The sequence below is a fragment of the Leguminivora glycinivorella genome, chromosome 25, assembly GCF_023078275.1.
Source record: "Leguminivora glycinivorella isolate SPB_JAAS2020 chromosome 25, LegGlyc_1.1, whole genome shotgun sequence".
In the NCBI taxonomy this organism is placed as follows: domain Eukaryota; kingdom Metazoa; phylum Arthropoda; class Insecta; order Lepidoptera; family Tortricidae; genus Leguminivora; species Leguminivora glycinivorella.
In genome coordinates this window covers 3,366,612-3,501,982 of record NC_062995.1, presented here as the reverse complement: position 1 = coordinate 3,501,982, position 135,371 = coordinate 3,366,612, and the positions used below count along the sequence as shown (strand labels likewise).

Here is a 135,371-nt window from a genome sequence, read left to right as displayed (position 1 = left end):
AAATCTAGCTATCAATTTACAAGTGCTAATTCACCGTCACAGACCAACCCCTATAGACATCCATTACAAGACGACTCGCGGTCGCCAGCCTTCCTAGTATTTGCACTGATATAAGCGCGGGCGCTCGCCGTGCCCGATCAGTATCGACCAAGTAACAGACCCGAAAGCAGCGCGTGTTTTTCGCACAAAAAAATTGGAAAAGGGTATTTTGATGCCTTAAAGATGTCCACCTGTAGTGTGAAATGGTGTGGAAAGGTAACAAGAAGCTCAAATTTAAAAACAGACGGCATTACATTCCACAAATAAGTCATATTTATAATTTATTCAGAGCCGGCATAGGTCAACTTACATTGGCCACTTACGCGTCAGTAGAGGGACAGTCATACTTCTGTCCCTTTTCATCTGGCGCGACTGCCCGCCGTCCTTGAAACGGCCAATCACAGCGCGCTTAACACATTCCCCGCCCGCTCCTCGCACCCCTGGCACTGGTGACTCGTATCGCGAACAAAATATACAAGAATGCTACTCTATAGGAGGTTCTCTGTGTTCACCGTACACTGTCGTACTTACCGTACAAAAAATATTAATAATTAGCTCATGGACTGATTTGCATTATTACTTTATCATAGCTTTGCTATCGTTTGATATTTATTGTTTAGTATAAAAATTGAGACAAAACACATATTAAATGCTCTCTAAGTGATAAAAAAATCTAAACAAATGGAACGACTATTATTCATACCTGTATCAAAAGTTTTATAATGTTAATAAGTGGAGAGCAAAAAAAAGGAATCCTACCATAGAAGAATAAGTATGGGAAGAGTTGTAACTCCATACATCAGTAAATGCGAGTTATTTGTAGTGACATCTAGCGTCAATTATGCGTGAAATAGCGTAAATCAGCACCACTACTCGACACTAGGTGTCAACAGTGTCGCGTCTGCCAAAAATGTAATATCAAAATAGTTTACAACTTATAATACAAGCAAAAGGAATTAAAAACATACTGATTAATACTATTGTAATATTAGCTAAAAATTGTTGAGCATTAGACTTTTTGTTCGTCGCGACATCTGTAACAGTAGCAGTACTGATAATTTACGCTAGTTGACGCGTGATTGATGCGTGGATAACGCTATAAATGTGACTACAAATAACTTGCATTTACTGATGTATCCTTTCCTTACTTTTTTCTCTATGGTCCTACGGTTTACAACAAACTTTTATCTAAAATCCTAACGTACTTTACGCAAACCTATTTTGAAATTGATAAATGTACCTTGTCCATTTTTAATAATTATTAAATGTAATCGAATATTATATTAGTTGTCTATGTAACTTTAACAATACTGATTTCAAATGTTGATAGGTATAAGATTACCATTTTATAAGATGTTATATTATTCAATACATGTTTATACATTATATTCCGTGTGCGCTAAGTTTTAATATGTACTTACTGCAGTAATAAAAAATTGTAATCAATATAAATTTTAGTGTTTTATTTTATTAAATTTTCGCGCAGTGGGTTTTAAACGTAAATTTTGCGGACTGTTAAAAAATAATCTAAAGACTGAAGAAATGTCAAAAAGTCACGAACAGTCGAACACCCTTCGCGTAATTGATTGATTTATTTATTTATTTATTATTCAAATAAGTTACACAGCATAACAGTAAAACCAAGGCACTGTGAAACTAAAAAATAAAAACAATAGGTATAGCACATAAAATAGTAAAAATCAGACGAAAAAAAAACAATAGGTATTCTATTTAGGCGACGACGTAACAGCGTGGCTCCGTTGCGTCGTCTGACAGTGTCTGACACGGCGTAGGGTTCGGCAGGTTGCCCCGGAACCGCCGAAACACCACGCCCTTCGGCCAGAAGTCTGCGCTCGCGATGGTGTCCTGCAGCGGCCGCGGCACTCGCAACACAAACGAACTGACGTGCACGTAGTGGCGCGACTGTAGCTGGAACACTCTCAGCGTGTAGCTAGTTTTCTGGCGAACGTACTCCACCACGTCATCAGCCCCGGCGGAGTAGTGCAAGCGCGACACGTAGAGCGCTCTACTCGGCGTAGCAATCCGTAGACCTGAATTCACTGGTTCCGCATTGCCACACATAGTCTTACGAGGCGCCCTGCGCGCCTTGCTCTTCTTTTGCACCAATGTGAATCCCTCCTCATCCACATTGGTGCGGGCAGACTTTTCCACAATAGGAGCCCGTGATACCTTTACAGGTGCATTTACCCGGTTCGTGCGACGGACTCACCGACGACGTCAGCATATGCACGCTGACGCGAGTTCGTTGGGACATGTGGCGGCCGGACGCGCGGGGGGCGCGCGGGCGGCGGATCGGCGCGTGCGACACATTTTACTGCGCCGGCAACAGGCAAACAAACCGACTTGTCAGCAGGTCGATTATCAGACTTGAAATTTGAAGCCGCTGTCTGAGTTGGGGCAATTCGCAAACATTTTATTTCTTCACGTAACTCAGAAATAGTAATTAGGCTAGCTTCAAACTTCGTATTCATTTCGGCTAAACTTGTTCTTAGGGCCACGATTTCCTTAAACAAGCATCTGACGTCGACGTTGTCCGGATTGTACGACGAAATGTTGGAGATATCCGTCGCCACGAACTCCGGAATCCGGTCGTTGAAGTCTTTGAGGATCTTCATTATGTCCTCCAGGCTCTTCTTCCCAGTTTCGTCTACTCTTCGGTGAGGTACATAGGTGCCGGCTATTCCAAGGAACTCACACAACACTTTCTTCGCTACACAGATGTCCTCAACGGTGAACTTCGACGCGCGCGAAGACATCTGAACAGCAATCGCCGTATCCATCGCTCCTTCCCGCAGCAGTTTATTTTTCTCTTGCAGAAAAGCGAGGAATCGTTTACGATGGGTTAACCCTGTTTAGAATCTGCCATCGTGTCAATTTGCCGGCGATTTCGCAATTTATAATTAAATTTAATCATCAATGCGTCTACGTCGCTGCGCGCATTGGACACGACTTGATGGACCAAGACCACCCCTTATGGAAATGAAAGTAAAAAACTGGATATGATGCTTGAAGTTTATTTACAAAACAGTCATTTTACTGTAATAATTGAAATACATAACATACCTACATAAAAAAAAAACATTCAGTCGAATTGAAAACCTCTTCCTTTTTTTGAAGTCGGTTAAAAATTAACCTAAAAATTTCCAAATGTCGCTTTTCTGGATACAACCTCATTAATTGCTGGGGTCGTCATATAAAATCATTCCATAAAATATTTTATCTTATATCTTACTTATTTAAAAATGACAATATTCTGTACAAGTTCTAGATACTCGCGTTACTTCCAAGGTTAGCACAATCTAAGCTCAATAAATAATATTCGAATTAAAACTAAAAGCGCCTTTCTATGATTTATTTACAACGAAATACAGATTCTAAGTCTAATAAGGTCTGATTTTTATTTTGCTGAAAAAAGGATTGAATATTTTTTTGTCAGATTTCAATAAAATTCTTGACGACCGGTTTGGCCAAGTGCGTAGTGACCCTGCCTGCTACGCCGCGGTCCCGGGTTCGAATTCCGGTAAGGGCATTTATTTGTGTGATGAGCACAGATATGTGTTCCTGAGTCATGGATGTTTCCTATGTATATAAGTATTTGTATGTTATAGATATCGTTGTCTGAGTACCTGCAACACAAGCTTTCTAGAGCTTACCGTAGGACTCAGTCGATATGTGTAAGAATGTCCTATAATATTTATTTATTTTATTTATTTATTTTTCATCACATTTGCTGTTTAAAGGTCTCATTGCGTCTATGTGTACTGAAGAATAATGTACTATTTTATTCCCAAGGGAATAATGGATTTAGTTTTAAAAATTAATACAATCCGTACAATACTTCAGGCAAAGGATGTTTCAATCAGCCAAGGATTTTTGTTGCACAACCAAAATTTGACTATTAAGCTATAAAAGATATTATACGGTATGAAAAATGCATTTTATTTTACAATTATTTCAGTGTGTTTTGCATTTATTTCGTAAATTTAACTCAGATAAATCATTATAATTTACAATCTGACAATATGTTCTCGACTCGCGCTTGACCGCGTGCCTGCGCGAGGCGCCCACCGTTGCCTAGCAACGGAGAGTACAACAGATCAAAATTAATGAATGTATGAAAAATAAGTAAAAATTTAGTTCAATTACTTATATGCTTTTTTGAACATAGCATTTAATTCATATGCAGGATTTTTGTCTTTGATTTCGTTCAAAAAGTGTTTGTTATCAAAAACAATGGATTTAATATGAATAATTTGATATAGATGAAGATACACTACTGGCTTGCTATTGCTACTGGTCATTGCGCCGTCGTTGCGTTGAAGGTTTTGCCTTATGCCTTTTTTAGGGTTCCGTAGTCAACTAGGAACCCTTATAGTTTCGCCATGTCTGTCTGTCCGTCCGTCCGTCCGTCCGCGGATAATCTCAGTAACCGTAAGCACTAGAAAGCTGAAATTTGGTACCAATATGTATATCAATCACGCCAACAAAGTGCAAAAACAAAAAATGGAAAAAAATGTTTTATTAGGGTACCCCCCCTACATGTAAAGTGGGGGCTGATATTTTTTTTCATTCCAACCCCAACGTGTGATATATTGTTGGATAGGTATTTAAAAATGAATAAGGGTTTACTAAGATCGTTTTTTGATAATATTAATATTTTCGGAAATAATCGCTCCTAAAGGAAAAAAAAGTGCGTCCCCCCCTCTAACTTTTGAACCATATGTTTAAAAAATATGAAAAAAATTACAAAAGTAGAACTTTATAAAAACTTTCTAGGAAAATTATTTTGAACTTGATAGGTTCCGTAGTTTTTGAGAAAAATACGGAAAACTACGGAACCCTACACTGAGCGTGGCCCGACACGCTTTTGGCCGGTTTTTCTGTATTTTTCTCTCAAATGTGATAAAAACATTGTGTAACTCAGGAGGTAAGGATATTAAATACTCGTGTCTATAAGGTCAGTGTGGGCAAGACCGTCTACCCGGAAAGACCGTCTACCCGGAAAGACCGTCTATTGACTATAACTTTTGTGTTTATATATCTACGCCTCTCACACCTCCGAAGGTATACCACTTTTTCATCCTCAAGCCATTGGTCTTCAGTACATATCCCTAGGACGAACCCTAGTTAACAATAATCTTGATTTGTGTTTCGAACTCGAACATCGAGTTCAACATGATTCCGCAAAAAATTAAAATCAAATAGAAGCAGTCGGAATATTTGTATATTGTATATGTAACGTAGTCATTTAATAACCGTTCTTTCTGACTAGTACTATTAATTTACTCAAAACGCGCTCAATTTCTAGTTTTATGTTCTGAAATGTAACTTAGAAATTGTGCCTACTCAGAAAGTCCGGCATAAAAGAGAAAGGCAAGACCGGCATATGATAAACAAGGAGTTGCTAACATTTTTTAGGCTTTATTGGAAATAAGTCGAGTGTAAATGATATCAATATATAAGTACGTTTTTGGCTTACGGTAGTTGTACCGTTTTTGATTTTAACTTCGAAATACAGTTTTGGTTATGATTCGTATTGTGTTACTAATATCATTCGAAAGTATTAAGTAAAAATTAAATATATGTGACATGGCTGTGAAGAATGATAAGAGGTGAACAGAAGTAAGCCTACACTGCATTATTCATCATCATATTTAAGTTGGTAGAATTATCATAAAAGTTCTACCCTTTTTTTATTATTTTTGTTTAAGTATATGTAGATTAAAATATTTCAAAAGAGAGTAGGGTTTCAAGTTGGTTTTTTTAATCTGATGGCTTTCCCCTCTTTTTTTTTACAGGAGGGATTTTGCCAACGACGACGTTAAAGACATACAACGCACGATAAGAATGTTCGGTGAAAATTTTTGGTGGGAAAGGAGCTGGAAACCTAAAACAAAAAAACATTTATTGTTAAGGACATCACAGACAGCACAGGACGAATGTACAGTTTATTAGAGAAAAGAGCGGGAAAGGGCGATAGTTTTGACAGTTAGTAGCATGCCAACATAAGGAGAAATAAGAGATTGAAAATAAAATTGACAGTGTAATATTAGTAATTTAGTAGATGAAGGAATATAAAAGAATTTAAAGTTTAATGTTATTTTCCTGTATGTGTTTGAGAAGCAATGCGGTAATGGGAGGGTCCATGAGGACCAGAAGCGTTTGAAGATTGATAGGACGCGGGATGTTTTTTGGTAAGAGGTCGTACATCGAGTGTTTAAGCTTGCTGCACGAAAAGAAAATGTGATCAGGAGTTCCTTCGTCAAGCCCGCATTCGCACAGGGAGCTATCCCGAACCCTAATTTTGGCAAGGAACACCGGAGTACAGACGTGACCTAATCGGAGACGGCAGAGTGTAGACGTGGCCCATTTAGTAGCGGAACGGAAGCGGAAAAACCATGGTTTATATGGAATAATTGGTTGTATGTTTCCATAATGTTTTCCAATATGGCGTCTGGAATTGTCCCATAGTTTCTGCCAGTCATCTCTCAAATCACGGTGAGCTTTAATCATTAAATCGGATGCGAGAACCATGCTGTGTGACTCTGAACCATTGAGGATTGCTTGTTTTGCCCACATATCGGCATCCTCATTACCTTCTATCCCGCAGTGGCCCGGAATCCAGACTAATGTTATCTGAAGGCCTTTTTCATGACATCTGTGTAATAATTGTTTCAGATTGAGGATGAATGGGGATAACATTTTCATTTTGAAATGGTTGCCTACTAAAGCCTGTAGGCAGCTTTTAGCATCAGAGAAGATAATAACTTTTGGAATGTTGTGGGACTCCACATATGCCACAGCCTCCATCAACGCTATTGATTCCCCGGTAAAGACAGAGGACTGTGAGGGGCATTTGTATGATAGGAGGACACGGTATCTGGGGATCCAAATTGCTGCTCCGACACAGCTATCATTGTTCAGTTTTGAAGCATCAGTGTATATTGGTAAGAAATCTTCCCACTTTTCCAGTTCTTTGTTTAATTTTGCATTTGCTCCTGGGTCACTTTTATTAATGTTAAAATTTAAAATTACTTTGGGGGAGTAGATTAAACATTTATATTCTGTTTCGAATATTGCATTTTTGCCTGTGCTATAAAGTGAGGGAGAGAGGTCTTGGATTTTCCTATAACTAGAAATAAATCTGGGTGTTTCTTTATGAGACCAATATGCATTTTCAGGAATCAAGGAGGAGAGAGCTTGGAGTCGAGGGATGAGCAAGTGATTTGATATGGAACAAGCTCTCAATACATATCGGTCTGCAAGGAGTTGTCTACGGAGAGATAGGGGTGGATCTACACACTCCACCTGCATGCAATTCTTTGGCGAAGATTTCATAGCACCCAGGATTATTCGTAGGCATTTTGCTTGAATGGCATCCAACTTTCTGAGTGCTTCTTTATTGCAAGGTTCTAGGACAAAGGAGCCATAGTCCATTTGGCTGCGGATTAAGGCATTATATACAAGTTTTTGGCAGTATGGATGAGCACCCCACCAAACCCCAGAGAGAGAACGAAGTACATTAATACCTCTTTCGCATTTGCCAACAATGTGGTTCAAGTGTGGAACACCTGACATTTTGGAATCAAAAAGCACTCCCAGAAATTTTACCATATTGCTGGTGGGGATAATTTGGTCTTCATAGCGAAGAAATACATTTGGGATGGAATGACGGCGTGTGAAAGTAACAGTGCAGCTTTTTGAGGGAGAAAGGGATAAGCCATGCTCATCCAGCCATTCCTTAAGGTATACAAGAGCCTCATTGAGTCTAGCCGTTGCACTGTCCAAATTATGGTCCGCAGTATAAACTACCAAGTCATCCGCGTATTGGAGAATATTACAGAATGGGAGAACAGATTGGTCAATATCAAATGTGTAAAGATTATATAGAAGAGGGCTGAGGACAGAGCCTTGCGGGAGGCCTTGCCATACTATACGAGGAGGGAGGAAAGCTTTACCGGATCTAATTTTGATGGTTCTTCCCATGAAGAGTTTGGAGACAATATTAACAATTCTCACAGGAATGCTCAGCTGAAGCAGTTTTGCTCTGAGCAGAGGGAGCTGCACATTGTCATAAGCTGCAGATATATCTAAGAAGCATGCGGTAAGTTGTTGTTTCTCAGAGAGGGCTAATCTTATGTCTGCAGTCAAGATGGTTAAGCTGTCCGAGGTACTTTTCCCCTTGCGAAATCCAAACTGGGTATCTGCTAAGAGTCCTTTGTTTTCAACAAACCATTCCAATCTACATTTCACTAGATGTTCAAATATTTTTCCCATGGTTGCAGATAGAGCTATGGGCCGGTAAGAAGAAGCTTGTTGAGGATCCTTGCCTGGCTTCAAGATTGGGATTACTACTTGGGTCTTCCAATCATCAGGGACCTCACCGGATGTAAAGAACAGATTGAAGAGGTTTAGAAGGTGTTGTTTGCAAAACGGGCTAAGTTTTTGGATGAAGCAGTACGGAATACCATCCTCACCAGGTGAGCTGTTGCGGAGACCAGTCAAAACCATATCGAATTCCGAGATACAAAAGGGGTTGTCAAATGCAGATAACTGAAGATTAGAGGATGGATTAATGCAGCTTTCTTCCGGGACAGAAGGTGGGGCCAGTTTATTTGCAAAGTCTTCCAACCAGATAGAAGAATCGCAAGATGATGGAGGGTCGGGCTTGAATGACCCTCGAAACTTTTTTATATTTCTCCAAACCAGTGATGATGGGGTTCTGGGATTAAGGCTTTCGCAGAATCCCTTCCAACCAATCTTTTTTGTTCTGCTTAAAAGTCGCTTGGTTTGGGCAGATACTTTTTTGTGAGTACTGAAATCTTCAGAGAGACCTGACTCATTATATCTCTGCTCTGCTGCATCTCGTTCCTTAACTGCTGCAGAACAGTCTGAATTCCACCACGGGGGAGATGGAATCTTAGAGCTGGCCGGATTTTTCTTGGGAATGTGGCAGTCAGCTGCTTCTAGGATTATAGATTTAAACAAGAAGTAATTTTCAAGAGGACTTAGAGTATTATTTACTCTAAGAAGTTGATTTAAATTCTCCTCTACTTGAGATGAGAAATTGGGCCAATCAGCCTTTTCCAGCTTATACTTTAAAAGAGGTTCAGGTGATGAAAGACTCGATACTGCAGATGGTTTGGAAATTATTATAGGGAAATGATCACTACCGAAAGACTGGTTCAAAACCTGGTAGGAGAGCAGACAAGAAAGATTAGGAGAGCAAGCAGAAAGATCTAAAACTGACTTGGGGTTCTGGCCGGGATATACTCTGTGGGTTGGTGTGCCATCATTAATTATAGACACGTTGATATCATCAAAAAGATCAATGAGAAATGAGGAGAAAGTGTCACTATATGCTGAACCCCAGGAGGAGTTATGACAGTTGAAGTCACCTAAGATCAGAAGAGGATGAGGAACAGAAAAAAAGAGAGTAGATAGGTCAGGAATTAAATTTAGATTTGGATGGGGGATATAAATAGATACAATGTTTATTCCCATGACATTAGCGGCGACTGCGTTAATGTTATGGGAATGGGGGGGAAGCTGGATCTGAGTAAAGGGGAATTTTCTATTAATCAATAATGCACTACCTGCACGACCATCATTGCGGTCATCACGGAGGCATGAAAATCCTGGGATCCTAAAGCGGGATCCAGGCCTCAGCCATGTCTCCGAGATGGCCGCGGCCGTAACAGAGTGATCGTTGATTAATTTGATTAAATCAGTTTTGTTTTTAATAATACTACGGCTATTCCATTGAAGGATATTGGCCGTAGGGGCCATAATAGGGGGAGCTAACTGAGGCTAGTTCGGTTCTGATGGCTGCAAGGTGATGGGCAACGTTGTTCGGTACGCATTCGCTAATCATGGAGGTAAACTTTTCCATCAGAGTTATCATGAGTGATAGACTGTTGTCATTTGTGGACTCTGTGTAAGATTGGGGGAATGAGAGGGCATGACCGTTTGGCAATTGAGAAGGAGGTGTAGAAATTATATTTTGGTGAGCATGGCGGTCATAACTGGGGGAAAGTGGCGTCCTAGGTCGGACGGGGCGGTATATAGTCTGTCGGCGGGATTGAGATACACTTTGTCCATTATGTGGGTGTTGTGAATTAGAGGGAGTTGTGTCTATCGGGGGAGAGAGTTGAGGGGCATCTGTAACTATGGGGCTAAACATAGTGTTTGTTACGTCAGAGTAGGTTTTACGAACGGTTGGAGTACGGGCCGCAGCTTCCTGATAAGAGATGTTTTGCTCTGACATTAACAATTTAATAGATTTTTGCCTATTGAATTCTGGGCATTTTTTATCTGTGACAAAATGACGAGCTGTGCAGAAAAGGCAAGTAATATGCTCTGGAGCAACGTTGCAGGAATCGCCTGGGTGTTTTTTGGCACATTTATAACACCGTGCATCTGATCTGCATTGAGTTTGGATATGTCCGAAGCGCAAACATTTCCTACATTGAATAGTGGGCAACACATATATTTCTACGTTTAGTGATGTGTAGCATGCAAAAATCTTGGAAGGAAGTTTCTGTCCCTCAAATGTAACAACCACAGATTGGGTCGGGACCCATGATGGTGCACTATCTTCTTTAAGAACCTTTCGTTGGAGACGGCGGGCTTTCAGAATTTTGCCAGTTCCCTCTTTTAAATCCGTAGCCGAGACGAACTCCTCCATTGACCAGTCTACAGGAACACCACGGACAAGGCCCATGCGGGATACATGGTAGGATGGGATCAATGCTGTTAGTTTATTGCGAGCTAAACAGGGGTTCTCCATTAATTTGTTGGCAGCATCTGCGGATTTGCACTCTACCGCAACGCGGTTGCGGCCCATGGATTTAATACCATCCTTTTTGATGTCGGGGACATTCTCCCTTGCAAAAATTTGTCCAACTCTAAGAGGCTGGAGAGACGAACTCATATTAGGAGATTCTGATTCACGTGAGATGTGGACTATGAATGGGCCACAGTCTTTGGTGTCGTATTTGCGCGATTCTTTTTCAAGGTCCGGATGTTTATATAGTGTAGAGACAGATGCATTGCTAATGTCTCCCTGTGTAGGACGTTTTTCTTGGGGTTCGCGGGCCTGGTCGGCTTGTGTCAATTCCAAGGATCTAGCGTTTCTCTTTCTAGTCTCTATATCTACCTCCATTGCATTGTGAGCATCCGCTAGATCATTGCAACTGCCACCACCGGGGTCCGGCGGCTTCTCCTTCTCATTCCCTTCCATTACCTTTATTGCCTCTCAGCCGGAAGTTTTTTATGTGTAATGTGTATATAGAATAAGTTAGTTAATATACCGTCACCTTTTGTATGTAAATAAAGGAAGTTTTATTTATACAAGGATGATAACCTAAAAACCCAAACAGACTCACTCAATGCGCTTCTGTCAATCACACGGATACACTTAAAAACGGTTGTGACCGACTATTTTACGGCTACCCGACATTATTTGACATTGCTGACTGTCACTTTGACACAAAAGTCATCAAATATGTTTTCGGGGGTGCTGATTTAATTCTTTTTTATTATTATTATAAATGGGCTTACTCTTGGCCACAGACAAGCCAAAGGCAAAGACGTGGCCTACGATGGAATGAGCTCGCCCAGAAGATGCCTGTTCACTCTTGATTTGAAGGTTGCCGGGTTATAGCCGCCTGGTATGAATTAAAGACCACTTTGGAATCTGACATTGCTGACTGTCACTTTGACACAAAAATGGTCATGGGTTTGGTCAAACAGGTTCTCGGGTGTGCTGGTAGTGACTATAGCAAAACCCAGACATTGCTAAGAAATGTTACCAAACTAATTCACGTACTACCTTTACTTAATAGCAAAGTTTCAAAAACAAATAAGTAGTTGGATTTATATGAGCCTGTAATATCGTGACTAAATTGGACCTGAAAAGAAAAGGTTATGAACCCCATCTACGGGACATGCCGGTCTTGCCTTATAAATGGAAAAATGCTTATATGTTTAAAAATTCAACGTTATTTTATTAATTATCTAGCACATTCTGCCCTGTTATTACGTAAAATAACAATGATCATGGTTTTGGAACCTAGTCTCATATGAAATTACGCGACAACAAGCACTAGACGGTCTTCCCGTACTCACCGCGGGGTGACGGTCAACCCGCCGAGCCTTAAAAAATGTGATTTTTATCACTTAAAATTACCTTATTTCGCCAAAATACTATAAAAGCTTTGTAAAATATAATATTTGCTATCCCATAGGACCATGCGCATTACGCCAGACTAAATTAATTATAGAGTTTTATCCACTCAAACTTTATTTCAAATAAACTATGCCGGTCTTGCCCGACACTCGTATTTAATGACCCCCTTACCTCCCTTGTTGCACAATGTACTATTTATTTTGCTCATTAATGTTGTTTAAAGTGTAATATCGATAGCTTATTATGCAGTAAACTAATGTTGTATGAGAAGCTGATGAAGAATTAATCTCGAAACGCGTTCAGCCTCTTTTTTGTCGTCAACGGCCGGTAGTCCACGTGCTCTTGTAAAATCTAGCTATAAGTATCAATTTACAAGTGCTAACTCACCGTACCTACACTGTCGTACTTACCGTATCAAAATCACTAATTAATATTAGCTCATATCACCTTGACACTGGCGAAATAGTCCCAATCATTATAGGCCATTTAATTTAAAAAAAAATGTGACAATTTAGGTACTTACAGAAATCATGACTATTTCATGCCGGTGACTGTACAAGTAGCAGATCATACTCAAAATTTCCTTAAATTACTGGATCGGAGAAAATTCCCATGCAAGTTGTCTACTGAGAACATTCTCTTTAAGATTAGGATTGTACGCAATCTTCTTTATACAGTTGCTGATCGCTTCATTGGATGCGTAGAGGAATCAGGGAAGAGTTGTAACTCCATACATCAGTCTTTTTATCTCTTCCTTAGTCTTTTTCCCATTTTTTGTTTGCGCTACCTGGGCCCCGTTTCTCGAAAGCTACAAGCCTTGTATTACAAGTGCGCGAACTGTCAAATCGTATGGGTTGTCATGGAAACACACTTGTAATACAACGCTTGTACCTTTCGAGAAACGGGCCACTGGTCGTCACTCTCTCTTGCTTGGATGTTCAATATGTATCTATGTAGTTTGTGTAGGTTTATGTACTTAGTTTATTTTTATCGCTTCACGAATGTATGTAGTTTATTTTATTGATAATCTTATTTTTTTTTCTTGCTTTTAGTTTATATTGAGTTAGGTATTTACATTTTATTTTATTATATTTGCACTGTCCTTAACTCTTTTCAGTCTTTTCTATCCACTATCTCGCTGTCTGAAGGTTGTCTGGTAGAGATCGCTCTTTAGCGATAAGACCGCCTGTTGTTACCTACTATTTAAGTTCTTTATTTGTTTGCTTAGCTGTTGTCGTTGTAGTAGTGCAATAAAGTATTTTATTATTATTATTATCAGTAAATGCAAGTTATTTGTATTGGCATAGTTAAGTGACATCTAGCGACAATCACGTGTCAATCACGCGTCAAATAGCGTGAATTATCAGTACTGCTACTTGTCAATAGAAGTCGCGACGAACGAAGAGTCTAATGTCCACCAATTTTTAGCTAATATTACAATAGAATAATCATTATCTTGTTCTGTTTTCAATTCCTTCTGCTTGTAATATAAGTTGTAAACTGTTCTAATATTAAATTTTTGGCAGACGAGACACTGTCGACACCTAGTATCGAGTAGTGGTACTGATAATTCACGCTATTATTCTGATGTATGCGGTGACAGTGACAGTTCAGTATAGTAATTATGAAGAATAGTTGTAAGAAATTCCGCAACATGGCGCGCCTACTGACAGACATTTCCATTTTTATTGCAAGTAGGTACCTATTTACATAATTTTATATTGTATTATGTTTTTTACGGTAAGAACTTTAGTTGAAAGTTTGGCGACCGGTTTGGCGTAGTTGGTAGTGACCCTGCCTGCTAAGCCGCGGTCCCGGGTTCGAATCCCGGTAAGGGCATTCAATTGTGTGATGAACACTGATATTTGTTCCTGAGTCATGGATGTTTTCTATGTATATAAGTATGTATATCGTCGCCTAGCACCCATTGTACTCAAGCTTTGCTTAGTTTGGCGCTACGTTGATCTGATAAGGTGTCCCCCAATGAAAAAAAAAGTATTTCTCCACCGGTTACGTGGCTACATAGGATTTCGACCACTTACATACAATAGGAATTTATTTGATAACAAACAAAACAATAAGCACAAAAAGAGTTTTATTTCCAAATTTAGCAAACTTACAAAAGTATAATTTTCATAAATTGAAATAGATATCATACACGAAAGAAAAAACGGCAAGGCCCACTGGTGGCCGAGCCGGGAATCGAACCCGGGTCTTCAGCTTACGCGGCTAACGTCTTTACCACTAGACCACACGCCCGCCTTTTTCTTTTTCTTTCGTGTATGATATACCGCTTTTTCTTTCGTGTATGATATCTATTTCAATTTATAATTTATATATAGTAGTGTGACTACTTGAAAAAAAAGAACAAATCAAAAAAAAATATTCAAGAAAATAATTTGATTTGTTCCCTAGTAGTATAATTTTCAGTCAAAACATTAAAACAAAATTATATTTGATTCAAATCCTTATCGAATTAATCCTTATCGGGTTCAAAATTATAACGTGTACTCGTACGTTTTCTCAGCATCTGTTGCTGTCTCTTTGCTCTCCGAAGCGAAGTCACCGGTGGAACTGTGGGTATTTACGCTGCCATCAGCAGACTCGTTTGTAGATTCGTTACTATAGGAACCAGAGCTGGCACTTTCTTTAGATGACGATTCTCCTTCATCAATGATTGTCACTGATTCACCATCCTTTCCTATAGATTGATATGTCTTGTCATGAGACTCTGATGCCTGTTTGCCTGAAGAAGCGTATTCGCCCTTGGACTTAGAAGTGCCGGATCCATACTTATTTTTGTAGGTGTTTTTGTTGTCGTAGTCACCGGAGTTTTTATATTCTGACGATTGTCCGGCTCCTTTGTCTACAATTGTGACGGATTCTCCGTCTTTCCCTACAGACTGGTATGTCTTTTTATGAGATTCAGAAGCCCCTTTAGAAACTGAAGCGTCACTTCCTTTATTATCGTAGCTATTGTAGGACCCATCCTTGCCTACATGATAGCCTTTGTTATCGTGAGTGCTTGACTGTTTATTGTCATATGATGCGCCGGCTCCTTGGTCCGTTATAACTACGGATTTTCCGTCTTTGTCAATAGAAACATATTTTTTGTCATGGGAAGCCGATGCTTGTTTATTATCTGAAGCATATGAGCCTTTAGAACTTGAGGCACCGTGTCCATGCTTATCTTTGTAGGCGTTTTTGTTGTCGTAGTCACCAGAGTTTTTATTTTCTGACGATTGTCCGGCTCCTTTGTCTACAATTGTGACGGATTCTCCGTCTTTCCCTACAGACTGGTATGTCTTTTTATGAGATTCAGAAGCCCCTTTAGAAACTGAAGCGTCACTTCCTTTATTATCGTAGCTATTGTAGGACCCATCCTTGCCTACATGATAGCCTTTGTTATCGTGAGTGCTTGACTGTTTATTGTCATATGATGCGCCGGCTCCTTGGTCCGTTATAACTACGGATTTTCCGTCTTTGTCAATAGAAACATATTTTTTGTCATGGGAAGCCGATGCTTGTTTATTATCTGAAGCATATGAGCCTTTAGAACTTGAGGCACCGTGTCCATGCTTATCTTTGTAGGCGTTTTTGTTGTCGTAGTCACCAGAGTTTTTATTTTCTGACGATTGTCCGGCTCCTTTGTCTACAATTGTGACGGATTCTCCATGTTTCCCCACGGATTGGTATGTCTTTTTATGAGATTCAGAAGCCCCTTTAGAAATCGAAGCATCACTTCCTTTATTATCATAGCTATTGTAGGACCCATCCTTGCCTACATGATAGCCTTTGTTATCATGAGTGCTTGACTGTTTATTTGCATATGATGCGCCGGCTCCTTGGTCCGTTATAACTACGGATTCTCCGTGTTTCCCAATAGAAACATATTTTTTGTCATGGGAAGCCGATGCTTGCTTATTATCTGAAGCATATGTGCCTTTAGAACTTGAGGCACCGTGTCCATACTTATCATTGTAGGTGTTTTTGCTATCGTACTTACCAGAATTCTTATTTTCACTCGACGCGCCTGCTCCCTGGTCTGTTATTGTTACAGATTCGCCATGCTTCCCTATAGATTGATATTTCTTGTCATGAGACTCTGATGCCTGTTTACCCGAAGATGCGTATTCGCCCTTGGATTCAGAAGTGCCGGATCCATACTTATTTTTGTAGGTGTTTTTGCTGTCGTAGTCACCAGAGTTTTTATATTCTGACGATTGTCCGGCTCCTTTGTCTACAATTGTGACGGATTCTCCATGTTTCCCCACGGATTGGTATGTCTTCTTATGAGATTCAGAAGCCCCTTTAGAAATCGAAGCATCACTTCCTTTATTATCGTAGCTATTGTAGGACCCATCCTTGCCTACATGATAGCCTTTGTTATCATGAGTGCTTGAGTGTTTATTTGCATATGATGCGCCGGCTCCTTGGTCCGTTATAACTACGGATTCTCCGTGTTTCCCAATAGAAACATATTTTTTGTCATGGGAAGCCGATGCTTGTTTATTATCTGAAGCATATGAGCCTTTAGAACTTGAGGCACCGTGTCCATGCTTATCTTTGTAGGCGTTTTTGTTGTCGTAGTCACCAGAGTTTTTATTTTCTGACGATTGTCCGGCTCCTTTGTCTACAATTGTGACGGATTCTCCATGTTTTCCCACGGATTGGTATGTCTTTTTATGAGATTCAGAAGCCCCTTTAGAAATCGAAGCATCACTTCCTTTATTATCATAGCTATTGTAGGACCCATCCTTGCCTACATGATAGCCTTTGTTATCATGAGTGCTTGACTGTTTATTTGCATATGATGCGCCGGCTCCTTGGTCCGTTATAACTACGGATTCTCCGTGTTTCCCAATAGAAACATATTTTTTGTCATGGGAAGCCGATGCTTGCTTATTATCTGAAGCATATGTGCCTTTAGAACTTGAGGCACCGTGTCCATACTTATCATTGTAGGTGTTTTTGCTATCGTACTTACCAGAATTCTTATTTTCACTCGACGCGCCTGCTCCCTGGTCTGTTATTGTTACAGATTCGCCATGCTTCCCTATAGATTGATATTTCTTGTCATGAGACTCTGATGCCTGTTTACCCGAAGATGCGTATTCGCCCTTGGATTCAGAAGTGCCGGATCCATACTTATTTTTGTAGGTGTTTTTGCTGTCGTAGTCACCAGAGTTTTTATATTCTGACGATTGTCCGGCTCCTTTGTCTACAATTGTGACGGATTCTCCATGTTTCCCCACGGATTGGTATGTCTTCTTATGAGATTCAGAAGCCCCTTTAGAAATCGAAGCATCACTTCCTTTATTATCGTAGCTATTGTAGGACCCATCCTTGCCTACATGATAGCCTTTGTTATCATGAGTGCTTGAGTGTTTATTTGCATATGATGCGCCGGCTCCTTGGTCCGTTATAACTACGGATTCTCCGTGTTTCCCAATAGAAACATATTTTTTGTCATGGGAAGCCGATGCTTGTTTATTATCTGAAGCATATGAGCCTTTAGAACTTGAGGCACCGTGTCCATGCTTATCTTTGTAGGCGTTTTTGTTGTCGTAGTCACCAGAGTTTTTATTTTCTGACGATTGTCCGGCTCCTTTGTCTACAATTGTGACGGATTCTCCATGTTTCCCCACGGATTGGTATGTCTTTTTATGAGATTCAGAAGCCCCTTTAGAAATCGAAGCATCACTTCCTTTATTATCATAGCTATTGTAGGACCCATCCTTGCCTACATGATAGCCTTTGTTATCATGAGTGCTTGACTGTTTATTTGCATATGATGCGCCGGCTCCTTGGTCCGTTATAACTACGGATTCTCCGTGTTTCCCAATAGAAACATATTTTTTGTCATGGGAAGCCGATGCTTGCTTATTATCTGAAGCATATGTGCCTTTAGAACTTGAGGCACCGTGTCCATACTTATCATTGTAGGTGTTTTTGCTATCGTACTTACCAGAATTCTTATTTTCACTCGACGCGCCTGCTCCCTGGTCTGTTATTGTTACAGATTCGCCATGCTTCCCTATAGATTGATATTTCTTGTCATGAGACTCTGATGCCTGTTTACCCGAAGATGCGTATTCGCCCTTGGATTCAGAAGTGCCGGATCCATACTTATTTTTGTAGGTGTTTTTGCTGTCGTAGTCACCAGAGTTTTTATATTCTGACGATTGTCCGGCTCCTTTGTCTACAATTGTGACGGATTCTCCATGTTTCCCCACGGATTGGTATGTCTTTTTATGAGATTCAGAAGCCCCTTTAGAAATCGAAGCATCACTTCCTTTGTTATCGTAGCTATTGTAGGACCCATCCTTGCCTACATGATAGCCTTTGTCATCGCGAGTGCTTGAATGTTTATTGTTATATGATGCACCGGCTCCTTGGTCCGTTATAACTACGGATTCTCCGTGTTTTCCAATAGAAACATATTTTTTGTCATGGGAAGCCGATGCTTGTTTATTATCTGAAGCATATGAGCCTTTAGAACTTGACGCACCGTGTCCATGCTTATCTTTGTAGGCGTTTTTGTTGTCGTAGTCACCAGAGTTTTTATTTTCTGACGATTGTCCGGCTCCTTTGTCTACAATTGTGACGGATTCTCCATGTTTCCCCACGGATTGGTATGTCTTTTTATGAGATTCAGAAGCCCCTTTAGAAATCGAAGCATCACTTCCTTTATTATCGTAGCTATTGAAGGACCCATCCTTGCCTACATGATAGCCTTTGTTATCGTGAGTGCTTGAGTGTTTATTGTCATATGATGCGCCGGCTCCTTGGTCCGTTATAACTACGGATTCTCCGTGTTTCCCAATAGAAACATATTTTTTGTCATGGGAAGCCGATGCTTGTTTAGTATCTGAAGCATATGTGCCTTTAGAACTTGAGGCACCGTGTCCATACTTATCTTTGTAGGCGTTTTTGTTGTCGTAGTCACCGGAGTTTTTATTTTCTGACGATTGTCCGGCTCCTTTGTCTACAATTGTGACGGATTCTCCATGTTTTCCCACGGATTGGTATGTCTTTTTATGAGATTCAGAAGCCCCTTTAGAAATCGAAGCATCACTTCCTTTATTATCATAGCTATTGTAGGACCCATCCTTACCTACATGATAGCCTTTGTTATCATGAGTGCTTGAGTGTTTATTTGCATATGATGCGCCGGCTCCTTGGTCCGTTATAACTACGGATTCTCCGTGTTTCCCAATAGAAACATATTTTTTGTCATGGGAAGCCGATGCTTGTTTATTATCTGAAGCATATGTGCCTTTAGAACTTGAGGCACCGTGTCCATACTTATTTTTGTAGATGTTTTTGTTGTCGTAGTCACCAGAGTTTTTATTTTCTGACGATTGTCCGGCTCCTTTGTCTACAATTGTGACGGATTCTCCATGTTTTCCCACGGATTGGTATGTCTTTTTATGAGATTCAGAAGCCCCTTTAGAAATCGAAGCATCACTTCCTTTATTATCGTAGCTATTGAAGGACCCATCCTTGCCTACATGATAGCCTTTGTGATCGTGAGTGCTTGAGTGTTTATTGTCATATGATGCGCCGGCTCCTTGGTCCGTTATAACTACGGATTCTCCGTGTTTCCCAATAGAAACATATTTTTTGTCATGGGAAGCCGATGCTTGTTTATTATCTGAAGCATATGTGCCTTTAGAACTTGAGGCACCGTGTCCATACTTATTTTTGTAGGCGTTTTTGTTGTCGTAGTCACCGGAGTTTTTATTTTCTGACGATTGTCCGGCTCCTTTGTCTACAATTGTGACGGATTCTCCATGTTTTCCCACGGATTGGTATGTCTTTTTATGAGATTCAGAAGCCCCTTTAGAAATCGAAGCATCACTTCCTTTATTATCATAGCTATTGTAGGACCCATCCTTACCTACATGATAGCCTTTGTTATCATGAGTGCTTGAGTGTTTATTTGCATATGATGCGCCGGCTCCTTGGTCCGTTATAACTACGGATTCTCCGTGTTTCCCAATAGAAACATATTTTTTGTCATGGGAAGCCGATGCTTGTTTATTATCTGAAGCATATGTGCCTTTAGAACTTGAGGCACCGTGTCCATACTTATTTTTGTAGATGTTTTTGTTGTCGTAGTCACCAGAGTTTTTATTTTCTGACGATTGTCCGGCTCCTTTGTCTACAATTGTGACGGATTCTCCATGTTTTCCCACGGATTGGTATGTCTTTTTATGAGATTCAGAAGCCCCTTTAGAAATCGAAGCATCACTTCCTTTATTATCGTAGCTATTGTAGGACCCATCCTTGCCTACATGATAGCCTTTGTTATCGTGAGTGCTTGAATGTTTCTTGTCATATGATGCGCCGGCTCCTTGGTCCGTTATAACTACGGATTCTCCGTGTTTCCCAATAGAAACATATTTTTTGTCATGGGAAGCCGATGCTTGTTTATTATCTGAAGCATATGTGCCTTTAGAACTTGAGGCACCGTGTCCATACTTATTTTTGTAGGTGTTTTTGTTGTTGTAGTCACCAGAGTTTTTATTTTCTGACGATTTTCCAGCCCCTTGGTCTACAATTGTGACGGATTCTCCATGTTTCCCCACGGATTGGTATGTCTTTTTATGAGATTCAGAAGCCCCTTTAGAAACCGAAGCATCACTTCCTTTATTATCGTAGCTATTGTAGGACCCATCCTTGCCTACATGATAGCCTTTGTTATCGTGAGTGCTTGAATGTTTCTTGTCATATGATGCGCCGGCTCCTTGGTCCGTTATAACTACGGATTCTCCGTGTTTTCCAATAGAAACATATTTTTTGTCATGGGAAGCCGATGCTTGTTTATTATCTGATGCAAAGGTGCCTTTAGATTTGGAAGCGCCGTGTCCAAACTTATTCGAGTAGGTATTTTGGTTTTCGTATTTACCAGAACTCTTATCTTCTCGAGACGCACCAGCTCCTTTGTCAATAATCGTAACAGATTCCCCATGTTTTCCTATAGATTGATATTTCTTATTATGTGATTCTGCCGCTTCCTTATGTACAGAAGCGTAAGTGCCCTTGGATTTAGAAGTACTGGTGGATTTGCACTTACACCGCGGCCGAATCGGTGAAGCTGCAAAAAAATATTTGTTTTAATTAGGTCCTTTACCAAGTATTTGAAAGGAGATCGTCGATTTTTTTCAGCGTTTTGGCCCAGTGGGTTAATCCACGTAAAAGTAACGTGAGTCTTGACTCCATTGAGTGTTTATTTGAACTACAGCTACAAATGAAAGGATCTATGCATATATCGGGAAAGTAACACTTAAGTGTTTAGAGATAGATTATCACTTGAACTTAGCAATGCACGGACGAGAAGTTTCCAAAGTTGCAGAACTTTCCTCATGAGAATTTTCGGTAACTTCTGAGAATGTTCTCGAGAACGAGAATTTATCAGAATACTTAGTAACTTCATAGTTTATACCATGATTTCGTCGGACTCAGCAAGTCAAGACGTAGTACCGTGGTAATGCGCTGGCTTCGTATGCCGATGTTCTCGGGTTCGATCCTGACAGCGATCTTTTTTTTTATTTATATTTTCACATGACCAAATCAAGGTCAATCAATCAATCAAGAAATAATAGTTCGGTACCTAATTTAAAAAAGTCAGGACTAAAACTGAAGTCTGAAACTCGAAATGTTTCCTGAAGTATAGTGAGAATTTAAGCAACTTATTGGTAACTTATCACTTATCAACAAAGTAGCTAACTGTAATAGACAATATTATATGTATAATAACATATAGTTTTATATTATGCCCATTTAAACTTTATTTCAAGTATATTCTCTCGTTTAAACAATCAATTTCATGTTGCAGGAATGTTCTGCGAACATTCTCAAGAATATTTCCGCTTTTTGGGAATGTTCTGCAATTTCTACATTACTACAGTTGAACTTGCATCGTGAATAAATGGAACATGCCATAAAATCGTGACTCATGTTACTCTCACCGCGGATTGACCCCAGTTTAGATTGAAGCGTATAAAGGTTTCCGTTGTTAGACCTCCGAGACTTGTCATTTATGAATGACAGGAGATTACTACTCCAAAGATTACAGTTTAAGTGAATTTCAGCCTTAAGCCAATGCGGATGAAAATGTTGACGGCGGCAAAGCTTTTGTATTGGATGACGGAAATCATCGAGAAGGAAATAAATAAAAATTTTTTCATCACATTTGCTGTTTAAAAGTCTCATTGCGTCTACGTGTACTGAAGAGTAATGTACTATTTTATTCCCAAGGGAATAATGGATTTAGTTTTAAAAATTAATACAATCCGTACAATACTTCAGGCAAAGGATGTTTCAATCAGCCAAGGATTTTATTTGCACAACTGAAATTTGACTATTAAGCTACGAGTATAAAAAAATATTATACGGTATGAAAAATGCATTTTATTTATGTTTTACTATTATTTCAGTGTGTTTTACATTTATTTTGTAAATTTCACGTAGAAAAATCGTTATTATTTGCAATCTGGCAGGAAATTGTGACGGCCATCTCGATTGCGATTGACCGCGTTGCCATAGCAACGAACAGTACAACACCGCCATTCATTGCAGATTTTGCCTTATGATTTTTTTTCTCTGTGTTTTCCTCTCAAATGTGATGAAAAATATTGTGTGTAACTCAGGAGGTAAGGATTTTGTAAACTCGTGTCTATAACTCTCTCCCGCCTGCGGCTGTCGCGAGTTAAAACACTCGTCAACAAAATCCCCCTTACCTCCCTTGTTGCACAATATACTATTACTATGCATTTCTATAGGCTAGTTTCCTATACTTAAAATAAAATATTTTATACAGTGCATGAATTAAGGACCACATAATTAGAAGAAAAATATGGACAGTAGTTATTTTTAAACGTAATTTTTATTTATTAAGTCAAAGAGAAAGATATAAAGTAATAGAATTGACCGTGACTGCACTCTTCAGTTCATCCTCCTTGCGTTATCCCGGCATTTGCCACGACTCATGGGAGCCTGGAGTCCACATTGACAACTAATCCCAAGATTTGGCGTAGGCACTAGTTTTTACATAAGCGACTGCCATCTGACCTTCCAACCCGAAGGGTAACTGGGCCTTATTAAAATTAGTCCAGTATTTCACAGTAATTCCGTAAATTTGACTTGACATAAAAGAAGTAAATTTGACTAGTAGGAAACTAGCCCATTCCGCGTTTAGTTTGAGCCAAATATTATATCGTTTTTCGTAATAAAATATGTTAATAATTTTCACGATCGACGATCTCCTTTGTAACCAGATTTTATCTTATACTATTAAATGAGCAATTCTTGTATATTTATTTATTTATTTATTTATTTATATATACCGACGATCTCGGAAACCGCTCTAACGATTTCGCAGAAATTTGTTATGTGGGGGTTTTCGGGGGTGAAAAATCGATCTAGCGTAGCCTTAGATCACGGAAAACGCGAATTTTCGAGTTTTCATGAGTTTTTCTTTCGCGTTTGTAAACGTAAAATATGGTCCTTAATTTCGCCGCGCGCGCATCGATTCCGCTTAGCTCAGTCGTACGAGGTCGGTCTAATGTACGCAGATAGATCGTAGGTGTCAGGGTTTCGAATCCCGGCCAGAAATTAAGTTTTTGTTTTTTGTCCTTTTTTTTGTTTTTGTATTTATAAGAGTTTTTTTTTATCTAAAGACGTGATATATTAAAATAGAACCGAGCGAAGCTCGGTCGCCCAGATATTGATTTTTAACTAAGCAACATTTTTTTGTCTTCTTATAAGACAGGAGGAAAACGATCAGACAGGTCGCCTGATGGTAAGCGGTCATGGACACAATCGACATAGATCCATTTTGGTAATTTTGTAAAATGCGAATGTTGCTATTTTTATTAGCCAGCAACCGGTCTGGCTCAGTGGGTAGTGACCCTGCCTGCTAAGCCGCGGTCCTGGGTTCGAATCCCAAGGCATTTATTTGTGTGATGAGCACAGATATTTGTTCCTGAGTCATGGATGTTTTCCATGTATATAAGTATGTATTTATCTATATAAGTATGTTTATCGTCGCTTAGCACCCATAGTACAAGCTTTGCTTAGTTTGGGGCTAGGTTGATCTGTGTATATACCCAATATTTATTTATTTATTTATTTAGCCTTATGGCTTAAGTGCCAATAACTCATATGACGCTTGACAAAGATGATTTGATTGTGATAATGACTTTAAAATCTAAGATTTTTTACTTTTCCGTTTTCTAAGCTTCTCGCGAAGGTCTACAGCTCACGGAGCCACTAGTATTTTTTTGAAATAACACACTATTTACTTGATTTCACTCAAAGTTTGTTATACAATACACCCTGTTTTTATTGAATTCCGTTAACTTTAAGAGAAGATTCTTTAGTTCAAATACAATCAATTTCTCTAAGAAACTAGACTCTTAACTCTCTTACGGTTATCAAATTATTAGAAAAAATAATTTAGTAGTAGTAGTAGTAGTAGTAAACTCTTTATTGTACAATTAATAACAAAATACACAGTAATTACAGTAAAGAACAGTACAAAGGGGAAACAGTGCGAAGGAGAGGAGATTTAATTACTGAACACGTGTGTGGCATCCCTTACCAGTGTCCTAATGTTATTTTTTTTGACATGTGCCGTCAAACACTTGTGCCGTGACATGTGCCGACAACCTTGACAATGACTTTAATGTTATGATTAAGGTCCTCTCACACAAATTAAGCCATTTATTACGTATGGAAACTAAAAAATTTTTTTTTTTCAAATTTAAAAAAAAGTGATATACAGAATGGTTCGAATTTAACGGAAAACAAAAAAAAAACACTGTAGGTATCTGGGTGCGTAGCCGAATGGCACTAACGCTCACGAAACGCTCACGAAACGAAACGCTAGTAGATATCTATCCCTGTCGCTCTTGCGTATTGGCGCGACAGAGCCGGACTACGTTTCGTTTTCGTTTGGCGTCGGAGAAATGCCATTCGGCTACGGGGCCTGTACTGATAAAAATACTTGGATTGAGGTGGGGTTAATTTAGTGGAGATAAACACTTACTTGGCAATGCATGAACCGCCACAATTGCCTAAAAAAAAAAAATGTTATGAAATAAAACTGTGGAAACAGATTTAAAATAACGAATTTACAGCCCAGTACATAATCAATTAATCATAGTGTTATTTTCCCGCACTATTTCGTAAAGCACATTTCTTGTTAACTCGAAACTTCTGAAAACTACAGGGTGTTAAAATGTATGAAATTTTGGGAATTTGTTGCCTTTTCCGGCCATCGGCCACAAAAAATTCTATCGCCCACAGATTTGTGTAATTGATACTGAACCGTACTAAATAATAACTCTTTTTCACATTACAGTAAAAAATTAAAAATATGGGCCTTTACACTTTTTCCTAATAAAGTTAATAAAAGTAACCCCTTAAGCACTTACCAAAATTAAATTTCAAAAGCCCAAAAACATTTTTTTCGCAATTTTTTTTTTCACGCCAGAAGTATAGTCAACAGCCTAACCTATCTGATATTTAAATTTGGCAAACAAAGCACCTGGGGCCCGTTTCTCGAAAGGTACAAGCCTTGTATTACAAGTGCGCGAACTGTCAAATCGTATGGGTTGTCATGGAAACACACTTGTAATACAAGGCTTGTACCTTTCGAGACCTTTCGAGAAACGGGCCACAGATATCCCGTTTTCACGTTACTCTTTTCATGTAGCATTAAAAACACTTAGTAGCCCTTATTTTCTTTTGAGTACCTAATCTATAGCATTATTTATTATTTAAAATTAAAAATATACACATGCACAGTAAAAATTTTACAAAAGGTGAACTTAATGCTAAAAGGCATTCTCTACCAGCTAACCTAATATCAATGTCTATTAAATTAAATGAATGCCATCAAATACGAGGGAAAATATTATTTTAAAGTACATTACGATACAAGTGCAGAAAGGGATTTCGAAACGAGTGGGCCACAAATTCAAGTTAACACCGAAGGGAGTATTTTAAATCGACACGAGTTACGAATTTCTTTTTCGCACGTGTATCGTACGACATTTTATAATACAGGTGGCCCTCTGAAGTTTCGACCTGACAAGAAATGTGCTATACGATATATTGCGACAAAATAACACAATGATTATGTATGTCGCTTAATTTCAAACTTGGGTAAATCCATTCTGCTATAAGGTTGATTATCTTTCAGAAAATAATATATTTTTTTATATAATCAACCTTAAACCAGAATAAGATTTACCCAAGTTTGAAGTTAAGCAACACATGTACTGAAAACTGTTTTTCCCCTCACTAGCTCGGAAACACGCATTTTGTCCTTTAATACCAGCGGGTAAAAACGCATTTTATCCACTAGTGGGTAAAGTAATTTGAACTTGAATAAAGTCAAATTAACTGCTTTAAAATTGATAAAAGTGGGTGAATCTAGTAATTAAGATGGAACTACTGGAAGCAGTGATAAACGCATTTTTTTGCGTTGTAGTTTCCTCGCTATAGTGAGGGGAAAAGTTTTGTGTTACACTCGGGTGCAAATGTATTTTACTTCTCGTGTGTTAAAAAACTTGCAAGTTCAGGATTCTATTCTCGAACCACTCGCTTCGCTCGTGGTTCAACTATAGAATCCTTTCACTTGCTCGTTTTTCAATTCCACACTCGGCGTTAAAACACAACTTTGCCCCCTTGTATAACAAATAACTAATTTTAGATTGTACTTACCGTCACAGCCAAGAAAGCAATCAAAGTCTTCATATTGTTGGCTGCTCCCGAGTGCACATTGCGATCCGCGCAACACCTTTTTATATAAAACATTAACAATTGGAAACCCTTGAAAACAAAGTTACTTATTAATCAAATAAATAAAGCTAATAAATGACGGCAAATAATATTGATTCAATTTGAAAAGCCAATAGTGCAAATATTACTTTATGAGATCTTTTGTCTGCGCTTTCTTTTGTTATTTAATTGTGTTTCATGAATAAAACTATATAAGTTGATGTTATAAGTTATAACATCTTTTACGCGTTAAATGTTTATTGTTTATGTATTAAGTGAGCATTTTTTTCGCTTTTTTTATAAAATGTGATATTTTTGAAAAAAAAAATGCTGTTTCTACTCAGAATAACTCGCTTTTTCAATCCTAGTAGTTAAAAAAAATTGTCTCATACGATTTTTCTCATTTTGTTACCATTTTCCGTATATGTTGTGTGGGGTAACAAAATAGGAAAGTAATAAAAATGTATGGAAATTCTGAGACACTTTGTTTCCCAGTGAGATTGAAGGTACTCGTGATTCTGAGTACAATTGACCTAAAATTCCCTAAAAAAATCTAAATAAAAAAAATATAAAAAAAATGCTCAAATATGATATTATCTTTGATATTATAAACGAAATCGGTAGCATTAGTAGTTCTCAAGATATTTATTAATGTGACAGACGGACAGAATCGCGCCATTAGTGCGTTTTCACATTATCCGATCCGATATCGGACGTACGAAGGAATTCAAAGGCAAAAATCAAAGATGGCGGCTTAAATATATGGGATATCATTGTCCTACACCCGATATCGGATCGGATAATGTGAAAACGCACTAAGGGTTCCTTTTGCCCTATTAATTATAATAGAAAAAAACCGGCCAAGAGCGTGTCGGGCCACGCTCAGTGTAGGGTTCCGTAGTTTTCAGTATTTTTCTCAAAAACTACTGAACCTATCAAGTTCAAAACAATTTTCCTAGAAAGTCTTTATAAAGTTCTACTTTTGTGATTTTTTTCATATTTTTTAAACATATGGTTCAAAAGTTAGAGGGGGGGGGACGCACTTTTTTTTCCTTTAGGAGCGATTATTTCCGAAAATATTAATATTATCAGAAAACGATCTTAAGAAACCCTTATTCATTTTTAAATACCTATCCAACAATATATCACACGTAGGGGTTGGAATGAAAAAAAATATCAGCCTCCACTTTACATGTAGGGGGGGTACCCTAATAAAACATTTTTTTCCATTTTTTATTTTTGCACTTTGTCGGCGTGATTGATATACATATTGGTAGCAAATTTCAGCTTTCTAGTGCTAACGGTTACTGAGATTATCCGCGGACGGACGGACGGACGGACGGACGGACGGACGGACGGACGGACGGACGGACGGACGGACGGACAGACAGACATGGCGAAACTATAAGGGTTCCTAGTTGACTACGGAACCCTAAAAACCGGCCAAGCGGCGTGTCGGGCCACGCTCAGTGTAGGGTTCCGTAGTTTTCCGTATTTTTCTCAAAAAGTAGGTACTGAACCTATCAAGTTCAAAATAATTTTCCTAGAAAGTCTTTATAAAGTTCTACTTTTGTGATTTTTTTCATATTTCTTAAACATATGGTTCAAAAGTTAGAGGGGGGGGCGCATTTTTTGTTCCTTTAGGAGCGATTATTTCCGAAAATATTAATATTATCAAAAAACGATCTTAGTAAACCCTTATTCATTTTTAAATACCTATCCAACAATATATCACACGTTGGGGTTGGAATGAAAAAAAATATCAGCCCCCTAAAGAGCCCCCCCCCCATGTAAAGACATGTAGGGGGGGGGGTACCCTAATAAAACATTTTTTTCCAATTTTTATTTTTGCACTTTGTTGGCGTGATTGATATACATATTGGTACCAAATTTCAGCTTTCTAATGCTAACGGTTAATTATCCGCGGACGGACGGACGAACGGACGGACAGACATGGCGAAACTATAAGAGTTCCTAGTTGACTACGGAACCCTAAAAAATGTTCATTTTATGCCATTTACTCCTCTAAAATATTGCAGGTGACTAAATTTAGACTAAATACTACACCCTGTATGAAAATGAATAGGCGAGACGACTAAAAAAAAATTTTAGTCCGTCAGTTGGATCATCAAGGATTTTGGACACGTTTTTAGGGTTCCGTAGTCAACTAGGAACCCTTATAGTTTCGCCATGTCTGTCTGTCCGTCCGTCCGTCCGTCCGTCCGTCCGTCCGTCCGTCCGTCCGCGGATAATCTCAGTAACCGTTAGCACTAGAAGGCTGAAATTTGGTACCAATATGTATATCAATCACGCCAACAAAGTGCAAAAATAACAAATGTAAAAAAATGTTTTATTAGGGTACCCCCCCTACATGTAAAGTGGGGGCTGATATTTTTTTTCATTCCGACCCCAACGTGTGATATATTGTTGGATAGGTATTTAAAAATGAATAAGTGTTTACTAAGATCGTTTTTTGATAATATTAATATTTTCGGAAATAATCGCTCCTAAAGGAAAAAAAAGTGCGTCCCCCCCCTCTAACTTTTGAACCATATGTTTAAAAAATATAAAAAAATCACAAAAGTAGAACTTTATAAATAATTTCTAGGAAAATTGTTTTGAACTTGATAGGTTCAGTAGTTTTTGAGAAAAATACAGAAAACTACGAAGCCCTACACTGAGCGTGGCCCGACACGCACTTGGCCGGTTTTTTTCTTTTTTCTCGTAAACGAAAAATGACGACGGTACAGTGCGTTGAAGTTTTGCGTGACGTCACGCCTAGGTACAATTTTTACCTAGCAGTGACGTCACAAGCCCCCACTCCGGAACTTTGATGCCCTGTATCTTTGTATTTTTTCATTCCTTAGATAAAGCGAAAAATATCTGTGTTCAGTATTTTTAGACGATCTAACTGACGGACTAAACAGAATGCCATTTTTTAAATGTCATCGCTATTGTCGAAGCCATTATTCGAAAGTCAGTGTATATAGTATATATTGGCGACCGGGTCTAGCGTAGTCGGTACATATTGACCATGCCTGCTAAGTCGCGGTCCTAGGTTCGAATCCCGGTACCGGCATTTTTTATACCACGTCGGTGGCAAACAGGTATACGGCCCGCCTGATGGGAAGCGGTCACCGTAACCAATGTTTATGTAATTTATTTGTGTGATGAATTCCTGAGTCATGGATGTTTTCTATGTAAGTATAAGTATGTATTTATTTATCTACTAGCCTTTGCCCGCGGCTTCGCTCGCGTTAGAAAGAGACAAAAAGTAGCCTATGTCCATCCCTTCAACTATCTCCAGTTAAAAAATCACGTCAATTCGTCGCTCCGTTTTTCCGTGAAAGACGGACAAACAAACATACACACACTTTCCCATTTATAATATTAGTATGGATATAAGTAAGTATATCGTCGCCTCACATCCATAGTACAAGCTTTACTTGGTTTGGGAATACTTAGATTGGTCTTTGTAAGGTGTCCCCAACCCCACAACAATATTTATTTCTTTTTCCCCTCACTAGCTCGGAAACACGTGTTTTGTCCTTTAATACCAGCGGGTAAAAACGCATTTTATCCACTAGTGGGTAAAGTAATTTGACCTTGAATAAAGTCAAATTAACTGCTTTAAAATTGAGAAAAGTAGGTGAATCTAGTAATAAAGATGATTTACCACCTGTGGAACTACTGGAAGCAGTGATAAACATATTTTTTGCGTTGTATTAGTTTCCTCCCTATAGTGAGGGGAAATTTCTTTTTATATATGTAGTTCGGTGTAGTAATAAATACAATTATCAAATTGTTTCCGAAATACCAAGTAAAAACTTCAAAGAAACAGGTTAGTGTCTGGATCTGGTCCGTAGTGTGCTATAAAACAAATTATTAGGTTATTTTTGTACGGAGCAGGGTGACCACGCTGCAGGAACATTCGCGTAGGTATCACGGACTGCCAAACGGTTATGTTTCAGGAATGTCTTACGCCGTGTCTTGCGTGACCGTCGCCGTCGCGTCTCATACTTCCATATCGATAAGGTTTGATTTCGTATGCGTCGCATCGCCGTCGCGCGACCATCGCGCGACCGTCGCCCACGCAAGCCACGGCGTTAGAAAAGGTTGCATTTTTTTGGGCCCTGTGCTGAGGAAATCAAGGAAACAAAAGTTTTGTAGCAATAGTTGAAGTACTAGTACAGACTATAAATAATTAACATTGTTAACAACCAATTAAAATAACATAATTAACTTTTTTATCAGAATTTATCCCGTCGAATTGATTGAAATAAATTAAAATAATACACAAATACTTATATATACATAGAAAACATCCATGACTCAGGAACAAATATATGTGCTCATCACACAAATAAATGCCCTTACCGGGATTCGAACCCGGGACCGCGGCCTAGCACTCCTAGCAGGCAGGGTCACTACGCGCTAGGCCAGACCGGTCGTCAAATAAACATCCCACATGGCGGTGAACTCGTGAGCCAATTCTAGGTACTTACTGGACAGGTAAAAGTCTTTATTATTTATAATATTATATTACTACCCTTTGGCATTCTCACACCTATATTAAGACGATACGGTAGGGGTCAAATCTCCATACAAACGCTTTCGACTATTTTTGAAGATAGAGCAATGATTTTTTCAACACACATTGTTATTATTTTTATCTGTGTCGGACCGTTTTGATTTTTTTGATATTCTGCTTTTTAAAGACTCTAGAGCCAATCAAAAATTTCCAAAGACGGCCTTTTTCATTGTGGCGCAAAAAAAGGTGTGATACTCAAGATTGGTAACAATCAACCAAAAAAGCTAAACAGTCCGACATAGATTATTTCATTGTTATTCAGATTCTCAAATTTCGTTCCGATTGATTAAGTTTTGAAGGAGGAAAGAGTCGAGAGCGGAACCTCAATTTTAAAGATTTTTTGAAATATCTTTTGACTGAGTTGTTCTTAATGGACAATTTTTTTTCGATAAATCTAGTTAATAACACTTGTATATTTAACTAAAATTCCCAAGTTGAAAGGGGGGCTCCTTTCCATTTTAGCATTTTCGCTACCGTATCCTCATTAAATCGCATCACACCTCATCATGCTTTCAATGTGTGAAACGGTAAAGTTTCAGGAATGTCCTGCGGAAAGTTGCACGATGGTCACCCTAGCAGGCACGAGCCACATGGCCCCTGCGAGGAAATCTTGTAAACAGGTACCTACAGTCAGCAGTAATATCCGGTACATGGTGATAAAATATATAAAACTAACAAATACATAGATAAAATGTGAAAGTTGATATACTTTTTCCAATTTTTTTTCAGTACCAGTTTTTTTTTTTTTTGTTTTGTTTTTGTTTCGGAGCTCAGATAGCAGACGCTTTTACACCAGATTAGAATTATTTCCCAAAGCGGACCCTACCCTATCCTAAAAGCTCTCCAGAAATGTGGGAAATTGTTCGGATAAGGCTAAGAAGGAAAATACAGTGAAAAAAATAGTTATTTGTTTTCCTCGTGCCTTGATACCCTCGCAACGCACAAGATTACACTTTTTGAACCGCGAGCGTAGCGAGTGGTTCAATATTGGAATCTTTCGCTTGCTCAGGCTTTGTTGCATATTGTCACAACTACTTTGCCCCCTTGTAAAACAAATAACTATTTTTTTCACTGTATTTTACCAGTTTGTCGGTGTGATTAATAATTATGTATAAGTACATATTGTAACCAAATTTCAGCTTCCTAGTGCTACCGGTCACTGAGATTATCCGAGGACGGACGGACGGACGGACAGACATTTCGAAACTGTAACATGGGTTCCTAGTTGACTACGGAACCTTAAAAAATGACCAAGGCCTCCGTTTACCGGAGATGCCTAAACCCTTTTTTCTTCCTATGACATTACGTTACAAGTGCGAAAAAAAGGAAGTTCGAAACGAGTGGCGATAAATTAAAACGGAAGGGAGTGTTTTAAATCGACACGAGTTACGAATTTCCTTTTCGCGCGTGTATCGTACGACGTTTTTCAGTACAGATGACCCTTCGAAGTTTCGACCTGGCATATAATGAAATGAACCACTTCTCGCACTAGTACGTAAAAAAAAACACCATCTGTACAGAAAATTTTATTATTAAAAAATATTAATAGTTATTTGTTTTACAAGGGGGCAAAGTAGTTGTTTAACCACACGTGCCAATATTGATACACGAGCAAGCGAAAGGTTCCAATATTGAACCGCGAGCGTAGCGAGTGGTTCAAAAAGTGGAATCTTGAGAGTTGCGAGGGTTTCAAGGCACGAAGGTTAAACAAACTTTGCCACCGAGTGAAACACACAATTTTTCACCACACCAACACGAACAAAATACTAACTTTAAAACATCAAATTAAATCAAATCTATCAATTTATTGAATGTTTATTCAAGTTAAAATTTGTATGAAATTACTTTGCACTCTTGTGGATAAAATGCAATTTTGCTATCTGTTTTCGAATAGCAAAAGTAAGCCTTTAACAGTTGGTGTGGTGAAAAATATTTTCTATGTAAATAATTTACTTAATGGGCATATTTTTATTTTCTTGTCTGTTTTACTTTTTTCCAAATGTGGGAATTTTTGTACCTACTTTTTCTACTCAGCATCATGAGCTCTTACGATTCCGCAGGAGAAAAAAAATCACAAGTTTTTTTCCACTGAGTTATTTACAATTTCTCATACAACTTGTTTGATCGTAACTCAGAGGAAGACAAAAAATGTATGGAGATTTTGGGACATTTTTTGCCTCTTACTAGAATCGAAAGAGCTCATGATTCTGAAGAGAAATATTTCAAAAAATTCCAGAAATAAAAAATAGTGAAATCTACAACAACATAAAAATATGCCCTAATTTGTTCATAAAATATCAGTATTATTCAAATTGTTTAATCAAATTCATTTACTTTCTAAATTACCTCGTTGACCCATTTAAAAGCTATCCTGTATACTTGCTAGTAATTGCTCAGTAAACAGACGTCTATATCCGTCAGTGGCTTCCGCCGAGGGCCATGTGGCTCGGGAACCGAACCCGCACTTCAGTCTGCCACAAATATAAATAAAGGTAAACTATTTATCTACCTATGGATCTATGGATAGAGCTCAGATCCGCCAGAGGGTCCTTATTTTCTCAAGGATGAAACTTTTTTTTTTTTTGTATGAATAGGTAGACGTTTGACCACGATCACACCTGATGGTAAGTGATGATGCAGTCTACGGTGGAGCACGCTTACCTATGAGATACTTATTCACTCTTGCTTTGAAGAGACCTGGATTGTACTCATGTGGAAACACAAACTCAGGCAGGGCATTCCACTCCTTGGCGGTTCGCAAAATAAATGTTGAAGCGAAACGCTTAGTGCGTATTTTTGGAATACTAACCGTGAAGCGATGCCGCATTGCCGATTGTCTGGTGGTCCTAAGGTGAAATGGGGACGGAGGAACAAAGGTTGTACAGTTCCTAGCGCACTCTCCGAAATGTATCCTGTAAAATACCGATAAGCTGGCAACCTTCCGACGATGCTCCAGGCTATGTTGTCGAGAATTGGTTAGCTCGTTTGGGACAATGTAGAGTTCGCATCGACGTTTATTGGTTTTTTCTACTCCCGAACTGTTATTCGTCATCATTTCGTCATTTACAGGGTCGTGCAGATCTTTAAAACCCTACATAAAAGTCTATTCCCCAAAGCCAGCGCCCGCCAGCTTCCGCGCACGCGCGCAGTAACGAAAAAATTGAAAACGCATTGTTTGACTCTGTAACCATGGCAACGTATTGTTATAACGATACTGCGCGCTTGCGCGGTAAGCCGGCGGGGGATGGCTTTGGGCAGCTGCGCTGGCAGTGGAAAACACAGGAAACAGTGTGAATTTCATGAAAGTATTCTAGAAAACTATTAACTTGTAAAAAAAGTATTGTATGCAACGATGTTTATGTTTAACTGAGTCAAAAAATACTCGTGGCGTCTTTATTAATAATTTTCGGCTTCGCCTTAAATTGTTACCCAAGCCATTCGTCTTTTTTTACCTCATCCTTTAAACGCCTGTTGCATAAAATACTGTACGAGTAATGTCTGCATATTAGCTAGTTCGACCGCACGGCCATTTTTTTTCAAGTCTCAAAAAAACACTGTGTGTTAAAAAATACTGTTAAGAATTGATAATGAAATAATCATCCTTTCCTGACCCGGCATATAAGCTTGAAAAAAAATTAGGATAAGTTAGACAGACTTTCAGGCGTCTGGTAAAAGCGTCCCGGGGATTACTATTGGGTTAGGGTTAGGGTCACTTAGGGTATAGACTTATGAGGAAGTAGTTAAAAAAAGACATTACAGTTACTTAAGCAATACTTTATTTTACTCTTTGGCACATCATTGCGAGATTCTTTGGTAGGTACATTTACATCGAGGCAACCGGAAAAACTTAAAAATAGTTAATTTTAAACTCAACTATTTATATTATGTAATTACATGTAATATTTAATTTAACATTTATATCAATTTACTTATTTTATGATCTTAAAAATAACAAGTAGGTACCTACTACGTTTTAAATACGAGTAAGTATATTATGCATTTTACATATAGGCAGTCAACGAAATCTTGGCACTAAAAAATTGCGCGAAATTCAAATCTTCTATGGAAATCATAAAAGAAAGTATTTATTCAGAGACCATTCCTAAATCCGCAACGCAGGCTTCGTCAGCTGAATACAAACTCCGCTATTAGCTACAAGCTTCGTCAAAAAGTAAAACAATGGAAAATCCGCAACATGCATCGTCAATAAACTAAACCTAAAAGTACATAAGTACTTAAAAAAAAATCTTCGCCCCGACATTTCCAATCAATTTTCAAATGTCACGGCTCGTCGATGATTCCGCAAACGTCAAGGTTTAGGAAGGCACGCGTTTTATGAAGACTATTGGCCAGTGAGCCCTACATTTTTCAAATTTGCCGCCTTTTTTAGTGTCAAAATTTGGTTGACTATCTATATGTATCATTTTGCTCCATCGTTCTATTTAGTCCCCAACCTTTAGTACCGTCTGGTAGCCAAAATTTCGTAACCGGCTATAAATCGGGAATCTTCCCATTTTGTAGCCGGTTACGTTTTGGGCCAGAGTAGTGCCGTTTGGTAACTAAGTTTTGTAACTGGCTACAAATTGGGAATCAATTATTAAGATTCCCGGTCTGTAGCCGGTTACGTATTGGGCCACCGTGGTACCGTTTGGTAACAAAGTTTTGTAACTGGCTACAGAACGGGAATACAATATTCCCTGTTACGTAATGGGCCCGAGTTACTGATCGGAGTACCAAATCGAAGCTAGGACGGTGCGGTGCGGTGTACATACGGACAGAGCGAAACTACCTAGCTAGCTACCTAGTTGACTACGGTACCCTAACTTAATGTCAACATTATTCGAATAATGTATTCATGATGGCAAAAAATCCTATTTTTACGGAATAATTTTTCCCGTTTGGAAGCTGGTTACCAACCATGCCTACGAATCGGTAATGATTTAAGTAGTCTCATTTTGTAACCAGTTACAATACAACACGAGATTCTTTTTCCCGTTTTGAAGTCGGTTACCAAACGTGGTTACAAATTGGTAATGGGAAAGTCCCAATTTGAAGCCAGTTACGAATTGGGATTTTTTCCCGTTTCGAAGCTGGTTACCAATTTTTAGTTACGAAACGGCACTAAACCCTCCGCAAACTATATCGTGTCGCCATTGAGATAACAATCCGGGGTATAGATTTAGTCCCAGGTTCTAGGTCTTCAGGTTCTGTTCTGTTTTAAGCTCCAGCGCCCATACGTGCTGCGGCCAGCCCGTTCGCCCGTTCCCTCTCTTCTCTGCTGTCTGAAACAAAGAAAACGCGTTATTGTCAGCAATAGCACACCTCTGACACTGGCGATCAAATATATGAAAGAGGCGCGTTCCTAGCACACAGTCTAAGCTCGTGTAGGTGAACGTGTACTATGCTTGTATGAGTGAAATATGACAGGTCGACTGTTCGCGTTTTTGACAGGCGGTAACTGTGAGGTAACCGAGAGGGGGCGGGCGGCACTTTCAGCGGGGAGCGAGAGTGGCCATACTGTACGATAGTACGAGTACTCTTTATTATACTGCGGCAATGCTTGCGTATTGGCGCGACAGAGCCAGCGGCGTATCGCTTTCGTTTGGCGTCGGAGAAATGCCATTCGGCTACGGGGCCAGGGTGCGTAGTCGAATGGCACAAACGATCACGAAACGAAACGTAGATATCCATCTCTATCGCTCGTGCGTATTGGCGCGACAGAGCCAGACTACCTTTCGCGGCGTTTCTTTTTTTTTTTCGCGTCGTAATAATGCCATTCTCTTTAATAACTGTCAAAACGAATTTGAACCGTTTGCCATACTAATATTATAAATGGGAAAGTGTGTGTGTCTGTTTGTTTGTCCATCCGTTCAGTGAGGCAAGGGTCGCCATGTAATAACAAGATATGTTATTACTGTTGAGGAGGAGCAGCGTCACGGTATGAGGTGTAGTCAATGATAGACACGAGTAGTAGGTATAGCGTAAAGTAATGAATCTCAATCAATCCCATTTATTGTATAAAGGTGTGCCTATATATACATGTTTGGGATGTCGCTGACCAAGCGATATGCGTTATGTCGCAGTGAACCATTGTGTTACTGCTAAACACGGAAAGTGGCTAATATGCCATTACAGTAGCGACGAATTGCCGTGATTTTTTGTGGAGATAGTTGAAGGGATTGAGAGTGACATAGGCTACTTTTACTCTCTTTCTAACGCGAGCGAAGCCGCGAGCAAAAGCTAGTATGGAGTAAATATGAAATTGAGTTGAGTGACTTGAGTGACGTCACGGTCTTTATACTGACTTTATATTTTTCTATCCGACCTATTATTAAATAGAAAAATAATTTAAATTTAACTAATTACTGCCCGTGTTTTTCTTATTATTATCTGATGCTTTGTTTCGTGCATGGTATACCTACCTATAATATTTTATTCTATGCACAGGAAAGTTCCCTATTCTCAGCGTGACTGGGGGGGTTACCATGACGTGCTAAAGCCGTTCAGTTTAGGTTGAGAGAGAGGGACGGAGCTATGTAACTGCTATAGCTGTGTCCCTTTCTCTCAACCTAAACTGAACGTCTTTAGTACGTCATGGTAACCCCCCTGCTAGTACCGATACATCAATTGTTTAATTAATTTTAATTCTTTTTTAGGGTTCCGTAGTCAACTAGGAACCCTTATAGTTTCGCCATGTCTGTCTGTCCGTCCGTCCGTCCGTCCGTCCGTCCGCGGATAATCTCAGTAACCGTTAGCACTAGAAAGCTGAAATTTGGTACCAATATGTATTTCAATCACGCCGACAAAGTGCAAAAATAAAAAATGGAAAAAAATGTTTTATTAGGGTACCCCCCCTATATGTAAAGTGGGGGCTGATATTTTTTTTCATTCCAACCCCAACGTGTGATATATTGTTGGATAGGTATTAAAAAATGAATAAGGGTTTACTAAGATGGTTTTTTGATAATATTAGTATTTTCGAAAATAATCGCTCCTAAAGGAAAAAAAAGTGCGTCCCCCCCCTCTAACTTTTGAACCGTATGTTTAAAAAATATGAAAAAAATCACAAAAGTAGAACTTTATAAAGACTTTCTAGGAAAATTGTTTTGAACTTTACAGGTTCAGTAGTTTTTGAGAAAAATACGGAAAACTACGGAACCCTACACTGAGCGTGGCCCGACACGCTCTTGGCCGGTTTTTTTAAATAATTATTTAATTATTAATATTACTTGTCAAAGCGAACCCCAGGCCCCAGCATGAGCCGTGGCAAATGCCGGGACAACGCAAGGAGGATGATGATTTAAAATTTAATATTGTTTTCCCCTCACTAGCTCGGAAACATGTGTTTTGTCCTTTAATACCAGCGGGTAAAAACGCATTTTATCCACTAGTGGGTAAAGTAATTTGACCTTGAATAAAGTCAAATTAACTGCTTTAAAATTGATAAAAGTAGGTGAATCTAGTAAAAAAGATGATTTACCACCTGTGGAACTACTGGAAGCAGTGATAAACGCATTTTTTGCGTTGTAGTCTCCTCGCTATAGTGAGGGGAAAAGTTTTGTGTTACACTCGGGTGCAAATGTATTTTCCTTCTCGTGTATTAAAAAACTCGCAAGTTCAGGATTCTATTCTCGAACCACTCGCTTCGCTCGTGGTTCAACTATAGAATCCTTTCACTTGCTCGTTTTTCAATTCCACACTCGGCGTTAAAATACAACTTTGCCCCCTTGTATAACAAATAACTATTACATATAAGTACCTCCATACTTTTAGATAAACTCCCAAAAAATCAGCTCAGACCATATTTCTCGCTCCACTAATAGATTTACGATCCTACCTGCGTCTGCGCAGCGTCAAGCACGCGCGATTGTTTATTATAAAACAGTTTGTAACTAAATGTGAGTTTCCACTAAAGAAGGGCCCTAATTCTTCAAGTTCGACATGGACGTTCCAATCTAAAATGGCAATAGATATTTTCACCGCACCAACTGGTAAAGGCTCTCTTTGCTATTCGAAAACAGATAGCAAAATTGCATTTTATCCACAAGAGTGCAAAGTAATTTCATACAAATTTTAACTTGATGTCTTAAGTTGGTTGGTAGATTTTACCTATAAATGAAGATTTGATGTAGAATCTTAAATTTTGAATAAATTGATGGATTTGATTTAGTTTGATGTTTTATAGGTAGTCAGTATTTTGTTCGTGTTGGTGTGGTGAAAAATTTTGTGTTTCACTCGGTGGCAAAGTTTGTTTAACCTTCGTGCCTTGAAACCCTCGCAACGACGCTCATGAAAGATTCCACTTTTTGAACCACTCGCTACGCTCGCGGTTCAATATTGGAATCTTTCGCTTGCTCGGGTATCAATATTGGCACGTGCGGTTAAACAACAACTTTGCCCCCTGTAAAACAATAGTTATTTGTTTTATTAAATATTGATACCTGAGCAAGCGAGAGTAGCGAGTGGTTCAAAACGTGGCATCATGAGCGATGCGAGGGTTTCAAACGCATGGAGTTTTTTTTTTTTGCAACGAGTGAAACATGTATTTCCGATGAACTACAGTATGGGGTTTTTAAAAAAAGCAGTGTATACGTTTCTAATGCCTTATACACTCCTTTTGCAATGCAAGGGGTGTCACATGCGCGTTGCCGACCCAACGCGCATGTGACACCCCTTGAGTTGCAGGCGTCCATAGGTTACGGTGACTGCTTTCCATCAGGCGGACCGTATACCTGTTTGCCACCGACGTGGTATAAAAAGAAACATTTACGAACGATCGTCTCTTATCTCCTCCTGTTAATGACAGTGGGTGGGTAAATGGCATAATGGTTTCTATTCTATATTGATTCATAGAAAATCGACCGTATTACTCATTACATTTTATCAGGTAAATTACAACTTTATATATCACACACAAGTACCAAATTGCAATAGCTTTTGCCTTGTCTGAAATATGCATGTCATATGATCACGTATCATCAAATACGTCAATGAACATATGTTGGCAACATGGCACTCGATATTATGCTATAGTGATTATATTCTCTTTGTTATGCTATTGTACTAAAGGTTACTAGACTCATATCGAATTTGGCACAATAAATGATTGTCTTCTGTAGTATTTGTACATAAAAAAAAACAATACCTATTAAAAGTGTATTTTCTGACTGAAAAAAAAAGTGTATCATGACTACGTATTTTCAATTAAAAATGTGTGTAATTTTTTATTTATTTTCGCCACCGAAAACGCTGTCAGCCGTCAACGCCGTCAAAACAATCACTGACATATTGAACTTTATGCCTTCATAATTATGTAGTTTAAAAAGTCTGAAAATTTTGTTTTCGAGTAGAATGATCTAATGCACAGATAATCTAAAGATTAACATGACTGTATTGATTTCGCCTGATTACTTTTTTTTTATGGGATAGGAGGCAAACGAGCAGACAGGTCGCCTGATGGTAAGCGATCACCGCCGTCCATGGACACCCGAAACACCAGAGGTGTTGGAGGTGCGTTGCCGGCCTTTAAGATGGGTAAAAGTATACTTTAAAAATATTCTTTGCTGTTTTTAAGTCATAATAAAATGTGTTAGTTAATTGGACAGTACTTAATCATATAAGACAGACTTTAAAAACCGGCCAACAGCGTGTCGGGCCACGCTCAGTGTAGGGTTCCGTAGTTTTCCGTATTTTTCTCAAAAACTACGGAACCTATCAAGATCAGAACAATTTTCCTAGAAAGTCTTTATTAAGGTCTACTTTTGTGATTTTTTTCATATTTTTTAAACATGTGGTTCAAAAGTTAGAGGGGGGGGACGCACTTTTTTTTCCTTTAGGAACGATTATTTCCGAAAATATTAATATTATCAAAAAATGATCTTAGTAAACCCTTATTCATTTTTAAATACCTATCCAACAATATATCACACGTTGGGGTTGGAATGAAAAAAAATATCAGCCCCCACTTTACATGTAGGGGGCGGTACCCTAATAAAACATTTTTTTCCATTTTTAGGGTTCCGTAGTCAACTAGGAACCCTTATAGTTTCGCCATGTCTGTCTGTCCGTCCGTCCGTCCGTCCGTCCGTCCGCGGATAATCTCAGAAACCGTTAGCACTAGAAAGCTGAAATTTGGTACCAATATGTATATCAATCACGCCGACAAAGTGCAAAAATAAAAAATGGAAAAAAATGTTTTATTAGGGTACCTCCCCTACATGTAAAGTGGGGGCTGATATTTTTTTTCATTCCAACCCCAACGTGTGATATATTGTTGGATAGGTATTTAAAAATGAATATGGGTTTTCTAAGATCGTTTTTTGATAATATTAATATTTTCGGAAATAATCGCTCCTAAAGGAAAAAAAGTGCGTCCCCCCTCTAACTTTTGAACCATATGTTTAAAAAATATGAAAAAAATCACAAAAGTAGAACTTTATAAATACTTTCTAGGAAAATTATTTTGAACTTGATAGGTTCAGTAGTTTTTGAGAAAAATACTGAAAACTACGGAACCCTACACTGAGCGTGGCCCGACACGCTCTTGGCCGGTTTTTTATTTTTGCACTTTGTCGGCGTGATTGATATACATATTAGTACCAAATTTCAGCTTTCTAGTGCTAACGGTTACTGAGATTATCCGCGGACGGACGGACGGACGGACGGACGGACGGACGGACGGACAGACAGACATGGCGAAACTATAAGGGTTCCTAGTTGACTACGGAACCCTAAAAAGGGTCAAGTAGCCTATTATTATTGGTTAAATTAATTCATTTGGTAGATACTGCATCTAAATCAACAATGATAATTTTAGTGAATTATATTGTTTTATTTAATTAAGTATTCATCTGAGTTTAATGTCCTGAAAAATTTAAATACTTGCGTAATGAGATGAGCATTCTAGTAACTTTGTTGCAATTAGGTTTTTTTTAAAGTTTGTCGAATAACGAATCATCATCGTTGTCTTTTTCGCTAACAAATTAGTGCTGATGATGATATTGTAGCTCAAGTGCCTGTAGTTAAAAAAAAACTAAGAACACAAAGTTAAATTACTTTATTAAAAAATATATAATGGCAATCACAATAGTTAGTGAATCTTCATTTATATAGAGTGAATTTTCAATTTCTCATAATACTGTTATGAGTTCTATTCTAATAACATAACGGACACACCCTGTATCTACTTTACAAACATCTCAATTATCAAAAACCAACATATCAAATCACCAACAACCAAAACCACTGTTCCAATTTCAAACAAGCCACGTGCCTCCAATTTTAAAACGATTACACGGCCCATAAACATAACATTAAAAAAAACTTGTAACAAAATCTATGGGCGGGAACTTTTTTCACAAACAGTTTAGAAATTGCTACCACGTGTTGGCTGTTTACGCGCGACCGTTGCCTAGAAAAAGTTGTGTGAAAAAGTTTGGCTCCCGTGAAATCGTTCTCTGGGGAATTTAGATTTATTTTGGATAGATTTTACTATTGTTTTAATTGATAACGATATGAGTGTTATTAATGTGTTTCGTATTTCCCTGTTTTAAACTCAAAATCGAAATCTGAATACATTTTTATTTTTATTTTTAATGATAAAGGTCCTCCCTTTATATTTAGCATGTCTTTCCCATCACCGGAAACCATAGGTTAGGTATTCTGGACCTTTAGAAGGCGTGCGCGGAGCCCAAGCTAACACGTAGGGGCCCTTTTGACACTTTAATGAATTGTAATTTAGTTTTAATTTTAGTTTAGTTTTGCTGTTATCTTTTAGTTTAGAATAGTTTTATTTTGTTTTTTTTTTGTTATTTGTACCTACATTTACTTTACCCCTGTTTTTTAAATCAAAAATATTTTATTGTATAAACAAGGGTACACATATTTAGCAATATTATCAATTTATTTACTACTCTTAGGTGTACCACCTACTTCAAAATTCAGAAAACTTTAGTAACGTAAAAAATATATGAAATCTTTGATGAAACAGGCACTTTTATTCCAGATTTAGGGATGGGTCACATAACCTAAGATCGGTTTTCATATTGATTTTAAAATTAAATGCCTTGACTGAAACATGCGAAAAAAAACAATAGCCCCATTATCGTAGTTGAGGTACTAAAGAAATAATAAAGATAATGCGGTTATTTTTTATTAATTGCGCCATTAATGCAGTGAGCCAATTGCGATTGGTTGCATGACGAGTGTTGACAGAAATGCAACTGGATAAATAAAACGCTACTCGGTAATAGCCAATGACCTTCGAATGGTTTCAATGTAAATAGCGCTGCATAAAACAGTAAAAATTATACAAAATAGTTATTTTATTTACAAGGAGACAAAGTTGTTGTTTAACCGCTATATTGAACCTGAGTAAGCGAAGATCTCTAATATTGAACCACGAGCGTAGCGAGTGATTCAAGAATTGGAATCTTGAACGATTCGACTTGATTCGAGGGTTTCAATGCTATAGTAGTTACCGGGCAGTTTCTTACAACAGTTGGAGTGGAATTCTTTGCCGGCGGCTATATTTCCGAGCTCATATGACTCGGCAACCTTCAAATCAAGAGTGAACAGGCATCTTCTGGGCGAGCTCAGTCCATCGTAGGCCACGTCTTTGCATTTAGCTAGTCTGTGGTCAAGAGTAAGACTTCATAATTCAAAAAAAGTTCTTTTTATACTATGCACGAAATAAAGCATCAGATAATTAAGAATAACATCTTCTTCTTCTCTTCTTTACATCCTGTTACCCTCTGCTGGGGTGTAGGGCTCGAATCATATTTCTCCATTTACTCCGGTCTTGGGCAGTTTGAGTGACCTCCTCCCACCCCATGTCTAGCACCCTGAGCTCCTGGTGAACCGAACGACGCCAGGTCGATTTAGGGCGGCGTGGTTTGCGCTTTCCGGGTACATTCCAGGTGAGGGCCATTTTGGATAGGTGGGTATCAGGTTTTCTGAGGATGTGTCCAATCCAATGCCATTTCCGCGTCTGTATTTCTTCTTGTACGGGTGCTTGTCCAGTTATTCTTAAACCGTATTATTATTGAATAAGTCGAAGGGAAAGATATGTCTAAAGTCAATGAGTTGAACGTGACGTCACTCGACACGATTTCATATTAGATATATAAAAGAAGAAACTGACTGACTGACTGACATATCAACGCACAGCCGAAACCGCTGGTCTTAGAGATCCCAAATTTGGCATGTAGGTTCCTTACAAGACGTAGAGGAGCACGAAATAGTACATTTCGATACAAGTGCGAAAAAGAGGAAGTTCGAAACGAGTGGCGATAAATTAAAACACGACCGAAGGGAGTGTTTTAAATCGACACGAGTTACGAATTCCCTTTTCGCACGTGTATCGAACGACGTTTTTCAGTACAGATGGACCTCCGAAGTTTCGACCTGCCATATAATGAACCACTTCTCGCACTAGTTCGTAAAAAAAACACCATCTGTACTGAAAAAATATTTTTTCAAACCTCTTAAGAGGGTGAAATGTGGGACCAAAGTTTAGTATGGGAAAATAACATTACTTACGCGGGCAAAGCCGCGGGAAAAAGTTAATATTAGATAATTCCATATTAGCCAATCATTCAAATTCGTTCTGACAGTACGAGTGGGTACTTAAAAAGAAGCTGATTTGACTAGAAGTAGGTGAGCGTCAGGACCCCTGGACCACTACAGATATTTGATGTTTAGTACATACTAAAATTTAGTACCTATTTGTTACTATTTGGTACCTGAGTACATATATTTGGTACCTCCACTAATATCGGAAAATCGAGCGAATAAAGTGGCCAGACATTCTGACGTCAGGATGTCTGGACCATTTTTGGTTTACATAGTTCTAGACAACACTACTAATAAAATAAAAAAAACACTAATTTGATATCTTAGTCAATATTTACTACCTATTTGGTACCTGTCAATATATTTTTTTCAAATTTTTTTGGCGTACCAGAAAAAAGTTATGATGGAATTTAAAGTTGTGAGCCCAGCCGTGGCGTTGAAGTATGTAGCGCATGTCCAAAGAATAGAGGCAAATCCGCCTGCCCTCCTGCGCGTCAATTTAAATAGGAATTTATTTTTAGGCACTTGCACATCATCTCTACTGACTAGTGGCATTAATATAGTCGAAATATAAAAGTAACAAAACAGGGTCAAAACAGGCGCTACATACTTCAACGGCACGGCCGGGCTCACAACTTTAAATTAGGTAGTAAATATTGACTAAGATATCAATTAGTAGTGTTGTCTAGAACTATGTAAACCAAAAATGGTCCAGACATCCTGACGTCAGAATGTCTGGCCACTTTATTCGCTCGATTTTTCGATATCAGTGGAGGTACCAAATATATGTACTCAGGTACCAAATAGTATCAAATAGGTACTAAATTTTAGTATGTACTAAACATTAAATATCTGTAGTGGTCCAGGGGTCCTGACTCTCACAGAAGTAGCCTGTAGGCCGGGAAATTTCTACCAACATTCCTATCCGACTGGGGTAGGGAATGTAATCGCGAGAGTGGCGCACCAGACGCCGGTAATCTAATAACGAAACCAGATGGCCCATAGTTTTATTGCTTATCGCCATAATTATGGCCTGTGCTATTTCACGCGTTGTGAAATACGAGTAAAATTCGGCATTTCCGAGGAACTGTTCAGAATCTTTGCCGCTTCTTTCCGCCATTGGCCTATAAGATGGCCTGTACCTACCATCGGAGGTATGTTCCTTCGCGCAAATTACTAAATAATAAATTTCCTCGACTGTACTCGTTGCAAAAATTACGAGGGCGACCCTTCGGACCATTTTGGACCAACAAACATTGTGATCTGAGGCTTTTTTAACTGGCCAAAGTGTGTACAAAAAAATGCAAAGATTTTTTTTATAAAATAGATATACTTAATGTTTTTCCTACTCAGAATCACGAGCCCTTTCGATCCTACTAGGTGAAAAAAACCTCTCAAATTTAATTTTTCCACTTCGTTACCATTTTTCAAACACTTCGTACAGAGGTTACAAAGTGGAAAGTATGCAAAATAATAGAAAATGTTGGGACCATTTTTTTATCTCTTGTTTTTGTCTTAGATTGAAAGGGCTCGAGATTCTGAGTAGGAAAAACATTTTAACTTCTGATTAGCAGAAACGTCTGCAATCGATGCCACTAGGCTTAGAAGAAATTTAAAAGTGGAAAATGTCTGCCTTGGGTGAGACTTGAACTCACGGCCTCTGGATCAATATTCCAGCGCTCTGCCAACTGAGCCACCAAGACTTCAACCAAGCCAGCGAAATTTTCCACTACTAAGGTCTACGGGTCCCATTGACCTTAGTAGTGGAAAATTTCGCTGGCTTGGTTGAAGTCTTGGTGGCTCAGTTGGCAGAGCGCTGGAATATTGATCCAGAGGCCGTGAGTTCAAGTCTCACCCAAGGCAGACATTTTCCACTTTTAAATTTCTTCTAAGCCTAGGAAAAACATAAACTTTACCTACCTTAGAAAAAATATTTTTGGTCATTGTTCTCGCGAAAATGCCTGTATGACTATATTTATGAAGTCGGGAAGCGGTAACTTCGTTCAGCGTAACAGCTTGAAACCTATTTTCCGTCTGGAGGACAGAAAACGATGTATAGCCTGACCATAAATCAGCAGTTCTCGAAAAGTTTGTACAAAAATTAAGGGAAAAGTTAAATTTGTTTTTATTAATTCCTATTTTGTTACCAAGATTTTGTTAATGAATTGAGATTTTATTAAGTTTTATTTCGTCATTAAGGTTCTCTAGTATCTATATTTTCTTAATTATAACAATTATCCTGTATATATCTTACGAAAGTCGAATTATATTACGAGTATATTATAAATGCATGCACGTTTCTTAGAAATAAACAGATTAAAAAAAAAAAAAAAAAAAGCCGAATGGCATTTCTGCGACGCGAAACGAAAACGAAACGCCGCGAAAGGTAGTCTGGCTCGTCGCGCCAATACGCAAGCGATAGAGATAGATATCTACGAGCGTTTCGTTTCGTGAGCGTTTATGCCATTCGGCTACGCACCCTGGCTTTAATTCACACGTTTAGATAAAAACTGTCTATAAATAAGTAGGGACTTTTGAAAACTCCGTGTATGACCTACAACGCCGTCGTGCGCCGGCGCGGCGCCGCCCGCACTTGAAACAGTGCGCATGTGCAAGATAACGGTTCCCGAGAGAACTTCTCAATTACTGCCAGATTTATATACTTATGGGTTGTGGGTACCTAAGTACTCGTGGCATGAGTGGCGGCGATTATTGGAAATAGCTGCGATCATTAGTAATTTTTTTTTTTCTACTCCGGTACCATATTTGTTATTTACCTAGCTACAGGCACACCTCGGATACTGGCGATGAAATATATGAAAGAGGCGCGTTCCTATGCACACAGTCTAAGGGCCGGTTGCATCAAACCGTCTGTCACCGTTAAAGCGTTCGTTAAATTTTATCGTATGGGAAGTTCCATAGACGTCTGCTGCGTGACGATCAAGGATCGGACAAACGCCAGTCATTTCGAAAATGTAACCCTGTTCCGTATGTATGAGAAAATTAACTCCGAGGCACAATCATATTGGGAGAACAATATACCAATGTCAACGATTACATATGCCCCTATGACGTCCGTAGACTGTGAACGGACTTTTTCAACGCTTAAATGGGTCCTAAATTCACGTCGTTATAGGCTCACACCTGAAAATTTAGAAAAAAATTGGGTGTTTCTATTTTATTGGCGAAAGTAATTTTCGTAATAATAATCATTAACTAATTTGTCACTGGATATAAATTATATGGTCCAATAAATTTATAAAACACTTACAATTTTTTTATTAACATAAGGAAGCCTCTGCTGTACGGAACAGGGTTACATTTTCGAAATGACGGGCGTTTGTCCGATCCTTGGTGACGATAATGTGTCTGTCAAATGTGTGATGCAACTGGCCCTAAGTCTCGTGTAGATGAACGCGTACCATGCTTGTGTGAGTGAGGTCGATTGGTCGCGGTGACAGGCGGTAACTGTGACCGAGAGCGGGTGGGCGGCACTTTCAGCGGGGAGCGGGAGTGGCCATAATACTGTACGATAGTACTCTTTATTATACTGTGCTATAGGGTCGTCACAGATACTTAAAGCCCTGCATAAGAGATGTCAAGACAAGATTCCCCAAAAACGCATTTGCGCATACACGCAGTAGTATCATTTTTAACGCACTGCGTGTTAATACCACTTCTCATTGCTACCAACCAACTCAGAAAAAAAAAAACCGGCCAAGAGCGTGTCGGGCCACGCTCAGTGTAGGGTTCCGTAGTTTTCCGTATTTTTCTCAAAAACTACTGAACCTATCAAGTTCAAAATAATTTTCCTAGAAAGTCTTTAAAAAGTTCTACTTTTGTGATTTTTTTCATATTTTTTAAACATATGGTTCAAAAGTTAGAGGGGGGGGACGCACTTTTTTTTCCTTTAGGAGCGATTATTTCCGAAAATATTAATATTATCAAAAAACAATCTGAGTAAACCCTCATTCATTTTTAAATACCTATCCAACAATGTATCATACGTTGGGGTTGGAATGAAAAAAAATATCAGCCCCCACTTTACATGTAGGGGGGGTACCCTAATAAAACATTTTTTTCCATTTTTTATTTTTGCACTTTGTTGGCGTGATTGATATACATATTGGTACCAAATTTCAGCTTTCTAGTGCTTATGGTTACTGAGATTATCCGCGGACGGACGGACGGACGGACGGACGGACGGACGGACGGACAGACAGACATGGCGAAACTATAAGGGTTCCTAGTTGACTACGGAACCCTAAAAACATGATATTCTACCTTTTCATAAGAAATTGAACCCAAAGTAAAGGTAACCTGTAAGCTCTCCGTCGTGATGGGGCATTGTTCAGTTCAGCTCTGAACCCTCCTGCTGGCTTTCCATCCGTCTCCAACACCTTGAGGATCTAGGAGATAACCTGCTGAAACATTTTGCCAGAACACTCTGGCTTTTCATAAGGTATTGAGTCACCTGTGTATCAGCTCTCCCGCGTGGCGGGGCGTGATGCAGTTCCGCTCTGAACCCTCCTGCTGGCTCCCCATCCATCTTCAAGACCTTGAGGATCTAGGAGATGACTAGCTGCAGCATTTCCCTGGACATTCTAGCTTCTCATAAGGTATTGGACCTAAGGAAGCAAGCTCACCTGTGTATCAGCTCCCCGCCGTGGCGGGGCGTGATGCAGTTCCGCTCTGAACCCTCCTGCTGGCTCCCCATCCGTCTCCAAGACCTTGAGGATCTAGGATATGGCCAGCTAAATCATTTACCAGGATATTCTAGCTTTTGCATAAGAAATTGGACCCAAGGAAGCAAGCTCACCTGTGTATCAACTCCCCGCCGTGGCGAGGCGTGGTGAAGCTCAGCTCTGAAGCCTCCTACTGCCTTTCCATCCGTCTCCAACACCTTGAGGATTTAGGACATGACCAATTGACCAGCTGGAGCATTTTGCCAGAACACTGGCTTTTCATAAGGTATTGAGTCACCTGTGTATCAGCTCTTCGGCGTGGCGGGGCGTGGTGCAGTTCTGCTCTGAAGCCTCCAGCTGGTTCTCCATCCGTCTCCAAGACCTTGAGGAGGTAGGAGATATAGGAGGTGGCTAGCCGGAGCGTTTTGATCTGTAAAGAACGGGTAAAGTTAGAAGATGATTTTTTTAAAACACGAAAGAGGAGCACACTTTAAAAATATTCAAAAGGTAGCATTTTGTTCACGATAATTTGTGATTGTGGAATTTAGGTTAGGTTAGGGTCTCTGACACTACAGGATGTTTCTATGTCCTGCAATATTTTATGACGTGAATGTAATGTATCATATCTACTGAGGAATGTTTCTATGGGTCAAACTCCAAAGTAACAAGTATTTTGGCTGTACATATATCTTACACATTATCGACGTAAAATTATACAGGGTCACATTCTGGCAGGCAATTATGGTCCCGCGATAAATGATAAAACATAAGGCCGTCCCTATCGCACTATTAGTAAGTGCGATAGGGACGGCCCGATGTTTTATCATTTATCGCGTGACCATGATTGCCCAGCTGTACGTAGCCCTATATCCGAGCAGTGACATAAAAAAAACCGGCCAAGAGCCACGCTCAGTGTTAGGGTTCCGTAGTTTTCCCTATTTTTCTCAAAAACTACTGAACCTATCAAGTTCAAAACAATTTTCCTAGAAAGTCTTTATAAAGTTCTACTTTTGTGATTTTTTTTCATATTTTTTAAACATAAGGTTCAAAAATTACAGGTGGGGGACACACTTTTTTTTCCTTTAGGAGCGATTATTTCCGAAAATATTAATATTATCAAAAAACGATTTCAGTAAACCCTTATTCATTTTTAAATACCTATCCAACAATATATCACACGTTGGGGTTGGAATGAAAAAAAAAATGTCAGTCCCCACTTTACATGTAGGTAGGGGGGGGGGTACCCTAATAAAACATTTTTTTCCATTTTTTATTTTTGCACTTTGTCGGCGTGATAGATATACATATTTGTACCAAATTTCAGCTTTCTAGTACTAACGGTTACTGAGATTATCCGCGGACGGACGGACGGACAGACAGACATGGCGAAACTATAAGGGTTCCTAGTTGACTACGGAACCCTAAAAATCATGCTCTACGGCGATGGCGTCAAGAAAACGCTGCGTTCGTATCATTGACAACTTAAGAGTCTATACAGACTTCATCGGACGTCATCGGCACGTCAATTAGAGCGTTTTCACATTATCTTATCCGATATCGCATGTAGGAAAGATGTCAAAGGCAAAAATCAAAGATGGCGCCTGTTGTATACACCGTGTATTTTTGTTATCCCTTAAATTCGACACGCACTTAGGTTCATCATCAGGAACCACCCTGTATATCGCCTTTTGTAAAATTCGAAAAAAAAAATTTTTTTTCCAGAGTACATAATAAATGGATTAATTAGTGTGAGAGGACCTTAATAATAACATTAAAGTCATTGTCAAGTGTTTGACGGCACATGTCAAAACAAATAACATTAGTAAGTGGTAACTGGTAAGGGATGCCACACACGTGTTCAGTAATATTTTTTTTTTAATAATTCGGTAACCGTACGTAACGTAAGAGTTAAGAGGCTAGTTTCTTAGAGAAATTGATTGTATTTGAACTGAAGAATCTTCCCTTAAAGTTAACTGAATTCAATAAAAACAGGATGTATATATGTTAAGAATTTCACCACCCCCTTTCTTCCCGTGGGTGTCGTAGAAGGCGACTGTGGGGATATGGGGTAAATTGTGGCGTAGGCGAGAGGCTGGCAACCTGTCACTGCAATGTCACAGTTTTGTTTTCTGTCAACCCCTTATTTGCCAAGAGTGGCATTGAAACTTGAGTAGTTTCATATGCTCTGCCTACCCCTTCATGGGATACAGGCGTGATTGTATGTATGTATGTATGTATGTATGTATGTATGTATATATTGATCCTACGTCCGATATCGGACCGGATAATGTGAAAATGCACTTGAAAGCAAATATTGACGCCGAATAATTGACGGACCGTTATCATTCAGTCTGTAAAGTCTCTTTAAAATGATTAATATAAGGTTGATAGTAACCAACCTTGGACAGTTTAGTGTCGGGTGCGACGCGAGGGATGCGCGCACGCAGCAGCGAGAACGCAGCGTTCACGCCCGCCGACCGCACTGCCGTCTGCCAGAGAGGTCATTATTATACCGGGTGAAATAAAGGACTAGCCATACTGTGCAAGTGACATCTAAGGTTATAATTAATAACTTTTATCATGGGATTAAGGCACTGTCCCACCGCGAGCTATAGCTCACCGCTGGGCGAGTAACTATAAACATCACCGTGTCTCTTTTATTTGCACGGGAGTGATCTTTTGTTCGTTTTTATAGCCGATAGCTCATAGCTTACTAGCTCGCGGTGGGACCAGGGATTTGCCTATTGCGGAAATCGCGAATAACAAATTGGCTGTGTTCCATACATTCCGATTGACGTGATGCTTATGTCTGGAACAGTCGAATCGTCACTACTTTTAAAAAAACTTGTATCTTCGTCTGTTAATGAAAAGAAAATTGTAGTAAGTATGTATGGAATGCATATAGACTTACTGCGTTTTAACTTTGAGGAACAGCGTGAGATACGAGATTTTTTCAAAGTAGTGACGAAATTTTCTTTCGCGATTTCAGCATTGGTCCCGTAATAAAAGTTGGTCATTATGACCCCAAAAGTCACAATGCAAAGTATGACTGGTCCTTTTTATTTCACCCTGTAGATGTGAAAATATAGAAATTAGAGGGACGTAAAATAAATTAAGAATCCATTTTGACCGATACAAAAAGAAGAATTTATCTATGAAATTATTTCACAATTTATGAGCATTCTGACAATGTCAAATGTTATCCCACCAAAAACATTTTGTATGAAACTAGACAAGTCTCGATGGAGCTGCTTGTTTATCTCTAAAAAGTAATGAAATCTAGACTAAGTCGTGCCAAGTCTAAGGTTCCTTACTGCGATTTCTTTATTATTATAGTTAATGTTGTGTGACTTTGCTTGAAATTTTGAATTTTAAGTACGTGGTTATAGCTTAGGTACTGGATGACGAAAAGTTTTGCGTTCTGTGGCCCGTTTCTCGAAAGGTACAAGCCTTGTATTACAAGTGCGCGAACTGTCAAATCGTATGGGTTGTCATGGAAACACACTTGTACCTTTCGAGAAACGGGCCACTGGTCTTATCCAGAGGTTCTCAAATAGGGGCCTGAAAATGCGGCGAAATGGTTCCAGTAAAGGCAGTGTTGGCTTCGCGCTCGACTTGGTCTGATCAGACAAAATAATCCTTAGTTTCAAATACTTAGAATAAACGCCCCATCGGAAGATAATGAATTCATTGATAAATTCGCCTTAAAGAAGAAATTAAATCTGGCAGACGGCAGCGAAAAAGGGTATTTCTTATTGAAAAACGTGAAATCAGAACCTCATAAGAGTCATAAGTAAGGTTATATGTATAACACTAAGTGTAGTAAATCTGGTCCTCCTCTAAACTTTTTTAAAAATTTGCCCCCAATGACAAAAGTTTGCTCACCACTGTTCTAAATTACTCTTTCATCATTCAGTCAAACATTCATTCATTATCAATTCATTCATTCATTCACTTATTCATTTATTCATCCACTTATTCATTCATTCATTCAGTTAGTTGTTCATAGATTCACTCTTTCACTCATACATTCATTAATTCATTACTCCTCAATCATTCATTCATTTATTTCATTCATTCATCCATTCATTCATTGTCACGTGTGAGAGAAGTGTAGTGTGGTCACCTTGGAGAGCTTGGTGTCGGGCGGTACGTTGGGTATGCACTCCCGCAGGTCCGTGAAGGCAGTGTTGATGCTCTGCGTGCGCCGGCGCTCCTTCTTGTTGGCTGTGCTGCGCCGTTTGACCACGCGCACGAAGGACGGCGCCGCAGGGCGCGGGTAGCGGGGTAGTTGGAGTTCGCAGTCCACACCTGTGTTGACAAAATTTATGAAAAAACCCCGATGTAGTGGACCGATTTTGATCAAGCATGGCTAAAAACACTCCCGACTAATTTCGCTTTCGAACAAAAAAACCGGCCAAGAGCGTGTCGGGCCACGCTCAGTGTAGGGTTCCGTAGTTTTCCGTAGTTTTCTCAAAAACTACTGAACCTATCAAGTTCAAAACAATTTTCCTAGAAAGTCTTTATAAAGTTCTGCTTTTGTGATTTTTTTCATATTTTTTAAACATATGGTTCAAAAGTTAGAGGGGGGGGGGACGCACTTTTTTTTCCTTTAGGAGCGATTATTTCCGAAAATATTAATATTATCAAAAAACGATCTTAGTAAACCCTTATTCATTTTTAAATACCTATCCAACAATATATCACACGTTGGGGTTGGAATGAAAAAAAAAATCAGCCCCCACTTTACATGTAGGGGGGGTACCCTAATAAAACATTTTTTTCCATTTTTTATTTTTGCACTTTGTTGGCCTGATTGATATACATATTGGTACCAAATTTCAGCTTTCTAGTGCTTACGGTTACTGAGATTATCCGCGGACGGACGGACGGACCCAATGTCGTGGCCGGGCCGTAAGGTCTGAGTGGAGGCTCAATCTGTAGGGCGTGCAGCCGGGAGGGGTGGCCCCTGTGCACACTATGTAGCGTGGACTAGGGTTGCAAAAAAACGGTTTTTTTTCTGGCTTGAAAAAAAAACATGAAAAAAACCGTGAAAAAGACAGTTTTTTTATTATTTTCTTAATTTTTTATCTTTTCTCTCTTCTATTATTATTATCAGTATTTATTTTCATTCTCTAGGCTACTAGGTTTTTTACAATATGTATATAAAAATAAAATATAAAAACATTAACAAAACAATATAAAAAGATATAAACATATTATAAAAAACCTAACCTAGGGTGCCGCCAGCAGTGGGGCAGGGCCCAAGCTGCCGGTGGTTAGGGCTGCAGAGAGAGGAACCGTCGAACTATCCGCGCTGTGTCCAAGATCACCGCCTTCTGCATCTGGCCCTTGATCCAGCCACCTAGCGAGAGTCTCTTAAGATGTTGGTCGAGACTCTTCGCTATGAGACCGTTCGCTTTATTATTTTTATTATAAATGGGCTCTTGGCCACAGACTAGCCAAAGGCAAAGACGTGGCCTACGATGGATAATAGGATAATAGTAGACATCATAGTAAACGTTTTTTTCCGAGGATATCGAAATTTCATCCCTTAGGAAGCCGAACGTAGCGCGGTGTTTTATGAAAATGAAAAAAAATGTGTGCTTATTGTGCAATAAAGATTAAATAAATAAATCGCGATCCCAGAGCGAGTATTCTCTAATAGTTTTTGTTGTAAAAACGAATATATGGAGAGAACACTGTAATCCATACTAATATAGTAATATTATAAATGGGAAAGTGTGTGTGTCTGTTTGTTTGTCCGTCTTTCACGGCAAAACGGAGCGACTAATTGACGTGATATTTTAACCCCCGACGCAAAAACGACGGGGTGTTATAAGTTTAACGTGTATGTCTGTCTGTGTGTCTGTCTGTCTGTCTGTTTGTCTGTCTGTATATGTGTGGGTGTCTGTCTGTGGCATCGTAGCTCCCGAACGGATGAACCGATATTGATTTACATAGTTCTTTTTGTTTGAAAGCTGAGTTAGCCGGGAGTGTTCTTAGCCATGTTTCATGAAAATCGGTCCACTATGTTGCGGTCGGGGTTTTTTTCAAAATTGTATTTTTTTAAGTGGAGATAGTTGAAGGGATGGAGAGTGACATATAGGCTACTTTTTGTCTCTTTCTAACGCGAGCGACGCCGCGGGTAAAAGCTGCCGGCGTATCATGCTGCCAATTTTATCACTTATCCACGTGGATAAAGCATCCGTCATGCTTTAGCAAGTATGTCAGTGTGAGAGTGACAGATGTCTTATCCACGTGGATAAGTGATAAAATTGGCAGCATGATACGCCGGCTGGTCTTACATATTTGTCTATGGTATACTAAGACATTACCTGTGTTATTCTGCATGTAGTTTTGATGTATATTCTGGAACCCATCGTACGGGTCGTTCGATATGTTTACATCCTCGTAACCTGTCGAAGAGAAATTTGGTTATAAATTGTAATATCATCACGTGATCGTCACTACTTTAAAAAAAACTTGTATCTTCGTCTGTCAATGAAAAGAAAATTGTAAAATTTATTAAACAGTTTGCAGTATGCAGGTAACTTTTTTTGAAGATGACAAAACGTGTTATCTCCGAAAGATTATGGATTATGGATTTGAACCTTATTACTATCATGATAGTTGCTTTTTAACTACACTGAGACTATAGCACGTGCCGTTTAAACGGGAGCTAGCCGCCGGGAATAATAGAAACAAAGGCCTTTGTTTAACAGATTACGGCTAAAGCTAAAAGTTCATCTCAGAAAATTCATACTATAAGCATGTATGGAATACATATAGACTTACTGCGTTTTAACTTTGAGGAGCAGCGTGAGATATGAGATTTTTTTAAAGTATTGACGATATATCCAGGTGCCGTAGCCGAATGGCATTTCTGCGACGCGAAACGAAAACGAAACGCCGCGAAAGGTAGTCTGGCTCTGTCGCGCCAATACGCAAGATCGATAGAGATAGATATCTACGAGCGTTTCGTTTCGTGAGCGTTTATGCCATTCGGCTACGCACCCTGACGTCGTAAATGTTCTAGCATAATCTAGAAAATTACTAAAAGCTAATCCGCGAACAGATAACTTGCTAGTGAATTCTGAACTTGATATAGGTATGTTCAAATTGCCGAAATATTACATGAGAAAGAAAGAGACAGCACACCTCGGACACTGGCGATCAAATATATGAAAGAGGCGCGTTCCTAGCACACAGTCTAAGCTCGTGTAGGTGAACGAGTACTATGCTTATATGAGTGAAATATGACAGGTCGACTGTTCGCGTTTTTGACAGGCGGCAACTGTGAGGTAACCGAGAGGGGGTGGGTGGCACTTTCAGCGGGGAGTGGGAGTGGCCATACTGTACGATAGTACTCTTTATTATACTGTGATAACAGCGCCCTCTTGACTATTAAATAGTCATATACAGGACGTATGTATTTTTGATATTACCTTATATTTAAAGGTTAATTACGGAACATATTTTCATATGATTTAATTTAAAATATGCTACTTTTATTTTAATAATTCAGCGCGCAACTGTCAATTAGTTCCGCGTCGTCAAATATACTTATGTGCACACAATACATTGCTGTCCAACTGTTCATTTTTTTTAAATTACACAGTTAAGTTTAATCACAGTTAGGACCAAACTTATAATTACTAGTTGTATGGGTTCTTAGCACTAAAATCTTGGTCTGGTTAAAGTTAAATAAATAAATATTGGGGACACCTTACACAGATCAACTTAGTCCCAAACTAAGCAAAGCTTGTACCTACTATGGGTGCTAAGCGACGATATACATACTTAAATAGATAAATACATACTTATATACATATAAAACATCCATGACTCAGGAACAAATATCTGTGCTCATCACACAAATAAGTGCCCTTACCGGGATTCAAACCCAGGACCGCGGCATAGCAGGCAGGGTCACTACCGACTGAGCCAGACCGTTCGTCCTTTAGTTTGAGTTAATATTAAAAATACACCCTGTATTTCTGGTAAAAATACACTCTGTATTTCTGGTAAAAATACACCCTGTATTTCTGGTAAAAATACACCCTGTATTTCTGGTCAGGCTTTAAATACGTCATCATCATCATCATCATATCAGCCCTATATCGCCCACTGCCGAGCATAGGCCTCTCTTCTAGTACGCCACTTGTCCCGGTCCTGAGCTAGTCTCATCCAGTTGTGACCTGCAATTTTCCGGATGTCGTAAAATACGAGTATAACGGGTTATCATTGATTGACTAGCACGCCATCTAATTCGCGGATTATCGAAACAATTTTATACATACATACATACAATCACGCCTGTGTCCCATGAAGGGGTAGGCAGAGCACATGAAACTACTCAAGTTTCAGTGCCACTCTTGGCAAATAAGGGGTTGACTGAAAACGAAACTGTGACAATTTTATAGATTATTTATTAGGTATCATGGATTCCCGCAACGTAGCGCCTGATTCAATCGATAATCTTTTAGCAATTTCGCGTTAAGTAAATGTAGTGTACCGGAATATAATCTAAGGCGTTTAAGAATTAAGGGAAGGCATGGAAAAATTCACACTCATACAGCAGGCCTCTGTGCTAGTCACAGCGGCTGCACCGGAAATGCAGAAAGTTACAGATTCGAATCCTACCGGAGGAATTTGATAGATGTGCAGAAACGTCAGCGACCGACTTATTTTTGAAACTAAAGGACTACATATTTTTGATTTAGAGCACATCCGTCAGTTTCCTCGTTCGTCAGATCTCTCATTCTTTGCGTATAGGTCAGAATTTTTAAACTGCTGACTAAACAGGAATTCTCGTGATGAGTTTATTAGTCAGATTCCTCTTTCGCCATATTTTTTATTTCTTCAGTATAGGTCAGAATTTGTCCGATCTCTTATTTTTTCCGTATTGGTCAGAATTTTTAAACTAGGTACTGACTAAACAGCATTCTCGTGACGAACACGTCCGTCAGTTTCCCCTTTCGTCAGATCTCTTATGTTTTCCATGTAGGTCAGATGTACCATAAATATTTTAGTCCTTTAGTTTCAACAATTAGTCGGTCACAGACGTTTCTGCACATCTATCTAAACTACGCTACATGCACCATCACTTGTAGCGTAGTAGTATTGCGCTTAAAAATATTCTTTAAGCTCAATTGGGCGGCCAGTAGCGCGTCATCCATCATGTCAGCAACACCTAAGTGCTGGTAGTTTTAAATCTATGTTGCTGTATTAAAATAAATTAATAGTTTAAAAAACACTATAAAACACGCTTTTATAAATGCACGTAAAAGCTAAAAATAAATTATGGATCGTTCAAGTTGTCTCTATTTGTGAGCTGAAGTTTAAAAACTATGTGCTTTTAATTATAATATTTGATTGTAAAAGCGTGGGGCGCTGGAACAGGAAAGACTTTTTGTATAACTTGCTGATAAATCAAATTATGCTATGTTACGGGAAGGAGGTTACACAGATTGACGCGCTAACTGGAGTTGCAGCATCACTAGTAGGTTCTACATTAAACAGTCAAATCAATTAAAAGTCAGTGTTCAAAGTAGGTACCAGTTTGTCGAACTCAGACAAAATATGCGCTAGTAGCGAGGAGAGTCGACAGTCACCGACACTTAGAACGCCGCTTTTTTCCGGTAATCAAAGTACAAATGGGGAAAGTGTCTACAGTGACAGGATGCAGAGTTCTTGTTCGTGGACGAGATATCTTTGGTTCTTTTTGGTAACCCTTAGGCGGCATATGTAAACGTTATGTTCTTATGCAACTGCATTCGCCAGGAAGTTCGGATTAGTATTTGTTTTCAAGAAAGTCTTTCCTGTTCCAGCGCCCCACGCTTTTACAATCAAATATTATAATTAAAAGCACATAGTTTTTAAACTTCAGCTCACAAATAGAGACAACTTGAACGATCCATAATTTATTTTTAGCTTTTACGTGCATTTATAAAAGCGTGTTTTATAGTGTTTTTAAACTATTAATTTATTTTATACTTTTTAGTCATTAATAATGAAATACTTTTAACATTTATACATAAATTTATTTCAAGTAGGCGGATTTTACATGCCATTTGTGGCTTAACGTGTACTTATTGCTAATTGCTACTTAATAATAACTAGCGGCTACCTTCTTATTACGGTATTATCATAAAAATGTTTATACCTAGTAAGTTATCCGTAAAAGATAGACAATATAGACATGTGCCATCGCGGACTTTTTGAAGACATTAGAGAGACATACTTTCGCCATACATTGTTTTGAAGCTCTCAGCTAGTGGGATTTTGTTTGACTCGATTAGAAAATATTGTCACATTTCAACTAATTCAAACAAAATTTAAGTATTTCTTTTTTGCCGAGCCCCCCTTTATTTGCTCTTAAGGGTCACAGGAAAACCATTACCCAACTTATTTTACAACGTTGATCTTTCTTTTATGCGGAGGCTTCGCCCCCCGAGCCCCCTTTGTTTTGCTCTTAAAGGTCACAAAAAAACGCTAACCCAACTTATCTTAAATACTACGTTGATCTTTCTTTCATGCGGGGGGCTTCGCCCCCCGAGCCCCCCTTTGTTTGATCTTAAAGGTCACAAGAAAACGCTAACCCAACTTATCTTAAATACTACGTTGATCTTTCTTTCATGCGGGGGGCTTGGTCCCCCGAGCCCCCCTTTGTTTGCTCTGAAAGGTCACAAGAAAACCCTAAACTAACTTATTTTAAATACAATGTTGATCTTTCTTTCATGTGGGGGGCTTAGCCCCCCGAGCCCCCCTTTGTTTGCTCTGAAAGGTCACAAGAAAACGCTAACCCAACTTATTCTAAATACTACGTTGTTCTTTCTTTCATGTGGGGGCTTAGCCCCCGAGCCCCCTTTGTTTGCTCTGAAAGGTCACAAGAAAACGCTAACCCAACTTATTCTAAATACTACGTTGATCTTTCTTTCATGCGGGGGCTTCGCCCCCGAGCCCCCCCTTTGTTTGCTCTGAAAGGTCACAAGAAAACGCTAACCCAACTTATTTTAAATACAACGTTGATCTTTCTTTTATGCGGGGGGCTTCGCCCCGCGAGCCCCCCTTTGTTTGCTCTTAAAGGTCACAAGAAAACGCTAACCCAACTTATTTTAAATACTACGTTGATCTTTCTTTTATGCCCGGCTTCGCCCCCCGAGCCCCCCTTTGTTTGCTCTGAAAGGTCACAAGAAAACGCTAACCCAACTTATTTTAAATACTACGTTAATCTATCTTTTATGCGGGGGGCTTCACCCCACGAGCCCCCCTTTTCGTTACTCTTAAGGGTAACAGGAAAACCCTAACCAAACTTATTTTAAATACAACGTTTATCTTTCTTTTATGCCCGGCTACGCCCCCCGAGCCCCCCTTTGTTTGCTCTTAAAGGTCACAAGAAAACGCTAACCCAACTAATCTTAAATACTACGTTGATCTTTCTTTCATGCGGGGGGCTTCGCCCCCCGAGCCCCCCTTTGTTTGCTCTTAAAGGTCAACAGAAAACGCTAACCCAACTTATCTTAAATACTACGTTGATCTTTCTTTCATGCGGGGGACTTCGCCCCCCGAGCCCCCCTTTGTTTGCTCTTAAAGGTCACAAGAAAACGCTAACCCAACTTATTCTAAATACTACGTTGATCTTTCTTTCATGCGGGGGCTTCGCCCCCGAGCCCCCTTTTCTTTACTCTTAAGGATCACAAGAAAACCTTAACCCAACTTATTTTAAATACTACGTTAATCTTTCTTTTATGCGGGGGGCTTCGCCCCCCGAGCCCCTCTTTTCGTTACTCTTAAGGGTAACAGGAAAACCCCAACCCAACTTATTTTAAATACAACTTTTATCTTTCTTTTATGCGGGGGCTTCGCCCCCCGAGCCCCCCTTTGTTTGCTCTTAAATGTCACAAGAAAACGCTAACCCAACTTATCTTAAATACTACGTTGATCTTTCTTTCATGCGGGGGACTTCGCCCCCCGAGCCCCCCTTTGTTTGCTCTTAAAGGTCACAAGAAAACGCTAACCCAACTTATTCTAAATACTACGTTGATCTTTCTTTCATGCGGGGGCTTCGCCCCCGAGCCCCCTTTTCTTTACTCTTAAGGATCACAAGAAAACCTTAACCCAACTTATTTTAAATACAACGTTGATCTTTCTTTTATGCGGGGGCTTCGCCCCCGAGCCCCCCTTTGTTTGCTCTGAAAGGTCACAAGAAAACGCTAACCCAACTTATTTTAAATACTACGTTGATCTTTCTTTCATGCTTCCCCCCTCGAGCCCCCCCCCCCCCCTTTTTCTGTTCATATCGTCCGGCACCATCATCAGGCCTTGAAACCTAATCGTAGTCATAGTTCATTACAAGGCTTTTCTAAGAAGCCCAAAAACAGCTATGATACGATGTTCCATCATGTAATTCCAGTTCATATCTTCCGGCTCCATCATCAGACCTTGAAACCTAATCGTAGTCAAAGTTCATTACAAGACTTTTCTAAGAAGCCCAAAAACAGCTATGATACTATGTTCCATCATGTAGTTCCAGTTCATATCTTCCGGCTCCATCATCAGACCTTGAAACCTAATCGTAGTCAAAGTTCATTACAAGACTTTTCTAAGAAGCCCAAAAACAGCTATGATACGATGTTCCATCATGTAGTTCCAGTTCATATCTTCCGGCTCCATCATCAGACCCTGAAACCTAATTGTAGTCAAAGTTCATTACAAGACTTTCCTAAGAAGCCCAAAAACAGCTATGATACGATGTTCCATCATGTAGTTCCAGTTCATATCTTCCGGCTCCATCATCAGACCTTGAAACCTAATCGTAGTCAAAGTTCATTACAAGACTTTTCTAAGAAACCCAAAAACAGCTATGATACGATGTTCCATCATGTAGTTCCAGTTCATATCTTTCGGCTTCATCATCAGACCTTGAAACCTAATTGTAGTCAAAGTTCATTACAAGACTTTTCTAAGAAACCCAAAAACGGCTATGATACGATGTTCCATCATGTAGTTCCAGTTCATATCTTCCGACTCCATCATCAGATCAGCTCAACAGTACCATATTATTGTATTGTCATCGGAACTACATATAGCTGCCAATTTTCATTACGCTACGACTCCTGGAAGATGGTTAAATTAGCCTCCGCAGATTCCATTACATAGTTAGTTACATACACGACGACCTAATAAAAAGCGTGTTAAAAAAAAAACAGCGAGTCTCCCGGAAGAAGTGAAACTTTTCCAACCAACCATTCAAAACCATTCTGGACATTCTGTTCTGTCACTGACAAAGACCGTATAAACAGATAAAGACGTATACCGGGTGCCCGGTAATTAATGGACAACAATTGTGAAAATCTCGAAAACTAGGCGACTTTTACTAAACCTTAATGTCGATTTTCTGGACCAGTATAAGGTGCCCTCTTGGTGGTTAAAAGGCCTGTCACCTGGTTTTCGAGATTTTCACACTTTTTGAAATTTTAGTACTACCTAAAATTTTAAAAAGTGTGAAAATCTCGAAAACCAGGCGACTTTTACTAAACCTTAATGTCGATTTTCTGGACCAGTGTAAGGTGCCCTCTTGGTGGTTAAAAGGCCTGTCACCTGGTTTTCGAGATTTTCACACTTTTTGAAATTTTAGTACTACCTAAAATTTTAAAAAGTGTGAAAATCTCGAAAACCAGGCGACTTTTACTAAACCTTAATGTCGATTTTCTGGACCAGTGTAAGGTGCCCTCTTGGTGGTTAAAAGGCCTGTCACCTGGTTTTCGAGATTTTCACACTTTTTAAAATTTTAGTACTACCTAAAATTTTAAAAAGTGTGAAAATCTCGAAAACCAGGCGACTTTTACTAAACCTTAATGTCGATTTTCTGGAATAGTATAAGGTGCCCTCTTGGTGGATAAAAGGTTGTTCATTAATTACCGGGCACCCTCTCTCCATATAGACAGAAAAAAACGTATCTCAGTACCATACAGAAAAAGTACGGTGGCCTAGATGGCATTACAGCTTTGGGGTGCGCTCAGCTAGATGGCGCTAATATTAATATTTGACATTTTAAAACATATCAAGCTAAGAATATGGGCCAAATTGTCAAAACTGAGGTTCAAAAGTTCTAAGCCCGTGTCAAGAGATGGCAGTCTATGCACTGTGATTACACATTTTCCTTTGACAGTAACTCTTTGTAATACTCGATCCTCTTTGGTTGTGTTGTGAGTAAGCGGCATTTCACGCAACGTAACAATGGCTGTTTGTTACGCGTTGTCAGTTGGAAGGCGCATTTAAAGTTCCACTTCAATAATTTTAGGTTCTTGAGTCTTGACTCCTGAGCGCTAGTGGCCTAGCGGTAAGAGCGTGCGACTTTCGATCCGGAGGTCGCGGGTTCGAACCCGACTTACCAATGAGTTTTTCGGAACTCGTGCGAAATTTCATTTGATATTTGCCAGTCGCTTTTCGGTGAAGGAAAACATCGTGAGGAAACCGGACTTATCCCAATAAGGCCTAGTTACCCTCCGGGTTGGAAGGTCAGATGGCAGTCGCTTTCGTAAAGCTAGTGTCTACGCCAAATCTTGAGATTAGTTGTCAAAGCGGACCCCAGGGTCCCATGAGCCGTGGCAAATGCCGGGATAACGCATATGGAGGATGATGATATGAGTCTTGACTCTACTCTTACCGTAGCTCCTAGAGATGTAGTGTTGGTTGTCGTGGTAGACGTCTCTCGCGTCGAACTCGGGTTCGACCCCCGGCCAGTACACTCCGCCGTCCATGGGGCTTCCTACAACAACAAAACAAATACTTAGATACATGTGGTACTTATAATCAGTGTACATGGGCGGCTCACTCCGCGATTCTATCGCCGCGCTACAAGCTACAAGTACATGTAGGCGGCCGCGAGTTCGCGGCCCATTCAGTGGTGACGACCTGACGACCTTCGCGCGGCGCTATAAAATTCAATGTCGGCTGCTCGTGTGCGGTCCGTTTGTTAATGTAGGCAAGAATTTAGAATGGCGGCATTTTATGAACATCAAAGGAGTGAGCCTTCTGTACTTGTATCTATTATATATTATGTGGTACATACACAGTTATAAACCGTGCTTCTTTTATCAGAACAAACCAACATACAACCGGCCAAAGGCATGTCAGGAATCAGGAAGATAGTACCTAGTTCAATGACAGTGCTTTTATCCCGCACTAGTGCGCTAAGTGGTTCATTGCTTGTCAGGTCGAAAACATAGAGTATATCGAATGAAAAACGTCGTACGATACACGGGTACGATATGCAAACTGACAGTTCAAACTGACACTGACAGATCTGTCAGTGTCAGTTTGCATACAAATCTTTTCTAAGATTATGAATTTTTAAGACTGTCTGTGGCGTGCCTAACTCGTGTCGATATAAACACTCCCTTCGGTCGTGTTTGAATTTATCGCTACTCGTTTCGAACTTCCTCTTTTCCGCACTTGTAACGTAATGTACTAATTCAGTACTCATGGTGCTACTTTATCACACTAATGTGAAAATACTTTATGTACCTATGTCAAAATTTGGTACCAAAGACAAATTATAACTCCGTATAGACAGATAAAGTCTAAGAAAAAAACGTACCCCAGTACCATACAGAAATAGGTACGGTGACCTAGATGGCATTACACCTTTGGGGTACGCTCAGCTAGATGGAGCTAATATTAATATTAGACATTTTAACACATATCACACATACAAGCTAAGCAAATTATGGGCCAAATTGTCAAAACTGAGGTTCAAAAGTTTTAAGACTGTGTCAAGAGATAGCAGTCTATGCACTGTGATTACACATTTTACTTCGACAGTAACTCTCTCCCGTCCCGTGTGGTGACGGGTTGAGAATTTCACCACCCCCTTTCATCCCGTGGGTGTCGTAGAAGGCGACTGTGGGATATGGGTTAAATTGTGGCGTAGGCGAGAGGCTGGCAACCTGTCACTGCAATGTCACAGTTTCGTTTTCTTTCAACCCCTTATTTGCCAAGAGTGGCACTGAAACTTGAGTAGTTTCATGTGCTCTGCCTACCCCTTCATGGGATACAGGCGTGATTGTATGTATGTATGTAGTAACTCTCTATAATACTCGATCCCCTTTGGAAGGTACTGAAAAACGTCGTACAATACATGTAAAGAGGAAATACCTATCCGGCAACCTTCAAATCAAAAGTGAATTCATCTTCTGGGCGAGCTCACTCCATCGTCGACCATGTCTTTGCGTCGCACGCGCCTGTGCCATTTAGTGCTGTTCATACAATTTCTTATTGGACGGGTGTTCATTCCGGGTAATCCGTGTCAGCTAGCGGAGGCCCTTAGGGACCGGCCACACTTAAGAGACGCATGTCCTGAGGTGCGGAACGGACGTCCGCGCCACGCCGCCTGAATGTAATTCAAAAAACGTCTCCTCAGTACATTTTGTATAGGAAGAACGTAAGACGCGCCCCAGGCGGCGCGGCGGAGACGTCCGTTGCGCGCCCCGAGACACGCGACGCTTAAGTAACGCTACCTTATGGGATTATCTTGGCAATGTTTTTGCTGGGATATTATCATTACATTACTATCAAATATGATACTACGAGTAGGTATATAAACAATATTTATTTATATTTAGGTTTGCTTCGTTACCTTGATGACTAGGTGGGCAATAGAAGGGGGGCTCATATCGGTCGAACCCCTCGTCCGAGGGAGATATACTGCCATAGCTTGACATTCTGTGGACAAACACGTTATATTAATTATAATTTAGTAAGTACCTACCGCCATTGTCGAGATCCAGAACACACAAAAATGTATTACATGAAAAAATTGTGCGTTTTGTCCGTCCGCGCGGAAAAAGTGAAACTTAGTAATGTGGAAATAAAAATAGGAAGGGGGATTTCAAAATTCGAGTTGGCAACACTGAGCGTTCAACGTTTAACGCTGTTAGTGAGCGTTAAACGCTGTGATTTGGAAGTCGCATTACAAGTTTTACTTCAATAAGTACCTAATAACAATATAAGTTTATGCTATTTTTGTACGCAACATGGGGGTTTATGAAAAACTTGTAGATAAAATGAAAGATCATGCTTTAAAACGAAACGTACAGCTTCTAATGACTACCGTGATCTACCAGTAGGTACAAGTGGCACTTGAGACAGAGATATGGACTAATTATAGACGGCGCCACTGTATCAGCCAAGTAACTCAAGTATAAGTAGGGTACCTCCATCCATTGCCATTAAGTTTTTTATTAGGCGAAAAGGGTTAGGAAGTACTAGGGCTTGCAATTCGAATATTCGGGTTCATTTTATGTATGTTACCTGATTACTCCGATTTCAATAATTATTTTTTGTTTGAAAGGAGCTACCTCCAAGGTGGTCCCATTTTAATCTGGAGCTGTTCTGATGATGGGATCCATGAAGAGTTGAGGGAACTCCTCAAATTTTAAAGGCACATGTATGGTGATTTCGATGTTTTCTTAAGTAACTCGAGTAGTTTCTCTCGAAAACTAGCACTTTCATAATGTGAACATAATGGTGATTGTTCTTTTTGAAGTCGGTTGTATTTTTTTGTAAAGTGTTTATTTTAGTACAATATTCATGTACAAATATATCGTTCTAATGATAGTGTTAGTTTGAATTATCCTGAGTGTCAGCGAAATTGTATGTTATGGAGTTATTCGAGAAATGGAAAGCAACTTGTGATTAATTTATACTTGCACACTAAGTAAAAATGAAAATGCTATCTAACAGCCCCCAATATACAGACATAAGAATTTATAATAAGTTACCTAATAATATTAAGTCACAGGAAACATCTCACTTACTTATTTTATAAAAGCATCAAGTCACTTTTACAACAAAAATGCTATTATTCTGTGGATGAATTCTTTACTGACATTTTTGATTAATTAGTTTTGTGTATAATGTAGTGAATAATTGACATTTTTAAGTAGCTACCTAATTTGGAAAAAGCAATTAATGTAATTCTTACTATTATAAGCCTTGATTATAAGCATGTTAATGAATGAATCTAGTATGTAAGTTTCTATGTTGCTATACCCTGACGGGTGCATGTTGTGACCTAATCTATAAAAACCGGCCAAGAGCGTGTCGGGCCACGCTCAGCGTAGGGTTCCGTAGTTTTCGGTATTTTTCTCAAAAAATACTGAACCTATCAAGTTCAAAACAATTTTCCTAGAAAGTTTTTATAAAGTTCTCCTTTTGTGATTTTTTTCATAATTTTTAAACATGGTTCAAAAGTTAGAGGGGGGGGGGGGACGCACTTTTTTTTCCTTTAGGAGCGATTATTTCCGAAAATATTAATATTATCAAATAACGATCTCAGTAAACCCTTATTCATTTTTAAATACCTATCCAACAATATATCGCACGTTGCGATTGGAATGAAAAAAAAAATCAGCCCCCACTTTACATGTAGGGGGGGTACCCTAATAAAACATTTTTTCCATTTTTTATTTTTGCACTTTGTTAGCGTGATTGTTATACATATTAGTACCAAATTTCAGCTTTCTAGTGACGGACGGACGGACGGACGGACGGACGGACGGATGGACGGACGGACGGACGGACGGACAGACAGACATGGCGAAACTATAAGGGTTCCTAGTTGACTACGGAACCCTAAAAACACCTATTGTAAACACATGTGTATGCAATAAATGATATGAAAAAAAAAAGTTCACAAAAAGCGGTTAATTAATTGAATTTAATTTGTAATCGAAAAGCAGTTTATTTAAAATGTACCTATAGCTGGACCTACGTGGATACAGGTAACATTATTTTCATATTGTCGTCATCTATTTGTTTAATTATTATTAATACCTAAACAAAATTGTCGTTTTTAACAATTATGTACAAAATCCCAGGAAGTAACAATATTATGGCCGCCAACATGTCAAATGTAAACATACAAATATTTGATACAACGTGCCCCACACATGTGACGACTACTGTCACAACATACACCCTATCTTTGTAATATTAAAGTTTAAATTCCACTAAAGTATAACATCATATGAGAAATTATCCAGTTTTGGTCAAAAAGGCATATTTAATATGAGAAAACGTGACGCTTATGATTTGGTTTAGTTGTTTTCTTAGCCAGTGTTTAGATCATAAAATTTAGGCATCATAGTTTCAGAAATAGTGCATTTAAATCGAGACTTTAAACGGCCATTATCAAGCCGGTAAAGTTCATTTGTCCCTTTCCGACGTATTGGTGTGATAGAAAGGGGTAAACGAACTTTTCCCCCCACTAGCTCGGAAACAAGTGTTTTGTCCCTTAATACCAGCCCCTCTAGCACAACCTGCCTTTTCGCGCGCGAGTCTATACTTGAAGTCGCGCTTGATGTATGGACTCGCGCGCGACAAGGCAAGTTGTGCTAAAGGGTCAGCGGATAAAAACGCATTTTATCCACTAGTGGATAAAATAATTTGACCTTGAATATAGGCAAAATTTCTGCTTTAAAATTGATAAAATTGATAAAAATGGGTTAAAGTGATGATGATGTTTTTCCACCTGTGGAGCTACTGGAAGCAGTGATAAACGTGTTTTCTGCATTGTACTTTCCTCTCTATAATAGTGACGGGAAAAGTTTTGTGTTACACACGGGTGCAAATGTATTTTACTTCTCGCGTGTTGAAAAACTCTCCAAATTCAGGATTCTAACTTTCAACTATAGAATCCTTTCACTTGCTCGTTTTTAGGGTTCCGTAGTCAACTAGGAACCCTTATAGTTTCGCCATGTCTGTCTGTCCGTCCGTCCGTCCGTCCGTCCGTCCGTCCGTCCGTCCGTCCGTCCGTCCGTCCGTCCGCGGATAATCTCAGTAACCGTTAGCACTAGAAAGTTGAAATTTGGTACCAATATGTATATCAATCACGCCAACAAAGTGCAAAAATAAAAAATGGAAAAAAATGTTTTATTAGGGTACCCCCCCTACATGTAAAGTGGGGGCTGATATTTTTTTTAATTCCAACCCCAACGTGTGATATATTGTTGGATAGGTATTTAAAAATGAATAAGGGTTTACTCAGATTGTTTTTTGATAATATTAATATTTTCGGAAATAATCGCTCCTAAAGGAAAAAAAGTGCGTCCCCCCCCCCCCCCTCTAACTTTTGAACCGTATGTTTAAAAAATATGAAAAAAATCACAAAAGTAGATATTTATAAAGACTTTCAAGGAAAATTGTTTTGAACTTGATAGGTTCAGTAGTTTTTGAGAAAAATACGGAAAACTACGGAACCCTACACTGAGCGTGGCCCGACACGCTCTTGGCCGGTTTTTCAATTCTACCCTTGCAAAAACCGGCCAAGTGCGAGTCGGGCTCGCGCACAAAGGGTTCCGTAGCAGCAAACCAAAATTACAGTTAAATCAACCTATCTCAAAAACTATAAGAGATACTTTGATCAAACCAAAAATCGTTGAAAGAGTTAATTAGCATGCATCACCTCTATTTTTTTTAGAATTTTATACCCCGTAGTTATAAAAATAGAGGGGGGGGGACATACTTTTTACGACTTTGAGAGCTGATATCTCAAAAACCGTTCACTTTAAGAAAAATGTTTTTTAGAAAACTTTATATCATTTTAAAAGACCTTTCCATTGATACCCCACACGGGTATGTACATCGAAAAAAAAATTTTCATCCCTCAGTTACATGTATGGGGGCCCCACCCCCAATTCTTTTTTTTACTATTTAGTGTCATAATTTTGTAGCGGTTCATACAACACATATTCCCATCAAATTTCATCACTGTAGTACTTATAGTTTCCGAGTAAATCGGCTGTGACAGACGGACAGACGGACAGACGGACATAAGGGTTCCGTTTTTGCCATTTTGGCTACGGAACCCTAAAAAATGAAAATGAAAATAAAATATTTATTTTTCAAGTAAGTAGGCATATTACAATGCGCATATGAACGTCAAATAAAGCTACGCCGGCTCTAACCCTACGCCTCAGCCTCGAGAAGATTAACAAATAACTATTATCGGCTTGATAACTTTAGTAAACATTTATGAATAAAGGGTTATTTGACGACCGGTCTGGCGCAGTCGGTAGTGAGCCTGCCTGCTACGCCGCGGTCCCGGGTTCGAATCCCGGTAAGGGCATTTATTTGTGTGATGAGCACAGATATTTGTTCCTGAGTCATAGATGTTTTCTATGTATATAAGTATGTATTTATATATTATATATATCGTTTTCGGAGTACCCACAACACCAGCCTTCTTGAGCTTACCGTGGGCCTCCGTCAATCTGTGTAAGAATGTCCTATATAATATTTATTTATTTAAAATTCACGGCTCGAAAAGAGTGGTGTTTGAAAATTCCGGTAAGTTATCTTATCTACCTAGGTCAGCCATACTCAAAGTGTGCTCCACGGAACCCTAGGGCTCCGTAAAGCCTCTCTGGGGGCTCCGTGTGAATATAGGTAACAATGAGAAAAAATCGAAAATACACCTCTCATCTCTAGTCGGATAGTTAATTCAACACTTATTAAAATAAAGATTGCAACAAACTTTTTTTTGTTTTTTTTTTATTTAAGTATTTAAGGGTTCCGTCAGATATTTTGGTTTCCAAAAGGGTTCCATGGGAAAATAAGTTTGAGAACCGCTGACCTAGGTGGTAGGTACGTGGCTTCAGAAATAAATAACAGCCCGACCAAACAAGTTTGTCACTCGAAAAAAGCGCGGTATTACCTTTAAATTTAATGGAAAAGATATATATCGTCGCTTAGCACCCATAGTACAAGCTTTGCTTAGTTTGGGGCTAAGTTGATCTGTGTAAGGTGTCCCCAATATTTATTTATTTATCAAAGTTCCCGCCTAGGTTTACCGCTTATTTATAGTGACGAAGTATAAGTACAGTAACTTTGTCGCCTGAATGTATGGAGCAGTATGCGTCAAATCCAGTAGTTCTGATTTTTTGCAGATTTGTTTATGATGTTGGCCTAATGAATAATTTTGTGAGGCCAAGTTTGTGACCTCGAGCGCCGAACGCAACTTTGTCAAAAATCGAAAAAATCGCTTCTTTCTCAAATTTTGGCGATTATAACCCTAAAGGAGGTTATTGAAAAAACTTTCTTAGAACGTTTTTAAAGAATATGTTTATTAACCATACCATTTTCCTATTATGAATAAACTGTTTTCTAATATATAGGTTTGTTGCCACATTTCAATAAATTATAAAACAATAGTTATTTGTTATACAAGGGGGCAAAGTTGTATTTTAACGCCGAGTGTGGAATTGAAAAACGAGCAAGTAAAAGGATTCTATAGTTGGACCACGAGCGAAGCGAGTGGTTCGAGAATAGAATCCTGAACTTGCGAGTTTTTTAACACACGAGAAGTAAAATACATTTGCACCCGAGTGTAACACAAAACTTTTCCCCTCACTATAGCGAGGAAACTACAACGCAAAAAATGCGTTTATCACTGCTTCCAGTAGTTCCACAGGTGGTAAATCATCTTTATTACTAGATTCACCTACTTTTATCAATTTTAAAGCAGTTAATTTGACTTTATTCAAGGTCAAATTACTTTACCCACTAGTGGATAAAATGCGTTTTTACCCGCTGGTATTGAAAGACAAAACACGTGTTTCCGAGCTAGTGAGGGGAAAAAAAAAATCTCCGAGTCATCCATATTTATTATTTACCCCCAGACCCCAGTAAACGCATAAAATGTGCTGATCAAGTATTGAAAATAAATATGAAACGAAAGAAAATTGTTTACCTCGATTAAATAAATCGCAATCTGTGCACAAATTCACCAAATAAACCACATTTTCACCACATCACTATAAAAATCACACCTAATTTTCCAAATTCAAAACACCACTTTTCATAAACTATAAAGGCACTCACACACGGGCGTTCTAACTTTTTTATTTATTTTTCTTAGTGTGTCAGTTTGACAGGTAAAAACGCGGCAACCGTGGCGGCGGGACTGGCTGGATTTTCGGGCTTCGCTCCAGGGAAGGCGGGGCATAGATAACTGGCCCCGTAGCCGAATGGCATTTCTCCGACGCCAAACGAAAGCGATACGCCGCTGGCTCTGTCGCGCCAATACGCAAGCGCGATAGAGATAGATATCTACTAGCGCTTCGTTTCGTGAGCGTTTCGTGAGCGATTGTGCCATTCGGCTAGCCACCCTGAATTAAAAAAGTGTGGGAGCTAAACGCTGTAAGCGACGCCATGGCGTGATAATTTTCGACTGGCAAAAGGAATAATAAATTAATGATGGAACACGATAGCAATGTTTGATGTGAAATGTAATTTATAAAAATATTTTTGTGTATTCAAGAAATGGATGACGGGTAGAAGGTACGTACACAGTTAATGAATACTTAAAGTACTTACAAATTTTCCATAGGTGTAATAAATAATTGAGTTTCATTATATTACATACATTTTGTGCATCTTATCTTCTTTCGGTTATTCATTTTGCGCTATATTAATAGAAATATAATTATTAAACCATTAAAAACAATTATTAATATATTTAACATCGATATAACCATATCTATGTGGTTAACCTACCCTGTCACAGGTAAAAGTAAAAAAAGTGACACGCATATCTCATATCACGCTGTTCTTTACTGTAATTACTGTGTTTTTTGTTATTAATTGTACAATAAAGAGTTTACTACTACTACTACTACATATATACAAATAGTCAAATAGGTTAACTTATTTCGTCTAAATACACCGTGTTTTTTTTTGTTTTCCGTTAAATTCGACACGCAGTTAGGTTCATTACACAGAGAACCTCCTCCAGGGGTTGGTCTGTGGTTCATTATCAGGAACACCCGGTATATCGCTTTTTTTTAATTCAAAAAGAAAAATTTTTTTCCTTGTCAAAACAAATAACATTAGGAATTGGTAAATGATGTCGGATACAGACATGTGTCCAGTAATTAAATATATTTTTTTAATAATTCAATAACCGTAAGAGTAAAGATGCAATTTTTTTAGAGAAATTAATTGTATTGGACCTAAAGAATCGAGTATTATAGAGAGTTACTGTCAAAGTAAAATGTGTAATCACAGTGCATAGATTGCCATCTCTCGACACAAGCTTCAAACTTTTGAACCTCAGTTTTGACAATTTGGCCCATATGTTAGCTTGATATGTGTTAAAATGTCAAATATTAATATTAGCCCCATCTAGCCGAGCGTTCCCCAAAGGTGTAACGCCATCTAGGCCACCGTACCTTTTTCTCTAGGACTTTGAGGTACGTTTTTTTCTTAGACTTTATCCGTCTATACGGAGTTACATATGTCTTTGCTTAAAGTAATAACGGAATTCAATAAACACACGGTGTATAATACTGTCTACATCTCACATACAACATTTCGACAGTAACATAAAGTCAGCTCCGCCCCATACCTAACCTCTTCCATTGGTCAAATCCATATCCCTTCCTTACAACACTGTCATTCAATGTATTATCTACCTTAATACCAACAGCATAAGATCTGTAATGAATGATTGCAGGCTTACATACAATTTTAAAAGGTCGTATGAGTCTAATAATACATTTGAAATTGAACTGTGCGTCTTAGTAATAGAGATGAAAGTGTAATAACTTAGAAGAACGATATCGTCACTACTTTGAAAAAATCTCTTATCTCACGCTGCTCCTCAAAGTTAAAACGCAGTAAGTCTATATGCATTCCATACATACTTACTACAATTTTCTTTTCATTGACAGACGAAGATACAAGTTTTTTTAAAAGTAGTGACGATATGCGACTTTGCGATAGTAATTATTTCATATCTATTCTAATGAGTTCATTAAATTTGGTTGTGATACTTCTGATGTTAATAATTTTGAATCTGAATACGTTAGTGTTATGGTGCATTTTTAACCCCCGACGCAAAAACGAAGGGGTGTTATAAGTTTAACTCAGCTTTCAAACAAAAAAAACTAAATCCAAATCGGTTCATCCGTTCGGGAGCTGCCACAGACAGACACACACACAGACAGACACGTCAAACTTATAACACCCCGTCGTTTTTGCGTCGGGGGTTAAAAAAAATAAGAATATACAAAGCTAATTCGATTACATCGTAATTTTACTCTAAATCAAATCATATTACTATCATCCAGAATTCCAGATCATTAACATGATAAGTCCATCGACTGATTGCCCCTAAGTCAGGGGTTCCCAATCTTTCCACATTATGACCCCCACAGAACTTAATTTAGATAGAAGAAACAAATTCATATACTTATTTGTATAGGGGCCGAGCGTGTCAAATTTTGTACTGAAGTTGATTCTTGCCTGTAATTTTAAATATGTCTCAGGCTCTTATTTGTTCATAATTTTTGTGTTGTTGCAATTAAATATCACGTAACGAGGCATTTTTTATGTTTTGGTTGACTTCAACTTACAAAAATTGACGCCCGAAAGCTGCAAGCTGCGAGTAAAGACGGACAACTCAGTGGATTTCACTGAGTTCATTTGACACGCTAAGTAGATACGTTTGCTTGATCTATGGTATATATGACATCTGTGATGGCCCCTTTGCCCCTTTAAAGCGTTTTTGTATCATCGCTACCACTACACATGAAACCAAGTCCCCCGTCGCGTCTGTATGTGTGTTCGCGATAAACTCAAAATCAAAATAATTTATTCAGCATGGCCATCCCACAGGACAGGGGACACTTTTACACGTCATCATACAGGTACATATATTTACAAAAAAATTAAGATTGAATTGAAATTACAATAGGCTAGTTTCCTACTAGGTACTCAAATCAGCTTCTTTTTAAGAACTGTCAAAACGATTCGCTAATAGGGAATTACTATGTACTGAGGAGTGACGATGACGTCACGGTCAATTCATTTACTTTATATCTTTTTCTTTGACTTATTTAATAGAAATTATGTTTAAACATAACTACTGTCCATGTTTTTCTTCTAATTATTCGGTGCTTTATTTCGTGCACTGGAAAAAATATTTTATTTTAAGTATAGGAAACTAGATAATACTAATTTTACTATAAATCTACTGGCTCTTGAATTTCCTGAAGGTTTGGGTATATATGTATGTAAACACTGTATATGAGACAAGTAAGGACATCCATACTTAATATTATAAATGGGAAGGTGTGTGTGTCTGTTTGTTTGTCCGTTTTTCACGGCAAAACGGAGCGACGAATTGACGTGATTTTTAGGGTTCCGTAGCCAAAATGGCAAAAACGGAACCCTTATAGTTTCGTCATGTCCGTCTGTCCGTCTGTCCGTCTGTCACAGCCGATTTACTCGGAAACTATAAGTACTACAGTGATGAAATTTGATGGGAATATGTGTTGTATGAACCGCTACAAAATTATGACACTAAATAGTAAAAAAAAAGAATTGGGGGTGGGGCCCCCATACATGTAACTGAGGGATGAAAATTTTTTTTTCGATGTACATACCCGTGTGGGGTATCAATGGAAAGGTCTTTTAAAATGATATAAAGTTTTCTAAAAAACATTTTTCTTAAAGTGAACGGTTTTTGAGATATCAGCTCTCAAAGTCGTAAAAAGTATGTCCCCCCCCCTCTATTTTTATAACTACGGGGTATAAAATTCTAAAAAAAATAGAGGTGATGCATGCTAATTAACTCTTTCAACGATTTTTGGTTTGATCAAAGTATCTCTTATAGTTTTTGAGATAGGTTGATTTAACTGTAATTTTGGTTAAGTTATTGGTTTATTATATTTGCTGCTACGGAACCCTTTGTGCGCGAGCCCGACTCGCACTTGGCCGGTTTTTTTAAGTGGAGATAGTTGAAGGGATAGAGTGATATAGGCTACTTTTTGTCTCTTTCTAACGCGAGCAAAGCCGCGGGCAAAAGCTAGTTAAAATATTAGAAAGTTTGGGTATATATTTTGTAAAGATTTTGTGTGAATGTTTAAATTTTCTTTTTTTTTTTTTTTCGACAGGTCCCAGTAGGCTACTTGCCTCCTAGTCAAATCAGCTTCTTTTTAAGAACTGTCAAAACGATTTTGAACGACTTGCTAATATGGAATTAATATGAAATCGAATTGAGTGACGTCACGGTCAACTGATTTACTTTATATATTTCTATAATGATTTATAAAATATAAATTGGAGTTAAAAATAACTTCTATCCATATTTATCCTATAATTATCTGATGCTTTATTACGTGCATGGTATAAAATATTTTATTTTAAGTACAGTCAAGTTGCCTATCAACAGATGCTTGTGAATTTTAGTGTACAAATGATCACCAATAAAAAAATTGTCTACAAAATAGAACCAAAATGTTGTTTAAGCTGGTTTCCTAAGAAAACTGGGTCATTTAGGGGCCGGGGCGTCTCCATCCATACGTCACCAGTGACCACCCAAACCCAAGCTTAACGCTTTTGAGCAAAGACATAATGTAACTCCGTATAGACGGATAAAGTCTAAGAAAAAAACGTACCTCAAAGCCATAGAGAAAAAGGTACGGTGGCCTAGATGGCGTTACACCTTTGGGGAACGCTCGGCTAGATGACGCTAATATTAATATTTGACATTTTAAAACATATCAAGCTAACAATATGAGCCAAAATGTCAAAACTGAGGTTCAAAAGTTTTAAGCGTGTGCCGAGAGATGGCAGTCTATGCACTGTGATTACACATTTTACTTTGACAGTAGTTACTGTATTATAGAGAGTATTATAGAGAGTTCTCTATAATACTCGATCCTCTTTGCTTTTGAGTAACGTATTATAGTTATTTGTTATACAAGGGGGCAAAGTTGTATTTTAACGCCGAGTGTGGAATTGAAAAACGAGCAAGTGAAAGGATTCTATAGTTGAACCACGAGCAAAGCGAGTGGTTCGAGAATAGAATCCTGAACTTGCGAGTTTTTTAACACACGAGAAGTAAAATACATTTGCACCCGAGTGTAACACAAAACTTTTCCCCTCACTACAGCGAGGAAACTACAACGCAAATAATGCGTTTATCACTGCTTCCAGTAGTTCCACAGGTGGTAAATCATCTTTATTACTAGATTCACCTACTTTTATCAATTTTAAAGCAGTTAATTTGACTTTATTCAAGGTCAAATTACTTTACCCACTAGTGGATAAAATGCGTTTTTACCCGCTGGTATTAAAGGACAAAACACGTGTTTCCGAGCTAGTGAGGGGAAAAGGAATTTATTTATTTATCTTATTTAATTGTCAGATTTTCAGAAATTCGATAGCACTCGTCGACAAGGTCCTAAGATCAGGGGATCGATTGTTGAATTTCGAACGCACGAATTCGCTGTTCGAAAGTCTGTGGAAAACGACGTAATGCTATTTTTGAACTAACCTAACCACAAAATTAAAATTTTGAAAAAACCCCCGACCGCGACATAGTGGACCGATTTTCATAAAACATGGCTAAGAACACTCCCGACTGACTCAGCTTTCAAACAAAAAAAACTAAATCGAAATCGGTTCATCCGTTTGGGAGCTACGATCTACGATGCCACAGACAGACACACACACACAGACAGACAGACACACAGGCACGTCAAACTTATAACACCCCGTCGTTTTTGCGTCGGGGGTTAAAAAGGACGGCTAGTAATTTTAAAACTAGTGGTAATGACCACTCGTTTTCGATTCTGTTAGTAGAATTTAAATCGCTAGTAGTGGAGATACTTAATTTTAAATATTTTATTATTTAATTTGTGTAATGTAATACCTAGATTCTTTTTTGTTTTTGTTAAACTAATTTTATTGTTGTTAATTGTGATTATTTGTGATATTTTATGTGTGTACCTAAATTGCATGATCCCAGTTGCTCGAAATAAAGTGTTTTTTTTTTTTTTTTATTGAACGAATTTCACGAAATCGAATTGCCGACATTCAAAAATCGGCCCCCTGCTAAATTTGATGATGGGATGGGGCACTAAACAACAATGTGGTGTGGTGTGCGCATTAAAAACTCTCGGTGCCCACAAAGTTTGGGAACCCCTACCCTCAACTGCAGTGACTCAGTAATGAAATTAATGAGTGTGAAAATGAGTGCGGTTTCGAATTGGGGGTGGGTTTGTTTTGACAGCGCCCCCTGGGGTTAGATTAGGTTAGATTACATCGGGCTAGCAATTATGACACCCCACAGATAGATTCACAGTTATTACGAGTATTTTTTTTGATTCTCAAATCCTGGAAGTGGTGCATTGTTTATTGTCATTTTTAACCCTTAAATGCATGACCTTGACAAAGATTTATTCAAATTTGAATTTTGACATACTGTCAATAGAGTCAAAAATAGATGATGCCACAGAATATATAATAGTACAAGTACAGAAGGCCCACTGCTTTGATGTTCACGAAATGCCGCCTTTTTAAATGCCTACAAAATTCTAACAAAGAAACGAGCCGCACGTGCGCAGCGTCGAATGATAGGGTTGCCTATGGATTAAAACGAATTAATTCTCAGATAAAATGTTATACTATTATATCCAAGTCTTGGGTACTTTCTAGGTAAATATACAGTATTTATATATTTTTGTTTAAGCCTTCTGCATCACAAGCCTTATTGAACTTTTCCGTGGGACTTAATCAATAAGATCAGTGTAAGATTGTCCTATTTTATTCACGATGTCTATTTAACTAAGCATTATTAGCCATTCCACACGTGGACATCGCATACGAACCTTGAAAAAAACTCGCTACGTACGTAATGTAACAATTGAAAGTGCGAACGTGCGTTCCGTGAGAACGCGCGCCACCCCTGATTAGGCCGCGAACTCGCGGCCGCCAGCATGTACTTGTAGCGCGGCGATAGAATCGCGGAGTGAGCCGCCCCTGATGATGCGTATATACATCACTATGCATTTAAGGGCTAACCCCCGACGCAAAAACGACGGGGTGTTGTAAGTTTGACGTATCTGTCTGTGTGTATGTCTGTCTATCTGTCTGTCTGTCTGTCTGTTTGTATGTCTGTCTGTGTGTCTGTCTGTGGCATCGTAGCTCCCGAACGGATGAACCGATTTAGATTTAGTTTTTTTATCTGAAACCTGAGTTAGTCGGGAGTGTTCTCAGCCATGTTTCATGAAAATCGGTCTACTATGTCGCGGTCGGGGGTTTTTTCAGTTTTAATTTTGTGGTTAGGTTATTACATAAATAATGTACACAGACAGTTGTTTCCTAGTGTTCAATTTACTTCTATGTACCATTAAGCCACAAATCAAAACAATTTATTTATTTACTTAACCTTTATTGCACAACATAAAGTAAACGGCGAACTTAATTTCCATATATTTATGCAGTTTTTAGGGTTCCGTAGTCAACTAGGAACCCTTATAGTTTCGCCATGTCTGTCTGTCCGTCCGTCCGTCCGTCCGTCCGTCCGTCCGCGGATAATCTCAGTAACCGTTAGCACTAGAAAGCTGAAATTTGGTACCAATATGTATATCAATCACGCCAACAAAGTGCAAAAATAAAAAATGGAAAAAATTTTTTTATTAGGGTACCCCCCCTACATGTGAAGTGGGGGCTGATATTTTTTTTCATTCCAACCCCAACGTGTGATATATTGTTGGATAGGTATTTAAAAATGAATAAGGGTTTACTAAGATCGTTTTTTGATAATATTAATATTTTCGGAAATAATCGCTCCTAAAGGAAAAAAAAGTGCGTCCCCCCTCTAACTTTTGAACCATATGTTTAAAAAATATGAAAAAAATCACAAAAGTAGAACTTTATAAAGACTTTCTAGGAAAATTGTTTGAACTTAATAGGTTCAGTAGTTTTTGAGAAAAATACGGAAAACTACGGAACCCTACACTGAGCGTGGCCCGACACGCTCTTGGCCGGTTTTTTTTTCAGTTATTTTCAACTTGTCAATGAGTCCTTTAAAAAGTTTTTATTATCATAATACTTATTTAATACTGTAGAATATACTTTGCTGGCGGTGGCGAGATGTAAAAATGGTAACATGGCAAACCTACATGTTACAGCCGCCACGCGCCGCGCGCACTGACCGCTGAGAGACAAAAAAAAATAATTAAAAAATGTGCATGTCGCGCGTCTTTTGTTTTTGTTGAAAATTATTTCTCTCTCATAAAAGGGAAATTGGTACGTCTGAATTACATTCATTTAAATATATTTGAAGCATGTGATTTTGTTATTGATGTAAATAACTGTGTGATTTTGACTGGGCTGCCTCTAGTGCAGTGTATAATGCAGGTACTTATAATAATTGTTTAATACATATAATTATGTTAATTTAAGGTCAACTAAATCTTGGCACTAAAAATGGCGCGTAATTCAAATTTTCTATGGGACTTCAACCTTCGGCCCTACATTTTCAATTCAATTAGTAAGGTTGTGGCTCGTTGATGATAATTCCGCTAACGTCAAGGATTGGGAACGCATGCGTTTTATCAGGGGCGGCTCACTCCGCGGTCCTTTCGCCGCGCTACAAGTACATGCCGGCGGCCGTGAGTCGCGGCCCATTCAGTGGCGACGACCTTCGCGAGGCGCAATAGAATTCAATGTCGTCTGCACGCGTGCGGTCAGTTTGTTAATGTAGGTAAGAATTTAGAATGGCGGCGTTTTGTGAACATCAAAGGAGTGAGCCTTCTGTACTTGTACTATTTTATATTCTGTGGTTTTATGAAGACAATTGATTTCTACATTTTTCAAATTTGCCGCCTTTTTTAGGGTCAAGATTTGATTGATCGTTTATAGTTTTTAAGTTTGTTTTGTTATTTTTATATTATTTATTTATTGATTGATATTGGTTTCTTTCAACCCGCTAAATTGTTGCCGTGAGTGCCTACTTTTGGGAAAAGAGGCTGGCTATATATACTTGTACAGTCAACCAATCTGAATCCTAGGCCACTGTAGAACCCTTTCACAGTAAAATTCAATCTAACTTCTATAGCAAATAAAGCACGGGGTCAATACGACAAGGTTCTAGTGGCCTAGGATTCTAATTGGTTAACTGTACAAGTGTACATGTTATATATAGGTAGATAGAAGAACTACTTTTCAATCATTGGATCCTAAAATTCATACACAATAAGTAAGGATAAGGTACCAATAAAAACAAGATTATTATTAATCGTTCGTTTATTTCGAATTAAACACACATGAAAACTTTTGCAAAACTATTTATAAGCAATGAAGCTTAATCAACAGAAGAATTGTAAGTGAAAGTGTTTAACTAAATTATCTAACAGTCGTCATCAGAAATGGTTTCCTCGCCTTCGGAAGATGAAGAGGAAGAACTGGAGCTAGAGCTGGAAGCGGAGTTGCTGGAGTTGATACTGCGCCTACCATCTGCGTCGACAGTGCGCGACTGCTTGTTGGAGCTGGCGTTGGTATCGCTCGACTCAGAGGCGTTCTGTTCGCTACCAGTCCTCACCGATCCATCGGCATTTACAACTCTAGATTGCTTATTGTCGGAGGCAGCCTTGTGGGATTGGTTCGAGGCCGACTGTTCAGAGCCCTCAGAAGTCGAACCATCAGCGTTTACTTTCTTGACTTGTTTGTTGCTGGAAGCAGCCTTGTTATCCTCTGTAGAAGCAGCTTGTTCTGAAGCATCTTCAGTAGATCCATCGGCGTTCACTTTTCTCAATTGAGTGTTTTTGGAAGCAGCTTTGCTGTCCTTTGTCGAAGCAGACTGTTCTGATGCCTCGAGAGTGGAACCATCAGTATTAACTTTTTTCAATTGAGTGTTTTTGGAAGCAGCCTTCCTGTCCTGTTTCGAAGCAGATTGTTCTGAAGCCTCCTCAGTAGATCCATCGGCGTTCACTTTTTTCGATTGTGTGTTTTTAGAAGCAGCCTTGCTGTCCTGTTTCGAAGCAGCTTGTTCAGATTGCTCGAGAGTGGATCCATCAGCGTTCACTTTTTTCAATTGAGTGTTTTTGGAAGCAGCCTTGCTATCTTGTTTAGAAGCAGATTGTTCTGAAGCCTGTTCAGTAGATCCATCGGCGTTCACTTTTTTCGATTGTGTATTTTTAGAGGCAGCCTTGCTGTCCTGTTTCGAAGCAGCTTGTTCAGATTGCTCGAGAGTGGATCCATCGGCGTTCACTTTTTTCAATTGAGTGTTTTTGGAAGCAGCCTTGCTATCTTGTTTAGAAGCAGATTGTTCTGAAGCCTGTTCAGTAGATCCATCGGCGTTCACTTTTTTCGATTGTGTGTTTTTAGAAGCAGCCTTGCTGTCCTGTTTCGAAGCAGCTTGTTCTGAAGCCTGTTCAGTAGATCCATCGGCGTTCACTTCTTTCGATTGTGTGTTTTTAGAAGCAGCCTTGTTGTCCTGTTTCGAAGCAGCTTGTTCAGATTGCTCGAGAGTGGATCCATCGGCGTTCACTTTTTTCAATTGAGTGTTTTTGGAAGCAGCCTTGCTATCTTGTTTAGAAGCAGATTGTTCTGAAGTCTGTTCAGTAGATCCATCTGCGTTTACTTTTTTCGACTGAGTGTTTTTGGAAGCGGCTTTGCTGTTCTGTGTCGAAGCCGATTGTTCTGAGGTCTGCTCAGAAGACCCATCTTTGTTGATCTTTTTGGATTGCTTGTTGGAGGAAGCATTCTTGCTACTTTTCTTGGAAGCTGATTGCTCAGACCCTTGCTCGGAGGATCCATCCTTGTTCACCTTTTTAACCTGTACGTTCTTAGAAGCGGCCTCGTTATTTTCATTCGAAGCAGATTGCTCTGACGTCTGTTCAGAAGATCCGTCTTTGTTAATCTTTTTAGATTGAGTGTTCTTGGAAGCGGCCTTATTGTTCTCTGTGGAAGCAGATTGATCTGAGATATGCTCAGAAGACCCATCTTTGTTGATCTTTTTGGATTGTTTGTTGGAGGAAGCATTCTTGCTGCTTTCCTTTGAAGCTGATTGCTGAGACCCTTGCTCGGAGGATCCATCCTTGTTCACCTTTTTAACCTGTACGTCCTTAGAAGCGGCCTTGTTACTTTGATCCGATGCAGATTGCTCTGACGTCTGTTCAGAAGATCCGTCTTTGTTAATCTTTTTAGATTGAGTGTTCTTGGAAGCGGCCTTATTGTTCTCTGTAGAAGCAGATTGATCTGAGATCTGCTCAGAAGACCCATCTTTGTTGAGCTTTTTGGATTGCTTGTTGGAGGAAGCATTCTTGCTACTTTTCTTGGAAGCTGATTGCTCAGACCCTTGCTCGGAGGATCCATCCTTGTTCACCTTTTTAACCTGTACGTTCTTAGAAGCAGCCTCGTTATTTTCATTCGAAGCAGATTGCTCTGACGTCTGTTCAGAAGATCCGTCTTTGTTAATCTTTTTAGATTGAGTGTTCTTGGAAGCGGCCTTATTGTTCTCTGTGGAAGCAGATTGATCTGAGATCTGCTCAGAAGACCCATCTTTGTTGATCTTTTTGGATTGTTTGTTGGAGGAAGCATTCTTGCTACTTTTCTTGGAAGCTGATTGCTCAGACCCTTGCTCGGAGGATCCATCCTTGTTCACCTTTTTAACCTGTACGTTCTTAGAAGCGGCCTCGTTATTTTCATTCGAAGCAGATTGCTCTGACGTCTGTTCAGAAGATCCGTCTTTGTTAATCTTTTTAGATTGAGTGTTCTTGGAAGCGGCCTTATTGTTCTCTGTGGATGCAGATTGATCTGAGATCTGCTCAGAAGACCCATCTTTGTTGATCTTTTTGGATTGTTTGTTGGAGGAAGCATTCTTGCTGCTTTCCTTTGAAGCTGATTGCTGAGACCCTTGCTCGGAGGATCCATCCTTGTTCACCTTTTTAACCTGTACGTTCTTAGAAGCGGCCTTGTTACTTTGATCCGATGCAGATTGCTCGGACGTCTGTTCAGAAGATCCGTCTTTGTTAATCTTTTTAGATTGAGTGTTCTTGGAAGCGGCCTTATTGTTCTCTGTAGAAGCAGATTGATCTGAGATCTGCTCAGAAGACCCATCTTTGTTGATCTTTTTGGATTGTTTGTTGGAGGAAGCATTCTTGCTGCTTTCCTTTGAAGCTGATTGCTGAGACCCTTGCTCGGAGGATCCATCCTTGTTCACCTTTTTAACCTGTATGTTCTTAGAAGCGGCCTTGTTACTTTGATCCGATGCAGATTGCTCTGACGTCTGTTCAGAAGATCCGTCTTTGTTAATCTTTTTAGATTGAGTGTTCTTGGAAGCGGCCTTATTGTTCTCTGTGGAAGCAGATTGATCTGAGATCTGCTCAGAAGACCCATCTTTGTTGATCTTTTTTGATTGTTTGTTGGAGGAAGCGTTTTTGCTGCTTTTCTTCGAAGCTGATTGTTCCGACGCTTTGAGAGTAGAGCCATCGTTGTTGACTTTCTTGAGTTGCTTGTTGCTTGACGCAGCTTTGTTGTTCTCGACTGAAGCGTTTTGGTCAGATGACTCGCTAGTGGACCCGTCAGCGTTCACTTGTTTTGATTGGTTGTTGCTCGAAGCGGCTTTGTGAGAGGATTTGGAGGCGTTTTGCTCAGACCTCTCGTCGGAAGAACCGTCAGCATTCGTGTTTTTCTCGTGAATGTTGGATGAGCTGGCATTGTTGTCGGATTCACTGGCGTCCTGAGATGATTTATTGATGGTAGTTCCATCAGACTTCTTAATAACAGTTTGAGATTGAGAGGACTTCTTGTTGCTGTCGGACTTGTCAGTAACGGTGGCAGTCTTGGTGTGCCTGTTGCCCTTGGCATCAGTAGTATCCTCGTTCTGAGTTGAGGTGTTTCCAGATGAAGTGCCGGACTCTTGGTGTGAGCTGGATGTTTTCTTGGTCGCTTTGCCTTTTCCTGGTTTTCCTGGAGTGCCTGGGTGACTTGGAGTGCCTGGGTGACCTGGTTGTCCAGGTTGTCCTGGCTGTCCTGGCTGGCCTGGTTGTCCAGGTTGTCCTGGCTTGCCTGGTTTGCCTGGGCCATCGCAATCATCATCATCATTGCCTGGTTTGCCTGGTTTGCCTGGTTTGTCCGGTTTGCCTGGTTGTCCTGGCTGTCCTGGTTGTCCTGGTTGTCCGGGTTGTCCTGGCTGTCCTGGTTGTCCAGGTTGTCCTGGCTGTCCTGGCTGGCCTGGTTGTCCAGGTTGTCCTGGCTTGCCTGGTTTGCCTGGGCCATCGCAATCATCATCACCATTTCCTGGTTTGCCTGGTTTGCCTGGTTTGTCCGGTTTACCTGGTTGTCCTGGTTGTCCAGGTTGTCCTGGCTGTCCTGGTTGACCTGTTTTTAGAGCTTGGTATTAATATTTCAATCATTTATTAAATTCCAAATGGCAACAGCTGATAATTATGATTGAAATAAGTCTACCTATTTAGAGGTATAGTCCAATACTCAATTGAAAAAGTGCAAGACGTTCCAGGTAGAGTTTTGTAATTGTATATAATTGTATGTAATTGTTTTAATGTAATTTAATGATATTTTGTGTAAATAGCTTTGGCTAGTCTGTGGTCAAGAGTAAGCCCATTTATAATAAAAAAAAAATGATATTATGTTTTTGACTGCGAAAGCAAGCTTATGCTCCTTACGCTTCTCTCTTCCTACATCTATAGACATTTTGTGCCTTTGTACTTCGCATCTCAATGTATGTTATTTTTAATGTGTTTTTGTACAATAAAGAGTTACTACTACTACTACTACTACTACTACATCATGAGAAAATCTGCATACATCTGCGAAGGAATTCCATAGTAATGTGTGTGAAATACTGTGTGGAGAGTATTGAGTATAGTAATAGCCGCATGGGGACTATAGCCTTGTATAAGTATATAAATCACCTCCCACATTACAGGTGCCTTACAGTGAAATGTGTCTTAGTAGACTTATTTTTTTTGTTATTAGTGCATTATATATTATATTCGGCATATAATTAACCGGGCAACTAAAATATTAAACGGGAAGTTAAGTCGGGCATACAATAATATAATTTGGCTGTGTTTTATTTATATTGTGGCGACAAATAAAATATATGAGCCTCAAATATTAAGCACCATTATTATTGAATAAACGGCAGCAAATTTCAAGCGACAAAAATATTTCCGAGGAACATTAAACAATACTTTGGCGACTAAAATAATAATTGGCACCTAGTATTGTAAAGCGTAAGATTTTTAATATTTGTAGTTTACTTTTGTTTATAAATTTTATAAAATAATTTAACCTTAAATGTTAAGTAATGCTATTTTGTTCAATGTAGTATAATGATAATAATCCTAAGTAAACATGCTTTGCACTCCAGGGTCCCAAGATACAGGCCCAGCCTTGTTTGGGTTCCGCCAGAGATTTCTTATTTGTAAATTTTATATTTTTACTGGTAAACAATAAATATTTTTTTTATTTATTATTCTCTGGTTGTCCAGGCTGCCCTGGTTGTCCAGACTGTCCTGGTTGTCCTGATTCAATTGGACCACCTGTTTGTGTTATGTGTAAAAGAGTGTTTTGTACATGTGTTTTGAAAAACGGAAAAGTGGAAATGCATGTTAAGGTAGACTAAAAAATATGTGCCTAAGGCACTGGTCCCACCGTGAGCCAGTAAACTATGAGCTATCGGCTATAAAAACGAACAAAAGATAAGCACTCCCGCGTAAATAAAAGCTACACGGCGATGTTTATAGTTACTCGCCCAGCGGTGAGCTATCAATATCGCTGTGTCTCTTTTATTGGCACGAGATTGTTTATCTTTTATTCGTTTTTATAGCCGATAGCTCATAATAGCTTACTAGCTCGCTGTGGGACCAGTGTCTAATAATGCATTGTAATGAGTGATGTACTTTAACTTAGTGAAAGTAATTATTATTTCCTTTATTTATTTTGCTTAATTATTATTATTTATTTATTTCGTGTAACAGAGACACATATTTTAAATAATAATACTTTTGTACTAAAATTGAGTGTGTACTAAAAAAGTACCCTACACAGAAATTCTAATTAAATTATTTTTGATTTTACCTGGTTGTCCTGGCTGTCCTGGTTGTCCTGGTTGTCCTGGTTGTCCTGGTTGTCCTGGCTGTCCTGGTTGTCCTGGCTCGCCTGGTATCCCTGGGTTGCCTGGTTTGCTTGGTTTGCCTGGGACTCCTGGGTTGCCTGGTTTGCTTGGTTTGCCTGGGACTCCTGGGTTGCCAGGTTTGCTTGGTTTGCCTGGGACTCCTGGGTTGCCTGGTTTGCTTGGTTTGCCTGGGACTCCTGGGTTGCCAGGTTTGCTTGGTTTGCCTGGGACTCCTGGGTTGCCAGGTTTGCTTGGTTTGCCTGGGACTCCTGGGTTGCCAGGTTTGCTTGGTTTGCCTGGGACTCCTGGGTTGCCAGGTTTGCTTGGTTTGCCTGGTACCCCTGGGTTGCCTGGTTTGCTTGGTTTGCCTGGGACTCCTGGGTTGCCTGGTTTGCTTGGTTTGCCTGGGACTCCTGGGTTGCCTGGTTTGCTTGGTTTGCCTGGGACTCCTGGGTTGCCAGGTTTGCTTGGTTTGCCTGGGACTCCTGGGTTGCCAGGTTTGCTTGGTTTGCCTGGGACTCCCGGGTTGCCAGGTTTGTTTGGTTTGCCTGGGACTCCTGGGTTGCCAGGTTTGTTTGGTTTGCCTGGGACTCCTGGGTTGCCTGGTTTGCTTGGTTTTCCTGGGACTCCTGGGTTGCCTGGTTTGCTTGGTTTTCCTGGGACTCCTGGGTTGCCTGGTTTGCCTGGTTTTCCTGGGACTCCTGGGTTGCCTGGTTTGCTTGGTTTGCCTGGGTTGCCTGGTTTGCTTGGTTTGCCTGGGACTCCTGGGTTGCCTGGTTTGCCTGGTTTGCCTGGGACTCCTGGTACACTTGGTACTCCTGGTTTACCAGGTTTGCCTGGCTTTCCTGGTACGCCTGGGACGCTTGGGTTGCCCGGTTTGCCTGGTTTGCCAGGGACGCCCGGTTTGCTTGGTTTTCCTGGTACGCCTGGGACGCCTGGTTTGCCTGGTTTTCCTGGGCCACTGCAATCATCATCACCATCATCTCCTGGTTTGCCCGGTTTGCCTGGTTTGCCCGGTTTGCCTGGTTTGCCTGGTTTTCCTGGTTTTCCTCCATGTCCTGGAGTGCCTGGAACGCCTGGTACTCCTGGTACTCCTGGGACGCCTGGGACTCCTGGGACTCCAGGTTTGCCTCCATGATCTGGTTTGCCTGGTTTTCCTCCATGTCCTGGGACTCCTGGCACTGCTGGGACTCCTGGGGTGCCTGGGTATCCAGGTTTGCCTCCATGACCTGGTTTGCCTGGTTTTCCTCCATGTCCTGGGACTCCTGGCACTCCTGGGACTCCTGGGACTCCAGGTTTACCTCCATGACCTGGTTTGCCTGGTTTTCCTCCATGTCCTGGAGTACCTGGGACTCCTGGCACTCCTGGGACTCCTGGGACTCCTGGGACTCCAGGTTTGCCTCCATGACCTGGTTTGCCTGGTTTTCCTCCATGTCCTGGAGTACCTGGGACTCCTGGGACGCCTGGCACTCCTGGGACTCCTGGGACTCCAGGTTTGCCTCCATGACCTGGTTTGCCTGGTTTGCCTCCATGACCTGGTTTGCCTGGTTTTCCTCCATGTCCTGGGACTCCTGGCACTCCTGGGACTCCTGGGACTCCAGGTTTGCCTCCATGACCTGGTTTGCCTGGTTTTCCTCCATGTCCTGGAGTACCTGGTACTCCTGGGATGCCTGGCACTCCTGGGACTCCTGGGACTCCAGGTTTGCCTCCATGACCTGGTTTGCCTGGTTTTCCTCCATGTCCTGGAGTACCTGGGACGCCTGGGACTCCTGGCACTCCTGGGACTCCTGGGACTCCAGGTTTGCCTCCATGACCTGGTTTGCCTGGTTTTCCTCCATGTCCTGGAGTACCTGGGACGCCTGGGACTCCTGGCACTCCTGGGACTCCTGGGACTCCAGGTTTGCCTCCATGACCTGGTTTGCCTGGTTTGCCTCCATGACCTGGTTTGCCTGGTTTTCCTCCATGTCCTGGGACTCCTGGCACTCCTGGGACTCCTGGGACTCCAGGTTTGCCTCCATGACCTGGTTTGCCTGGTTTTCCTCCATGTCCTGGAGTACCTGGTACTCCTGGGATGCCTGGCACTCCTGGGACTCCTGGGACTCCAGGTTTGCCTCCATGACCTGGTTTGCCTGGTTTTCCTCCATGTCCTGGAGTACCTGGGACGCCTGGGACTCCTGGCACTCCTGGGACTCCTGGGACTCCAGGTTTGCCTCCATGACCTGGTTTGCCTGGTTTTCCTCCATGTCCTGGAGTACCTGGGACGCCTGGGACTCCTGGCACTCCTGGGACTCCTGGGACTCCAGGTTTGCCTCCATGACCTGGTTTGCCTGGTTTTCCTCCATGTCCTGGGACTCCAGGTACTCCTGGCACTCCTGAGACTCCTGGAACTCCTGGGACGCCTGGGACTCCAGGTTTGCCTCCATGGCCCGGTTTTCCTCCATGTCCTGGGACTCCAGGTACTTCTGGGCCACCTGGAACTCCTGGGTGGCTTGGGGCTCCAGGTTTGGGGTAACCTGGCCTACCGGAGTCGTCACAATCATCGTCCCTGCCTCCCTTCTTCACGCGGCGACGTCTCGATTCTTCCTCGCTTTCTTCGGAGCTGGAAGAGCTCTTTGAGCTGCGTCTGCGTTTTTCCTCAGATTCCTGTGACAAGAAAAATATTATGAATTACAATACTTTTTTAATATTTTTTTTTTTTTATAAGTATTAAGTATCACGAATTCAGATGTTATCCTGAGGATTTGTGTTTACGTCAGTTCTTGGTGCAAGATCCTGCATTCAACCCAAAGAGGATAGAGTATTATAGAGAGTTACTGTCAAAGTAAAATGTATTTAATCAGTAATCACAGTGCGTAGATTGCCATCTCTCGACACAGGCTTAAAACTTTTGAACCTCAGTTTTGATAACTTGGCCCATATTCTTAGCTTGATATGTGTTAAAATGTCAAATATTAATATTAGCGCCATCTAGCCGAGCGTCCCCCAAAGGTGTAACTCCATCTAGGCCACCGTACCTTTTTCTATATGGTTCCGAGGTACGATTTTTCTTAGACTTTATCTGTCTATACGGAGTTACATATATCTTTGATTCAACCTAAGCGCTGTGCGGAATTTTTATTAAGTGTGGAATATGTATCAGCATGCATTTTCAGGGCCACAGAATAGAACACTGCAAACCACATTATACTTAGGTACTTAACTGGCCTAACAGAAAATTTGTCGACCGTCACACAATGGGTGAAGAATTCAAATTAATCTACTCGACTCGGTAGAAATCTCACTGGTTCGGAAACATGGACCATCCGAGCAAATTTGAAAGCGTATCGATGCGTTTGAGATGTGATGCTAGCGCCGGCTTTTTCGGATACCATGGACGGCAATGCGCACTAACCAGTCCATACTTGAGGAGTTACACATAAAGCGCCGGCTGTCAACAATTTGCCAGGACCAAGTCCTTCGTTATTTCGGTCACATCTCCCGTCGCCCGCCAGATAGCCTGGAGAGAATAATTATGACGGCAAAGTTGAAGGCACGAAACCTCAGGCTCCTCCCCTACTAGATGGTGCGTTCAAATTACTGCACCCATGCAATTAAAGCGCGAGGCCATGCGCTTGGCGAGGATCAGATGCCTATGGAGGGACCTAGTCTTCAACAGAATGACATGATGTCACGACCCTCAGCATTGAGGGAACGACTGAAGAAGAAGAAAAATCTCACTCGCAAATAAATACATTTTTTGGATTTTGTGAAGGCCCTGGGTAAACGCTTGCGAGATAGGGGTTGCGATCCTAGATCGGGTTCGCTATACAGCGTTGGCTATACAGCGCGGCAACGCGGCTGGTATTTTGGGGACGTTTGTTCCGGGTACTGATCAGGTTAGGATGTAAGGTTTTTATTAAGTGTATTGTGTTTGCCATTTTTTTTTTGTGTGTGCTTGAGTTTTGACGATGCGTGTTGCGGATAGCGTATGTTATGGTAATGTTTTATTTTGACGGAACCTAAGGTGGATGAACACTCTGTTATATATGACGAAGCCTGCGTTGTGAATCTGAACGTATGTATTTTTTAATTATTTCTTTTGTTCAATAAATTTCGAAAGTCGTTTTAATAAATAATTACCTGAGAAGACCCAGAGATCCTCCTGCGCCTCGACTCTTCGCTCTCCTCGCTGGAGCTAGATTCAGATTTCTTGGACTTCTTGCGTCTCGCCTCCTCGCTTTCGACGGAGCCTTTACCGCGCCGCTCCCTACGCTCTCTCTCTTCTTCGCTCTCGCTAGAGCTGGCGGATTTTTTAGACGATTTCTTGGAACTGGAGCTGCAAAAAGAACAGAATTTGTAACCATAATCTTACTTGCTGTAAAGCAAGCGCGGATCCAGCTTGGTGCCCAGGGGGGTCACGTGGTAAAGCCCCAGGGGGGGGTCACGTGGTCTATCTGTATAGCCAAACCCCCCCCCCTCCCATGGATCCACGCATGCTGTAAATGAAGAGGTGCTGTCAGACGCCCTAGGTTTCACATAGCTGAGACTGTCCACTTGTCACGTAGATTCATAGATTTTATCTTTGTATTGTATAGGTTGGTTAGTTGTATATAGGTCAGTTGTTTTAGATTATTCTACCATTATCATTTTTCCTTCTCCTTGCACCAATTTTACATGTCTTTGTTTAGCCCGATGGTTGACTGGTAGATAATACCGTTAGGCATTAAGTCCGCCATTTGTACATTTTTGTTTTATTTGTGCAACAAAGTTTAAATAAATAAATATAATTTTAAGGTATGAAGTACAGATTGTAATGACCATGATGTAACAAAAAAAATACAACATGGGGCCTATTGCATAACAATTTACAACTTGTATTACAAGCGGAACTCTCTTTCTTATAAAATGAATTGGAGGGGGACTACCGCTTGTAATATGAGTTGTAAATTGTTATGCAATAGGCCCCTGGTCGTTACAAGTTTATATCTAGGCATCGCTGGAGTTGGAGCGATATGGTGGAGGTGGACCTAAGCGAACTCTACTAGCAATTGGCGAGAAGAAACGAGGGGCCGAGAAAAATAATTACGTAGTGCTGTCTTGTATCGGAGGTCAAGTCCCATTTTGAAACTGAGTAAGTAACCAAAAAAACATTAGACAACCGTTGACACAGTAGTTATCATGCTTAATTCTACGTGAAGTTTATCTGTGAATTTGGTTTACGTATCCTGACATGAATAGGTGCTTCTATTGCTTATGCAATAAAGCAAATAAAAGTATATAATATAGGTTAGGTACTTACTTCACTTCGACTGAAGAACCAGTTCGTTTTGAAGATCTGAGAACATAAACAAAACTCATTAATTAAGGTTAAGAGCGAATTTTAATCCGGAGGCTGAACTTTGGATCGTACTGATGAGTTTTGCGGAATTTATGCACGAAATTTCAATTGACGATGTAGAAAAACATCGTGAGAATCCCGAAGTAATCCCAGGCCTATATAGTTTATAATAAAAGAGCCGGATTAAGCTAGGAACATACTACGCGGACGTCCGTCGTCGATCGACCGCGGACGGGGATCTGGACAATGAATATGCACTTAACCGTACAAACTATCGGTCGACGGACGTGGACGTGGCCTTGAGCACATGGACGTCCGATTGAAATCTGGCTCGCTGGATGTTTTGTTCCGTGCACACTGATCGGTCGCGGTCGCGGTCGATTTACGACGGACGTCCGCGTAGTATGTTCCTAGCTTTACCCACGCGCTGGTCCAGCACAATCATGAAGGTCACACGCGTTGGGCTCCAGGGTGCGTAGCCGAATGGCACAAACGCTCACGAAACGAAACGCTCGTAGATATCCATCTCTATCGCTCGTGCGTATTGGCGCGACAGAGCCAGACTAACTGGCGCAGCGTTTCGTTTTCATTTGGCGTCGGAGAAATTCCATTCGGCTACGCACGCAGGGATCCTTTAGGAAGGCAAAAGATCGGCCTGAGTAGAGAGCACTGCAAAGTACAGCGACTTATGGTGGTCACGACCCTCAGTCATGAGGTTTCGACGAAGAAGAGGTTTACCCTCTGGGTTGGAAGGTCAGAGGTACAGTCGCTTTCGTAATAACGACAGCCTACGACAATTTTCAGGATCAGGGGGCCGATTTTTGAGTCTCACGGCGTTCGAATTCAGAAAATTGTCACTGAAAATAATAGGCAATTCACCGTTTTCAACCGGTATTTTAGTGACAGTGAGACTCAAAAATCGGCCCCCTGTTGCATCAAAGAGGATCGAGTTTCTAGAGGGTTACTGCCAAAGAAAAATGTCACAGTGCATAGACTGCCATCTCTCGCCACAAGCTTAAAACTGAACTTCAGTTTTGACAATTTGGCTATATTCTTAGCTTAATCTTATACTTTTAAACGAGCAATTCTTGTATATTTATTTATTTATTTATTTATTTATTTATATATATATTTATTTACACTGACGATCTCGGAAACCGCTCTAACGATTTCGCAGAAATTTGTTATGTGGGGGTTTTTGGGGTGAAAAATCGGTCTAACTTATCCTTAGGTCCCGGAAAACGCGAATTTTCGAGTTTTCATGCGTTTTTCTTCGCGCGCCATCTCGTGTGCAGTAGTTGTACTGTTAAGACAGAATTATTTCGGTCGATGTAAGTACTATTTATTGCAAACACTAGATGGCGACACAGGTCAAGGCTAAAACGAATAGAAAATACACTATTTGAGTTTTTGTGGCGAAATGCGCGCCATCTCGTGTGGAGTAGTTTTGTTAAGGCTGAGAATTCTTTCGCTCGATGTAGGTACTATTCATTTTTGAACTAGATGGCGACACATGTCAAGGATACGAAACAGAACCGAGCGAAGCTCGGTTGCCCAGATATTATGTGTTAAAATGTCGAATATCATTATTAGCGCCATCTAGCCGAGAGTCTTCCAAACGTGTATCGCCATATAGCACACCGTACTTTTTTCTGTATGGTTCCGTTCCGGGATACGTTTTTTTCTTAGACTTTATCTATCTATACGGAGTTACATACTTATGTCTTTGGTTGAATTTACTATGAATTTTTGGATCAAATTTAAATCAACAGAATGTGATAAAATTAGGTACATACCTACTATTCAACTCAGGGTACGTATTAGCTGAATGGCACAAACGCTCACGAAACGAAACGCTCGTAGATACCTATCTCTATCGCTCTTGCGTATGGGCGCGACAGAGCCAACCTACCTTTCTGCGGCGTTTCGTTTTCGTTTCGCGTCGCTCAAATGCCATTCGGCATAGATTAAAAAATATAAGAAGATCATACCATCCCATACATTAAATAAAATGCGACCGCTTAAGAACGCGTATACACTACTCCACACATAGATGGCGCCACAAAATAAAATCTTGTAGCTTTCGAGGATACTTGTAGATGGGTGTCACTTTAGAGTTTGACATAGATTTATGGCTCGAAAGTGACACCTAACGCCAATCTACAAATAATCGATCGACAAGGCATTTTATGTGTGGTGTAGTGTATGCGCGTTCTTAGGCGGTCACATTTTATGTACGGAATATGATCTTCTTATATTTAATCTATGCATTTGGCTACGGGGCCAGGCCTTACCTTTTCTGTTCGCTCGCAGATTGGTCGGCAGACTGTGATTGCTTGGAGCTCTTTTTGCTCTTTTCCTCACGGCTGCCTCCGCGAATGCGGAGCTCTTCACTCTCATCTTCCTCACTGCTGCTCTTTTTGGCTGACTTGGAAGATTTGCGCTCGGAGCTTTCTTCGACTAGAAAGAGATAATGAGCATTCAAAGTAGGAAATTAGAAGGAAACGTCATTGGCCACAGCATCTTTGCAGATGACAGTTGGAGTGTCTAAGGGACCGTCCACACTCAAGAGACGCATGTTCGCCGACGCGGAACGGACGTCAGCGCCACGCCGCCTGAATGTAATTTAAAAATCGTCTCCTCCTAGCGCGTAGTGACCCTGCCTGCTAAGCCGCGGTCCTGGGTTCGAATCCCGGTAAGGGCATATATTTGTGTGATGAGCACAGATATTTGTTCCTGAGTCATGGATGTTTTCTAGGTATATAAGTATGTATTTATCTATTTAAGTATGTATATCGTCGCTTAGCACCTATAGTATAAGCTTTGCTTAGTTTGGGGCTTAGTTGATCTGATGTAAGGTGTCCCCAAGATGTAAGGTGTTCCTGAGTCATGGATGTTTTCTGTGTAAGTATATAAGTATTTGTATCTTATATATATCGTTGTCTGAGTACCCGCAACACAAGCCTTCTTGAGCTTACCGTCGGACTCGGTCAATCTGTGTAAGAATGTCCTATAATATTTATTTATTATTTATAATAAAGAGTACTATCGTACCGTACAGTATGGCCACTCCCGCTCCCCGCTAAAAGTGCCGCCCACCCCCTCTCGCTTACCTCACAGTTACCGCCTGTCAAGAACACGAACAAGACCTGTCATATCTCACTCAACAAGCATGGTACGCGTTCACCTACACGAGCTTATGTGTGCTATAAACGCGCCTCTTTCATATATTTGATCTCCAGTTTCCGAGATGTCTCTGGTGACTAGAGCTACCAAAAGCAACTGAGTGGTTAGCAAGCTGTATACTTACCACCACCACCACCACGGACGATCCTCCTTGAAGATTGGCTGGAATCAGCGCTCGCGCTTTGGGACGCCTGTTGATTGGCGCTTTTTTGCGATTTCCTGACCACAGATCCTCCTGAAATTATGTAAACAATTTGTTACAGCCATAGATTTAGAATTATTAAACTAGATTGTGGAGTTAGGTCAAAAAGTGTGTCCACATGAGAGGTCATTGTTTGGGCTGGTGTCCCTCTCGCACTTACTGACAATGTCAACATTATTCAGTGACGTCATCACGGTCATACATTGGGGATACCAGTAAATTTTCAAAGTTACTACCAAATCTACTAAAACGCAATTGAAGGTATTTTTTAATTATACAAATCTTTGATTTATTGGCATCAAAATAATTACATTATAATTATTTTCCAATTCTTTGAAATATATCGAAACCCTAGTTTGAATATAACACTAAAATAATATAAGAAGTTATAAAGTCAGATAATATACAGATAAAAATACTACTACTATGGTAACCTCATTAACACTGGCAATACGTGCGAGAGGGACACCAGCCCAAACAATGCCCTCTCATGTGGACCGTTTTCGCTAGTCTGATACAATCGACTTTCTATTTCAGTGATAAGGTTCAATTTCGTATGGCAAAAAATGTTATTAAGCTGTCCCCTGTAAAAGTCTTTGGTTACAGCTGACAATAACTGTGACTAAATACATAAATAAGTCTTCTAGAGCTAAACCTGAAATAAATTACTCATATGAAAGAAAAATTGACCAAGGCCTCCAGTGCCTCAGGCTGGAATCGAACCAGCGTACTCTATAATCACCGCAGATGCTAGTATAGTATGAATTTTCTGAGATGAACGTTTCGCTTTAGCCGTAATCTGTTAAACAGAGGCCTTTGTGTCTATTGTTGACGGCGGCTAGCTCCCGTTTAAACGGCACGTGCTATAGTCTCAGTGTAGTTAAAAAGCAACTATCATGATAGCAATAAGGTTCAAATTTATTAAACAGTTTGCAGTATGCAGGTAATTTTTTTGAAGATGACAAAACGTGTTATCTCCGAAAGGGCTTTTTATGGATTTGAACCTTATTACTATCACGATAGTTGCTTTCTAACTACACTGAGACTATAGCACGTGCCGTTTAAACGGGAGCTAGCCGCCGTCAACAATAGACACAAAGGCCTTTGTTTAACAGATTACGGCTAAAGCGAAAAGTTCATCTCAGAAAATTCATACTATATCCTCTCGTCCACCTAGCTAGGTCATAGTTGCTTAGGTCGAAATTATCTCCCATGAGTAATCTACTATACAAGATCTTGTGGCGCCCTCTGGCCACTTCTAGGGTAGAACAGTACGATTCTGTGTGAACCAACTCAGGTGGTTTTATCATAGCGCGAGAGATGGCGCTACCGAATGCTCTTCCTCTAGAGCTTTTTGAATACAGTCCGCAAGTCACTGGGAATCACCATTCTCAAACATTTTTGACCAAAGCATACCGACACTGCGTACGGCGGGCAGCGGCACTCCGCTCACGACGGGTCTTAATGACCGAGGCTTCAGATAATTTCGGTGCAAGGCGTGAATAACTAGATAAATCCGTCGTAATGATGGAACAAAACTGTGGTTCAGTTTTGATATGTTCAGGCTCCGTAACCGAATGGCATTTCTGCAACGCGAAACGCCTCAGAAATGTAGTCTGGCTCTGTCGCGCCAATACGCAAGAGCGATAGAGATAGATAGCTACGAAAGAGATATAATCGTGAGCGTTTCGTGAGCGTTTGTGCATTCGGCTCACCGGCTACGCACACTGTTCAGACTTAATATGTTCTAAATTCGAATTTCATTAAAAAAATATCTCGACTTATCAAGTTCTTTACGCCTACCACCGATTTAACTTGCTACATTATTTCATTTTTCGTATTTTTTGTTAAATACTAACCACTGATGATCTGTTCCTCTTTCTGGGATCGCTGGGAAGCGGATTGCTGCTGCTGGGCGGAGCTGGATTGGCTCGAGTCTTGCTCGATGATGCCTCCTGGAATATTAAAATAAAAATTAGCACTGCTATTAGGTACCCTATAGTGACCCTGCGGCATTTCATTTCTGACTAAGGCGGAATGGGAATTCGTTTGTCAGATTGTTGAGTATTAGACTTTTTGTTCGTCGCGACGTCTATTGACAAGTAGCAGTACTGATAATTTACGCTAGTTGACGTGTGATTGACGCGTGGATGAGCTAGATGTCACTACAAATAACTTGCATTTAGGGATGTATGGAGTTACACCCCCCCCCCCTTACTTATTCCTAAATCAAAATTTAAATTTCTTTCTTACCTCCGACGCGTCTGACGGTCCTTGAGTCAGATTCCTCCTGCTTGCCAGCACTGGCTTGTTCCTGCTCGCTCTCAGACTGTTTCCTGATGATGGTCTTCCCACCACTCTTGGTGATGCTGCTGGAGGCGCTCTCTTCCGAACTGCTGGAAGAGCTGGAGGCCGACTTCTTGGAGTGTTTGGTGATCTCCTCGATTTCTCCGAAACCGGGGTCTGGCCTTGGTTCTAGAAAATATGATTCGGTAAGACTGTGTTGTTTACAAGTCACACTTAGTCGGTTTCCAAGGAAGCTCTGACAGCTGGGACATTTTTTTTTTCAAAGTTGTCCACCCCACTTTTTGTAACATGGGTATTTTTTACGCGATTGATAGTCGAAATCGCGAGGTCTTTCGATCCTGATAGGAGAAAAAAAAATGTCCCAAGATTCCCATAAATTTTTTCGAACCTGCCATTCCGTTACCGCCATACAAAATATATGCAAAAATGGTAACGGAATGGGAAAAAAAATTGGGACACTTTTTTCTCCTATTAGAATTGAAAGAGCTCGCGATTCTGATTGGAAACCAAATAAAAATTTCCAAATCCAAAAAAGTGGGACTTTGAAAAAAATGGCCCATCAGCTATTAAGTACCAATATAAAGAGATTAAAGCAAGTCTTGTCCTTAAAGCGTATGTGATACTAATTTAATATGTTACCTAAATGTGGTAATCGTTGAAAAATGACTTATAAAGTGACAAACAAAAAAATACCACTACGATATTGTCAAATTTGTCTTAAATGTGAATATCTAAGGAATACGAAGTAGTATTATATAGACGACAAAATAAAAATATTAAAACCAGGAAGTTAAAATTCTTATTCACTGAATTAAGAATTTTAACTCTTCCATCCCTATATATATATGAAACAGCATTATATGTCAAAACGAATATAGGACAATACACAAAATTTAACAGTGCTCGTAAAGTTGACAATATAAAAAACAAATTGTATAAGACAGCACTTCTATCAAAAAGTATATTTGGAATGGAACCTCGAATTTATAATAACTTACCAGATAACATACGAAGACTACAGGACGTGAATATATTCAAAAAAGATCTTTTTAATTTTCTTGTTAATAAGGCTTATTATTCCATAAAAGAATATCTAGATGACTGTGACATACAAAATATCAATTAGAAAGTAATGTATAATGACTATTTTTTGTATTTAATTGTAAATCTTTATTTAATTTTAATTGTGCCTATTTATTTGAATTGTAATTTTAATTCTGACTAATTGTAATTTATTAATTTTATATTATTCATTTGCTCTCGTGCCTCTCGTCCTTTTTGACATTTGTATGCCAACCGGCAAAACATAGTTTGTTCAGACCATTCATAGACCTAAGACCTAATTATGTACCTATGTTTTACAAATAAAGCATTCTGATTCTGATTCTGATTCTGATAAAATTTAGGCGGGCCGTGAACGTGTTTGCCACCAATGGTATAAAAAAATTACTAAGATATACTTACGTGGCAGGCCGCTGACGGCCACGAGAGCCTGAAAAAACAAAAGAAAATGTAAAAACTCCTATAGTTATTAACATTAATACTAACAGTTATAATTGAAGAAAAGCGCTGGTGGCCTAGCGGTAAAAGCGTGCGACTTTCGAACCAGACGTCGCGGGTTCGAAACACGGTTCCTACTAGAGATGGGCCGAATATTCGGTAAATATTCGGTATTCGGCATATTCGGCAAGTTTTTCATTGTTCGTATTCGGCCGAATAGTACGGTTATATTGCCGAATATTTACCGAATAAACAAAGTAAATAAATAGCGTAAGTTTTATCGTAATTTATCGGATAATGACATCCTATTTCAGCATTCTAATAAAGCAACAAAGGGTGTTAAAAATGCGTTAAAATAAAAGTACTTACCTACAATAATTAATTAATTATGTTAGAAATTAAAATAACGTAGCTTAAGATACAAAACCAAAATTTTCTTATGCACTAAATTATAGGAACATTAAGTGCCTTAGTACCCATTACTTACCACTCATTGAAAAGTTTTTAACTCAAAGCAGGATTTAAAATATTCGTATTCGGCAAAGTCCGTATTCGGCCCATCTCTAGTTCCTACCAATGAGTATTTCGGAACTTATGTGCGAAATGTCATTTGATATTTGCCAGTCGCTTTTCGGTGAAGGAAAAACATAGTGAGGAAACCGGACTAATTCCAATAAGGCCTAGTTACCCTTCGGGTTGGAAGGTCAGATGGCAGTCGCTTTCGTACAACTAGTACCTACGCCAAATCTTGGGATTAGTTGTCAAAGCGGCCCAGGCTCCCATTAGCCGTGGCAAATGCCGGGATAACGCAAGGAGGATAAAAAACAGACAGACTGACAGACGGACAGAGGCACCATGAGGGTTCCTTTTGTATCTTTTTGGTGCGGAACCCTAAAAATACAGTTATAATTGACTGAAGTGTTAGCGAAAGTCTCCGTTACAGGTTAGACAAAGACGCCTTCGTAATATAGCCTGGCAAAAAAGAGTATTAGAAAAATAATAGGGGCGCCACCATCTTATGCAAACCGCTTTGCATGTGGCAACTATTTTGACACTTCTGTATGAGAAAAGTGTTTCTACTAGTATAATAATAGTACCTAAGGTAACAGACCCAATCATGGACAGTTTAAGAAAAATTTTCGCCTGTTTTTGATATTTCACTCATAAATGTAAAAATTCTACCGCTAAGCGTATTAAATCTTGAATGTCCTATCCTTCTTTTACATTTCAAGCGTATTGCAAAATGGATACTCCTATTAGTTTCTTCATGCTTAACAAATTAAAACTAGGTGTTTTTTCTCCAATTATGGACGGCAGTTCTCCAGTAATGGATCCCCCATTATGGACAGTGAAATAAGTTTAAAATTTTACTTTTAAAGCCAACTGATACTCAATGTGTCAATTTTATATACCATAAATACAATTAGTTTGGGTTATTTTAACATAGGATTGTTTCTTGTAAATTTTGGTTTTGTAAATTGTTCCTTATCCATCATAGGAGGTAGGCAGTTTTTCGGTTCCAGTAATGGACACTCGCAAAATAACGCCATTTCTTTATATCTTTGGAGCAACAAACTAGTATGTTTTATACCTTATCTCATGCTTAATGCAGTAAGTAAAACGCATTCAAGTTTACACCGAGTATTATTTTTTTATTATTTTATCCATAAACTCAACTCTCTTAGCAACATTACTAAGAATTCGTCTTGATATTTTTTTCAGTAAACTGATGAATTTTATCTTGTCGCCAAATCCTTCAGAAATAACCGAATTAATTGAAACTTCAAAATGAAACAGCTCTAAAACTCTAGTTTATGGTACATAGCCGTCAGTTTTTAGAAACTAATTTTAGATACTTATTTTTAAGGATTTGTGTTTTTTTGTCCATAATGGCATCACCGTCCATTATGGGGTATTTCACCTTACATTGTGCAATAAGGGGAGGAAGTTGAATATCACTAACGAGAGTAAGTTAAATCGCGACGGCTTGCCGGAGCGATTTAAAGACTCGAGTTAGTAATATTCATACTCCCCGAGTTACACACAATGTTTTTCATCACACTTGCATTATAAAAAATATGCAAAAAGGTAAAAAAGAGTTCAATACAGTACCTAGGTACTAGAAATTTCTTAACTCCCTAGTTTTCCCCCTAGTTTCCCCCGATTTTTCTATAACTCACGCTCCGCCTGCGTGCTATAGCACATTTAGTGTGCGAGTGTGATGAAAAAGGTAGTAGTTCATTTCTGGGTGAATTTCTCAGCGTGATTTTTTTGTGGCGGAGCTGATAATCATTGTGTGGGCTAATTGTTTCCGGTTTTTTTTTTTATGAAATTATGAAAATACTACCTTCGGCAACATTGCAAATTGTCACAAGTGTTATGTATATTTATTTAAAAATATTTTTCCATCGAAATTCTAATTTTGGTAGGCTCGGGGTAGCCTAATTCCCTAGAGCCCGCGTCCCCAGGCGGCGGATAGGGGAATGCTCTCTCGGGCGAAGATACTCGCCCGAAGGGTAGGAGGGAAATAAAATACCTCCCGCGGACCACAAGACCGGAGATGGACACTCCGTAATAAAACCTCACCTGTAGGCTGTTCTGAGAGTCGGAATCCAGGTTACTGGTGTACTGCGTGTCTAGGTTGGGGCGTGCAGTAGAGATGGCGGCGGAAGAACCCTTACAGTAAGGGTCAACGGCGGCTCTCAAGTCTTCCAGGAAGATTACAACCTTGGCGTCAGGTGGCAACCGGCCGTAAAACATAAAGCCAAATTATCACTCCAAATATGGCAAGTACAAAAAAGAATAGAGCGATAACTGCTAGGGCGTACCCCATAAGCGACGACAAGAATCAAGTAGGCAACGAAAATGCTAGGGCGTCCCCCCAAAGCGACGAAACCGTCACTAGAGAAATGAGACTACAGCCTAAAATGCGGTTCGCCAGCTGGAACGTGGGCTCTATGACGGGACGCAGCGCTGAACTGAGCGAAGTTTTACACCGCAGACGCATCAACATTTGTTGCATCCAGGAAACGAAGTGGAAGGGGTCTAAAGCTCATAACATAGGCCACGACTACAAACTCATCTACCACGGCAACGGACCCCAGAACGGGGTAGGGATTGTGGTCGACATAAACTTCCAAGATCGTATAGTGGATGTCACACGGGTTAGCGATCGCATAATCGCGATAAAGTTTGCTTTAGATGATCAAACTTGTATGAACATCATAAGCGCATATGCGCCGCAGGTTGGATGCACCACGCGCGATAAACAAATATTTTGGGAAGAATTAAACGATCTGATACAGTCAATACCCCCGAACGAATCCAAATACATCGGAGGAGACCTGAACGGCCACGTTGGACAACACCCTGCCTTATACCAAAGGGTCCATGGTGGCTACGGGGTTGGCCAGATGAATGCAGAAGGAGAGAGTATAATGCAATTTGCAGTAACGCACGACCTTGCAATTATAAACACCTTTTTTGCAAAGCCACCGAAACATCTCATAACATATAAAAGTGGAGGGGCAAGTACCCAAATAGACTACATCCTTGCAGACCGTGACCGACTGAAAACCTTCAAGGATTGCAAAGTGATTCCAGGCGAGCCACTGACCACACAGCATCGAATCCTCGTAGCAGAGTTCGTAATGCCAAAACCCGTGAAAGTATTTAAAGAGAAAGTCAGTAAAATACGATGGCATAAACTGGATGGTCAGGAAGGAAATTGTCTCATTAAAGACATCACACTTTATCTAAAAGATACTTCAAAACAGGATTCAACGAATGCTAAATGGGATAAATTTCAAAAGTTTTGCACTGAAAAAGCCACCCAACATCTAGGCAAGTCTAAAGGCCCTATTCGCGACAAAAAAGACACCAAATGGTGGCAAGGAGAAGTCAAAATGAAAATAGACCAAAAGAAAACCCTGTTCAAAAAGTGGCAACAGAGCAAAGATGGTAAAGATTTCGATCTATACAAAATAGCAAAAAAGGACGCAAGACGTGCAGTTGCACAGGCCAGAGCATCATCTAGGGACGATTTCTACACCAAACTCGAAATCGCCACAACTGATAAGGAAATTTTCCAAATTGCTAAGCAAAGGCATAACAACTCAAAAGATACGAAAACTATCAAGTATATCAAAGATAAAACCGGTCGACTTCTAACCTCAAATAAGGAAATACAAGAGAGGTGGAAGGAGTATTATTCTAATTTGCTGAACGAAACCTACCCCAGTAACAAATTACCTGAAACCTTTCGTGTACAAGGACCAATACCATGCATTACAAAACATGAAGTTGAAACGGCAATAAAAAAGATGGCTAACCATAAAGCTACTGGGCCCGACGAAATTCCAGCAGAACTATGGAAAAGGCTTGGTGATGAGGGAGTTTCTTTTCTGACTGACCTGTTTAACAGTATTCTGACTAATGGCATTCCGGATGCGTGGAGACAAAGCTACCTGGTGCCGTTCTTTAAGAACAAAGGCGATCTACGGCTCTGTGAGAACTATAGAGCTATAAAACTGATATCACATTCTTTCAAGATTTGGGAACGCATTATAAGCGACAGACTCAAACATCTGACCAATATCAGTGAAAATCAATGTGGTTTCGTCGCCGGAAAATCTACTACTGATGCCCTTCACACACTCAGGATACTCATAGAAAAACACAAAGTCAACAAAGTTGACCTCCACATGGTGTTTATCGATCTGGAGAAAGCATTCGATCGTGTTCCGAGAAAACTGATATGGCATGCCCTACGAGCCAAAAACGTCCCAGAGTACTATGTTTCCATAGTAATGGATATGTACAACGACGTAAGGTCAAAAATTCGAAGCCCTGCCGGTACCAGCGATGAATTCCATGTGGGGGTTGGTGTCCATCAGGGGTCTGCGCTCAGTCCGCTATTGTTTAATTTAGTGATGGATCATCTTACGTCCCATATACAACGCACACCTCCGTGGGATCTGCTCTACGCAGATGACATTGTTTTGATCAGCGAAGATGTCAATGAACTGCAAAACACTCTGGAAGCCTGGAGAGCTGCCCTGGAAGGAGGTGGTCTCCGAATCAGCCGACAGAAGACCGAAGTGATGCATTGTAACTTTAGTGGTGGTAGTCCCCGCGGCACAGTTTACCTGGATGGCAACCCTTTGAACGAAGTAACGAGCTTTAAATACCTTGGTTCGAACATGCAAACCGACGGAACCATTGAGGCAGATGTCGTTAATCGTATTAACACTGGATGGGTTAAATGGCGAGAGCTGACGGGCGTTCTCTGCGATAAACGGATGCCGGTTCATATCAAAGGCAAAGTTTACAAGACTGCAGTGCGCCCGGCAATGACATACGGCTCCGAGTGCTGGCCACTTAAGAAACAACACGTAGACAGATTGCACGCCGCGGAGATGAAAATGCTCAGATGGGCTGGAGGCCTAACACTTATGGACCATGTAAAGAACATTCATGTCAGAGGTAGTTTTAGAGTGAGGCCAATACAAGAAAAACTTACCGAAAATAGACTCCGATGGTATGGCCACGTCATGAGGCGACCACCAGACCACATGACTAGAAGGGTACTGGAGATGAGTGAAAAGCCTAGGGGACCCGGGAGACCCAAGACAACATGGATAGGACTTATCCAAAAGGACCTGAAAGACGCTCAAATACCAACTGAGACGACCCAGGACAGACGCGCCTGGCGACGCCGTATAAGGAGAGCTGACCCCAAGTAAATGGGATAAAGCTAGGAAGAAGAAGAAGAAATTCTAATTTTGGTGAATAATTCTGGACGCTAGTCTAGAGCCTGTTTTTAGCGGATTATTGCTATGGTAAATCCAGTAAATCCGCAGCTATAAAGAAAACTTGCCATAACTTCATTCTTTATTACATTAAGTATATTTTAAGCAGACATAAGTCAATATTATTATACAATTTGACACTTATAACTGAGCACCAAAAGTTGTCCGGGGGAAAGAACCAATTTTGGTGGTAAATATTGAAATCATTTTTATGGTTAAACGAGACGGAGCAAGACGAACAAACGTGTCGTAACATGACCATTCAGGTTCGTTCCTGCATTTAGACATGACACAAGTGTCATACCTTGCTGGATTGGTCCGCCCCACACAAAAATATCTAATTTTGGTGGGTAATTAGTAATACTTTTTCCACCAAAATTGCATAAATTTTGGTGGTGAACAAATTGAGGGCAGTAACGTTTTTGTTTCTAATTGAAAAGTATTTATTACATGTTAAAAGTTTATTATTTCAAGTAGAAAATATTAGAAAAATGAATAAAAGGCTTTATTTTTGATTTTATTTTTTATTTTTGTGGGTAGACCAATTTTGGTGGCGACCATGTCATTGAAATCGTAATTTCTCTAAAACTACTTATTATAATGAAAGGTCATTGATACATTTAACATTGTTAATAATTAGTTATGTAACATCAGTACATAATTTCAACAAAAATTACAAAACAAAAAAAATCCACCAAAATTAGGCAAATTTCGAGTATACTGTTGAAATTCACCCTTCTACCCTTTTTTGCGAAGCTGTACGTCCTGAAGTTTCTACGGTCGCAATCCTCAACCGCATCAAATAATATTAACAGGCATATCTATCTATCAACGCACAGCCGAAACCGCTGGTCCTAGAGATTCCAAATTTGGCGCGTAGGTTCCTTATAAGGTGTAGAGGAGCATTAAGAAAGGATTTTTCAAAATTCACCTCCTAAGGGGGTGAAATGGGGGTCCAAAGTTTGTATAGGGAAACAAGAAAAAAGCTAGTTATAGCTTCAAGCTGGCTAGCTTAAAGCCCTCGGGACGCTGGTATCCTTCGCTTCTGCACCCGTCTTTCAAGAACTAAACTTTACTGTCTTCTATCTTAAAGATAAGATAAGATAAGATAAGTTGTACTCACCACCACGCTCAAAAGAGCTATAGACAGCTTCATGGTGTGGCTTTGGCATTTCTTAAGCTACCACCAGCTTATATACCACGCAGTACAAGCTGAATAAATATTGGAACTACTGAAAAAAAATGACGTAGGTAAGTAAATTAATTAACAATTAAATTAATTTATTGGCTTGTACATTTACTATGTGCGTCGTTTTTGGGACAAAAGAGCTGTTGGGGCCATGAAAACGGCGTTTTGTGGGTACAGTACCACAGATTATTAATAAGTTACTAACATAACAGATCCTTCACTTGCCCGCAAAACGACAAATGCCTACACTTTATTTAACTAATAAGTTACTACGTATAACTTTGGTATAACTTGAAAGAATAGTAGGTACGTGCTACGCGACTACACAGGCGGGCGCGTGGCGCCTCTCGGCCACTTGTTACCTCGAGACAACTGCTAGCGGGTAGGTACTTAACGCGCGACCGCGAGCGAGTAACGTAGGTCTGACAGTACAGTCAACCAATTTGTTTAGGCCACTGTAGATCCTTTTCACAGTAAACATCAAAGGGAATTAATATGTCAAATAAAGCCAAGTGTCAATAAGACAGCTAGAGAGACCTAGGATTCCATATCTATGTAGGTATATAATTTAAGATTTTTTCTGATCCCCATCAAAATCATACTATATACCATCAGACGACCTTGCTGTTCTTTTTCCTCCCTATTGAATAAAAAAGCCATATAAAAAATAGTGCGTGGAGTCGTCGTCCCCCCCCCCCCCCTCCCGCGGAAGATGTGATACTTCGTAAAGCCTTGCATCCACTATGGCGTAATCGAGCCGAGTCGAATCGAGTCCTCGCGGCTCGATTCCGCTCATAAGAAATGCAGAAAGCGAACTAAATAGTCTCTAAGGCTTCCCACAGACAGTCTTAAAAATTCATAATCTTAAAAAAAATTAGTCTGTGGAGGCTCGACTCCACAGACTAATAATATACCTACTACTACGTCTCGACTTGGCGAACCTAGTGGAGTGGAGGCTTCACATAATCATGAAGAATAGAGATAATACCTCTATTCTCCATGCACATAATCTTAAAAATTGCTTAAAAACATTTTGTCAAGTCAGGTTTTTACATTTAGTTACTTCCATCTTTTTACTGTTTAAAATATTTTTTTCTACTCCCGTGTTGTTATTCGTCATTTACAGTGTCGTGCATAGATCGTTAAAACCCTACATAAAAGATGCCCGCCCCCGCCCGGCGCCCCGCGCACCCACGCATACGATATAGCTCTTAAAGCATTGTTAGGAAGCCTTTAAGGGATATGGCGGGGCGCGGGGCGCCGGGGGCTGGCGGCGGCGGCGGCGCGGGGGAGTGCGAGCGACAGGGTGAGTGCAGGAACAGAGGGGAGGCCGTCAAAATACAGTAAATAGTGTGAATTTCACGAAAGTTATTCTAGAAAACTATTAAAAAGTAAGTGCATGGTCGTAGAAAAAGTATTGTATGCAACGGTGTTTAACTGAGTCAAAAAATACTCGTGGCGTCTTTATTAACAATTTTCGGCTTCGCCTCAAATTGTTACTCACGCCACTCGTCTTTTTTGACCTCACTTAAACGCCAGTTGCATAAAATACTATAAAACTATACGTTGCTAAATAATTGCTATAACACATGAACTCATGAAAATAGAAGTACGGACAAGTTCAAGAGTTTCACTTCAAAAATTGGCATATTGTGGCATATTCCTATAGCATTTTTTCAAAATACGAGTTGGCAACACTGAGCGTTAAACGCTTAACGCTGTCAGTTGGAAGTTGCATTAGTACCTAGTTGCATTACTTCTGACTAAAATAGTTCTTTAGAATTGCACAGCTGTTAGAATTAGATTATATTGAAGTGAAACTGAGAACTGACTGACTCAGAACCGCTGGTTTAGTGGCCCGATATATCCTTGTATTCAATTACATATTGGGTTCATAAAATGTATAACTGTTCAAATATTTTGAAAACTTGTTCCTGACAGCTTGCAATTTATCGTATTTACTGTAGTTTACTGCAAGAATACTTTCTAACCACATCTTTAGGAAGTAGCGTTGTTAAGGTTGCAGTCAAACTGTATCTGCAGTCAAACTGTATATACAGTTTTGCAGGAACTAGCTTAGATTTAAGACCTGTACTGTGCATTAATAATAAATAAAAAAAAAATAAAAAAAAAACGGCCAAGAGCGTGTCGGGCCACGCTCAGTGTAGGGTTCCGTAGTTTTCCATATTTTTCTCAAAAACTACTGAACCTATCAAGTTCAAAACAATTTTCCTAGAAAGTCTTTATATAGTTCTACATTTGTGATTTTTTTCATATTTTTTAAACATATGGTTCAAAAGTTAGAGGGGGGGACGCACTTTTTTTTCCTTTAGGAGCGATTATTTCCGAAAATATTAACATTATCAAAAAACGATCTTAGGAAACCCTTATTCATTTTTAAATACCAATCTAACAATATATCACACGTTGGGGTTAGAATGAAAAAAATATCAGCCCCCACTTTACATGTAGGGGGGGGGGGTACCCTAATAAAACATTTTTTTCCATTTTTTATTTTTGCACTTTGTTGACGTGATTGATATACATATTGGTACCAAATTTCGGCTTTCTAGTGCTAACGGTTGCTGAGATTATCCGCGGACGGACGGACGGACGGACGGACGGACAGACAGACAGACATGGCGAAACTATAAGGGTTCCTAGTTGACTACGGAACCCTAAAAACATGTATCTTCGTCTGTCAATGAAAAGAAAATTGTAGTAAGTATGTATGGAATGCATATAGACTTACTGCGTTTTAACTTTGAGGAGCAGCGTGAGATAGAGATCTTTTCAAAGTAGTGACACCGACACTACCGACTATTGATTTGGCCGACTGGGCCGACTACCGACTAGTCGGCGCTTGGGTGGCCGATTAGTCGGCCGACTAGTCGGCTAGTCGGCCAGAACATGATTTTCAACTAATTTATCAAAAATTTTTAATGACATTGGCGCTTTTCATAATTGTTTAAAGGTTCAAAGGTCAATGAGAATATTTATAAGTATACCATTTCCATTTTTAACCCCCGGGTCCCGACGCAAAAACGACGGGGTGTTATAAGTTTGCGTGTCTGTCTGTGTGTGTGTGTCAGGTGTTGTCTGTCATTTATTTTCATTTATTTCATTTATTTTATTCATACAACATACAAGCTTACAGTATTAAAACCAAGACGCTTACATGCTACATAATTAACAATTTACTTACACATAAAACCGCCTTCAAAAAAGCGTGTTACAAAATACGGAGAAACTAAAAAGTCAAAAATAATAAACCTTCGAATTCAGATTTCTTATCGGATTGCAATAATCTAAACATCCAAATTATAAACAAATCAATTATTTTTGTAGTCGGTACCAGACCTGTTCGTCGCCTTGCTATTTCCTGTTTGCCCCACCCAACCATACGCAGGCTGGCCCCGACTCCAAAAATAATTGGTTTGTTTATAATTTGGACGTTTAGATTATTGCAATCCGATAAGAAATCTGAATTCGAAGGTTTATTATTTTTGACTTTTTAGTTTCTCCGTATTTTGTAACACGCTTTTTTGAAGGCGGTTTTATTTTTTGTTAAAAAGTTAATTTATTTGTTGATTTTTAGTGGTTCCTAGTGATATTATATGTATCAGTCCGAATATATGTACAGTAGTGAAAGAATTATCCTTTAACTCCTAACCATTGAGGAGTTGACCTTCCATCATCAGCTCAGCCACATAAAATTATTACCATCAGGCGTAAATACTGGTGTACCTTTGAAAAATACACTAAAAACATTACATGTGCCTATAACATTTGAAGAGTTCCCTCGATTTCTCCAAGATCCCATCATCAGACCCCGACTTGGTGCCAATGGGACCATCTCGGGGTTATACCCGTTCGATCAAAATAAAAATGTTGAAAATCGGTCCACGATTCTCGGAGATATCGAATAACATACAAAAAAAAAAAAAAAAAAAAAAAAAAAAAAAAAAAAAAAAAAAAAAAAAAAAAAAATCAGTCGAATTGAGAACCTCCTCCTTTTTTGAAGTCGGTTAAAAAACTAATAAATTTAAACATATAATATAACATATATAACATGTCTGTGGCATCGTAGCTCCCGAACGGATGAACCGATTTAGATTTAGTTTTTCTTGTCTGAAAGCTGAGCTAGTCAGGATTATTCTTAGCCATGTTTCATGAAAATCGGTCTATTATCATATTATATCACGGTCGGGGTTTTCTTTCAAAATTTTAATTTTGTGGTTATCTTTTATACTAAACTGCGTGCGTAGCCGCATGCACTTGCGTATTGGCGCGACATCAGAGCCGGACTACCTTTCGCGGCGTTTCGTTTTCATTTCGCGTCATAGAAATGCCATTCGGGTACGGGACCAACTGTCACCCCCACCCCGTACATGAGAATAACATCCTCCTCTTGACGACCGGTCTGGCTCAGTCGGTAGTGACCCTGCCTGCTAAGCCGCGCTCCTGGGTTCGAATCTCCTGAGTCATGGATATTTTCTATGTATATAAGTATGTAAGAAGAGGCGACTGAGGTGGCTCGGACATGTGTATCGAATGGAGCAGACTCGTTTACCACGTCAAATCCTGCTGGGAGAGGTTGCAGATGCAAAGAGACCGGTCGGACGGCCAATGCTGCGCTTTAAAGATTGTGTGAAGCGTGACATGGTCACATTTGATATTCCATGCAACCAGTGGCAGCGGCTGGCCGAAGACCGACCCACGTGGCGCCGTGTTGTCCATGACGGTCAATCCAAGCACGACAACGCCTGGTTCTCCTCCTTGAATGATAAACGCATGAGGCGTCACGAGCACGCCTCTAACCCCCGCCCATCTGGGGGAGCATACACCTGCCATGTGTGCGGACGAGGGATCCTCTCTCGAATTGGGCTATACAGCCACGAAGCCCACGAACGTAAGTGTCGCAAGGATGCTGCTTGAATCATCTATTATAGATGCAAAGGCCTGTTATTATTATTAAGTATGTATATATCTATTTAAGCATGTATATTGTCGCTTAGCACCCGTAGTACAAGCTTTGCTTAGTTAGGGGCTAAGTTGATTTGTGTAAGGTGTCCCCAATATTTATTTATTTATATTTCTGGTGATGTGCCGACGGAAACTTTTCATAATTGCGAAATTTTCAAGATAGATAAAATTCTGAAACTTTTCTCATTTTTGTATGGAAATTTCGTTTTCATTTCATGAATTTGAATTTCCTATATTTCTTGTAAACTTTCATGAGCTGATAGCCTAGCGGTAAAACCGTGCAACGTTCAATTCGGGTTTAACTTGCAGTTTATCTAAACTAAAAAGCGCAGCTGCCCAGTCTTACCGCTCTTCTCAAACAGAGACGCTTGCGGTGGCTGGGGCATGTGCACCGAATGGAGCCCTCCAGAATACCTCGACGTGTCTTGCTAGGTTCAGTCGCGTATGCTAAAAGGAACGTTGGAAGACCGATGCTACGCTTCAAAGACTGTGTTAAGCGAGACATGTCTGCATTTCAAATCGACCATCAAGCCTGGGAAACCTTAGCTGAAGACCGAAGTCAATGGCGAAAGCGTGTTGTGGAGGGGAGAGGGTTATGCGACGAAGCCTGGTTTAATGCTTTAGATAGTAAAAGGTGTCGCAGAAAGCAAACCGAGACTAGAACCTCAGGTGGTATGAGTTTCCTCTGCCAAAAATGTGGCAGGTCGTGCCGCTCGCGAATCGGCCTCCACAGTCACCAAACCCGTTGTCGAAGCAGCAATGTGTAAATCGTCTGCAATAGACGCAAAGGCCTGTGATGATCTAAACTTATTTAGCAGTTAAGACGCTACAGGAGCGAAAATGCTAAAATGGAAAGGTCGAATCCTTTCAATTTGGGAATTATAGTTAAATATACTAGTGTTACTAAAAAGATTTATCGAAAAAAAAATGTCCATTCAGAACAACTCAGTTAAAAGATATTGCAAAAAAATCTAAAATCGTGGTTCCGCTCTCGACTGTTTCCTCCTTCAAAACTTAATCAATCGTAACGAAATTTGAGAACCTGAGTGACAATGAAATTGTCTGTGTCGGACCGTTTAGTTTTTTTGACTAATTGTTACCTATTCTGAATACCACACCTTTTTTTGCGCCATAATCACAAAGGCCGTTTTTGGAAATTTTTGATTGGCTCTCTAGCGTCTTTAAAAATAACAATATCAAAAAATCAAAACGGTCCAACACAGATAAAAATAATAATAATCTGTGTTGAAAAAATCAGTGCTCTATCTTCAAAAACCAGGGAGGAAATAGGACAAAATTTGAAAGTGGGAGAGCGTTTGGACGCGTCGTGGCAATTATAGAGGTAAGAACAGGGTTTTAAAAATTTTTACTTTATTTACATGAACATATTTACATAATTATATAAGAAACTAAGACTAAACTTAAAAGCTAGCTAATGTCTAAAATAGGCCTTGAGGCATTGTACCAAGGATACTGGCGACATTTCCTCGCTGCATCGCAATGCTGATACGTTGTGCGAGGAAGTCGCCAGCTCTTCGGTCACCAGTTACCTCAACCAGACGCTTCGCGATTTCTGTAAACAACTTGTTCGCGCTGGTACCCCATGGACCTAGAGTTTCTAGATATATAAAACAAACTAACACCCTTAGGGGCATGACTGTATATGCAACAGATTGGTATAGGTGCTAACTGTCTGTAGAAAAATCAGCGCCTCAATATTATTTCATTTTCCTGTGGATTTAGCCTCGGACATGAAACATCTTGCTCTCAGAGAATGATCCTCCTCAAAGACGTAGCAAAGAAAATGCGTCATCGGTTTTTTGTTTTTTCAATACAGCCAAGATTAGCAACGTTACAAGTATTTTAACTTTATTATTTACACGACTTTATAAACGTTAAAACGAAATCTCGATTCATAGAAATAAATTCCTTAACAGCTAATTTATTACATTCAAATTCATACAAAAAGTTTGGTTATAAGTTTTTTTCTCGTAAGATTGTAGTAGATATATTATTTACTGTCTACCATAGCAGCAAGTTTGAACAAGTGTGAGCAATTGCGTATTTGTAAGGATATTATTAACTTGAATAATTGGTTTTTCACCATGGCAACTGGCATAGGTTCTTTTGATTCTTCGAAAAGGGATAGATGCATAATTTAAATAAATAAATAAATAAATATTATAGGACATTCTTACACAGATTGACTGAGGCCCACGGTAAGCTCAAGAAGGCTTGTGTTGTGGGTACTCAGACAACGATATATATAATATATAAATACTTATATACATAGAAAACATCCATGACTCAGGAACAAATATCAGTGCTCATTATTTATTTATTTTTATTGATCACACAAATAAATGCCCTTACCGGGATTCGAACCCGGGACCGCGGCGCAGCAGGCAGGGTCACTATCGACTGCGCCAGACCGGTCGTCGAGCTATTGCATTTATCCACAAGAGTGCAAAGTAATTTCAGACGAATTTTAACTTGATGCCCAAATCTGGCGGTTAAGATTAACGTTTAAATGATGATATGAATCATAAATATTAGAAAATGTTGTTTTACCTACGTGCCTTGAAACCCTCGCAACGCTCAAGATTCCATATAATATTGCAGCCTTTCGTTTGCTCTGGTATCAATATTGGCACGTGCGGTTTTTGTAAAACAATTTAAAAGTTTGTAGTAAGTAGTTCTGCATTCAAAGATTTTGTATTTATTACTGGCTCTGAGAATTGAACCGACTGAAATGTCGAAAAAAATAAAAAATAAAAAAGTTTTATGAATCGAAAGAATGGCCAAAAATAATAACTCTGCGTGAGTAACGTAATAAGTATGTTAAAATAAAGGAAAAACGTAAAAAGTTTCAGTCAAATCAAGAATAGTTATTTGTTATACAAGGGGGCAAAGTTGTATTTTAACGCCGAGTGTGGAATTGAAAAACGAGCAAGTGAAAGGATTCTATAGTTGAACCACGAGCGAAGCGAGTGGTTCGAGAATAGAATCCTGAACTTGCTAGTTTTTTAACACACGAGAAGTAAAATACATTTGCTCCCGAGTGTAACACAAAACTTTTCCCCTCACTATAGCGAGGAAACTAGAACGCAAAAAATGCGTTTATCACTGCTTCCAGTAGTTCCACAGGTGGTAAATCATCTTTTCCCCTCACTAGCTCGGAGACACGTGTTTTGTCCTTTAATACCAGCGGGTAAAAACGCATTTTATCCACTAGTGGGTAAAGTAATTTGACCTTGAATATAGTAAAATTAACTGCTTTAAAATTGATAAAAGTAGGTGAATCTAGTAATAAAGATGATTTACCACCTCTGGAACTACTGGAAGCAGTGATAAACGCATTTTTTGCGTTGTAGTTTCCTCGCTATAGTGAGGGGAAAAGTTTTGTGTTACACTCGGGTGCAAATGTATTTTACTTCTCGTGTGCTAAAAAACTCGCAAGTTCAGGATTCTATTCTCGAACCACTCGCTTTGCTCGTGGTTCAACTATAGAATCCTTTCACTTGCTCGTTTTTCAATTCCACACTCGACGTTAAAATACAACTTTGCCCCCTTGTATAACAAATAACTATTATTAATAGATTCACCTACTTTTATCAATTTTATAGTAGTTAATTTGACTTTATTCAAGGTCAAATTACTTTACCCACTAGTGGATAAAATGCGTTTTTACCCGCTGGTATTAAAGGACAAAACACGTGTTTCCGAGCTAGTGAGGGGAAAAATTCTTTATGCTCGCTAGGACAGACTGTGGTCGTCAGGCATATTAGGCCCGTATTACATTACCATATATACTTGGTTTTCCCGCGGTTTCACTCGCGTTAACTCCGAAAAATGCGGAATTTTCCATACAACTCCTCCCCCCATTTTAGAGAAGAGGGGGGGTTAGAAAGAAATAAAAAGGTGACCTATATCACTCTCCATCCCTTCATCTATCTCCGCTAAATCCCAGTCCGCTTAAAAAATCACGTCAATTCGTTGTTCCGTTTTGCCGTGAAAGACGGACAAACAAACAGACACATACACTTTCCCATTTATAATATTAAGTAAGTATGGATCTTTGATCATAGGTCTGTATGCCTCCCTTTTTCTTCAACGTGAAACATGTTGTATATGATCACATTTCTATGATAGTCTAATATCGGCCTTAGGCATATTCTAATTACTATACCTACATAAACTTAGGTCTGATTTAGACGGCGTGCATGCGATTTTAGTTACATTGCGGGCTGTCGAGGTTAGATTAATTTTGCACAGCCATCCAATACCGCAACGTAATAAAACTCGTATGCGAGTTCTCGTACCGTCTAAATGTGGCCTATCAGGCACATAAATAACTCATGTCAAGACATTACAAAAATCGTATGAAATGTAATTTTGCTCTAGGTCGTTAATATATCTATGATATGAATCATAACAACACATTTCTATTTATATGAAAGTAATTTACTTAGCGGTATTTATAGTAATAACAATAGTTATTGATTGTTATATTGCAATTGCTCATTAGCAAGCAGTGGCGGCTGGTGAAAATTTCTGCTAGGCAACACCAAAGCAAAAAGAAACCTACCTTAACACACGTAGTTATCAATTTTAGGCAAGTCTGTGGGAATCGGCTTGTATGGACCAGCCGTTGCTGTTAGCAAGGTATAGTATGAATTTTCTGAGATGAACTTTTCGGTTTTGCCCTAATCTGTTAAACAAAGGCCTTTGTTTCTATTATTCGCGGCGGTTAGCTCCCGTTTCCACAGTCCACAGCACGTGCTAAAGTCTCAGTGTAGTTAAAAAGCAACTATCATGATAGCAATAAGGTTCATATTTATTAAACAGTTTGCAGTGTGCAGGTAACTTTTTTTGAAGATGACAAAACGTGTTATCTCCGAAAGGGCTTTTTATGGATTTGAACCTTATTGCTATCATGATAGTTGTTTTTTAGCTACACTGAGACTATAGCACGTGCCGTTTAAACGGGAGCTAAACGCCGCGAATAGGTAATAGAAACAAAGGCCTTTGTTTAGCAGATTAGGGCAAAAGCGGAGAGTATACTATAGCTGTAGCAGAGTCTGCCATTTCGATTCAAATGACATATGATGATGATGTGATCCTATGTAAGAACATAGGGCTCTTGTTAAGGACATAAAGGCACAGTGTTTTCAGTCAAAGGAAATTGTAAATCCGAAGTACTCAGGACATTTTTAGGAAACTCAACGATAGAGGGCGTAAAAAACAATTATAAGCCTTAGTGCAAGTTGTTCGCGCTAGATGTCACTGTTATCCCCGCAAACTGGCTAACGACTTGTAAAATGCAAAAGTATTTTTTGATGTCCAAATTTTTCGTTAGATGTCGCTGTACCACCTGCAAACTAGCGAACGACATTCTACTTTCATGTGACTTTCCAGCCTAAAGGTTCCTTATAGCATATAAAGCATGTGGACCCTTTAAACATGGAACGCCACATATTTATGGCGGGATAATATAGTACATTACGATACAAGTGCGTAAAAAAGGAAGTTCGAAACGAGTGGCGATAAATTAAAACACGACCGAAGGGAGTGTTTTAAATCGACACGAGTTAGGAATTTCCTTTTCGCACGTGTATCGTACGACGTTTTTCAGTACAGATGAGCCTCTGAAGTTTCGACCTGGCATAAAATGAACCACTTCTCGCACTAGTGCGTAAAAAAAACACCATCTGTACTGAAAAATAAGTTAATTATGCTTTATATGCTATAAGGAACCTTTAGGCATGGAAAGTCACATGAAAAGTTATCGTAACTTAATAATAGTTGGCGCTGCATTTGAAAATCTTGACTGATAGATAAATAAATAAATAAATATTATAGGACGTTCTTACACAGATTGACCGAGTCCCACGGTAAGCTCAAGAAGGCTTGTGTTGCGGGTACTCAGACGATATATATAATATACAAATACTTATATACATAGAAAACATCCATGACTCAGGAACAAATATCTGTGCTCATCACACAAATAAATGCCCTTACCGGGATTCGAACCCGGGACCGCGGCTTAGCAGGCAGGGTCACTACACGCTAGGCCAGACCGGTCGTCACTCGGACGGTGGACAGATAACTCTATACCATTATTCAATATTATGATCCCTCCTTAAGGACATCGGGCTTTTAGAAGAACCCACTTTTCACGATCCTGGGCGACTAATTCAAGATCCTTCCGTCTAGTCCACTTACGCCAGCCTACTGACCGCCTCCACGTTGTATAAGGCAGCGTTCCCACTTAAGCGTCGCGTGTCTCGGGGCGCGCAACGGACGTCTCCGCCACGCCGCGCCCCCAGGCGGCGCGGCGCACGCCACGCCACCGCCACGCCACCTGGGGCGCGTCTGACGTCCTTCCTATACAAAATATACTGAGGAGACGTTTTTTGAATTACATTCAGGCGGCGTGGCGGAGACGTCCGTCGCGCCCCGAGACACGCGACGCTTAAGTGGGAACGCTGCCTAAGGCCGTCCCGACCGAATATTATGTCTTTGTCTGAACCAAGGGCGATGTACTGGGACTGACAAAGCCCATACAAAAACCGGCCAAGAGCGTGTCGGGCCACGCTCAGTGTAGGGTTCCGTAGTTTTCCGTATTTTTCTCAAAAACTACTAAACCTATCAAGTTGAAAACAATTTTCCTAGAAAGTCTTTATAAAGTTCTACTTTTGTAATTTTTTTTATATTTTTTAAACATATTGTTCAAAAGTTAGAGGGGGGGGGGACGCACTTTTTTTCCTTTAGGAGCGATTATTTCCGAAAATATTAATATTATCAAAAAAACGATATAAGTAAACCCTTATTCATTTTTAAATACCTATCCAACAATATATCACACGTTGGGGTTGGAATGAAAAAAAAATCAGCCCTCACTTTACATGTAGGGGGGTACCCTAATAAAACATTTTTTTTTCATTTTTTATTTTTGCTCTTTGTTGGCGTGATTGATATACATATTGGTACCAAATTTCAGCTTTGTAGTGCTAACGGTTACTGAGATTATCCGCGGACGGACGGACGGACAGACAGACATGGTGAAACTATAAGGGTTCCTAGTTGACTACGGAACCCTAAAAAATGAGGTACAATTCTTAGTATGAAGACTGTAAATTTATCCTTGATCTGCACTAACGCTCGCGTGTCGAAGAGAACATAGTAATAGTAACTACCTACAGCTAATATTTATACAACCAGCTATGAACTTTGTTTTTTTTTTTTTTTTATTATTATAAATGGGCTTACTCTTGACCACAGACTAGCCAAAGGCAAAGACGTGGCCTACGATGGAGTGAGCTCGCCCAGAAGATGCCTGTTCACTCTTGATTTGAAGGTTGCCGGGTTATATGAGCTCGGAAATATAGCCGCCGGCAAGGAATTCCACTCCTTGGCAGTGCGCATAAGAAAAGAAGAAGCAAAGCGCTTCGTGCGGATTCGTGGAATATCTACCAAGTAAGGATGGAGACCTGCCGTGCGTCTAAGAGTCCGATGCAATGGGGACGGTGGAATAAGCTCGTGTAGCTCTTGAGCACACTCCCCGAAGTGCAACCTGTAAAACACCGACAGACTAGCGACTTTCCGCCGATGGGCCAAAGACTGTAGCTTGGCCGTTAGTTATTTATATGCATTTTGCGAAAGTCAACATTTCGGGATTTCAACATTTTAGGAATTCAACTTGGTGGTCCTGGAGGTCTTGTTTGACCTGATACTTTGTTTGTGTTGTATAAATAAATAAATAAATAAATATTATAGGACATTCTTACACAGATTGACTGAGGCCCACGGTAAGCTTGTGCTGTGGGTACTCAGACAACGATATATATAATATATAAATACTTATATACATAGAAAACATCCATGACTCAGGAACAAATATCTGTGCTCATCACACTAATAAATGCCCTTACCGGGATTCGAACCCGGGACCGCGGCGCAGCAGGCAGGGTCACTACCGACTGCGCCAGACCGGTCGTCGGTCGGTGTATATGTCGCAGTAAGATAGATAAAGCCGTTATATAGTTATAACCCTAGGGATATAATTATATGTCGTAACATAGTTAAACGAAAGCGATTAATTGCTATCTTACTAGGAATATAACTATAATACGTTACTAGTTTAGTCATATAGTTATATGACTGGATTCAGTTTAGTGAAATGATTGTAGGCAGGAGTGCGGCGGTGCGGCGGAGGTATAGTTATAACCCTAGGGATATAATTATATGCCGTAACATAGCTAAACGAAAGCGATTCCTTACCATTTTACTAGGAATATAATTATAATACGTTACTAGTTTAGTTATATAATTATATCACTGGATTAAACTTAATCTAGGGATATAATTATAATACGTCTCTAGTTAAGTAATATAGTTATATTACAGGATTAAGTTCAGTAGTATAATTGTAGCAGTGTATCGCTGCAAATTGCACTATTTGCGATACTAAATATCATGTTTATCTTGTCAGATTAAATTAAAACTGCCATCGCATAAATCCAAATGCAGATACAATTTAAAAAATGAATAAATCGGATATTTTGAAAATAACCGAGAGCACCGGTTCCTAAATTTTTGTCCCGGTTCTTTCGCCACCATAAAATTACCGGGATTTCCCGGGAAATCAAGAACCGGGAAATACCGGGAGCATGCTCTAACTGTTACGTTTGAACTAATATAGCTTGGATTCATTTGTTTAGTAACCAAACCTTGTGTACTATGTTCGATACAAAATAAACTTTGTTCTAACGTCAGTGACGGTGTTGTTATTCCAAATCGTGCCGCTATACGTATTATAAAACACTGATTTAAACTTTCACGATTTTTACACATATTTAAAATTGCAAACGAGACTTAATACATAGTAATACGCGATTAAATCCCGTTTGCAATTTTAAATACCGTATTATAATTATATTCCTAGTAAGATGGTAATCGCTTTTGTTTAGCTAGTTACGGCATATAATTATATCCCTAGGGTTATAACTATACCTCCGCCGCACCGCCGCACTCCTGCCTACAATCATTTCACTAAACTGAATCTAGTCATATAACTATATGACTAAACTAGTAACGTATTATAGTTATATTCCTAGTAAGATAGCAATTAATCGCTTTCGTTGAACTATGTTACGACGTATAATTATATTCCTAGGGTTATAACTATATGACGGCTTTATCTATCTTACTGCGACATATACATTAGTTATTTACAAATTAACTTTTTTTTACAAAATAGGAACAGTAACAAATTACAAACGAACAGCATTCTATGGTTATACATCGGACTTAAGAGCCCAGAGACGCCATACCTTCCTCATTTTCTCAAGGATGAAACTTTGGGATATGTAATGTAGAGTTCGTATCGACTTTGGTAGTGACATAGAGACATAGTGACATCTAGCGTCAAATAGAGTAAATTATCAGTACCACTACTCAACACTAGGTGTCAACAGTGTCGCGTCTGCCAAAAATTGAATATTAAAACAGTTTCAACTTAGGTATATTACAAGCAGAAGGAATTGAAAACAGAACAACTAAACTTATTCCTCTGTGACCCTTGTGGATAAAATACAACTTTTCAGTAATCAGTAATTTATTGCAAATTCATAGGTACATAAAGTTATTACAGTATTTATTTTGTGGACAGCTATGAACCCTGTAATGGCACTGCAAATTTGTATCCTTATTGCTAGCTTACTATCTAAATTCTAATTAGTAGATAAACTTATTAGTCTTATTACTAGATAGATCTATATTTATAACTATACAAATTACAGTAATATTTATGAGATCTCTTTTAAATTTACCAGTTTTCAAAGAATCAAGCGCCTTTACCAGTTGGTGTGGTGAAAATATAACAATAGGTAATTAGGTAGCCAAGTAAGCAAGTACCTAGTCAAATAAGGTATTGTTTAGTTTATTTAATGAATGGTGTGTTATAAATTGATTTGAAATGTTTCATACCAAGGCCTCAACAAATAAAAAATTTTGTCAAGAATTTCGGTTAGGTTAGGTTAGAACTGCAACATTAATATAGTAGTATTACCTATGATAAAAATTCTGCGTAGTAAATTTCCACTAAACCATGTTATGCAGAAATAATTTATGCATAAAAACCATTCGGCGAATAACCTTTATGCATGAAATATATTCGGACAAACAAAAATATGCCTAGACAAATTATGCGTAACTATACTATGCCATAACAGAGTAGTTTTAGAGTGAGGCCAATACAAGAAAAACTTACCGAAAATCGACTCCGATGGTATGGTCACGTCATGAGGCGACCACCAGACCACATGACTAGAAGGGTACTGGAGATGAGTGAAAAGCCTAGGGGACCCGGGAGACCCAAGACAACATGGATAGGACTTATCCAAAAGGACCTCAAAGACGCTCAATAAATATCAACTGAGACGACCCAGGACAGACGCGCCTGGCGACGCCGTATCCTTGGAGAGCTGACCCCAAGTAAATGGGATAAAGCTAGGAAGAAGAAGAAGAAGAAGTTTGGTTGTCTGGGTAAGTCAACAGCATCGTACCGTTTTAGAGGGTCGGACACCGCTTGGTCGTGCATTAAGCTTGCAAACCAGCGCCATTATATAATGGAAATAATGGTGGTTTTTATGTGACTTTCGAATTACCCCACTGCACCTTGCCTATCCTTTCTGTGGCCTGGAAAAATAGAGTCGAACTTAAAAAAGTGGCAATTTTTTTCTCACACTTATATATTAGAAAGGGAATATTGTTATTATTGCCTATTATTCTGTGTCCCACTGCTGGGCAAAGGCCTCCCCTTCGATTTCCACTCGTCCCGGTTATGAGCGGTCTCCGGCCGCTGAGATACACGTGGGGCCCGTTTCTCGAAAGGTACAAGCCTTGTATTACAAGTGCGCGAACTGTCAAATCGTATGGGTTGTCATGGAAACACACTTGTAATACAAGGCTTGTACCTTTCGAGAAACGGGCCACTGGTCGTCCCGCCATCTCCGCCTGGGTCTGCCAGATCTTCACCCGTCTTGACTTTATAACTTAACTAGCTTTTGCCCACGGCTTCGCTCGCATTAGAAAGAGACAAAAAGTAGCCTATGTCACTTTCCATCCCTTCAACTATCTCCACTTCAAAAATCACGTCATTTCGTCGCTCCGTTTTGCCGTGAAAGACGGACAGGACAAACAAACAGACACACACATTCCCATTTATAATATTATTATGGATAGTATGGATATCTGTTTTAACCCCCGACGCAAAAACGACGGGGTGTTATAAGTTTGATGTGTCTGTCTGTCTGTTTGTCTGTCTGTCTGTGTGTGTGTCTTGTCTGTGGCATCGTAGCTCCCGAACGGATGAACCGATTTAGATTTAGTTTTTTTTTGTCTGAAAGCTGAGTAGTCGGGAGTGTTCTTAGCCATGTTTCATGAAAATCGGTCTACTATGTCGCGGTCGGGGGTTTTTTCAAAATTTTAATGTGCAAGCTATTAATTATGTGTGGTCTCTTTTCCAGGATTATTAGAGTTATAAGCTAGATTACCAGCTAAATATCAGAATATCATACATCGACCGCCTGATATGAAAACCAAACAAAGATGTTCTACGATATGTTTGTTCAAGCGATTTCGTATTGACATTCTAAGTATAAGTAGTCTGTAATACTTTTATTCACATGTGTCATTTACCTACCTGTGTGGTACAGTCAGCTGCAGAGAAAAGTAGACCCCTTGCATACAGATTTGTATGGGTCTACTTTTCTCTGCAGCCGACTGTACATACACAACAACAACATACAATCACGCCTGTATCCCATAAAGGGGTAGGCAGAACACATGAAACTACTAAAGCTTCAGTGCCACTCTTGGCAAATAAGGGGTAGAAAAAACGAAACTGTGACATTGCAGTGACAGGTTGCCAGCCTCTCGCCTACGCCACAATTTGACCCATATCCCATAGTCGCCTTCTACGACACCCACGGGAAGAAAGGGGATGGTGAAATTCTTAACCCGTCACCACACAGGCATACAAAAGTAGCTGTTATCCACTGAGGCATCGACTACTTAGCAGAGATCAACAGTTATTTATGTAGTATTTACAACCTACCTTTAATAGGCCGTTACTATATTTAATAAATTACCTCCATATTTGAAAACTATTACTAAGTACAATGTATTCAAATACAAATTGAAACAGTTTTTATTGAGAGAGTGTTTTTATTCCATAGAGGAAATATTTGATATTTGATTTTAATATGTCTTAAGTGTTGATTTGTCTGTTTTTGTGTAGTTTTAAGTATTTGTTCCTCTTTCTTTTCATGTACTATTTTGTATGTTCAGACACAATGCTATATTGTTCATGAATTAAAGTACTATGACTATGACTATACCAAAGAGGATCGAGTATTATAGAGAGTTACTGTCAAAGTAAAATGTGTAATCACGATCGCGATTAAATCCATCTCGAGAGGTAAATCCCCAGGCCATGACGGCCTGAGCATCGAGCACTTGCACCATGCCGGCCCACATATAAATAGAATACTGGCTATGTTTTATAATCTGTGCATGAGCCACTCATATATGCCTATGGACATGCTGAAGACGATAGTGGTGCCTGTAGTGAAGAACAAAACTGGCGATTTAGCTGATAAAAGTAACTACAGGCCCATTTCTCTTGCTACGATCATAGCAAAGGTGTTTGACGCTATGCTTAATACACAGTTGGACAAATACCTACACTTGCACGACAACCAGTTTGGGTTTCGGCCTGGCCTGTCCACAGAAAGTGCTATACTGTGTCTTAAGCGTACCGTCAGATATTATACAGATCGTGACACCCCGGTTTTTGCTTGTTTCCTCGATCTGTCGAAGGCTTTTGATCTGGTGTCCTACGAAGTGCTGTGGGAAAAGCTTAAATCAATTAAATTACCCAGGGAATTTATTATCATCCTGCAGTACTGGTATGGCCATCAGATCAACAATGTTAGATGGGCGGGGGCATTGTCTGAAGAGTATGGTTTGGAGTGCGGGGTGAGGCAGGGGGGCTTAACCTCTCCCGCATTGTTCAACCTGTACATGAACGGGCTGATTGAGGCGCTCAGCAGGCAGCATACCGGTTGTCAGGTGGACGGAGTGTGCGTAAATAATTTAAGCTACGCCGACGACATGGTCCTGCTGAGCGCGTCCGTTTGCGGTCTCAGGCGGCTGTTACGAACATGTGAGGAGTACGCTTTCAGTCATGGGTTGAAATATAACATGAATAAAAGTCAATTCATGGTATTTGAGACCGGCAATAACAAACTGTCCAATATACCACCTGTTCTGCTTGGCGGGACTCGTTTGGAGCGTGTATATAGTTTTAAGTATCTTGGGCACGTAGTTACGGCAGACCTCAAAGATGATGAAGACATGGAGCGGGAGCGGAGGGCGTTGTGTGTGAGGGCGAACATGTTGGCTCGCAGGTTCGCGTGGTGCTCTAGCGGCGTAAAGTTAACTTTATTCAAAGCATACTGCACGTCGCTGTACACTTGTAACCTGTGGGCTAACTACACGCAGAAAGCGTACAACGCACTCCGCGTCCAATATAACAACGCCTTCAGGGCGGTGATGGGGCTGCTTCGCTACTGCAGTGCTTCAGGCATGTTTGCGGAGGCTCGCACGCCATGCTTTCCTGCCACCATGCGCGTGCGCGCAGCATCTATGGTACAGCGGGTGCGGAGCAGCTCCAACGCCGTCCTGGCGATGATCGCGGCCAGACTGGACTGTCCCTATATAACGCACTGCTGCGACAGGTATGTAAAAACTGGAATAGGCTAGATTTGTAGATAAATAGTTGTTAGTTATGTTAGAAATAAGTTAATTATTATATTATTTTATTAGGAATTATTATTATTTTAATCTGTACTCTATGAGCAATTGTGCTTGAAATAAATGCATTTTTTTTTTACAGTGCATAGATTGCCATCTCTCGACACAAACTTAAAACTTTTGAACCTCAGTTTTGCCGATTTTGCCCATATTGTTAGCTTGACATGTGATAAAATGTCAAATGTCAAATATTAATATTAGCGCCATCTAGCCGAGCGTTCCCCAAAGGTATAACGCCATCTAGGCCACCGTACCTTTTTCTCTAGGGCTTTGAGGTACGTTTTTTTCTTAGACTGTAGCGGTCTATACGGAGTTACATATCATATGTCTTTGTTCATACTAAGAATCGTACCTCCATTTTAGCGCCATCTATTAAATACTATCATAACTACACTGATGATGCCTACATTTTTTTCAAAATGTGTATCAATGACGTGATATCATGATATGTAAAATAAAGAAGCATGTCATTTGTTCTAATAGAAAATAAAAACACGCAAAAATATTTGAGGAAAATATGATTTTGGCTACTTCCAGACTCCGAAACAGCGCCATCTAGTTTTAAGCCTAAAAGGCTCATACATAATATTGTCTTCGGTTACCGCGATAGTTACTCATGAAATAAAACTATGGAAACGGATTAAATCGCGTATAATGAATTTAAAATACATCCCGACGTTTCGAACTCTTTACAGCGTTCGTGGTCAACGGGTGACTGACCTCACCTCCTCACCTCACCTGACGGGTGGCTGTTTCCATAGTTTTATTTCATGAGTAACTATCGCGGTAACCGAAGACGAAATGAAATTTAATTCAATCTCAAGTACAATAAGAATCAAAATTCCCTAGCAAACATTTTGTATGGTGGGCGCTACGAGGATATAGTAGTACCTACTGTACCTGGTTTAGTTTACTTAACCTGCGCTGTCAAAATCGCTGCCAACTTAGCTTGGTCTTGCTCTACTATTAGTCACAGCATTGATTGCAATGGATATTACTTTTATCCTTGCGGTTGCAGCTTCTGCGTGTGTACCATGATAACACGGTAAAGGGCAGTAGCTTACTGCTGCAAATCTTGGCACAAAAAGGCGCGTAAGGTTTCGACATACACTCCCGATAAAAATGTCGTTAGCGCGATGTAGCAATTGTTGCGTTCGGTACAGTGACATCTAGCGTGATATTGAGTAATCTTTTTATATGGGGCAATAGCACAAACGCAAGTGGCGTCTTCATCCTACAAAAACAATGCATTCGTATTATTGCCAATATACCTCAAACTGATAGCTGCAGGCCTCACTTCATTAAGCTAAAAGTTTTAACTCTTCCCTGTATATATATTTATGAGGTTGTAATGTTTGTCCGAAATAACCCACATTTATTTAAATTAAATAAGAGCGAACGACGAAAACATAATTTAATTCTTCCGGAATCTGTTCTGGACATCTATCAAAAAGGTTCTTATTACAGCGCTATAAAGATTTATAATAAAATACCGATCGCGTTAAAAACAATAGAAAAACCATAGAAAAACCTAATCTTTTTATGAACTCACTGAAGTCATTTTTACTGGAGAAATGTTATTATGCAGTGTCGGAGTTTATGACTGATGATACTAATTGAATTTTAATAACAAAATGTTTATTGTAACATTTAGGCTAAGTACTTATACTTATAAGATAAGTAAGAAGTATGAATTGCTTAATTGATAAATTGCTAGGGTCCATGAGCTGCTGTACATTTTTATTATAACAACTGTGTCAAATACCATGGTCGCAATAAAGATTATTATTATTATTATTATAAGTGCTGCCATCTAGAGACCAGACGCCAAACTAAGATGGCATGTAATAAAGCGTTTTAAAAACTTGCTCAAATAGCTTTTCTAAACGTCACTTTTATTTGTCAGCTGTCACTGTCAATGTCAAAAATGTCAAAATTGTCTGAAGACTGAATCGTAAACACTGAATTTACAGATTTACACCAATATTCTATTAAAAATGGCGGCAGCAGCCCCCGAAGCCCCATCTAGATCAGCTTGTATATTCTGTAATATTGTTAACAAGCTAGAAAACACAGAAATACTATACGAAGATGAAGACGTTTGCGTTTTTCGCGACATAAAACCAGCAAGTCGTTTCCACATTTTGACCATTCCAAAAAGACATATAGAAGACGTTAAAGCCTTAACAGCAGCTGATAAAGACTTAGGTAAGTCAGTTAGTTACTTTTGTAGGGCATTTTTGGTGAATAAATAAACATTGTGCTTATTTTTCGTGAAGAACTAGGTAGCTACTCTAACCACACCTCGGACACTGGCGATCAAATATATGAAAGAGGCGCGTTCCTAGCACACAGTCTAAGCTCGTGTACAGTAGCGGCTTGCCCTAAAGTGCGCTTGTGCGGTGCACTCCCAAAAATAATCACAATTAAACTATAGTAATACATCAATTATGGTACCTCAAATTAATGTATTATACTATATAAAAACTATCGCAAAAAAGTCCAATCAAACAATTACTTATATTTCTTAAAAGTTCATTATACAGTCTATATTAATCCGCCAATTCCCTTCCTATACAATTTCATACGCACCGCGCTCAACGGAGCGCTTTGAATTGCGCTCCTATGGAGAAATATTCAGTACATTCTCTAATACGAAATTCAGTAAGAGCGAAAGAGAAGTTTAGTCATAGCTCCGCGCGTGAGACAGAAGACTATGTATGAAATATTAGGTAAATCTGGAGCGCCGCTCCTAGGGACGTTTGACCACAGAGCTATATCAAGATAGAAAGAAAAAGTATCATATTTAGTACCGCGAACGGCAGTCTGCTCGACGATTGGATGTCAAAATTAGTTTTCCATTACGGTTTTAATTTGACGAGCTCGATTTGGCGTGCGTTCAAAACAAACGACCTATAAACATGAAATAAATGCTAGAATAATGTGTTCATTACATTGATTGTAATGAAAATAAATTGATTTGTTCTTATTAGAGTACGAGCGATGTAAAAATAAGCCATGAATTCAAACTGTCGAGTCAATTCACATTTGTGGTATCAAGTATTTATCTATTTATTCAACAGATTAAAAAGTATGCAACACAAATTAAATTACAAATACATTCATGCAAAAATCTTAAACTAACTTATATTATAAATATTCTAAACTACATTAATAATTAACTAGGATAATCCAATCATAATAAGAACACCAATAAATGCGAAATGTTACACGATCGGTCTCCCTGTCAACCGCCAAGCTTTTTCCTTCTATCTCGATATAGGTCTGTGGGTTTGTCCTTGATTACCGTCTCGGTTGCATCGCGCAGGCGCGAAATGCGTCGCGATCACCCGCGAGCCGCGTATTTCGCGCGCTATTTTGTTAATTGTTAGTAAACAATAGATAAACAAGTTTTATTTTAAGGCACGCGCGGGAATACAATTTTGCCTTATTTTGAAACCGTTTGAATTGTTTTTATTGCAAGTGTGTGAGAACGGATGGATACAATGTGACATTTATAAAAGAGTGTGAAAAAACTTTTGCAACGCGATTAGAATTAAAAGCTAAAGGACCACCGCGGCCCGACCTTAAACTTACGCAAATATGTTTTTTCAAAAACCAAAATTTTACACGTGTTTTTAAAACGGAACAGTATGAAAAAACACCGTGGTTATGTGGATGTGAAAAAAGTGACAAACTGTTTTGCTTTCCGTGTCTTTTATATGGAGCGGGCGCGGACGGCGGAGGTGGTGAGTCTGCATGGACCGATAGTGACCGTCAGTGACTTATCACATCTTTCGATGAAAATAAAAAAAAACATTCACAATCCCGCATTCATTTACTGAATGAACTGCAGTTTTCGTCTATTCATTTTTATGTTTTACTGTTATTAACCCTGAAGCTGGGCAGCTATATAAACTAAATAAAGAATATTTTTCACTGAAATTTAAACTTATAATTCATAATTCATATTTGTTGATTATGTTATGTAGGCTACATACATGTAGGACCTTGGGCCTTACGATGATTATTTGGGTGAACACCCACAAATTACAGCCGCGAGCCGCCTCTGCTCGTGTAGGTGAACGCGTACTATGCTTGTATGAGTGAGATATGACAGGTCGACTGTTCGCGTTTTTGACGTGAGGTAACCGAGAGGGAGTGGGTGGCACTTTCAGCGGGGAGCGGTAGTGACCATAGTATACGATATTACTCTTTATTATACTGTGCTCTAACTGACCCCGATCTTTTTAAGTACAGTCAACCAATTGGAACCCTAGGCCACTCTACAACCATGTCAAAATGACAAGCAGTAAGAGTTTTCTTACAATCTGATTTATAACGTCACTGTGACATAGTTCTACAGTGGCCTAGGGTTCCAATTGGTTGACTGTACCTGATTGCCTTCTTTAATGTGCACAGAGATAACTGTATGTGGTTGCTTTCTTATCTGAGATACATAGCTCTGATAACATTGCAATTGTAAGCTTATCAAATTCATGAAGCAAAAAAAAAAAAACATTTCAGACTACAGGTCCATAAAATCTTATTAGCATTGTTAGTAAGATCATAGAGGAATAAATAAGGGCAGAGTTGTAACTCCATACATCAGTAAATGCGGGTTATTTGTATAGGCATAGTTAAGTGACATCTAGCGACAATCACGCGAATTTCTCGAAATCTTTTAAAAGGATGTGTGTCGCCGCTAAAGCTGATTATTTATCCAAAAAGATCTTAAATTCCAGCGATAAAGTTAAAACTACATGGCAAGTGATCAGCAGTGAAACAGGAAAGCGTAAAATAAAAGAACGGCACTACAACCTACGAGTTGCTGATACTTTAGTAAGTTCCGACCGTGAAGTGGCAGATCACTTCGAGCGATTTTTCTCGAATATACCGGCAGAGACAACAAAGTCTCTTAACTCATCGCCAATTGTCGCTGAAGAAATGCTGCAAGCTAATGTAGAAGAATGTTCAGAAATATTCACATTTTCTTATGTTACTCCGACCATAGTTATTAAAACGTTCAGATCTTTAAATTTAAAGAAAACTGAAGATCTATGGGGCTTGTCAGTTAAAGTATTACACTCAATAGTAGAATCAATTGCACCCTATTTAGCTGAGATTTTCAACAGATGTATTGAAACTGGCATTTTTCCTGATATTATGAAACACAGCAAAATTATCCCGCTGTTTAAATCAGGAACGAAATCAGACCCGACCAACTTTAGACCTATTTCAATATTACCAGCGCTAAGTAAGGTCTTTGAGAAGCTTATTCTTAATCAACTGTTGTCTCACTTTAACAGAAATAAATTGCTTGACAATAATCAATTTGGTTTTACCAGAGGTCGTTCAACTACTGATGCCGGTGTGGTACTTCTAAAACACATCTTTGACGCCTGGGAAAGAGCTCAAGATGCTGTTGGAATTTTCTGTGATCTATCAAAGGCCTTTGATTGCGTTGATCACGAGAATTTAAAGAGAAAATTGAGCCACTATGGGGTTAAAGCTGCTGCCCTTGACCTTGTTTCATCGTACCTTTCCGACAGAACTCAGCGAGTTGTTATCAATGGGACTCAATCAGCAGGTTCACCGGTAGCACTTGGAGTGCCTCAAGGTTCAATTCTCGGTCCCTTCCTGTTCTTAGTATACATTAATGATCTACCGAAACTAGTGCAAGATAAACATGATATAGTGTTATTTGCTGACGACACTTCTCTTATATTCAAAGTTGACAGAAAGGAAAGCAGCTTCGATAACATCAACGATGCACTGTCTAGCATAACAGACTGGTTTACGGCGAATAACTTACTTCTAAACGCCAAGAAAACCAAGTGCATCAGATTTGCGCTTCCGAACGTTAAGCAGGTAAATAACAGTAAGATCCAAATGAAAGGTGAAACGCTGGAATTTGAAGATCGAACGGTTTTCCTTGGAGTCACTTTGGATTCAAAACTGCAATGGCATGCACATATAGCCACTTTAGCTGGCAAACTTAGTTCTGCAGCTTACGCAGTAAGGCGAATCAGACAACTAACAAACGTAGAGACGGCCAGGCTGGTATACTTTAGCTACTTCCACAGTGTTATGTCATATGGGATCCTGTTATGGGGAAAAGCTGCAGACATTCAGGCTATTTTTGTGCTGCAAAAACGAGCTGTCCGTTCAATCTACGGATTGGGCGGTCGAGCATCTTTAAGAGAAAAATTCAAAGAGGTGAACATCCTTACCGTTGCCTCTCAATACATATACGAAAATATTATGTATGTTCGGAAAAATATCCACGAATTCAAGCTTAACAGTGACATCCATAACTATAACACAAGGAACAAACATAAACTTGCTGTGACCGCCCACCGTCTCCGTAAGGTTGGTACGTCTTTCGTCGGGAACTGTACACGTTTTTATAACAAAGTACCAACCGATATAGTGGATTTGCCATTTGACAAATTTAAGGCACGCATTAAGCGTTTGTTGTTATGTAAGGCGTACTACACTGTGAAGGATTTTATAGATGATAGGGATGCCTTTAAGGTGGTTGCTTGTCAATAGATGAATGAAGTCGTATATATTTTTTCATTTTCTCTGCATTGTGTAATTAAGCATACTAGTGTTCAATTGACGTATGAGAACATATTCTCGTCTGATTATATTGTTTTTATTTAAGTTTAGTTGTGGACACTTGGAGACCTTATACATCTCCAAGATTATGTGTTTAATGTTTAATGTTTATCTTACTTTAATTTTATTGTATAAATCTATATTTCCTTCCTTTGTAACATACGAGCACAGAATATAGTGTCTTACAGCTATGTTTTATTATTTGAATATTTAATTTAGCCTGGCAGCTTAAACATGTCATGCACACTTAAAAGTCTTTGCTGCGGTGGCGTCGTTGATCGGGTCGCCACCTTCCCGAATAAAGGTTGAGGGAGGCGATGGCTGAGATATGCGTCATACTCGTGAACGGGTGCCGTCTGTGAAGACCGGTCTGTTTAAGCTTACTGGGGCTGTTATAACTTAGTAACTTTAATTCTAATTTTTATTAAATTAGGACACTTTGTTCGGTTGTCGTTTGTTTCCTTAATATATGATTTTGACTCATGGAGACCATATACATCTCTAAGGAGAATTAGATTAAGTAGATATACATTTTATTTTTAGTTGTGACATTTAGAGTCATTTGCACCTCTAAAGTAATTTTAGACTATTTTTTTTTGTATTTGTACTTTTTATATTAAAATTTAGTGTAGTTCTTGGTTGTAATTCGACATTTAGAGACCTTCTACATCTCTAATTAATTGTATAGAGTTAACTTTAGTTAGAACTTAGAATTAGTATATAATAGTATCAATTGTAATTTCAACTCAATTTTAAATATTTTTTTAAATACCTATGTACATGTGACGTGTAAAAGTGCCCCTGTGGCCTATTTGCTGAATAAATTATTTTGATTTTGATTTTTTGATTTTGATTTCAAACAGCGTAAATGATCAGTACTCGATACTAAGTGGCAACTGTGTCGCGTCTGCCAAAAATTTAATATTAGAACAGTTTACAACTTATATTACAAGCAGAAAGAATTGAAAACAGAATACTGATTAATACTATTGTAATATTAGCTAAAAATTGGTGAGCATTAGGCTTTTCGTTCGTCACAAGAGCTATTGACAAGTAGCAGTACTGATAATTTATGCTAATTGAGGTGATTGACGCTTGATTGTCACTAGATGTCACTTAACTATGCCTATACAAATAACCCGCATTCACTGATGTATGGAGTTACAACTCTTCATTAACTTATTCCTCTATGGTAAGATACAGAAAAATACATAATGTAAAACTAAAAAACTAGGCACTGACTAAATACAGTCAGCAGAAACCTATGATTAAAAAACAAATTCAACCAAAAAAATACATTCACCGTTTTTTCTAAACACTACCATCAGTACCATTTTCTTTTATACATAACATAACTAGCTTTTGCTCGCGGCTTCGCTCGCGTTAGAAAGAGACAAAAAGTAGCCTATGTCACTCTCCATCCCTTCAACTATCTCCACTTAAAAAATCACGTCAATCTGTTGCTCCGTTTTGCCGTGAAAGACGGACAAACAAACAGACACACACACTTTCCCATTTATAATATTAGTATGGATAAATATATGTATCACAAACTCTTTCTATGTCTATTCAGGTATTTGTATGTATATTATATATCACATATGCACAGATATTTGTTCCGGAGTAAAGCTAGGAACATACTACGCGGACGTCCGTCGTAAAACGACCGCGACCGCGACCGAACAGTGTGCACGGAACAAAACATCCAGCGAGCCGGATTTCGAACGGACGTCCGTGCGCTCAAGGCCACGTCCACGTCCGTCGACCGATAGTTTGCACGGCTATGTGTATTTCCATTGTCCAGATTCCCGTCCGCGGTCGATTCACGACGGACGTCCGCGTAGTGTGTTCCTAGCTTAATGGATGTATTCTTTGTATATAAGTATTTGTATATCATTGTTTGAGTACCCACAAAAGCCTTCTTGAGCTTACCATGTACGACAGTGTTCGATAGTTGGCACTTGTAAATTGATAGCTAGATTTTACAAGGGCACGTGGACTATCGGCCGTTGACGACAAAAAAGTGGCTAAACGCGTTTCGAGATTAATTCTTCATCAGCTTCTCACTATAACATTATTTTCCCCTCACTAGCTCGGAAACACGTGTTTTGTCCTTTAATACCAGCGGGTAAAAACGCATTTTATCTACTAGTGGGTAAAGTAATTTGACCTTGAATAAAGTCAAATTAACTGCTGTAAAATTGATAAAAGTAAGTGAATCTAGTAATAAAGATGATTTACCACCTGTGGAACTACTGGAAGCAGTGATAAACGCATTTTTTGCGTTGTAGTTTCCTCGCTATAGTGAGGGGAAAAGTTTTGTGTTACACTCGGGTGCAAATGTATTTTACTTCTCGTGTGTTAAAAAACTCGCAAGTTCAGGATTCTATTCTCGACCCACTCGCTTCGCTCGTGGTTCTACTATAGAATCCTTTCACTTGCTTTTTCAATTCCACACTCGGCGTTAAAATACAACTTTGCCCTTTATCGATATTACACTTTAAACAACATTAATGAGCAAAAG

At 39.6% G+C, this 135,371-nt stretch overlaps 4 protein-coding genes and 2 non-coding genes across 28 annotated transcripts in view; 2 read left to right on the top strand and 4 right to left on the bottom strand.

Annotated features, from left to right (window-relative positions):
* Positions 1–14,599: 14,599 nt before the first annotated feature.
* Positions 14,600–27,074, bottom strand: LOC125239243 (hornerin-like). The gene is made up of 3 exons (XM_048146776.1): positions 26,990–27,074; positions 25,308–25,335; positions 14,600–21,353 (listed from the first exon to the last, which is right to left on the bottom strand). The coding sequence occupies exons 1-3, from the start codon at positions 27,020–27,022 to the stop codon at positions 14,749–14,751; spliced, it is 6,666 nt and encodes a 2,221-aa protein (XP_048002733.1). The 5' UTR covers positions 27,023–27,074; the 3' UTR covers positions 14,600–14,748.
* An 8,321-nt stretch (positions 27,075–35,395) lies between these two features.
* LOC125239223 lies at positions 35,396–72,845 on the bottom strand. Of its 2 annotated transcripts, XM_048146749.1 has the most exons (8): positions 72,654–72,845; positions 66,540–66,625; positions 64,569–64,670; positions 56,233–56,313; positions 54,021–54,205; positions 52,294–52,383; positions 50,193–50,324; positions 35,396–36,919 (listed from the first exon to the last, which is right to left on the bottom strand). In XM_048146749.1, exons 2-8 carry the CDS (start codon positions 66,622–66,624, stop codon positions 36,830–36,832), a joined length of 765 nt encoding a protein of 254 aa, XP_048002706.1. In that variant the 5' UTR covers position 66,625; positions 72,654–72,845; the 3' UTR covers positions 35,396–36,829. The 2 variants fall into 2 exon arrangements, with proteins under 2 accessions (XP_048002706.1, XP_048002708.1); XM_048146751.1 differs by lacking the exon at positions 52,294–52,383.
* On the bottom strand, positions 46,840–46,912 carry Trnan-auu. Its single transcript has one exon. It is a non-coding gene; the product is annotated as a tRNA-Asn (tRNA).
* Positions 47,000–47,072, top strand: Trnan-auu. Its single transcript has one exon. It is a non-coding gene; the product is annotated as a tRNA-Asn (tRNA).
* Positions 72,846–81,985: 9,140 nt separating the features above from the next.
* On the bottom strand, positions 81,986–107,396 carry LOC125239450 (filaggrin-2-like). 22 transcript variants are annotated; one of them, XM_048147044.1, is made up of 11 exons: positions 107,288–107,396; positions 100,319–100,346; positions 98,801–99,022; positions 98,407–98,502; positions 96,468–96,580; positions 95,454–95,620; positions 93,121–93,156; positions 91,962–92,157; positions 87,806–90,485; positions 83,193–86,080; positions 81,986–83,099 (listed from the first exon to the last, which is right to left on the bottom strand). In XM_048147044.1, the coding sequence occupies exons 1-11, from the start codon at positions 107,318–107,320 to the stop codon at positions 82,107–82,109; spliced, it is 7,452 nt and encodes a 2,483-aa protein (XP_048003001.1). In that variant the 5' UTR covers positions 107,321–107,396; the 3' UTR covers positions 81,986–82,106. The 22 variants fall into 22 exon arrangements, with proteins under 22 accessions (XP_048003001.1, XP_048003007.1, XP_048002997.1 ...); XM_048147050.1 differs by having other exon boundaries at positions 81,986–86,080; positions 87,806–87,904; positions 88,013–90,485; XM_048147040.1 differs by having other exon boundaries at positions 81,986–86,080; positions 87,806–88,579; positions 88,616–90,485.
* A 20,786-nt stretch (positions 107,397–128,182) lies between these two features.
* Positions 128,183–135,371, top strand: part of LOC125239298 (adenosine 5'-monophosphoramidase HINT3-like) — a 9,017-nt gene continuing 1,828 nt past the window's right edge. The window contains exon 1 of the mRNA XM_048146840.1: positions 128,183–128,431. Within this exon, the coding sequence (XP_048002797.1) occupies positions 128,221–128,431 (211 nt within the window). The 5' untranslated portion in view covers positions 128,183–128,220. The remainder of the gene's footprint in view (positions 128,432–135,371) is intronic.

What these genes read in the sequence shown, in the direction of transcription:
- LOC125239243 (XM_048146776.1), bottom strand. Translation starts at nt 27,022, where the DNA reads ATGAAGACTTTGATTGCTTTCTTGGCTGTGACG. An exon ending in TTGCTTTCTTGGCTGTGACG is followed by an intron (nt 25,336 to 26,989) that starts GTAAGTACAATC and finishes TTTTTTTTTTAG; the next exon opens with GCAATTGTGGCGGTTCATGC. An exon ending in GGCGGTTCATGCATTGCCAA is followed by an intron (nt 21,354 to 25,307) that starts GTAAGTGTTTAT and finishes ATTTTTTTGCAG; the next exon opens with CTTCACCGATTCGGCCGCGG.
- LOC125239223 (XM_048146749.1), bottom strand. Translation starts at nt 66,624, where the DNA reads ATGTCAAGCTATGGCAGTATATCTCCCTCGGACGAGGGGTTCGACCGA. An exon ending in CTACATCTCTAGGAGCTACG is followed by an intron (nt 56,314 to 64,568) that starts GTAAGAGTAGAG and finishes TCTCTTCGACAG; the next exon opens with GTTACGAGGATGTAAACATA. An exon ending in CTACATGCAGAATAACACAG is followed by an intron (nt 54,206 to 56,232) that starts GTAATGTCTTAG and finishes TTGTCAACACAG; the next exon opens with GTGTGGACTGCGAACTCCAA.
- LOC125239450 (XM_048147038.1), bottom strand. Translation starts at nt 107,320, where the DNA reads ATGAAGCTGTCTATAGCTCTTTTGAGCGTGGTG. An exon ending in GACCGTCAGACGCGTCGGAG is followed by an intron (nt 98,503 to 98,800) that starts GTAAGAAAGAAA and finishes TTAATATTCCAG; the next exon opens with GAGGCATCATCGAGCAAGAC. An exon ending in CGTCCGTGGTGGTGGTGGTG is followed by an intron (nt 95,620 to 96,469) that starts GTAAGTATACAG and finishes ATCTCTTTCTAG; the next exon opens with TCGAAGAAAGCTCCGAGCGC.